General features: G+C 36.2%; 3 protein-coding genes and 1 long non-coding RNA gene across 5 annotated transcripts; 2 read left to right on the top strand and 2 right to left on the bottom strand.

Annotated features, from left to right (window-relative positions):
- Positions 1 to 1,725: 1,725 nt before the first annotated feature.
- LOC552545 (division abnormally delayed protein) lies at positions 1,726 to 92,847 on the bottom strand. Of its 2 annotated transcripts, XM_026440932.1 has the most exons (8): positions 91,967 to 92,842; positions 85,497 to 85,637; positions 62,444 to 63,014; positions 61,318 to 61,519; positions 29,896 to 30,194; positions 6,641 to 6,785; positions 5,509 to 5,713; positions 1,726 to 5,127 (listed from the first exon to the last, which is right to left on the bottom strand). In XM_026440932.1, the coding sequence occupies exons 1-8, from the start codon at positions 92,199 to 92,201 to the stop codon at positions 5,006 to 5,008; spliced, it is 1,920 nt and encodes a 639-aa protein (XP_026296717.1). In that variant the 5' UTR covers positions 92,202 to 92,842; the 3' UTR covers positions 1,726 to 5,005. The 2 variants fall into 2 exon arrangements, with proteins under 2 accessions (XP_026296717.1, XP_026296718.1); XM_026440933.1 differs by lacking the exons at positions 1,726 to 5,127; positions 5,509 to 5,713; positions 6,641 to 6,785 and adding an exon at positions 16,781 to 16,982 and having other exon boundaries at positions 91,967 to 92,847.
- On the top strand, positions 85,685 to 89,404 carry LOC107964465. The gene is made up of 4 exons (XR_003304716.1): positions 85,685 to 86,020; positions 86,118 to 86,219; positions 86,307 to 86,335; positions 86,394 to 89,404. It is a non-coding gene; the product is annotated as an uncharacterized LOC107964465 (long non-coding RNA).
- A 256-nt stretch (positions 92,848 to 93,103) lies between the features above and the next one.
- LOC409979 (DNA replication licensing factor Mcm7) lies at positions 93,104 to 96,878 on the bottom strand. Its single transcript, XM_393469.6, has 10 exons — positions 96,705 to 96,878; positions 96,385 to 96,593; positions 95,610 to 95,773; positions 95,341 to 95,521; positions 95,141 to 95,278; positions 94,851 to 95,036; positions 94,555 to 94,768; positions 93,973 to 94,450; positions 93,757 to 93,908; positions 93,104 to 93,648 (listed from the first exon to the last, which is right to left on the bottom strand). Exons 1-10 carry the CDS (start codon positions 96,742 to 96,744, stop codon positions 93,233 to 93,235), a joined length of 2,178 nt encoding a protein of 725 aa, XP_393469.2. The 5' UTR covers positions 96,745 to 96,878; the 3' UTR covers positions 93,104 to 93,232.
- A 6,354-nt stretch (positions 96,879 to 103,232) lies between these two features.
- Positions 103,233 to 105,009, top strand: LOC413588 (bystin). The gene is made up of 3 exons (XM_397030.5): positions 103,233 to 103,471; positions 103,719 to 104,647; positions 104,720 to 105,009. The coding sequence occupies exons 1-3, from the start codon at positions 103,328 to 103,330 to the stop codon at positions 104,946 to 104,948; spliced, it is 1,302 nt and encodes a 433-aa protein (XP_397030.3). The 5' UTR covers positions 103,233 to 103,327; the 3' UTR covers positions 104,949 to 105,009.
- Positions 105,010 to 107,524: the final 2,515 nt, after the last annotated feature.

Consider the following 107,524-nt stretch of genomic DNA (forward strand, 5'->3'; position numbering starts at 1 on the left):
GTGTATCGCTTTAATTAAATTCGCCATTCAACGTTCAACGAGCCAATTTAAAACGGGCACAATAAGTTTATTCGATGATCCACCAGCTGTTCGTTTGATTCCACCCATGTACCCGTTTTGTTCACGAGGGACGAATTATTACTTTTTTTTTTTTTTTTCGTCGAATCGACGCGTTTTCGAAGCATCGACACAATTTCTCTGTTTTGTGTTTTAAATATATCACTTTTATTTAATCGCCATTCCTTTCTTCCTTTTCTTTCTTTTTTTTTTTTTTTTTATCTTTTATTCTTCTATTCTGTAGCACCACAAAAACATGTATAACAAAGAGCATTATAAATAGATGATCGATTTTTTTTTTTCTTTTCTTTTCGTTTTTTTCTTCGTAAAGTGTCAACAAGAGTGGTTCGATGAATCGAAAAAGCAGGAGCAACACAGAATCGAAGGAATCGAATGTAAGGCCACTTTCCTTCTTCGCCTTGTGCTCTGTGTAATATATGTGTGTGTACGTGCGTGTGTGTGTGTGTATTAAAAAAACGACTGCACACAATTCGCGGGCGGGCGGACGGGCGGGAGGAAGGAGGAAGGGAGGGAAGGAGGAAGGGAGGGAGGGAGGGAGATAGGGAGACGATGTTCGACATTTTTAAAATGGCGGAAGCAGGGAGGAAGGGGGAGTCATAAATTAATATTATTCGCGATCAAAAGGGAGGGCGGTCATCGTTCGTAATATTCGTGTGCAATTCGATACGAATTTTTTTTTTTTTTTTTTTCTTTTTTTAAGGGCGATTCAATAATTCTCTCGGTCGCTCAGAATCCGCCCGACAAAGGGAACATTTTTACAATATTAATTTTTTTTTCTTTCTTTTTTTTTTTTTTTTTTTTTTAACAATTAACACCGACCTGAATCGCGCTAAATTTCGCTATTGACTGGCTTCGAATTTTCGTGTATCTCTCTTTCGATCTGAAAATTTATATATATATATATAATATTTATCTTCTTAATTTCGTTACAATGTTCCAATAATTGTACGAAAAACGATAAACGCGATTTTTTTTTAAATATTTCGTGTGACCTCTCGGGATAAGAATAATGATGGAATATATCTCGGCAGTTTCGTTACAAATATATTAGATTCCGTTCCGGAATCGGAATAATTTGAAAGAAAATACGATACGAAAAATCGTACAATTTTTATCGATGATGTTATACATTATTATTTTTCCGAACGAATGGAAAAATCGTTATCGCACGTGAGACAAGAGATTTTTTTTCTTTTCCTTTAAATTTATATATTCGTCGCGTCGAATGCGTGGCGGATACGCGAAATTACTCGCGGAACGACAATATCGACTGCCGCTACATATAATTATAATGGTTCGAGACGAGTCGGGTTTGCCAACCGATTCGATCGTATTCGACAAAAAAAAAAAAAAAAAAAAAAAAAAAAAAAAAAAAAAAAAAAAAAAAAAAAAAAAAAGAAAGAAAAAGAAAAAGGGGAATTGATCTTCTGTTGAAAGAGCATCGATAAAAAAAATCAACTAATTTTATTTGCCCTGATGGACTAGTTTCTTAGCGCTTTTATAATTAATTTTTAATTAATTAAGAATTACAGTAAGAAAAAGGGGGAGGGGAAAAAAGCTTTCCAAAAGTCTGCTTGTTTAAAGGAATATGGAAATACAGTCTGGACTTTGTCCAAAGAGACAATTACTCGATGTATAAACTAGAAATGTTTCTTCAAAATGGATTCATCTCGCCACGGAGAGGTTTAATTCGAATTTCTTTTACAGGAGAGAGGCGTTACAAAAAATTAGGGAAAAAAGGGAGGGAAAGAAGAAAGTCGCTCACACGCGCTCACACAGGTCGTTCTTTCTTCTTCAGCAGAATGAAATGCCCTGTACAGTTTTTTTTTTTTTCTTTTTCCTTTTTTCTTTTTTTATTTATATCGACGATTTGGCGCTCTCTTCTTGTTTCCTTCTGTCGGGCGTGAGATGATGTCTACGACGTCACGGCCATAGGGATATTGGAAAAAGGCACTAACCCTCAAAGATCCGAGAAATCAAATGTACAAAATCAGTGTGGCCGTGTATACGAGAGTCGACGCATACGAGGTTACACCGACAGATTCCCGTCTCCATCGCTCTTCCTACACACTTTGTTACACGCTATAGTCTATCACGGCTAGCTAGCCAGGCCTAGAGAAATAATTCGTGCGATAATTAATCACGGCGTGAAATACCGCCGTCCGATCGCACGCGAAAGAAAAAAAGGACGAATATATCGATTCGGGAAAAATACGATAATTTTAATTTAACAAGCGTAAAAATATTAAAAATATCCGATAATTTCACTTTGCGATTAATTGACGCACGAATACTTACTCGACGCTCGCCGTAAGTCGTTTTTTTTTCTTAATCGAAAAGCAAACCGCCAAAATCGAAGTTCGCTTCGAAGCTTAGACGTCTAAAACGTTGACGCGATTTTTCTTTTTTTTGGCACTTGAAAACACTCTTACTAAATACCAAACAAGGTATTGAATGAAATTTCGAAAAAAAAAAAAAAAAAAACAGTCGATCTGAACGATGACACGATAAAAAATTATGGCACGTGTACAAACTCTCGACTACAAACGTAACCTAACCTCTTCGCTTTCTCGAAGTAGCAGTACCATCGAATCGATCGCCTTTATCGTTACGCATCGAATACGAGAAACCCAATGTTTCCCAGGAATTTGAATTCGAAACACTATTCGTCGTAAACACACTTTTCAACGATTAGACGTCCAAGAACGAGATTCTTGATTCGCTCGAACCATCCAATCTTGCACACACAAATTTCGTCCGATCGAGTCGTTCACAGCGTACGATTTAAAAAAAAAAAAAAAAAAAAAAAAAAAAAAAAAAAAAAAAAAAAAAAAAAGAAAAGAAAAATCCATTTGGCAAATTCTTCCTCCAGATTCGCGTAGAAATTATCCTTGAACGATGTAACGATTGTTTGGATGCGATCGAGAACGAAAGAAGTATTTCGATCGTATATATGTCCGAAAGACAAGTGGCGACCTCGTTCGAAGCGAGAAGAAAAACACCTTTGGTCGCGCAACTGGCATTTTGGCAGTTAGCTTCGTTATATGGCATGCACACGCGATATCACTGGACGGGAATAATTTCATACCCGTCATTATAGTTCGTGTATCGGCATCGGCGACAAAAAAAGCGTCACCGCGAACGAGAGGTAATTCGTGCGTGACGAAGAACAGTGCAAAACGCGAGGCACAAGGATCGAAGTCACGGTTGTTTTTTTTTTCTTTTTTCTTTTTTTTTTTTCTTAAGGCTTCGCTCGTCGCGAAACCATACACTTGGAATCGCTAAAAGCGAGAAATCTCTTCGCGGCGTTTACTTATTATTGCTGTTCGTTGCTGTTGCTGCTGCTGATGCTGCTGCTGCTGTTGTTGTTGTTGTTAAAATCGTCGTACTTTCAGAAAGGAATACATCTTTGATCCTGTTTCGTAGTACAGTACAGTATAAATATTTTGTCCCTTTCATTTTTTCGATATTATGGCGAGAAAGAAACATTTATCCATATTCTCGTCTCTGTGTGTCTTCACGCTCTCTCTCTCTCTCTCTCTCTGAATATAATTGTTTCTCGTAGAATTATGCGAATTAAACGTACGTTTATACATTTATTACCTCGTGTTTCGCTCAATTCGCTTTTTATTTTTTTTTTTCCAAACATGATTTTCACTATGATATCGCATAAATAAAAAAAAGTACAAGGTAATTAATCTCTCTCTCTCTCTCTCTCCTCTCGTCTATCGTAAAATTACTATTCCTTTTCCATCTTTCCTTCCTTTCAAATCCGATTTTCCACAGGCCGTAATGTCCCTTGTGCGTGGATTATCCCCACCAATTTAGTACAAAACGGGTCAACTTCCTTCTCGCCGCGAGAAACAAAACAAAATTGCGCTGCTCGGCTTTTTCGCAACGTAATAATAATAATAGTAATAATAATAATAATAATAATAATAATTAATAATAATAATAATATTAATAATAATTAATAATAATAATAATAATAATTAATATTAATAATAATAATAATAATAATAATAATAATAATTTTCTCGTCGAGAATGGCCATCGTAAAACAGGAATATGGATATAATAATCTCCGCGTATATTTTTCGCATCGGCATTCCCGACCGAATATTTTTCAATTCCCTCCGGACACAGAATTTTCCGCTCTAACACTAACTAAATTACAATTCTTCTCTTCTCTTCGTCCTCCTACTTTGCAAGTAGACGTCCTCGTTCCTCGTTCCTTCGACCTCTTCCCATCAATTCTCTTCATTCTCGATCGTTCGAACACAGGACGCGATCCCATCGTGCACTTTCGCTTCCGGCTATTCAACACCGAGCCACTGAGAGCTAGCTACTGAGCAACACTCTGGTTTCTTTCTCTCTATGCGTGGAACGATCATCATCATCATCATCCTCCTCTGGGAAAAAAATATCTTCGTCGTATGCTCGATCGTCCAAAAATGGATCACTCTCTCTCTCTCTCACTCTCTCTCTCTTTCTCTCAAACTTGGAATAAAAAAAACACAGTCTTGATTCGTTCGTTCGTTCGCTCGCTCGATCGATCGAACAGATCGACCGATCGATCGGCACGCATTCGATATTTCTTCCGAGTCACGAACAACGAAACAGATTAATCCCCCGTTATATATATATATATATATATATATAGTTTCCCGGACAGTTTTGCTCGCTTTGTCCCGGTCAGGCGGCACAGATATACAAACTATAAAGCAGATTTCGTAAGATTCGGAATCGGATCGATCCATCCCTCGTGTCGAGTAGGATCATCCTATTCCCCGACGCGGGCACTAAAAATCGCTCTCTCTCTCTCTTGCTCTCTCTCTCGCTCTCTCGCTCTCTCTCTCTCTACGTGTTATCCTAGTAGATCGCGGCTACGAATCGTTCCCTTCTTTCCACGTCCACGCTCCGCAACTTAAGCGATCAACAACGGTGCACAACAGCCAATCGCCATCGAAACGATGGACGAAAGCAGGATGATGCTCGATCCAGCGCCGGCCGTCACCGGATTCTCGTGATTCGTCTTCAGCATTGGATCTGCAATTAGCGTATAATTTTCTCATTTTCAAATTTGTTGGAAATAATTTTTTTTTTTAAATAAAAATAATTAAAATTTTTTTTAAATATTTTAAAAATAATTTTTTTAAAATAAATTTTTTAAAATAGATTTTTTAAAATAATAAAATTCAAATATTTATTTATAAGAGTAATTGAAGAGAAATTTGACAAATTATTATTAAATTTAAATAATTCAAACTTAATCAATTTCGAATAAAATGATTTTTCGAATCATTACTTTTTCAATATAACAAAATTAATAACAAGATTGTAATTATACTATACGATTTGCGTCTAAAAAATTTCTAAAAAAAAAAGGGGGGGGAGGGAAATGTGGAAATTTCGAATCGAAATTTTTACCAGGTGTGGTGGGTCCCATTCCGGATCCAGACGCCTCCTCGTCGTCGTGGTCGTAACCGTGCACGTCCTCGTCGTCGTTATCTATATCCTCGTCTTTGTTTTTCTTATTCCATATAGGCCGGTCGCCGCTACCAGAACCGTCCAATGCCTCGTCACCGAGCAACGTTCCGCTGTCGGGCGCAGACGCCAACTGAGACTGCAATATCTACCGAGCGAAAACGACGGTTTCAACGAGAACTTTTTTCTTCACTTCAACGAGAATTTTCGATTTCTTTCGTCCCGAGAACGGAACGATTCCGAGTACGTTTTACTTTTTTTGCTCGCATTCGGGCGTGCTCGGTTTGTTTTCCGGATTATTAATCCTCGACTTTAATATGTTTCGTGCGCGTGCGCCGTTGCGTGCACGCGTCTCGTAGACGTAGCTCGGTCGAACCGCAACGCTTCACGTTGTCTGTGCCCGGAAGGTACATTTGGATTGCACACAAGGATTAAACGCCACCATCCGCATTTTGCTTAAAGCGATACTCGCGTTTAACTAATAATCACAAGATTACGCGAAGCTAAAGTGGCGAGGAATGGCCTGTTACGGTTCGTAATTACATATACCGACCTATGCTATTGTATTACGGGGAGTGTAAAGAAGGATTACCGACGACTAATTCGTGGAACTGATGTATATATTATTTAATTATAAATTATTAAAATTGTCTTCGAAAAGAAAAATCCAATATTTCTTCAATTTTTTCAAAATTATAAAAAAGTGATGAGAAACAAATCTAACGAAAAATTTACCGATAAAGTCTGACTCTCGATCGGTACAAGCTCGCGTTTGAATTATAAACTATTCTGATCAAATAATTTCGAAAAAGGTGGAATATTTTGAATCATATAGTGTATAAATATAATATAAAAAACGAAATCTAATTTGAAAATTTTTTTTATAAAATTAAAATAAGTCTTAAGATTATCGATCGGTTCAAGCATCTGAATTCTGATCAATTTGAGAAGACGCGTGTCTGCCCGATTCGAGGCACAAGTCGAAAACAGGATGTGAAGGAGAGACAATTGAATCGGAAACACGGTCAGCCAAGGCTGAGCCGAGGAACAAATTACGGTTGGGCATGGAACTCACCTGATTAATGTGCCTCAATTGGTCAATGAGCACGCTGGTGTTCGCGTTGCCGTAGGAAGCCGTCGTCGGCGACATCGTCGTCACGGTGAACTCCGGGTTGTACCTCTGCGCCGTCAAACTCGAGTCCGCCACTGTCTTCGTGTACCTTCGTGAGAGAGAGAGAGAGAAAGAGAGAGATGAAAAATCGGTATAAAATTTAAGTCGAAGTTGAACTTACGAATAAGTTGCTTTAATTATTTTAAAACAATAATTGAAGTTATTATGAAAAACGAGATATTTTATTAATTTAGTTATTTTTTTAATCTTCGATCTTTGTGATAAGAAGAATCAAGCGGATTTTATTTTATTTTTATTTTAATATTTTTTTTGCAAAACATATATAATTACATCGAGAAAATAATAATATTCGCGAGAAGAATAGAGATCCATTATTTTATAAATAAAATTTAAAAAAAAAAAATTATTCTTTCTTCGCCGCTAATTAACCGCTTTTTCTTCAACCGAAATTCTTGTTTTTATCTCCGCTTAAAAGGTGTAACGATAGTAGATTTGGTCGACGCTTACGCGAGCCTCGATGCAGAAGTAATTAAATTAAACTTGCAATTAGTTGTAGCTTGGAAGGCTCGTTGGCAAGACAATGGAAAATTAACTTGCAACGATTAGAGATTAAGAGGAGGAGGAGTTTTTTTTTTTTTTAAAGTTCTAAATATCTGTAGCACAGTATCAAAAGTTTTCGAAATTTTAAGCAAGCGGCTTAAAAAAAAAAAAAAAAGAAAGAAAAAAAAATGCGAAGAAATGATTTGACACGAATTGCAAAATTAAAAATCGAGATATGACCGAACGTTTGAACGAAACGGAATTAATTCATCCGTGGCGTAAGTACTATTTAAACGACTAAAGCGTCGTGGCTTTAATAGACGTTTGTTACACGCTCGATCAACGAGTTTCGCAAATATGGAGATGTTAATTAAATTAAGAAAATTTATATCCGTTTCGTTCGATAATTTTCGAAACGAAAGAATTACAAAAAAAAAAAAAAAAAGAAAATATCACGTCTCAATTGCCAGATGCTTTTACAATCAATTTTCTGCCTTGTATTTATATATATATATATATATACAGAATAATATTTAACCGAAGATAATCGTTAAATAATAGTCGACCGCACAACGAGGGTTACATCGAGTCAGAAATACGACGATAATTGGGCAGAGCCAATATTAGCAAAATTAATCTCAAATTGGCCCGTAATCGATTATCGTCGTATAATTTACAATTATAATAGTACGTTATACGTTAACCTCGGCAACAGATGCAAATGTAAACGAATGATTTCGCGAATTGATATCTGGATTACAATTACAATCTCCATTATCTCTCTTCGCTATCGCTAATACGCGATAAATTATCATTTTGATCGAAAGCTCCCATCGATCCCATATTTTTCATCCAACAATAAATCTCCATCGATTTTTCAACGCATTAAAAGCTTAAAATTTCTCGGCAACGCTCTATCGGCAACAGTCGCGTTGTTTAACCGAAGACTCGGTCGGTAAATAAGGGAGCGGTTAATTAACCGTGGAGAACGTTCGAAGTTGGCGAGCAACAAGTCACAATTCGCGGAGTTGGAAACGCGTGAAAAATTCACCGATATCTTGATTCGCGCGGGACAGAAGGTTTCTATTTGCGTTAGTTATTCTCGTCTCCTATAGAAGGCATTCCGAGCGTCATTTCGTTAAAAACCACACGCTTTCCCTTTCTTCGTTCCTCCTTCTATTCTTCACCGAGGCGCACGTTCGGAATAACACAGCGGTCGAGAGACGTTTCGATTAATTCGAGACGAAATGCGTTCGCTTCGAGCGTCGATTTTTCTTCGAATCCTCCCTTCTCTTTTTCCCTCTCCACGTGTTTTTCCACGGGCAAAGAAAGCTTCTGGCGACATTTTGATCGATCGACTCGGTTTTCCCTCCCGCGTGCAAATTAATATACAGAATCGATGATCGATCGAGCATTTCGCGCAAATCGAACAAGAAATTTGATTAACCGTGCACGCCTCGTTAGCGGCTCCCTCTCATTTGCATTTGTTTATCCGTTCATTTCGTAACGATAATGCTCGATTAATATCGAATTACAACGCGCAAACAACGATCCGAACGTTCGTTAACAAACACACTTCGTTTGCTCTTCAACCGCGCCCCCTTCAACACTTTCCAAATATCTTTTCTCTTTCGCGCCTCGAAGAAAATAATTCGGCCGAGGATAAGATCAAAGGTGACGAACAGGCCAACATTTTATGAGCGGGCATCGCAACTACCGCAGCTGCAACTTCTTCTCAATGCCGGCCATTCACGCACACACACACGCTTCTTCAACTTTGCATCTGTCTCACACTCGCTTCGCTTTTTACACGCACGCCACTTCGTGTTTGTTTTCCAATTTTGAAAATTACAACGCGATTCTCGTAATGGAGATCGTATGTTGAGAAACGTTCAGAATGGAATATAAACATTTTTACAAATGTTCTAAAACTAATATCAAATTCATCTAAATTAATTTTGACAAGGTATTTTAACCACCGCCAAATTTCTCGAAAAAAGATGGCCGTCCTTGAGGTGGAGGCAATTTTTACGAATAGAGGTGAATCGCACATGTCGGAGAGAATGGAAGAAGGTTTCGAACCAGTTTTTGCTTCCCTTCTCTCGTTCGTCCTCGTTTCTGGAAATTGCATCGGAAGCGAATTATGCTCGTTAACGAGCGAAAGAGCGCGAGAGATCGCCACGAGACCGATGATGACTCTCGTTGCCTTCGCGTCGTCGTACGCCGAAATCGAGTTGAAAAAAGAGAGCGAGCGACCGAGCGAGCGATAGAAAGAGAGCGAGCGATAGACAGAGCGATAGAGCGAGAGCGATAGACAGAGCGATAGAGAGAGCGAGCGATAGAGAGAGCGAGAACGATAAAGAGAGAGAGAGCGATAGAGAGCGAGCGAGCGAGAGAGAGAGAGAGAGAATGGCGAAGCTCGGATGGCGAACACGACGGCCGTTCAACTGGAATTGACACGAGGAGGAGGAAAAGGAAAATAATAGGAAAGCAGCGGGGAGAAAGGGTGGGGGCGGATGCTCACCGAACCCGGAACCGACACAGAGAGCGGACATGACAGACTTTGAGAGGCGGATCGCATTTAACGCGGCTACGAGAATAGCCGAGAATCCTCCAGATACGCGAAGATTGACTTAATTAGCGAGAGCAGAATCACCCATCTCGACGCATGGTTGAATAACGAGGAAAAGGAAAAAGGAATAACCAGTTATCTCTTTCCAACGAGATTTAACCGAGTCTTTTGAGATATCGAGAGGGCCGATGTCGAGATTTTTCCCTGCGTCTGATGATACAACGGGAGAACACTTTGCACAATCAATCGAATACAAACGAAATGTTTAAAACACGTCGAGCGTCGGTAAAGAAGTACCGATGAACTTTCCATAACTTTGGATTAACATTTCTCCCTGGAATTTTTGTTTATTAATGAATATTCTCGAATAACGTGAAAAGAAATTTTATTAGATCGTATCACATGGCAATATGCTGAATTTTTGAAACAGTCCTTTCATCGATGGAATTTTCTTCGAAAACTAATCTAATTTCAACTGTATTGTAATCCAGTTTAAACTCATATAGGAATGGTATTCCAAATTCGTTCACTTTTTAAAAAAATAATTAAAAGAATAGAAAAAAGAACTTATTACACAAAAGAAACGCGAGAGAACAACGTCAGGATATGCTAAGCAAAAAATATAGGTTAAGTAGAGTTTACAAGTCGCAGTCGATTCTTACTTGTTCTGAAATTGGCAACTTCACGTGGTACAATGTAATAGTATAGTTCACTAGCCTCGCGAATCTGATTGGTTAACGTGGAAGGGAACGCCTATTTTCACACGCATTTTTCTTTCTCTTTCTCTTCTCGTGGTATTTGTCACATATACTAATCTAGAACAAGGATCTTAACGTATTTAAACCTCGATACGTAGCATAAGCATAGAATCCAGAGAATTCCATCGATATAATATACAATTTTTTTTATTTCTCATTAATAGGCTAATTACGATTCGTAACGTAATTTAATTTATATATATAAATAAAATTTCGTATTCGAGTATATCAATAAGCTAGAAATAGTTTCGAAAATATTTCCAATCTTGGATTATCCTAATGTCGTAACTTTATTAATTTTTATAATGTTAAATATATATATTCTACTACTTACTATGTGATAAATGATTGTCGACAAAGCGTTTAAATTGAAGATGAGCAAAATTTTTTCTCACTAGTGAATTATAGTAATTTCTTTTTTTTACGTTATTCGAGAATATTCGTCGATAAACAAAAATTTCAGGGAGAAAGGTTAATCCGCGTTATGGAAAGTTCGATTTAATAAAATCGTTTGTACGTTATCGATTGTACACGATGCCAAATGGTATAATTCGACAAATATCGAGATAACGGCAATTCCAGCGATGAAATCGATTCCAATGCTTCATTGTATTAATTACCAAAATACTATCCGAAATACTAAATCTGTCTTACTTGAAATCATTTATGCGAATTTCTAGCTAGTATAGAAATTCTCCGCCATTTTATCCGCTCGATTTCGCGTTTATTTAACGTTCTATTACACGTTGAATTAAAATACACGGGGGGGAAGTGAAATATAGATGAAATTCATATTTAATTAGCGATCGAACGTTCCAACGTTCCTATCTCGTTCGTCGCTTCAAACGAGCGCCAGATTGTGGTACTCGGGAAATTATATTAAAATTGATCGGTGTGTACCTAAACGATACAGGCGATCTCTGTTCTTGCGATATACACAAGCAAACTACTTTCAGAAGTTTGATAAAGCTCTCTTTAAATTTACATGCTGTTTGTTGCCAAGTTCCACATACTTTTCCGTCTACTTTACCGACGGTAGTCTTATCTTCTTATTTGCAACTTGTATTAAACTTGTTTCCTTCTTTAGAGGAATGCGAAACGAATAATTGGTTTATCGAAATGCATAATTCAACTGCATTTTTCGAGTTTGCCTTTCCATTCCCGTTCATACAACAAATATAACTCGTAACATTGGTAAAATCCACGCGTTATTCCTTATTTTCTACGGAAAGATTCCTTTTTTCCTTGTTTCGTACAAAATAAAAAAGTTTCGCTCGAATAATTGAATACAAATCTTTAAACATCATAAATTTGACAATAAATAACTAAGGCAGTGGTTCTCAACTATTAAAAAGAACAAAAATTTTCGACATTCGATTTCAATAATTTTTCGCGACAAAATTCTATTAGCTTGAAGTATATAAGAGACGAAGCACTCCAAATTGATTTTTTACCCCTCCCCCCCTCCAAAAAAGGGAATTACTTTTTTTTCTCTTTTCGAAGAACGATTCGAAACCTGTAGTTCACTTGACCTGGAAATTTCGCTCGTCCTCGCTAAATTTACATTTGAAATTTTCCCTGGCGGAGAGGAAGGGCGGACGGAAGGAGGGGGGGGAGATTGGCCGACCTGAGACAGTCGAAGGAAGGAAGGAAGGAAGAAGCAGCCGCCGGTTCTTTCTTCCTCGAACGTGGCCAGCCTTCAATCATTGAGATGAAAGGTATCGCCGTTGCATTTGCAACGATTGCAAAAGGATCGACCGGCGGGTATTAGGATCCGCTATGAAAGGGTAAATCTTGGTAATGCGTCATAATAGCGATCGAATCCACGTTCGATGCGAAACGTGCTCTCTTTGTGTTTGAAACTCGACTAATGTAATAAGAGTTTGTAAATGGAAGTAAAATATAGATTTTGAAAAAAAAAAAACGTATCCAGAGAAAAAGAGACTTATTTATTTAATTTAATTCAATCTACCATCCTTTTACATTTCCAAATATTTCGAACTTTTCGTTACGAGATAAAAACGATCGGCCAATTGAATTTTTTTGAAACTTATACACTTTTCTCCGACGGGGAAATTTTACGAAAGAAAAATTAGTGAGCATCGCGAGGAAAATTCAATTGGCAGTTTCATTTAAGACTATCAACGGGGGCGATTCAAGATCCCTCTTGCGCAAATCGATCTTTTAATAATATAACGCGGCCATTGTGAATAGCCGAAGGAATAGCCGGAGGCCAAAGGCTTGCGCTATTTGCCGCGTTTTCAGTAAGAGACGAGCCGATGCAATTACGCCGTCTCTTTCTAACGTCTCCGTGCAATTTCTATGGATCCGTTGAACAAAAAAGGTGGTGGAGAGAGGTGCGCGCCACGACACACGAAACATTTGTTCCTCGAGTGGCTCGGACTCTCGTTTAAAACCTCTTGTTTCAAACTTTTGTTCCGAGCTTCCGTTCCACTGATACGAATCGCTGGGGGAACAAAGGGGAGAAGAGATCAGGTATGCGTTTACGTACGTGCACGTAAACGGTAAACGGTATAAATCTTATCAGCCGTGATACAATTTTCCCCCCCGTGCGTTGCTCTCGCGAAGAAGAGCGCTTTTAAAGCTCGACGAAAAACTCGTACTCGCTTCCTCGATGAAGCGTTCCATTAAAACTTTCGAGAGAAATCTTTCGAAAGATTTTTACACTTGCTCTTCGCAATTTATTTTCTGGGATAAAATAATCGATGAACAATGGCGTAATAATTCGGGGCTACGTGTTGTACATGTTTAAATATACTCAAAGTTTTGATTTCTTCGAAAATTCGAAAAATAAAATCAAGATGTAAAGTTTATTTTTTTTTTTCGATCATTAATTTTTGAATATCCTTAAAATTTTGATTTTTTATGTTCTTCGAAAATTCGAAAAATAAAATCGAAAATTATAAAGTTGTAGACTTGTCATTTATTTTTTTCCAAGAGAATTTTTAATTAATCCTCGAAGTTTTGATTTTTTCGAAAATTCGAAAAATAAAATCAAGATATACAATTTATTTATTTATTTTATTCGAGAATTTTGAATTATCGTCAATTTTTGAATATCCTTAAAGTTTTGATTTCTTCAAAAATTCCAAAAATAAAATCAAAAATTTTAGATGTACAGTTAATTTTTTTTTTCGAGAATTTTGAATTATCGTCAATTTTTGAATATCCTCAAAATTTTGATTTTTCGTATTTTTCGAAAATTCGAAAAATAAAATCAAAAATTACAAAATTTTTAATTAATCCTCGAAATTTTGATTTCTTCGAAAATTCAAAAAATAAAATAAAAAATTTTAGATGTACAGTTCATTTTTTTTTTTTCGAGAATTTTGAATCATCGTCAATTTTTGAATATCCTCAAAATTTTGATTTCTCGTGTTCTTCGAAAATTCGAAAAATAAAATCGAAAATTAAAAAATTTTTAATTAATCTTCGAAGTTTTGATTTCTTCGAAAATTTGAAAAATAAAATTATAGAATTATAGTTTGATCATTTATCTTCTTCCGCGAGAATTATAAATTATCGTCAATTTTGAATATCCTAAAAATTTTAATTTTTCATATTATTCAAAAATTCCAAAAATAAAATTAAGAATTACAATTTATTTCATCATTTATCTTTTTCCGCGAAAATTTTGAATCATCATTTCATTTATTTTTTTCTGAGAATTTTGAATCATCGTCCATTTTTGAATATTCTCAAAGTTTTGATTTCTCGTGTTCTTCGAAAATTCAAGATAAATTCAATTCAAAATAAAATCAAGAATCATAGATTACGTACAATTTCATCATTTATCTTCTTTCGCGAAAATTTTGAATCATCGTCAATTTTTGAATATCCTCAAAATTTTGATTTTTCGTGTTTTTCGAAAATTCGAAAAATAAAATCGAAAATTAAAAAATTGTAATTTTGTCATTTATTTTCTTCCAAGAAAATTTTTAATTAATCTTCGAAATTTTGATTTCTTCGAAAATTCGAAAAATAAAATCGAAAATTACAGAATTATATAGTTTGATCATTTATCTTCTTCCGCGAGAATTATAAATCATCGTCAACTTTGAACATCCTAAAAATTTTAATTTTTCATATTATTCAAAAATTCCAAAAATAAAATTAAGAATTACAAATTATGTTTCGTCATTTATTTTCTTCCGCGAGAATTTTGAATCATCAATTTTTGAATATCCTCAAAATTTTAATTTCTCGTGTTCTTCGAAAATTCGAAAAATAAAATCGAAAATTAAAAAATTGTAATTTTGTCATTTATTTTCTTCCAAGAAAATTTTTAATTAATCTTCGAAATTTTGATTTCTTCGAAAATTCGAAAAATAAAATCGAAAATTACAGAATTATATAGTTTGATCATTTATCTTCTTCCGCGAGAATTATAAATCATCGTCAATTTTAAATATCCTAAAAATTTTAATTTTTCATACTATTCAAAAATTCCAAAAATAAAATTAAGAATTACAAATTATCTTTCATCATTTATCTTCTTCCGCGAGAATTTTGAATCATCGTCAATTTTTTAATATCCTAAGAAAATTTTGATTTCTTGGAAAATTCGAAAAATAAAATCGAAAATTAAAAAATTGTAGTCTCGTTATTTATTTTTTTCTGCGAAAATTTTTAATTAATTTTCGAAGTTTTGATTTCTTCGAAAATTCGAAAAATAAAATCGAAAATTACAGAATCATATAGTTTGATCATTTATCTTCTTCTGTGAGAATTATAAATCACCGTCAATTTTGAATATCCTAAAAATTTTAATTTTTCATATTATTCAAAAATTCCAAAAATAAAATTAAGAATTACAATTTATATTTCGTATATTATTCAAAAATTCCAAAAATAAAATTAAAATTCGAAAAATCAAGAATTATAAATTACGAACATAGGTTTACGTATTTTCGTCATTTATCTTCTTCCGTGAAAATTTTGAATCATCGTCGTTGGAAATTGCCAGTGGAAAAAAAAAAAATTAGATACGTTGGTCAGCTCCTCGCTAGTTTCTTTTTTTTTATCGCGAAATTCCGATCGCAAGTATTTAACGACTCGATACGAGTAACACATCTCGAATTCGCTTAATCATGTATCTTATCGGGCACAGTGATGTATGTAATTCATTAATAACGTTCTGGAAACCGGCTGATCACATAATAAGCGCATTGAGTCCCGAGCAGTACCGGGAATTTCTTGTAAAAATGAAGGCGCTCGAAGAACTACCTGAATTTCCAGCTTCCATAATTAACGACCACCTTTTCTAATTAACTGTCAATCCCTTATCACGGGATTTATAATCTGTTTTAGACGAATGAAAAATTTCACAAATGACGTCGTCGAACGAATGAAAAAGTGAAAGAGTAAAACGTTTAATTATGCAGAAAAAAAAAAAAAAATTTTAGTTGACGATAATGCGAGTTCTCATTTTTGTTACCTCAGTTTGTCACTATACCAGTTTTAAGGTATGCACTTTTTGGCCCTGATATACGTGTTTATCGTGGCATTCGCGGTTTTTTAATTAATCCCGCGACAAATAGGTTACGGTTTGGATTAAAATTACGAGAAAAATAATGATTCGATTCGTATTTATATTTTAAATTAAATTCAATTCTAAGAGTCGATAAAGTGATCGCGTTTTAAAAAAAACGTATACGTTTTTACGCGTATAAAGTGGCCATGATTCTTCCATTAATATCGTCGAAGTGCTCCTGTTTTTGGATCTCCAAGTGCAGCTATAAACGCCGCAAGAGGATGATCCTCCTCCTCTTCTAGCTATCTTTTCTTTTTCACCACTCCTAAATGTACGTTAGTAAAAAAAAAATACCGATAAAAAGTTTGCTCGTGCGAATATTTTTTCTTTTTTTTTAATTGTCGCAATAATTTACTCGAGAAATCATTACGATTCCAGATAAGAAATATATAAATTTATTCATACTTCATAATTAGTAAAAATTCCTTTAGAACGAAGTAATAACACTGATCGTTCTCAAAGTTAAAGATTAAATTTCCTATGCAATTTTATTCAAATTCGTTTGAATATTTTTCTTTTCTTTCTACAATCATCTCCTCGTGGCAAGATAATTGAGATAATTGGTATATCAGAAAAATTACAAAAAGATCATCGATTCGAACGAAACGATATCGAGAAGAACGAGCGCGCACCGTCCAATTTATAAACTTGGCAACATACTTTTGTTTGGCCACTTAGCCCACTTGGACTGTAAGATATCGTATTTCACGCACTTGCCGCGAGATCTTTGTCCGAATGTCGCGGGCATCGATCCGTTGCTCGGCGGGGTGACCTTCGCAATGAATGTTTTTTTCCGTTCGGGCGCTGATGGTGTCTCGCGTGCGATTGCGTTGTTGCCGTTGTTGCTCGCTGAATCGCGTCCTAGGAGAAGTGCACGGCTTAATTTTCGAATTTTTTTTCGAATTCTAAATTGAGGATGTAATTAAATTGGAATTTCCTTCTGGGTATATAAATTAAACTTGTTTTTCAAGATCGTGATCAAGAACAAGAGTAAACAAAGTTTCAATTCTCGAATAATCTATCCACGCTTGATGATGAATAACCTCGGATACATTAATAAGAGCGGATGTTTTACGCTTTGATAAAGTTAAAATTTATGAAACTGAACTAGCGCGGTTACGCTTTGCTAATTTTCGTATAGAGGCAACGCGTGTATATAATATGTGTGCACGGGGCAGTTTGTTGTCTCGAAGCGAGAGAAGATTAATCTCGAAACTAATAACTTCATTTTTGTACCAATTATAATGGAACGCGTTAACTTTTCGCATCGCTTCGCGTTCTATGTATTAATTAAACGCTTTGTATCAAACCGGATATATTTCTCACTGATGCGTGTCAAGGTTTAATCCGAATTTATGACTCGACATTTCTAAAGAACTAATTTTTCGACGAGACTCGAAACCCTTATTTATTTACGAAAAATAAAACTAGTTTCGAGTCGTCGAAGAACGCGTGAAAACGTATTTCGCGCGTCACACGGATCTCTCCTCGACAACCTCTCCTCCAGTGATAAGAAGTTGAATTCTTCCCCGTCATAATTAACGACACTCCGCGTAATTAACCCGCTCGTCTTCGATCCCAATGATCTATCTATCTCCAACGTCCGGAACAGAATCCTGTCGGAACGAGCGAGGCGCTCTCTATGCGAGGCGAGCTATATATATATATATACGCTGCGAGCTAGAAGAAAAGAGAAAAAGAGCGGTGAAAAGGATGAAAGAGAGAGAGGGAGTGAGTGGAGTAGGGTGGGGGAAATGGAAGAGACAAGTCGGTGGAACGAAGCGGGGGAAGAGCGGAAAAAGCGGTTAGGAGAAAGTGAAATAAAGAAGAGCGAGAGAGATGGGTGGAGGGAGGGAGGGAGGGAGAGATAGAGAAGAGAGAAAAGGTGCACCGTTGCGCACGAAGCTAGGTTCCGCCCGCGGGATTATTAATCAACGAGCAGGCGGCTCTTTAAGCCACCGTCACACCAAAACCACCGGGCTACGATGATTACGAATTTCTACCGTATCCTTCTTTTCCATTCTTTCTATCCCGAAAGAGCCAATCAAACCGGTGACTCGCGAGAAATTAACCGTGGAACGCGATCGATAAGGAATGCGTTTAACCGCCGCCCTAAAACCTATATATCTATCCGGTGTTTTGTTCGAGAGCAAGTGATCGATACCTTGCACGTTTAACGGGTATGAATTTTAATCTTTTAACAACCTAAGGGTAGGCATAAATGATGACTCGTCGATCAAACGAAACTCTCTTTTCTCCATCTACGATAACTGGTTTTTCTTCCCCGAGCAAATTGTTCCATTTCTGTATTTATTCGCACATCGCGCGAATACGAGTAGAGATTTGTTACGATAATTATCGTAATTCGTTCGATTATATTGTTTCCATTACAAATATTTCCAATCGTGAAAATTACGAAATGTATGAACGATCGATAATTGAAAATATAATTTTATGCAAATTTGAGAGAAAGAAGCGTGGAGAGCCACATGCGTGCAATGGCGCTTTTAACGGTATTGATGCATCGCGTCTAATTGAACAAGAAACAGGTCGATAAAACGCAACCGAGGAGGAGAGAGTTGCGGCGGAGGGAAAAAGGAAACGCCACCTGTTCCACGAAGGTTGGCCGGCGAGCGAGAAACTAGTCCGAGAGTCTCGAAAACCTGGACTCGACTGGACAGTGTCGTATAAATTGCGGACGATTACCGGCGCAGACAGGAATGCCGTTCGCATGCCGACGAGGCTCGAGAAAGAGAGGGGGAAAATCTCGGAACCGACGTCTAGTATCTCACGATGGAAATCTAAATGAGATTCGATCCGTCGAGGAAGCCTTCCACGATTCAATCCTCGTAGCCAATCGAGGGAAAAGTGAAACCGCCTTTCTCGCCCTCCACGGTAATTCGATCTGATCTGAACGTGGGCTTACCTTTTTTTCCTTCTTTCTCTCTCTTCTTCGAATACCCGCTTTCACAATATTGGCAAATTTTCGTAACATTTTGCTATATATGATATAAAAATGTTACACTTGTTACACATCTATCGTCAATTAACCTCACTAACCTAACTAACCATATTTACGAAAATGAACATACACGAATCCTTTTCTTTCGAGAAATTCCGTTCTTCAAATTTTTCCGATACTTTCGCGAATTCATTTCGGAAAATTTATGTACAGGTTTCTTTATCTTTAGTCTTGGAACAAACATTTCTCGAACATTAAAAAATATCTGCCGCGTTTCTTCCTTTCGTTTCTTCCTATGAACTGTCAACGAAATATATTTTGCCGATAAGTTAGTCCGCGATCGAAAAATTTTTATCACCGCCATCTCGCGTTTGGACGCTCGAAGCTCCGATTTGTTATTAACATAACAGGATGCGCAAGGAGGTGTCGAGTCACGTGACGTCACGGAGAAGGAGAGCAATATCGTGCGAGAAGGACGGATTAAGGATAAAGGACGCCATATCGAAAAATTATTAATTATTCGCTTTCTGTTGAAAAATTTCCATACTTTTAAGCTCGCATCTTGAAACCTTGGATAATCTTCTTGTGTTAAATTTAATTCTTGAAATTCTTTCTAATTAATTAATTTATTAATGATTAGTTCGAAAAATGTCGCAGTTGCGAACTTTTATTTCGCATTCGATCGAAGGACAACAAAATTATGGATAAAATTTATATGTGAAACTAAGAGAGAAAGTAACGTTTGAAATGCATAATATTTAGAAATAAATTTTATAATAATAAGAAATTAGTAAAAAAAAATCTACCATTATTGTCGATTTTAATATCACATATTAATTGTTAATAAACAATTAAGAAGAATTTCGTTAAAATTGATACGAGAAATTTTTTTGAAGCTCTAGCTACAAGATGCAAGCTCAAAAGTGCGGAAATTATGATTAGAAAACGAGTAATTAATTTTCAACATGGCGTCTTCGATGTCTTAAATAATTAATCTTTGATAAATAATTAAAGAAAAAGAATTTGGTATTAAAATTGATACGAGAAACTTGTCTGAAGTCCTAGCTAAAAGATACAAGCTCAAAAGTGCGGAAATTATGATTAGAGATTAAGAAAACGAGTAATTAATTAATATTCAATATGGCGTCTTCGATGCCATTAAACAACGCGACGCGTTAATCGTCAATAAACGATTAATTAATAGAAGGAATTTCGCGTTAAAATTGATAGGAGAAACTTATCTGAAATTCTAGTTAAACGAGAGTTTAAACATGCAGAAATTTTGAGTAGGAGACGAATAATTAATGAATTTTCCACATGGTGGTCTTCAATGTATCATAAATTATTACTCGTCAATTGTTAATAATTAATGGAAAAGAATTTCTCGTTGAAATTAACGTGAGAAACTTTCTTGAAGATTTGATTCCAAGCTTAAAAGTACGGAAATTTTTCAGTAAAGTGCGAATAATTAATAATTTTTCGATATGGCGTCCTTATCTTTAATCCGTCCTTCTCGCACAATGTTGCTCTCCTTCTCTGTGACGTCACGCGACTCGAATACCTCCTTGCGCATCCTGCTATGTTAATAACAAATCGAAGCTTCCAAACGCGAGATGGCGGTGATCAAAAATTCTTCAACCGTGGATCAATTTATCGACGAATGTAATAGATACGGTTAAAAATTTACAAGTTCGAAGGAAAAAAGTATATTTTTGTTATTTCATATATCGTGTATATACTTTCACACAAAATAATTATTCTCGTGAAGAAAAATTGCTCGTAACGATTCATCACACAGAATGGAAAACGTTGTATTCTTTATATCGACCGAACAATATCAATGTTGCGGATCGAACGAGTTCAAACTTCGAGAAAAAGGTTCGCGGAAATTGTTCTTTCAACCGGTCTTCCTCGAAATTACGCTTCGTCGAAAAAGTTCAATCGCTTTTACGCGAGATAGCTTTTTCGAGCGAAGAGTCGGTGACGAAGTTTAAGACAAATTTTAAATGTATTTCTCTACGGAATTCGCATTAGCATAACGGATATATGGTAATCGGTTCCACGCCATAGATGCAACGTTGAAAGCGAGGAAGCAAAAATTTAAAAATTATCGGATAATTTCCTATATCGAGTATAATCGCGTTCAATGTTAATTTTAAATTAATTTAAAATTATCGCACTTCTCTTTTCCCGCGTTTGTATAATAATTCGTAGATAGAGGATCATCGGTCATCGACGACAAACAATTATCGCTACGATCGCGCGAATAAATTGCCAGCAGTTAAAGGAACGGCGTTATGCACGCAAACGTTCTACAAATAATCGGACGAATTAATTCAACCGGCAGAAACGAAAGTTCGCACAGTTAACGTGACGATAGGCCATGTTTCTTCCCCATTCAACAATTCCACTTCCCGTTATCGCCGACACTTTCCTTTTACACAGGCCGATCTGTGTGCATAATCCGAGGAACGAGTAAAAGCCCATTCCTCAGATTTATCGAACGAGTTCGATGCTATTGTCGTTACCGACGGAGGAAGAGAAAGAGAGCGAGCGAGCGAGCGAGCGAGCGAGCGAGAGAGAGAAAAAGAGAGAAAATATCGGAAAAAGCAGGGGTGTGTCATCCGTTGTTGTTTCGCGCTCGTTAATGCGCTCATTTCATTAATGCGTCACGTTTTTCTTCCTTTCCCTTTTCATTCGCGCAATCAACTTTGATTTCACGTTGATGAAAAAGGGTATATTTAGACGTACATCGTTACATTTTCTTTCCTTTTTATATTAAAATTATCTTCACCCTAGGTTATTATCGAAGGGAAGATCGAAATAATGCGATACACGATTTGAATATTTTCTACTTTTTTGCATATCAACGCGCATTTTTTCATCGAACATCCGCAATTTAATTACACATTTTATACACTCGAGAGCAAAGTATCGTAATAAAAACTGTAATTATTAAGCTATTAAACGAGACTTCCCCTTCCCTTTCCTTTTTATCACCTTCTCGTCTCCCCCGTCTTTTCTTCTCGCCCTATCCCTTTCTGCAGGAAAATTCGAATATAATCTTCGGGATGAACGAGGATTGCTGCGAGGATTTATGGAACGAAAACGCGGAACTATTCTTGTACACTCGTTCGAGAGAAAACGTATCGCGTGGAACGAGATTGAATGGCGATAAAGGCCGAAAGAGAAGAGGGCGCTGAAACTCGAAAAACTGTACGAAGCAGAAGAGGTGGAGGGGGAGTTGGGAGTCGGTGGAAGGAGAAGGATCGTTTCGTACGATGGCGAAACGTACGGTTCGAGAATAGGTTGGACAGAGATGCGTGACGGAGGTCCTGGAAACGGATCGTATATTTATACGAGGAAATAAAAGGAAGTCGTCGCCCCAAGCAACAAAAGAGGGGGGGGTATACGTTTCCATTTCGCGCGTCGTCCTTTCAGAATTACTTCGGATGTATAGGAACGAGAAAGTGAGAATGGATGAAAAAATTAGCCGATATTATATTATTTATTTATTTATTCGTCATTTCAATATCCGATTTTCAAGGATCGTTAAATTATTAAATAATTCGTGTCTCCTCCGTTCAGATATCGTTTGCTCGCATTGAAAACACGATCGATTCTTTCTTATCGTTTATTCGTGCTGATTTCTTTCCAATACTTTTGCGATTTCAATAATTCAATTCAACAAAAGTGAAAAGAAGCGGAAGAATATTTTTACACTTTTGTTTTTACTATGTTATAATTATATATGAATTAGAGTATACGTATCCAGAATATTTTAACATATCGATATAATATAAAAATTTTTTATTTATAATAATTAACGATAATTTAATTTATAAATGTAATTTTGTACTCGAAAATAAGCTAAACATAATTTTAGCTTTCAGTCTTGCATGACTATCCTAATATAACTTCGTGAAAATAAAAATAATTTTTAGAGATAATTTTGAACGTACACAAACTATAACCTCCTCTTTTATTACCGTGTACTGCTGTGCCAGGACTGTCAACAAAACGTTTGAAGGACTTCTCTCTATTACCTCTGCGCCGTCCTGCGAGACTTTTTTTCACCATATTGTTCATTGGTGGAAAGAAGTCTCGCGGAACGAACGCGAGTCTGATTGGTCAACATCAGGAAGGAAACGCCTATTTTCACACGTATTTTTGTTTCTACCGTGGTATTTGTCACGTATACCAGATTCCACACGACGATCCGTATCTAACCTCAATGCTTAGAGAATTCTAACGTTTCATATGACACAAAAATTTTTTTACTTCTCAATAGCTAACGATACGATTTTTAACGATAATTTAATTTATAAATTTCGGATTCGAGTGTACGAATAAGCCAAGAGATTAATAAACCTAGCTACGAAAATATTTCAGCTTGAATGATTGACGTAATTTTATGAAAATGAAAATAATTTTTACGAATATTTAAATGGTGTCAGGATTCCAGAAATGAATTGTATATAAAGAGATACTTTTGTTATCGATCCTACCAATTAAAAAATTAATATGGATTCACAATTGAATTTATCTTAAATGAGATACTTTATCATCACATTCGTTTGGAGAAAAAAATATGAACTTCACTTTTCTTCATTCTCGTTAATCCCTTAAATTTACTTTTCTTGGAAAATCGATACTTTCGAAAAGCTAAAAAAAAAACAGATATCCGTCTAATTTATTCATTCAGTATTCCCTCGGATTGATCGGATTAAATAACAATTATCGGAAATTGGTCTCGGAAAAATTCTATAAATATGTACATTTATTAAATCGCCATTCATCGCGCGTAATTTAACATTTCCTTCGAATTCATTTAATATCGACTCGCGAACAAAAAAATTTCCGGGGAGGGAGGAAAAAAGAGGGAGAGAATCGTTGCTTCGTAAATGATAAATAAAACGTCTCGAGGAATCTCGAGATAATCCTCGGATTTCGTTAGAGAAGGCGTTCAAAGACGGAAAGGAAGTCGTGCATCTTGTTCGATGCAAATGGACGGATCCGATCCGGAGACGCGATAGAGCGACGACAATTATTATCTATAATCCTGGCGGTGGCGATTTGCATAAAGGAAAGAAAGAAGGCAGGGTTGGCTCGATCGAAAGTCGGCTTCTTTCTTGCCCCTATTAAATCGATCGAAAATAAATAAGGAAAAAAAGAAAACTCGTCGCGTCTCGAGAAAACCGGAGGCGGCAAGGACGCGTACAAGTTTTTTTGAACGGGAAACGTCGAGAAAGCGAGGATGAGTAACGGCGACCGCGACCGAGAGAGAAGGAAATATACCGCGACGCGCGAGAGAGAGAGAAGGAAACAGACCGCGAGCTCGGTCGGTAAAAATCAATTTCGATCTTGAATCGAAATTTTTCCAATCCGACAAATCGCATTCGAAAAAAAAGTTTAATAATCCAAAGTATACTAATTCCGCATAATTGCACACTCTTCAATAATTTCATCGTTGATTCCTCCAATATTCTATTCTTCGAAGCGGCGGACAAACGGACCGCATTGCGGAGATACAGATTTGACGCATAATTCGTGGGTATACAAAAAAAGGCCATCGATAAATACGCGACGGTATGTAGGACGGCGGGCGGGAAGCATGGCCAACAACAACGAGGTCGACGAAAGCGCGGCACGATGCGCGAGAGCGCTACGAAAATAGGAGACTCGACGGCTGCCGCCTCGGTTATTATGCATGCCAACGTGTCGGATTAACTAATGTCAAAAGTATTCGAGGCGACCTTGGGACGACCCTTCACCTCGCGAAAAGAAAAAAAAACGATCCGAAACGCTCGTCCCCTGGCGGGACGATTCCCAGAGGGAAGGAACGGAATAGGAACGGCATGGAAAGGAACGAGCGAGCGAGCGAGCGAGGCTCTAATGGTGTAATAACTGAGGAGGTGCGCGCGCATAGCGTGGTACGATCGCGAATTGAAGCTTGGCCCGCCGCTCGTCCAACGTGCGCCTCGATGACGAATAATCGCGGCAATCGAAGGATGATCTCGGTCGCGTGGGTGGGGGGAAGGCACCGAAAGCGTGTCGTTGCAGTTTGCGGTATACCGAGAGAGAGAGAGAGAGAGAGAGAGAGAATATTGGAGCAGTCTGTGAGACGCCAAGCCGCCAAAGAGTCTGGCAACCTCCTCCTCCTGTTCGTCGCCTACTTTTCTCCGAGTTTCGTATAACTAGTACACGATGTTCGAACAATCTTTGTCTCGTCTAGGATGAAACGTTGGCCGCGAACCTGGCCAAAAGCCTCGGCTACGAGGTCACCGTGTCGCAACGTTCCCTCTGCTATTTTTCACCGCTTCCCTCCCCCTTCCTTCTCCTTCTCTTGCGAACCGTCTTCTTCTCCATCGATTTTCTCGGTACATCGAGGGGGAGGAGGGAGGATCGTTCTCTTTTCACGGGAGGATCTTAATTTATGAAAGGGAACGCGAGAACTTAATTGAGATCGATAGAGAAGAGAAAGAGAAACGTTTTTAGTATTTTTTTTTTTTATCTTCTTTCATTTCGTACGTATCGAAAAATTAGGATAAATTTATAAGAATGGAATAAAAATTTAATCGTTATTCGTATTAATATAAATTAATTTAAATTTGTAATATTTACAAATATGGAATTATTTATTTTCAATCGAAAGTTGCGATGTGTATAAGAAAATGAACAGGGAAATTATGAGATCGAAGAGGTAATTCAAGAGTTAATTCACCTTTTCTGGCTGAAAGATTAAGTTGAGTTTATCCATTGAATTATATCCAACTCGTGTTTTGTAACGTGGGCACGCGTTGCCAAATTTCCTTCGAACGTATTCGTCACTACGAATAATTATATCGCGCAGTCATACGCGCGATAGCTCGAATCGAAGGGGTACGCGTCATTGTAATTTTTAGTTACCGGTTTATATTTAGAATTCCAGCCCGATCCTTCGAAGCTTCGGTTTCCATCTCGCGATATTTCGTTACCGAGCGATAAAACAGCGTGAGTCACCGAATTCCAAATGCCCTTCTTGTTTCGTAAACAATTAACCGCCGTGTCTCCGATGCTGCTCTCCGTACTGTAATAAAATCTCTCTCTCTCTCTCTCTCTCTCTCTCTCTCTCGCTCGCTCGCTCGTTCGCTCGCTTCGAATAAAAAGCATTCTCCTCTTTATCCAGCTTCTTAATAACCAAGTTTGTATACGTACGAGAAGATACGAGGTATAAGCGATAAACGTTTCTCTTCGTTTATTTATCTTGGTTGTTCAACCGCTCTTTCTCCTCTTAGAGACAGTTGTCTGAAACTTTCCACGATGCTTGGTAATAAGGTGTAACTAGATTTTACCTTACCATCGGTTAATAACTATTTGGACTTTTTCAACGTAACAATGCGCGTTTTCAATTTCAATGTTGGCAACGATCCAAAAATGATAAAGAAACATGTTTGCGAGAATACAATATACGCAAAAAGGATAAATATTAAAATTATACTTCTCGAAGCTATCTCGTTTCTCTCAATGTTAGACAATTTTTCTTCGCAATTTTTTTAATACTGAAAGACTAAGGAATACGTTAGGGAATATTATATTCTACTATTCTAACGTAATTTCATGAAAATAATTTTCACGATTTTGATTATTCAAATTATAGCTCTTCTAGTAATACTATGTAACGTATATAGAAAAAGTTTGAGGGTGGGGATAGAAGCTCCTAGCGAAGGATTCTTCCCCTTCTTCCCCTGTGCCGTCCCGCGAAACTTTTCCACCAGAGGGAGATAACGTATAATTTTTACGATCGAAAGAAGCCGTGCTCTCGAAATATAGTTATTTCAACGGGACGAAATTGTTGTCCGTTACGAAAAATAAAATTCCAAACGTTTTTTATTTTTTTTTTTAAACAGATCGAAGAACATTGATTGATTCATTTAAAAGAAATGAAATAAATATATATATATATACATTTGTAATTAACACAATTTTATAATAAGGAATAATCGGATTACTTTACATTTTCGAATATATAGATAATGTAATTTTAATTCGCCGCGTGTATAATCCGATTCGATTCGTTATTCGAAACGAATATCAAAGTTAATCAAGAGCGGGGACGGTATTACTGTCCATAGGACAATCGAGAGGTTTCGTTTCGTCGGCGAAACCGATCCTACACGATTTCTGGGCTGGATCACGCGCGCGTGGTCACGAATAAGCGAGCAACTATTGAATAATTCATCGGAGGAGGGAAGTACGTCGAAAATTGTTAATATATCGCGATTTTACAACAACGCATTCGTTAGGACGGGCATAACGCGTATAATGACGATAATAATAATTTTTATCGCTATCCCGCCCGCATTCGAAATTCGAATTCCTCCCGATGATTTACGTTAATCGCACGCGAAATATTCTTCTCCTTTTCCCTCGATTATTACACGGTTACGGATTTGACGATTTTTATCCTTTCTCTCTTTTTTCTCCCATTCGCGTCACTTCCCACGGTTATTATTCCATCCTCGTCTCTCCTTTTCTCCTCCGTGCTCCACTAGGTCGCGTATTAATTGAAACGTTACGTCGAAAACGACGTTCTCTCTGTTGTTATTGTTATTGTTGTTGTTATTGTTTTCGTTTCCTTTTGTTTCGTTAACGCGTAACCGTACACCGCGGGTTAAAAAGAGAGGAAAGAGAGAGAGAAAGAGAAAAAAAGGAAAACGTTGCTTTCGTCGATGGTGAAATATATTCGCGGCGCGCTTCTCTCACGCTTCTCCTCTCCGCGCTCCGGTTGACAGCTTCCTGTTCCGAATTTGCACACGTTTGATATTCATGCTTGTCACTCGTGTGATATCCACGAAACCGTTGTTCCTCTAAATGACTTTGACACGGTATATCAAAATTTCTTCTTTTTTCCTCTCTCTCTCTTCTTTTTCATATCGCGAATATATCTCTCTGTACAAAACGAGTTTCGAACACTCGTGGAAAAATTGCATGGAATTTAAATCGATACGCGACAAGTTGCGCCAAGATCGGTTCCACGATAACGAAGATAAAATCTGATGTATTTCCAATACGTAATCTTTCTTTTTTTTTTCCCTATCTTTTCTATTCATCTACATTCATCCCCGAAATATACGCACAAAGAAAGAGCACTCTTCCCATCACATGTTGAAGATAAATGAAAAATTTCCTCGATTGTCTTAAATCTAAATGGTTTAATAACCCGAATAAAGAAACTAGTGCAGAATAAAATGCGAGTTAAGTTGATTTAGTAATTTCTAGTAATTTATACACAAATTTCGATCATCTCGAACGAATGATAGCTGATTGGACAAAATTATTTTTCTCCCGTTTTGAGCTTGCATATGAAGACTTAGTTTTTAAAAAATATAAATTAAATCAAAAATACATATCAATAATCAATATATAAACTGGACAATTGGAATGGAATATTTCGAAGAAACGGACGTTAAGGAAAGAATGCTTAGTAAAAGAAGAGGTTATGGCGGTTCGCTACCAGACGATCCTAACCTATAAATTATTCCATAGATATGGGCCTAAGATTTTTAAGATTTTTAAATGAAACAACGATAGATTAATGAAAATTGTGACTTGTAATATTGCTCATTGAAATTATCAATAATATATATATTACAAGATGGCGGACTCGTACGTGTCACTTAATACACTTTCGCAGTTCTGCAAATCAAACATGGCGGTAAAAAGAAAAAAGAAAAAAATGAAGAAAAATAGAAAATTTCTATTATTCCCACGATTTGAATAATTAAAACAAATTTGAACAAAATTGAATAAATTTATTTTAATAAATTTATAAATTAATAAATTTTAATTAATTTTAATAAATTTATTATATATTTTATATAATTTATTAAAATTTATATAAAATTAATAAATTTTAATAAATTTACTTTAATAAATTTTAAACAAGCTTCTTGAAAAATTTTCAAAAACATTTCTCAACTTTTGATCGAATTTTATCTGCCTATTTCGTCTACAATATACGCGTATTTATTTTGTTAAAAAGAGAATTAAAAATTTCAATACGCATAATTTTCCTCACAATTTGAAAATAAATATTTATCTTATATTTCCTATAAAAAGTGGAAAAAGTTCTCGAGAATCAAGTATCCCGTTTCCGAAACTGGGAAGAGAGAGCGAGAGCGAGCGAGAGCGAGAGAGAGAGAGAGCGAGTCTGGAAATCGAGAGTCCGGTCACGGGATGCAAATGCTTTGGACGGCTCTTTCCTCCCTCTTCGCGCCTCTGACGCGGCTCATTTTTGCCCGATGCGCCCGCCCCCCCCACCCAGCCGACGGACGATTCTATCGCGGGCCTGAAACCGTACACCGGCGCACATACACCGCCGCTGATACGCTGAGAGGCTCGAGGCGAAGAGGAGGGGAGGGGGGAGGTGGTGTATACGTGCTTGGAAAACGTTTCTCGCCGATGACTACTCGTCGCTCGATCATCGACCAACGCGTCACTTCCCCCCACCACCACTCCCGAACTCTCTCACTCTCTCCCTTTCCTTTTCCATCACGATCATTTAGAAGCGTTTAGATCCACCTGTCAGCTCAACTCGGTCGGTCACTCGAGCGAACCGAGGAAAGCGAATGTTCGAAGATCACGAAATTTTTCGCGCGAAAATCGATACGATAAATCGATCGAGGAAATAAAGAAGATAAAATTCGGATGGAAAGCGTACTTTTTCGTAAAAATAATATTTTAAAAATAATTCGCGCGAGTTATTGCTCCTCCATCGAGGAGGAGGGGGGGGGGGGGAAGGAAGAAAAGAGAGAAAAGAACGCTACTCACTCCCCGACTCGTTCGCCGTTCCAGCACCGTTTGTCCGGATACTCCTCGCAGATCGTGTCGGCCAGGGTGCCGTAGAAGGTGCGAGACCTGACCACGCTTGCCAGGAAATTGCCGAGCTGCACGTGCAACTGGGACGGCAAGGTCCGGCTGGGCGGCGCAGCGGCAGCTGCGTGCATCTCGATCCCGCCCGACGACGAGGACGAGGACGACGATTTCCCCGTTCCACCGGCTGCGTCCGCGACGCTCCTCTCGCTCGACGGCGATGGCTCCAGCTCCGAGCGGCCGCACACCTTCCTCACCTGAAACGTGATCGTCGCCAACGTCTATTTATCCACCTCTCCACCAATCGGCGCGTTTCGAACGAGTTCCGCATCTGCTGTCGCGTTTCGTTTTGTCCTCTGCGTTACCTTCGGCGGGTAAAACAGAAAAAAAAAAAAAACTGTAAACATCGAGCGAGAAACCGTTATACCCGCGCGAATGGTCGATTGTTCGAAGGAACGTTCTCGTTTCGAAATATTTCATATTTAATTTCCGCGGTTGTTTTTAATCGATAATATCAGGATCTATTGGAAGCTTGGTTGAGAACGCAAGAGAAGGTTAAATCCTCGAGGGAGGAAAGAGAGTTGTAAAAAAGGAAAACGAGGTTGTAACAATTTTATTATACGAAGAAATGAGGAAAGAAAGCGGGAACGAGAGAGAGAGAGAGAGAGAGAGAGAGAGAGAGAGAGAGAGAGAGAGAGAGAGAGAGAGAGGGAAGGTTTCACGCCCACGCGTGGCGGCGTCTTAATTACGAGGCCGAGCTTGTCGGATGGTTTTACGATTATGCCGGTTCGAGAAGCTCGAGAACCGCTTACTTCCTTTTATAGCCGGCGTTAAAAAGTAATTAGGACGGGAGTGTTGCGGGGGAGGCGAGCGCGGAGGGGGCGAGGGGGGGGAGGCGTGTCGGCAGATACGAACGATAACCTTAATGACGATCGCGTATGCAAACGTTCTCTTGCGCAACTTTGCGCTTCGAGATAAACGCGCGACAACGTGGAAATTCCTTTCTCGTCCGACGGAACGGGAAATAATGCGTACAAAATTCAGCGAGAAAAGTTAATTTTTCAAACCTGAACGCGGTTGCTTTCATCGAAAAATATTGGAATAGAAAAATGGAGAATTAATTCGAAAGAATAAAATGAAAAAAAAGAATTATAATTTATAACGAAAAACTTTCGTCTTCTTTTCTTTCATCCTCGTGCAATTTTTACGTTCGATCATTTTTTGATCTTTCTTCGAAATCGTGGAATCTTTCGATTCGCCTCGTTAGATATATTTCGCAGTGTAGGAAGAAAGGAGGCGACTGTGTTCGTCACCCTTGACCCGGAATATAAATGGTAATCGTGCGCTCCGCTTATGCGCCGCGATTCAAATGAACGAGATTAGAAGATTGGAGGATTATCTCTTGATAAGCACGCATACCGAGGTAATAACGCAAGATAATGGGCCGCGTGGTCGCAGAACGACATCTCTGGCACGGAGAGCGACGCGTGGGAGAAAAATCGTCTGTTGCTGGCAAATGGATAGATCTTTATAAATCTATCCGCGAAGAAAAATGGATTAAAGAGAACATAGTTTCGTGAAAATAATTATTTGCCGTGTATGATAATTAATTGTATTGAAACAAAATTTCTTAAAATTTTAAATTCTCTTTTTAAACACGTTTTTACGGATTAAATAAAATAGAGAGAAATATTTTGTTAAATTATTAATGTAACATCTCGAAATATCTATTTTAATTTAATAAATAAATTAGTCGAAGAAGTAGAAATTTTCTATTTTTAATGAAATTAATATAATAAAAAAGCAGTATAATAATTTTGTCTCCTATTCGAGTCACTATACTCGTTCGGCGATAATCGCTACTGCCACGAAATCGGAACTTTCTCGTTACGTAATCTCACCGACGGGAGAATACAAATACGTACCAAATCCTGCCTACGCGATATCCCCTCCCTCTGAAATGCACATGGTACGACCGAAAACTTGGAGAAAGATAAACAAAAAAATATGGAATCATAAAAAGTTAACTCGCATAATAATCTTCTATCGATAATTCGTTCGTATTACAATTAGAAATTAATTCAAATTTTTCCGAAGAAACGAAGCTTCGAATAAGAGGAATCATCCGTTTGCACTTGAAACTTTAGGCCTCGGCCTGTGCATTGAGGGTGGTCAGGATCGATAGGGTGGATCGATGTTACCGCGAAATCGCGCTGACGAACAGAGGAGTATCGATGTCGGCCGATAACGAGACGATGAACCGATCCCCCATTAACCGCGATACCGAAATCTTACCGTTCGACGGTAACGCGATATTTCTTACGTGTTGCGCGGCTGATTCGTTACCCGCCTCTTCCTCGCTTCCTTCCTCCTCCCGCCCATCTCATCCCCTCGCTCTATCCCGAGCCGGCGACCGCAGGTGAGTCATGGGTAAACGGTAATCGAAGTTGGTGTGAATTCGACTCCAACCGAGGAGTCGAGGAGGTTCCAGGAAAACGAGATTTCGACGAAACGGGATACACAATCGGTTGGAAACGTTCTCGTTCGATCAAATTTTTGATAATTCGATTGAACCAATTTCGAGAAATGATTATTCGCTAAATATTTGAATGTTAATCGAGTTTGTAAAAATTGAATCGTTTATTCACCGTTACGCCAACAATTAGCCGAACGATAAAAACGTGGAGAAAGATATAAATGGTACGAAGAACGTGAAAGGAATAAAGGATATATATATATATATATATTCAATATTGAACGAAGGCTTTATGGGTTGTATAGAATTGAGGGAGACGAATACTCTGCGGATGTAGAAACATTCCACGTTGAATGGAAAGAAGAACCTTTTTCCAACGATCGAGGATCAAATGCATTTGAATATTGCCTAGCTAAATGTATACAGAAGAATCGAAGAGTCGCGAATTGCGAGACACGGAAGAAGACACGAAGGAATGCGGATTGATTAATTTGGATGGAAACGCTTATTTTCACAAATTCAATCGACGATTATAGACTAATTATAATTCGTAGCGATAATTTAATTTATAAATGTAATTTCGTAGTATAAACACTATATGTATTTTCGAAAATATTTCAATCTTGAATGATTATTATCCTAACTTCACAAATGAAAATAATTTTTACAATTTTAAATATTCGAATCATAGCTCTTCTACTTCTGTAGATAGTAGCGTTAGAATTGTCAACAAAGAAGACTTTGAAGGACTCTTTTTGTTTTCATACCGTTCTGCGAGACTTTTTTCACCAGCGAATAATATTGCTCATTGGCGGAAAGAAGTCTCGCGTGCTGATTGGTCAACGTGAAAGGAAACGCCTATTTTCACACGCATTTTTGTTTCTACCGTGGTGTATGTCACATACACCAATTCGGTATAACGATTCGTATCTAAACCTCGACGCGCAGCGTAGGTATATAATCCAGAGAATTCTAACGTACCGACAGCGCAAAAATTTATTTATCTCTCGTCACTTTCGATTCGATTTAATTTATAAATGTAATTTTCGTATTTGAATATAGATATAGTTTCGAAAATATTTTTAACTTTTAATCTCGAACGATCTTCTTATGTAGCATACAGTGTCAGGATTGCCAACAATATCTTTAATTATTTTAGAATTTTATACCTTTCGGGCGGGGATTTCGAAAGCGATTTTCGCGAAAACGAGTGTGAAACGTGCCTAAATGTCGAGGAATCCTGTATCCAGGCGAGAGGGGACGATTGTAATTTTTCAATTCCTCCGACGTGAAATATATCTCAAGTTTCCTTTCCTCTCCGCCTCGAAATATACGAGGATCGTTACTTCGTACAACTAGAATCTCGCCTAGTCTAGAGGGCGCAATTCATCACGAGATCCATCCTTTTCATTGGTGGAAAATAATAATTGGGGGGGTAACACACACGAATGCTCGAAAATCTTCTTATTACGAACACTAGAGGCACTCTATCGGACGATTATCGAATTTCGAATAATTTTCCCCCTCGGTTCAAGGTTCTCTCGCTGCAAAAGTTGGCGTTGTAATCGCGTAACGAGTTTAGTTCACCAGGCGAGGCCAACTTTTGTTCCCAACTTTTTATTCTCTCTCCCCTCCCCTTTTCGAAAAAAGAGCAAGATAATTATCCGACAATTAAATTCAATATTTCGAAAATTATTGTCGATCGATTAATTATCGAAAAATTATCGCTTTTCTTCCCTGATAAACGTACTCGAAATATTCCCCTCTAATTCAAGCGGAATTCGAAAGATTCGTAGCGTTGTGACAGGCGTTGGGGAAAAACTGGTGCAAAGAGTGGAAGGCGTGTCCTCAAATACCGATGAATAAACGCATGCCAGACAATATCGTTCACACACGACACGTCTCGAATTGTATAATAATACGATTCGAAAGAAAAAAAGAAAACAATTGTTCTCCACGTCATATTTCTTCTTCGATTAATTTCATCTTGTTTGTAACGATGTTTGCACAATTTTTTTTCCCTCAAAATTCAAGTTGACTTAAGTGGAAATTAATAATAAGAGATATAAATGTATTCAACTCGTTATGTTTTAGAAATCCGATATAAATATCGATGAAAATTTAATTGAATTAAAAAATATTCAAATGTGATCGGAAAAATAAAAATTTCGAAGGAGGGAAAACGCGGAGACGACACGAGGGAAGCTCGCTGCTCGAATTCCTCGAGTGAACTGGATTAAAGCTGGAATTTGAGGGATCCGGCATACCGGCCGTTTATTAAACGATACATCGTGTTTCACCTTCTTGGACGCGTCCAGGAACGCGAGCGAGCGAGCGAAGAGACGAGTCTATTTCGACGAGATTTCCATTTACCTCGGTTCGTTTCGAGGAGTGGGGGGATCGCTTCTTACGCGTCGAAATATTAAAATTTTCGCACGTCGCTTTTAAATTTTTTTCCCCCGCGCGAAAACACGCGCACCGATTCAAGAAAAGATATATTTTATATTTGTAACACGTAATATTCGAGATATTAAGGGCTTGGAAGGGAGGAGCAACAAGTTTGGTTAACGAGTGAGAAAAGGTGTCGTCGAATATTTATTTAATATCGTGTTGAACAATCTTGAAAGTATCGAGGGAGATAAAGCGATGCGAATAATTTTCGTGGGCAAGAAAACGTTAGATCGAGCCCTTTAACGCGTTGGAAAAACAATTTAATCGCCTCCGAAGGTTCGAGTTAATTCCGTTATCGGGGCCGAGTTTCGTCCGCGTATCGTAATGGAATGTAAATGTAACGCGGTAAAACTCGAGGTTTAGATACAGTCCTCCTAGCTGCCACGCGAAGCTAACGCCGTTGTTGCCCCGTTCCACCGATCCCACTTTAAGCCTATTTTATTTTCACGGCCCGACGTGGGAGCCAGTCTCGGAATAACGCACACGGAAACCTGGGACTAATTCGGTTTTCGTACGCGAGATCTTTGCGGTGAAATTACGAACGAACGAAAATCGAAAATGAATGGAAAATAGATTTTTCTCTATTCGAAAATAATCGTCGAAAGCTTATATACGATGCATATAATTCATAAATAACCCTATTACCGATCGTATGGAAATTTAAATATATCGTATCATGTCGATAACTCGTTAAAGCGAACAACGTGAATGGAATATTATTATATACGCGGAGAAGAATACATGGGGAAAATGATTGGCCGCTCGTTAAAGCGAAATGACGATTGTTTGTTCTCTCGATATATCGGAGAATGTATCGTTTATCCGTTTCATTCATGAGTTTGGAAAGACTATAATTAACCGCTGAGTCAAATTTATTAAGATGACGAGGGATAATAATGCGGAGGCGGCAGTGTTGCCTCGTTCGTCTTCGACGCGTGATTAATCCGTGTGGAAAGAGCTTTGCGTGGAAATGGATGAACCGTAAACGAGTTAATCTGGAACGAATCTCGCTCAAAGGCGAGTTTCAAATTCTCCTTTCTCTATCTCTCTCTCTCTCCTCCGTCCGTAATAATAAACCTCACATTTAGAAATTAGTCTCGATTAATCGTTTGTCTTGCGCGATTTTGTCTCCAAAATTCTCTTCGTTTCGATCTACGAACCATCGAATGATGAAAAAGATTGATCGAACTTTATAGAAACGATGAATTTCGCTAACCGAGCCGACGAATATCTATCCTACCGTTCTATGTTGTACGATCAACGAAGTTCTCTCTCTTTCTTTCCATAGTTCAATTTATATCCATTGGATTCGCAATAATTTATAACGCTTTTGTTAAACATGGTATTCCGGCTGATGAACGGCCATCAATCTATCACGCCGTGCGTCGTACGATAAAACGTGTCACGGTCGTAACAACGCAAGCAAATATTCGTTTGCCTCTTGTTTCTATTTTTCATTCGTTCGAACGAAAGCTTTTCGTTGAAAGCGGTAGACGGAGCGCGCGAGGCGCGACGCGAAACCACGTGACGAGCGAGTCGTCGAAATTCGGCGAGGAGGGCGCGAGTGTTCCGACACGAAATTAATTTGTCCGTTTTAGCGGCGGGCGTAGTCGTTTATCAACGTAACGTTGTTTAAACCTGTTTGATTTGTGCACGTACAAAACGAGGCCGGCCTCCTTGGAGGGATTTGAATGCTGCACAAAAGCATTACCTAACCAAGAACGGATTGTCGCCATTCGCGGAGTGCAACACGGTAATCCAGTTAAGACTTTCCATACGTTCGTCGCGCAACTCGTATATTCGTCAATTCGATCATATACATCTTTACATCACGCGAGCTGTAACGAGTGTAGCACAACAAAGTCGTATCGATTCAACGAATTCGACGAGCGTGAAATAAATATTACTTATATATCGAATTTTCGCGATTCGATTCAAACAATTCGACGAGATTCGAAAGAAGAAAGCGTCTCAACTGGATAAGGAACGAAATGCGAGAGAAACGAGTGACAGGCCGATTACTCACGGGTTCAAAGTTCAGCCAATTTAACCAAGTTGACGTCACGGACACTCGTCCACCAGTTGGCATACGTTTCGCCTCGAGGCAAGCGAAACGAGCGGGAAAAATATTAAACGGGAATACGCATTTTCGGTCGAGCCGATACTCTCCATTAACCCTTCGAATAACCAACAATTGCGGTTAATTTACGCCACTTTCTACTCTCTCTCTCTCTCTCTCTCTCTCTTTCTCTCAATCTCTCATCATCGAAACATTAAACTAAACGCGAGTTTCATCCCCCGAGTTTCACTCATAAATTCATCATCTTTCCCGTTACTTAATTATTCGGTTAATGAATTCGATTAAAAACTCGACGAATTAGATTATTGAACAAGAACGAAAAGCGAGGATCGCGCATAATCTTCGGGGAGAATTACGCACGGCAGTGAAACTTGAACCGATCGTCGAGGCGCTCGAGCAACTAATTTAATACTTATTCTCAACGCGGGGAGAAAAGGAATTTCGCCGAGAATTCGCGAAAAGGGGTGTGTTTATTATCTGGGGACGGCCCTTTATAAACAACATAGTTACGCGCGTTAAGATACGAATGGTAGCTACGTGATAACCAGGAACCTTGTACCAGAAAAGAGGGATAAAAGCAGGGAGGGAGAGAGGATGATGTAACGGAACGATGAAAAGCGAAAGTATTTCGTGCGTTGTATACGCATATGAATATTTATAATTATTCTAATTCCAATCGATTTAAATATAAATACTAGTGAGATCATTCTTCAACCATATTCCATATTTTATTATTCAAGATATTCGTCCCGTGTTAAATTCCTAATCGATATCAATTCCCCTCTTCCTTTCTAACGAGGAAGTTGCAAATTGTTGGAAAGCGTAAAAGGTTAGATTCGATCGAGATCGAAGAGGGGCAAATCTGGAAAGTATGCGGCCGACGAGAGGGGGGGGGGGGGAGAGAGAGACTTAAACGGGTAAATGAAGTTGGAGACGGTCGCCTCGACCTCGTCGAGGCCCAGTCGCGGAGGCGAAGCGGGAGCCGGTTAAGGCGGGCATTGTCGGCCCCGCAAAATACCTGGGAATCGATAGCGAGTTCGAGTTCGATCCTCGAGCACGGTCGGCGAGTCAAAGCGGGTTGCAGCGGCGAACGATGCGTGGAATGCAATGGGCGCGCCGCGGGGTGCTCTTCTCTCTCTCTCTCTCTCTCTCCGCGTCCCGCCCCACCCCTCTTATCTTCCCTCCTCTTCCCCCCACTCTCGCTCCCTACCCGCCTCTTCTTTCTTCCTTCCTCCTTTGTCGCCGTCCTCGTTCTTCCTTTCTCTCTCTCCGTCTCGTTCCTGTCCGCGTCTACAACACGTGGTTTCCGCGAAACTTGGCTAAACTTTTTCTTTCAATTTCTCTTTTAATTACATTCATCGACGTGTAGTTTTTTTTTTTTTTTTTTAATCTAAATTGAAATTATTCTCTTAATATATAGTATTTTATTTTATTCGACGATTATTAATATAAATTATCGATATAAGTATCTCTGAAATTTTTCGATTCGTTCTCTCGTTATTCGTCGCGCTTCGAAAATGAGATAAATTTTATTTCGTCCGATTTGAGATTGAGTAATGATGATTCGTCTTAAAAGATTCTCATCGATGAGTCGCAATTTTTATGACGGAACATAAACAAATAAATGTGATCAATAATCAACGAATTTATTTGTATTTAAAGTTTCTTGATTTTATTTCGTTGAATTGAATTTTTTAAAATCTAAAAATAAAAATAAAATAAATAACGTTGTTTGGAATTACAAAAAAAAAAAAAATGTAATTCAATTTTTTACATACGATTTATGGCAATTACACGGATATATCGACATTTTTATTCACAGGAGCGTGATCAACTGATTAACGCAAGTACTTCGTTTCCCTCAAATTGGCTTATCGATGCAAAAAAAAAAAAAAAAAAGTATTTCTCTGATATTAAAATTCAATGATTTAACTTTGACTTTCCACTTTGGTTAAATTCGATATACCTGTTTATAATTTGTTCATACGTATTTATATTTTACCAGTGAAAATTTAACGATTGAAATTACTTCATACGATAAATTATCGTTCGAAACGATAATAATAATCGTACCGAATGGTCGAATCACGAATAAATGTTACTTTCAATAAGCGAAAAAAATTGTTTAAAGTTGTCCGACTCGACCTCCAAACAATGACAAACCAGCAGCTGCTCTATCGGCGGGTGAGCGAACTAAAATTTTCGAGTCAACGTATTTGGTCGGTTAACGAGTGTTTGTTATCTCACGGTAAAGAAGTTTCTCGGTTAACCGAAATAAGTTTACGAAACTGGGACGGGACGACGGGCGCGAGTGGACGAATGAAAAAAAATTATACGAGCGAGCGAGCGAGGCAACTATACTCAGTACACGACCGTGTATAGTTTCTGCAGCCGAGAGGAGAGCGAAGGATCGAAATTCGAGCGAGCAGAATCCCTGCGAATCGATCGAACCGCTTCGCCTCGTTTCCCTCGCTATATCTCACCGGCGAACCTTTTGCACGTTGTTGATGCGTTGAACTCTGGTAATCGATTCTTAGAATACTTTCCACCATCGCGCTCCAAGAGATAGTAGACACCCCTGCACGCATTCGATGAAAATTCGAGGCGAGATAACCGAAGATCGAATCCCCTTTGATTTAGTAAGCTTTCGTAATCCCTTTTGCTAATTTCGTTCCGTTTAGAACGGCCCCGATTTCAAACGGCGCCCGTCCCTCTCCACGAAGGAACGAGACGATAAGTCGATTACGTGGCACTCGTTCAACAATGATCGATTCGAACCACCTTTAAACTTTATTCTTCTTTCACTCCTCCTCCGCGAGAGAACGGTTCGAGAATCGATTGAAAATCCACTCTGGAGAATATCTCGAGAGAGAAGTGAAGCAGTTGGAAATCGATTCTTATTTTTTTTCTCTCTCTCTCTTCCTCGACTGAAGTGCTAAACCCTCTTTTCCGAAGGACCAGGCAACCAACAGGTCTTTTTTATTATTTTTTTTTTTTTTGTATATACATTCTAGCAAAAGAGTGAAAAGCTGCGATTTGTTCGCGAATGGATCCGATCTGGATGATCGATCGAAAAAGATTTTATTGGGTGGTTGCTAAGCCGATCGTTTGGTTCGAGTTACATCGTCGATAGAACGATGACACGCAACGAGACTCCGAGATGCGATAACTTGGCGAGGTTGAAATCGAAGTAAGACGATTAAAACGGACAGGTATCGCATTATTTCTACAACGCGATGAGCGAAATTGGGGATGAGAGTATTATTCGTATCTGGTAAAAAAAAAAAAGTATAAAATTTTTATGGTCAATTAACGAATGACTCATGGTTAACCTCGACTCGAATAGTAGCAATAGAAGGGTTATTCCAACGGTTAAAGTGGATAAACTCCAGGACAATTAAGCGTGCGATATCGTATTCTGGTACCATGAGCCTTCAATTAGCGAGGAGACGTACTGCGGCCAATGATTCGCGAGACAACGAGTACCATTTTATTAAAATTCCATTGACCGATATTTATTGGACTACCCATTGACTGTGATCCGTCGGTTATGTCGTTGCTAATTTTTCAAACGAGATTGATCCAGCTCATAAACTGCCGATATTCCGATTATTTCCAAGAATCGTTTAGAAAACGCGTATACGAAAAGATAATTTCAAAAATCGATCATATCCGTCATTAAAAAAATACCGTATTTTCCGTATGTAATGATCAAAATAATTTTTCGAAGATTCGAAGTTTCTTAAAAAAAAAGTTTCAAACACGATCGTTGTATATACGAGATCTCGAATTGTTCGAATCGAAAGAATACGCGCATAGATATACATATTTTGTTAGATGGAACGTGACTAACACCCTAACGAGACGTTAAGAACTCGAGGTGTAAAGAGCAGAAACGACGCAAACACGGGGCGAAAAAAAAGAAGAAAGAAAGAAAGAAAGAAAGAAAGAAAGAGAGAAAGAAGAAGAAGCGGTAAGAAATGGTTCCGGCGCAAGTGCGTCGTCGTCCGTCGATTGGCTGGAAAAATCGTGGTCGCCGATGTGTCCGCAGTCACATGGCAACAGGCAATCTCCACGCTTGCCATTCTCCCACCTTTCGCCAACCCTCTCTCCCATTCAGCTATTCTATATTCCATCCTGGTTCCTCTCCACTCGACCGACCGACAAAACGGACGAGGATGGAACGCTCTGTCGGGCCCGCATCCAGACGAAGATGCGAGGGAGCGAGACCGCTCCTCCTCCGGCGGTACGAGAAAGAGAGAAAAAAGATCGTGGACTTTCGTGAGAACGCGAGAAAGAGGAACGATAGAGACAAGGAGGAGGTATTCGAAAGAAGGTATACGGAGGGAACAGTTAGATGCGTGCGAGCTTCCTTCGGATATAACAGGTTCGTTCCAGCTCCCTTTTTAAGGAACACCATTTGCGTCCTCTTTGCACCGCTGCGCGAAACTTGCATTTCTCTCTCTCTTTCCCTCTCTGCACGCGTACCGCTTCCACGCGGGTATTTATTCGATCGTCGCATTCGAACAAAATTCGCCGTCTTCCTTTTTCCAGTCCAAGGAGAATCCCTTCGGTGGTGGGGGGACGAACATCCGCAAGAACCGCACTCGCTTCTTCTCACTCACTCTGTCTCTCTCTCTTTCCTCCTTCGTTCAACTTTCGCGTGCCAACGACCAACTCCGCGCTGTGTGTGTGTCCTCCGCTCATCGAGACTTACGAATTTTAAAATATCTTACGAATTCCAACCGCTCGTAACAACCGCAAATTATCGATTCGTGCCGATTTTTTTTACCTATCCCTCAGAAAATCGTCACGTATCCCGTATCGATTGAGAAGACAAATCCTCGATTATTTATCCAAGAAGAACTTTTGTCGGTGACGCGCTTGGATTCTCGGTCATGTTTCGAGATAACCGATCGCGATATCAACGATGCGTAACTATGGTTTCCAAGTAAGTTTTTATGGAGAAGACAAGTCGTTTTTTTTTCAAGAATATAGATGGCGCGATGGTCGCGATTCTTGTTACGCGCATGCGTCGCAACCACGTGTGACGTGAAAAATTGTATCATTACGAATTATCATGGCCGGCGAATCTTGACCTATCTCTGATCCACGATAACGCAAATATTTCAATCCAGCAATGGAAATGATTTGTATAACAACGTGTTATTTTGTGTGCGATTTTACGAACGTGTAAAAAAGACGGTTAATTCTTTTTAATTTATTTTCGAACCGGAACTCGGAGGATATATAAATTCTCTCGATCGATCTTCTTCTAATTTATCCCGTACAAAGTAATTCGTCTGTAAAGCGGATAATATCGAATGGCCTGAAATGGTGTGAAATTAAATATACTTTTCGAGTACAAAAATCGCGTGAACAACATCCAAGTGCTAAAATTTCAATCCAACAGGAAATATCGATTTCCAAATATCATTTTAAATCCGAGTGTCGTTTAAAAAAAGGAAAGGGGAGGGGTGGATAAATTGCAACGGGATTAATAGAAATCTCGTTTGTTTCGAGGTTGCCAAGTATAAAAGGGTATAAATTCAACATTTGAAGGGGGTTGCGCAACGGCATTAGCGTTATTACAACGTCGATTTACGAAATTCAAGATTGATGATCTTTGATCGGGGAGGAGAAGGGCAGAAAAGGCCATATCGCGTTTTAAAGGAAACTTTGCTCGAACGAAAATTATTTCTCGGTGCAAATACGAAAAGCAAAGAGAAAAAAAAATTCGCATGAATTCAGAGTCAGTTTTTATTTTATTTAACAATTTTATGTAACAATCCAACAATTTGAAATAAAATTTTTAAGGATCAAAAAATTTTACCCTCCCCTCCCTCCTCCCTTTCAATCATCCAACTCTCGATGATCGAACGAATGAAATTATTTTTACGAATTTTATTTGTCTTCCAAATTTCGTTTATTCTATTCGAATTAATGAAATTTCGGTATAAAATACAAAGTTTCACAATTTCGCGCGATAAGTATAATCTATTTTTAAACGAGGGGCAAGTGGATTTGATCGATCGTAGTTTCATTTTGAAAACGCACGGCTGGAAAGATAAAAGGGGATCGTAGATAAAAAAAAAAATTACAGGGAGAAAAAGAAATATTTGATACGCATCGAGTTAAAAAGTTAAAGTACAAAACTTAAAGTCGCGTAATCCGATAGCAGAAGGGAGTATTATATCGCGATATGCACGGGTACATCGTATACCTCGCTGTTATTAAACGTTATCATACGTCATCGTTACGGATTTTAATCACGCTATACACGTTTTACTTACGTTTCAACCGCAACTCGAAGGCAAGTCTAACGAGCAATTGTACGTACATCGCGATAAATTGCACCGCGCGCGCGCGCACACACACACAGGTGGAGAGGCACATCAACCGATTTCTCGAATAACGAATTACGAATTAAGCGGAATCGTTTCTGGGGAGCAACTTTATTCGCTGACGTCGATTCCCGCGTGCCTGTAATCGATCGATACGCCGAATCCGTTGGAATTAGATATCGCGGTATGCGCTTTGAATTTAGAATATGCGATACGTATCCGTGTATCAAGTGATCCCGAGATGTTTGTCAAATTGTTCCGTCCAGAATGTACGAGTAAGAGAATTTATCAATTTTCCAATTGCCAGAACACGCTCCTCCTTCGATTAAAATTATTCACTTTAAACGTATCATCAGAGTTTAATTATCAGAAATGTTTCTTCTTTAAAGTCTTTCTGCTCAACTTTTCTCGCAACGTAATTGATCTACTTTGAATTCTAACCTAAATCGGGGGAAAATTGTGTAAATTGTGTCGCGGCCCTGTGTGTTTGCTCGAATTTTCCAGTTTGCGAAAAATAAACGGAGAAAATATTTCAGTTTCAACCGATGAACGTTATGGACGAAGAAAGATAAAATGGACGATAGAAAGAAAAAAAAAATGTTAGTGATTTTTCTTACGCGAGTTTACAGGTGAGAAGCAAAAAAGTTTGGCCATTCGTCGAAAAACAACCGTGTTTGCCGCATGCTTCAAGGCGAATGGAAATTTTACGATCGCGCGAAATACGCGGTTTCATACCCCGTTTCATCCGTAAGTTCCTTTTTACGCCAGGACTTGCTCCATCCGCCACTTTTCCTCGGTCCCTTTTCCTCATCTCGTTCTATTTACATTTTATTAAATCGTAACTCTGCTCCCTTTTTCTCCCGTTTTCAAATTCGAGAAACTCGCGTCAACCCGCGCCGCGTAGCTTGGTAAACGCTTTTTTGTTCGCGACAGACTACATCACGCGACGTGCACATATAGGTGGCTCACGGTGCGAAAGTATTCGAACGTTATTTCACGCAGGAAATTCTGCCCCAACTCTGACTTTATAACCGAAAGTTTTCACGCACGTGATGGATCACAACGTAGATTTTTAACAAGCCTTTCGATTCCATACGAAAATTTGGAAAAATGAACGAAAATTCGTCGAGATGTCACTTCCTTTAAAACCACTTCTCTCTTTCGAAAGAACTTCACGCGGCAGACGGTGGCGCTCTTCTCGACCAACATCCCCGCGATCTCGCGAGAGAAAAAGAAAACAGCGGTAGATTTGTCCTCGCAACGCAATTATTCGAAGTAGGCACCGAAAATACCGATGGAGGAATGGGTCATTAATTCCTCGGCCGGCATCGTGCCAGTGTATATACTTGTTCTTGTTCCACGGGTTGCTCCGTTCGCCTCTCTTCCGTCTCATCTTCCTTCTTTTTTTTTTTTTTCCTCCTCCCCCCGTCACGTCTCTCCACGCATCGTTGTTCGTGGGTCGTGGATGCCGGATGATTATATCGACCGCGTAGGAGGCTGGAGCGAAGCCAGCAAAGTCGCGGCTAACTTCGCTATACGTCGAAACACGACCTCGACCAAAAAATATTTATTACTCGGTAGGGGGAGTCGTCCCCTGATACCGTTTTCACCGGAGCCACGCCAAATTTTCCCTATCGCCCCGGGTAATAAGTCCCGCGTGGATTTTCCTTTGCCTCTTGTCCCTTCTTCGCGAAAAATTACGAATAATTCTTTATTCCTTCCCACACGGTATTTCTCTCGAAAAAAGTGCTCTCGAATCGATGGATCAACACATCCTGGATATACACTTTTTAAATTCGCTTTATATTAACGATCTGAATATTAGTGAAGTAAAATATTTTTTATTTGAATAATCTTTAATTTTAAGGAACAAATTGTAAATAATATTTTTACGTATTCGAGACGAATATTTTCGATATTCTTTCTCGAAATATTTCGTTTCATTTTTTTAAAATAAATTATTTAATTCTTTCCTATTTAAATAGGATTACAATTTCGCTTTGGTTCTGGTTCGTGCAAAAATGTTTCGAAGCTAATTATAACAATTATCACGATCACGTGTTACATTCGAAAGTAAAATCTCGAAAATGTAAAAGCGTTCCAACTAGTTTCACGCTCAAGTGGACACGTATCTTTAAAAGTTCCTTCCACCAAGGATCGAGCGCAATACGAAAATATATTAAACTTTGATCGTTATCTCCGGATAATTCGAATCGTCTCTATCTTTCAGCGGATAGATAGCCGTGGAAAAAGGAAAATTGTAACGAAATTAGATAGCTTCCCGACGAAAGGACGCGAGCAGTTCCGTTAAGACGTCGACTCGGCGGAGTCAGGAGGAAGGAGGGGGGAGGGGGGAGAGGAGGAAAGGCCAAGGGAATCGAGACTTCCTTTTTACAGCCGTGACTCGAACCACCTCGACATCGACGTTTGCCAAGGGAGCACTGGTTATGACGCGTGTCATCGGTGCGCTGAAAACCGAGAACAGAGAGAGTCTGGACACTTTGCCAGAAGTGTAGATTATGCCACATGGCGTCGATAAATTGTTCGTTGCGATTCGATTAATTACTTTATAATATAAATATATATATATTTAAATTTGCGATTTCGAGACGAAACAAGTTCATATATTTCTCTTTTGAAAAGATGTACAAATTGAAAAACTTGTTTAAAAAAAATATATAATCCCCCCCAAAAAAAAAGTTAAAGAAAGTAGAGCGAAAATTTGATTCAAATTTCGTAGAAAGAATAATTGGGGCAGAAATTACGCGTTGAAAAGGGTAAGTTGAAATCGTCGTTTCTTGAAAAACGGATAAAAGGAAATCTAGATCCTGGCTTAGTAATTTATAACGAATTTCCTTTCCTTTCCTTTCCTCTGAAAAGATGAACAACAAAGAATTGCTTTACTACGGGAAGAAACTGTTTTAAGCACTATTTCCATATCTCGTTCTTCGCAAGTTTGATCATAAATTTTTACCTCCCCCCCCTTCTCCCTCTTTCTCGCCGAAGAGTTAAACTCTAATTAAAATTTTAAGCTTTAACGTTACGTTCACAAACACACGTAGCTTCGTGACACAAATGCAACTCGCTCGAGGCGAGTAAATAATATTCTCGATCGAACGATATTTTCCCCGAAGCCGTGTATATTCGTGTCATTAGAGCCACGAATACACGAATATCGTTAAATCGTTATTGGATATCCGTACGTGAAATAGATTAATCGCGATTAAGTTATAGGTGCACGTGTACGTCGAACCGCGCCGTTAAAACGAATCGTCGACTCCTAAAGGAGAGTTGTTTATCCGCGCCATCTACCGGCCAAACTGAATCTCGCAGCGCGCACGATTATCCGCGATAGTTGGGACACAAGGCAGGCAGACCGTATTACGTTTCACGTTTAATTAACCAATTGAGTTGGTACGCCATGTAAATAATCCGCCACGCGAATTAAGCAATAATCTCCTCCCTATCGAGTTTCGATTAATTAATAATCGAATAACGTTCGAATCGAGAGAATCGTCCCTTCAAAAACGAAACATCACGATATTCGCGCGTTCCGAAAATTACACGAATCTTCGCCGCCGCCGGTCAACGATCAATGTACGTTCGAAATATATATATATATATATATGTTCCATAATGGAAAGTGTGCACTAAGAAGAACGTTAGTGTTGTAAATGTAAATAAGAGTTTTCTTACGAATACGATTCGTAATGAGAAAAATTCGATTCGATAAAGATTCTTTACATTAAAATATACGCATTCGAGATATATTCGCCCGTTTCTCGCATCGCGTTTATATCTCGCCCGTATTAAATTCGGTCGAAAAGAGGGCACTGAGAGTTAAAATTACCCATCATCACTCGCGTACCTACAGAGTATATATACGTGTATACTACGTACTTGAATACGTTTCTAGATATATAGCAGGGGAAATTCATTTATAATTCCGTTATTTAAACGCGACGAATATTTCTTTATTGATGAATTAACGAGCTGTAAAAGGAATCCCGGTGAAATTATACCGGATACTTGGAGAAGAACCAGACTTTCGTTATCGTTCCATCGTTCGAACGACACCCGAGGGATGTATCTTCTAGATGAATAAGTTGTTCGAATGGGCGCATTTTCATATTAAAGTAGCTTGCTCTAACATCTCGAAAGGAACGAGATATCATATCCGGTAAGTCTTTCGCGCGTAAATACATTATATTTTGTTGATATCCTTGAAAATATCTTTAATTCTTACTTTTTAGCACACGTATTAGTACTTTATTATTTAAAATATATCGAAAGTATTTTTAAATATTATATATGAAAAAATGTAATAACTTCTTCTGTATTATTAATTTTTTTGTATAATATTATTGGATAAAATTTAATTTTATAAAAAGATGAGGTCGACAGATACTTTAACGAGGAAATTTTAAATTAGTAATGGGTTGACGATGTTCTTGTCGAAAAAATGAGAAGTAAAATTCTTTTTTCATTTTTTCTTTGAAAGTGCAGGGCAGCATTCCGAAAATGTTGGAACAACTGAAGATTCCTGAGGTAATTTCAACCAACATTTTCCTTTGCAAAAACTTTTGTCGGCTTTGTTAACGAGTTATTAACATAGTAGCGTGTAGCGGTCTAGTAGCGTTGGGTACGAGCGGTCGACGAGCACGAACAAATCCGAACAATATACATCGTGGAAAATGCGCGAATATACGAGTACAGGGATATTTTATCGATAAAGAATTAAGAATTGGCCAGTGTTTTTCGTTAAGAAATTTTTATAAAGAAAAATATTGTTACACCCTGTATATAATTCTATAAATTAAAAAATTCTATAAAAAGAATATATGAATTCGTGAAATGATTTAATAGAATACTGATACTGCGAAAGCGAATAGAATAAAATTTTTCTCGCTCGAAACATGATTAAACTTGATATTTAATTATGTATGTCAAGTACGAACAAAAGCTCGACTGTATCTTACGCTCGTTCGTAGAATATTCCCGTAACGCGCTAATTATTTTGCACGGTACATAGAGAGAAAAAGGGATTGAAACGAAGCACTTTGCGATATTGCCCCATTTATACAGCGAATAAAAGAGAACGAAGGTTGAAACGGGGAGAGGGGGGTGTGTCCGAGTTATGAATACAACGAGCGAATAATACGTGCTTAAGAAATTTTAGATCTCGAACAAAAAAATGATAAATCTGTATTATTACCGAATTATAAATTTTTACTACCTACTATCTTTTCTGTTTTCGCAGAAATAACATGGAAAACGTACTATTAATCGTGTAATCGTGTAATCGATAATAAAAAAAAAAGGAAATATCTAAAAGGATTGCATTTTAAATCGATAAGTTTCCCAATTAAATTACCCGAGTTTATAATCCGAGTTGATCGTATCAGAAAATGAATTTACAAGGTTAAATAACATTTACCTGACGTTGGATTAACGGAAGTCGGCCAAAAAGTCTGGAATACTTGAGAGCTGGCGTTGTAGTATTCGATGTAACTAAACTCGAGGAGCATTCGTACCGGTTCGCGCACGCCTATGAATATTCCGGGTCTTGTCTCCGCAGGGAAATACAAATGTTTGCCAATGTTCCATACCATTTCACTCGGTATATTCTCTCCGTGTTCATTCGTAATTAATAACTCTGATTCACGCGTTGAAAATTGACTTTTCGTTAAAAGCTTCGATCCGTGACATCGACACGATTTGTAAAAATTACCGGGAGTTGGCGCTGCATTCGTTCGACGTAAATCCGAAGAGAATTCGTCCAGTTTGCGCACGCCAATGAACGTTCCGGGTCTTGTCCAAAAGTCTTCGCAGAAAAATGCAAACGTTTGCCAATGTTCCGTATCATTTCGCTCGATATATTCTCTCCGTGTTCATTCGTAATTAATAACTCTGATTCACGCGTTGAAAATTGACTTTTCGTTAAAAGCTTCGATCCACGATATCGACACGATTTGTAAAAATTACCGGGAGTTGGCGCTGCATTCGTTCGACGTAAATCCGAAGAGAATTCGTCCAGTTTGCGCACGCCAATGAACGTTCCGGGTCTTGTCCAAAAGTCTTCGCAGAAAAATGCAAACGTTTGCCAATGTTCCGTATCATTTCGCTCGATATATTCTCTCCGTGTTCATTCGTAATTAATAACTCTGATTCACGCGTTGAAAATTGACTTTTCGTTAAAAGCTTCGATCCACGATATCGACACGATTTGTAAAAATTACCGGGAGTTGGCGCTGCATTCGTTCGACGTAAATCCGAAGAGAATTCGTCCAGTTCGCGCACGCCAATGAACATTCCGGGTCTTGTCCAAAAGTCTTCGCAGAAAAATACACGCGTTTGCCAATGTTTCGTATCATTTCGCTCCGTATATTCTCTCCGTGTTCGTTCGTAATTAATAACACCGATTCACGCGTTGAAAATTGAGTTTCGATTAAAAGCTCGATACGTAACATCGACACGATTTGTAAGGTTAAATTTATCTATTTTTATTCTTCGATTATTTACACTAGTGAAATTCTACGTACGCATTATATCGCTATTATCCTTTCTCTGGCTCGTTGAATCACGATCAACTAAACGGGAAATCGAATCACGAAAAAATCCTTTCTACGATCGAAACAATTGTAGTTGACACGCGCGTGATTGAAATTTCTCTCTCGATCCAGAGACATCCAGCTTGATGAATAGAAAACGGTGAAGATTTTTCAAAAGTTATGAGGTTCAAAAATTCAAGAAGGTTCAACAAAACTAGTTTAGTCCCGGCAGAATCCTCGCGAATATTCTTTTTCCGTGCACGTATGACGACGACATGACGCGTTCGTCCACCAAATTGAATTCGAGCGTCTAGCGAAACGTCGACGCGGTAGGTGACACCGTGCCAGAACCATGGGCAAAAAAGACAGTTTTCGTGGCGACCGACCGAGCGTGAATAACATCTCACGGAATATTCGTCCTGTTTTTGCCTCGAACGAAAAATTAAGAATCGATGAGGGAGGAGAATTTTTCCATTCCCTTACGCCATTCTTTCTCCCTAAACGAGCGATTTATACGCTTGCAATTATTTTCAATTATCGTGGCGAGGTCGCGTTGGAAATAAATACGAAGCGGTTTAACGGCAAAACTCTTGACGCGATACGATTAAGAACATCTTTGTTACGCGTAGAAAAAAATTATGGTATTTAATGGCGTATCGAAAGCGTCGTAATTAGAAAATGAGAGCTATTTAGTTGATCGAAGTTTATTTATTCGAAAGAAAAAGTTTCGACAAAAAATTAAAAAAAGACGATTTTGAAAAATTATAAATGGAGGATTAAAAGAGAAACTTGAAAAGCGACTTGGGGAAGAAGAAGAAGAAGAATTATTATCGTTCGGCAATGAGAAATATCGAGCTGTCTCTCATTACGAAAGTGCCGATTATCTAAATGATCTTTAGCATTGAACACGGTTGTATTAACATTAGCATACAAAAGATGTGAGTGCGGGCCGTAAGATAAATCGATTCGGTCCAATCTTCTAAGGTATTAATTAAGGTTCAACGTATCAATTTCACGACGGTGGTGGTAACAGGTTCAAAGATTGCGTGTAATAAACATCGCTCGCTCGCTTTAACCCGACGACAACGTATCGCGAAACTAATTGGCAAAGTGGAATCGTGGAGCACAAAAATATACACGCAACGTTTTACACGAACCAGTCGTCCTTCGTTATTTTCGATCGATTAGCTTCGATTTCTCTCGAATCTCGCGATTCTTAATTCATCGTCGTACGGCGCATGGTGGTTCTAATAATAGAAGCTAACAAAATTATAATTTGTTATTTCATTGAAAATGTGTATATATAACATAAAAATACGACTAAATGCGTAATAATATACAAAAAATATACATAAATATACAATTTGAACGCTTCAGTAAAAAGAGAAAAAAAGTAGCGTATAATTAACTTGGAAAGCGTTTCGAATTCGACAAACGTACGATAAACTGGACCTTGAGAATTGAAAATGGTATTTCAAAGAATACTTTAAATTAAAAAAAGAAGTTATGGCTGTTTACTATGAGATGTCCTCGATAATCCTATCCTATAAATTATTATATATATATATATAATATAAAATACAAAATAGATAAAAATTAATCCATAAATAGTGAGTGACATGTGGTGAGTCATTAATTACTTCTACTTTTCATATATTTGACTTTTGGACGAATCGTTACAATCGTGTGAATTTCTAATACGAATTTGACTTTAAAATTTAATTTACAACAATAACTTTAAATTTAATAATAATTTAATAATAATATATTAATAAATAATAATAATAAATTAAAAATAATTAATAATAATAAATAATTATTTAATTTACAATAATAACTTTAAATTTAATAATAATTTAATAATAATATATTAATAAATAATAATAAATTAAAAATAATTAATAATAATAAATAATTATTTAATTTATAATAATAACTTTAAATTTAATAATAATTTAATAATAATATATTAATAAATAATAATAATAATAATAAATTAAAAATAATTAATAAATAATTATTTAATTTACAATAATAACTTTAAATTTAATAATAATTTAATAATAATATATTAATAAATAATAATAATAAACAATTATTTAATTTACAATAATAACTTTAAATTTAATAATAATTTAATAATAATATATTAATAAATAATAATAATAATAATAAATTAAAAAAATAATAAACAATTATTTAATTTACAATAATAACTTTAAATTTAATAATAATTTAATAATATATTAATAAATAATAATAATAATAAATTAAAAATAATTAATAATAAATAATTATTTAATTTAAAATAACTTTAAATTTAATAATAATAATAAATAATTAAAAATAAGTTTAAATTTAATTTACAAAAAAAAACAAGATAATTATCGATAATTTATAACGATTTAAATTAAAACGGATATTTTAAGTTTAAATATTTCTTAAAAATATCAATACGATATTATATTTGTTTAATCTATAAACAGTTTAAAAAAAGAGGATTTAAAATTTTAACGTGTTAAGAAACAATTATTTTTCACAAATTTAAAAATAAATTTTCGAATCACTCTGCGACCTCGAATAGTAGAAGAAGAAGAAGGAGAAGAAGAAGAAGAAGAAGCAAAAGTCTGAGGGTTGATGGTGGAGCAGGTGAGGGAGCCAAGGTAGCGCGGAGGACGTTCGTATTGTATGGAGATAAGAGGAAGGAGCAAAGGAGGGGAGGAGAAACGCTAGGAATAATAATGAGGGATTATGATTCCTTTGGTGGACAGAGAGAGAGAGAGAGAGAGAGAGAGAGAGAGACAATGGTTCCTTTTTCGCCCGTCCAATTACCGGAACGCTTGAGAAAAGCGCCTATAGAAGTCAGGTGGGCGCGATCGAGAGTGCACGACAAGGAACGAGGTCCGCCGCGTAACAATGCCCCTCGTGCAATGCGACGGGATCGATCGTCGAATGAACCGTTGCTCGCGGATCTCCAACCAACGATAATCCCGCCCAACGCGAAGGGAATAAGAATATTTACTACTTCTCTCCCCTCCTCCCTCGCGAATCCGAATTTCAACAATTATCGAACAACGCGGAGTGGAAAGAGTTATTGCTACTCTCTTTCAATTTTAATTTCACGTGTAATAAACGCTGAGTAATCTCGTGGCTTTTCGTCTCTTTTGCGAAATATAACTGAAAAAAGATTGAAAAAATAGGAAGAAAAGCCGAGACAGTTAAGAGAAATGGAAAAATTTCGATTGAATTTTTGGCGCGAAAATCGGGACGAGGAAGGAAATCGGGACGGGGAGGAACGAGGGATGAATAATAATAAGGAGGGAGGGAGTGTTCGGTCGTGTTTTCGTAAAAGGGCCGTTAAAGGTGCTACCTTAACGATCCCCAAAGGGGTTGGCGGCGGAATGGGATGGGAGGAGGGGCAAGGGGGAAGGCGGAATGCAGACACGTAACGCGAGCAGAATGCGCTCGAACGGGCCCGGGGAATTATTGGCGGATCGGAGGGAGGGGAGGGTCCACGGGACCTGAGCGGTTGGGTCTAAGAGCGGCAGGTATGAGAAGGAGGATAGAATTCTTCGGCGCCGAGGATGGGAAGGAGAAGGAAGATTTGGCATTTTGCCAAGAAGGTCGGCTGCGGATAGAAAGAGAGAGAGATAGAGAGAGACAGAGAGGCTCGGTTGTTTCGCTTAATTAAGAGGATCGTCGGTCGTTTTCCCTTTCACGCGGCGGTTTATTATTACTCGAAATTTTTAATCGATCGTATCCGTCAATATCTTATACAATATTATGTATCCGTAATCGAATTATATAAACATAGGAAAAATATAAGAAATGATTCGAAGGGAAGAGAATTAAACGTGGAAACTTGTGCGAATCTATTTACTTTTTTGCAAACCCGTTTATGAACAGCCGTTATCGACACTGGCAAGACGACGATCGTCCGTGAGAGATCAACACGAAAGAATGTGTGCTCGAGTTTTAACGAAGCCCTTGAACCGTGTCGCGAGAATTTTCACACACACACACATATATATATAGAGACACGTATAGAAAGTTTCAATTCCCCCAGCTACCCCGCCTCATCCCCCCCGTTTCGCCGCGCGCATCCGCGCCCACGTGGCGTTTCGGCTACGCCTGCCTGCCTTTGTCCCCGCTTCGAACGATCCCCGCTATCGATCGCTGCAATCGATCGCGCTCTCGCGTCACCGAGTAGGACCTCCGTGCACCGCTCGTCGCGGAAAAAGTCTCGACACGTTTGGAAAAAAGCCCTTTGCCCTTTTTCGAAAAAATTTTTTTCTTTTAAACGACTCGCTCGATTTTTAATATTCATGTTTTATGAACGTTGTTTCTTGATTTTTTTTTTTTAATCGTTCGAGTTATTTATATCGCGAAAATTTATTTTAAAAAATAATATATGGCTTATATATACGTACAATTAAGGAAATTTATCGTGATGAATAATCTTACGAATTAATTTGTCCCCTTGATTTATCACCTTTCTTTGGTAATAATTTATCAATTACGTCGATTAGATCGATTACGATCCTTCATAGTTGCAATTTTCCTATTTGAATTTTAAATGCTCGCATTAGAATTTTAAATCTCACCGTTCCTGCTCGATCGCTTTAACAAGTCGAACAAACGAGTCTCCATATTTCTCCAAATCAGACGTTTAAAAACAATCGAGAGATCATTCAATTTTCCATTTTTAATAATTCAAATAAAAAATAATTACAAAAGAACTCGTACGAAGAAACGAAGATCGAGAGAAGAATATTCATGAAAGTTGTTCGAAACGGTAGCGTTGATTTTTCCTCGACTAATCTTAGTTGTAAATCGGTGAATTGCACGGATAAACATTGGATATTAATAGCTGGAATAAATCCGATTCGCTCTAATCCTTGTTTTATCCGATAACGAGATAACGAGATCGATAAGGATCGAGCAAAGTGGAGAGAAAGAAAGAAAAAAATTAGTGGATTAGTACGCCTGTTCATTCGTAATATGCAAATCATTAATATAATTATAATAAACAAAATGGAATATTTCGTATTTTTCCATTAAAAAAATGTAATAATTTTCTTTTTTTAGTAGGATTTTATTCGAAAGATTTAATTGATAAAATAAATTATTTACCGTATCATATTTTTTTCGAAAATATTTAATTAGAATTAATTAGAAAAAATTCATTTATATATATATATATATAGGAAGGGAACGAGATTATTTCAAGGCGAGAAACGCAAGAAACAAGTGCATCCGATTCGAGGGATTACCGTTACAAAAGCAATTTTCAACGTCTGCCACGACGATACGCTCGTAATCTCTCGTTAACGAGAGGATGAATCGAAATTGATTCGGACTTGAATCGAGAATTCTCGAGAATTCCGTATCGCTATCGACTAATTTTACGTTCGATGTGATAAAGTGACGGGCCAATCCTTTCTTTTTTCCAACCTCCAAAGGTCGAAAAAGCCGATGGTAACTTTTCGGCCACTTCTCTCGATCGAGTCGGTTATGGGGGAAATTGAATAAAACTCTTTTATGTCTGGCCGGCGAAACGGGGGGGCAGGTTTCTTTCACGGTTGAAAGTGCGTTAAACGAATAATCCACGCTCCACCAGCCTCGTGACACTCTAATGGAAAATTTTGCTTCGCGTATGAAACCTGTTACGTATTTGCGAAATGTTAAAATTGCGTGTGGAATAAAAAAAAAAAGATAAAAGGATGGGATATCCTGTGAAAGCTATATGGAAATGGTGTAATTGAATTATCTATGAAACTGGATTGGAAAAGTTATCCGATACGAAAAGTGTTGACATCTTGCCTTTATATATCGTAAGAGAGAATAAATAAATTTTGCGCGTATTCACGTCTCGAAGTCTGGACAAGGACGCGAAAAAGAAGGAAGTAAATAAAAAAAAAAAAAAAAAGAAAATAAACGATTCGAGTTTTTCCCATAAAAAGCAAACTCGAATGGAAAAAGAACTGTTCCGCAGCGTTGCGGAATAATGCACGCGCATTCCACCGTTAAAAGCCATTCCGAATAATCGGCGCAATTAAAAATGCATTGGCCGCGTAATCCCCTTTCAAACGGGCGGAGAAAGATATAACCACTTGTAAAATCGATCCTGCATTGCGGCGGCCCGTGCTTCTCGCGCGAGGAATCTCTTTCCGATCGATCCTCTCTAGTCGTCCTTCCACGCGACGCGCCGTGTTTCTCCGACAAACTTTTAATTGCGTTCCACGGAATGGAAAGGATCAGCAGAGTCGAGGCGAAGAAACGGAGTGGGTACGGAAATCGAGTGATCGAGGAAACGATGTTATTTTTGTCAAATATTTTCAAAATCTTTGAGTGCGAAGAATCCAATATCGAAGAGGCGTAACGTAAAAACGAGAAAAAGCTTCTAACGAATATCTCTCCTATCTTGTTGTCCACGAGCTGTAGAACGTACTATTCATTGGTGGAAAGAAGAAAAAAAACGTCTATTTTCGAGCACATTTTTATTTTTAACGCGGTATTTGTCATACACGCTAATCCGATTGTGACAGACAAAGGGAATAAAACGACGATCCTCGTATCTAAACTTCGATGTATAGCGGTTAGAATTCAGAGTATAAAAAGTTTTTTTATTTCTCATAAAAGGCTCATAATAGGTTAATTATGATTTGTAACGATAGTTTAATTTATAAATGTAATAAACTAGACACAGATATATGATAGATATATTAATAGTTTGTTCGTGAAAAATGAAAATAATTCTTCTACTGTGCAGTGTACGGACTATGTAGCGCGTGGACAGTCAACAGCGTTCGAAGTGGGGATAGAAGTCCTAGCGACGCGTATACCTCTTGCCCCTGTGCCTCCGCGAGACTTTTTTTAGCAGCGAACGGTAAGAAAGTAAACAAGAAAAAAGGCAAGCGCGGTAAATAAGACTAAACGGAAAAGATACGAGTTTAGGCAGCAGGCCAATGAGCTCGTAAGCATCGATGAAAATGCTAATCTGTCGTTAGTCCCGCTCCATGGAGCGTGTAAATCGTTCGAGTTGTAAAATTCCCCGTGCGACCTCGATGACGCTGTTTTATCGGTCGCGCCTTCGGAATAAATCAGACTCGCGTGTCACCAATGTTTTTCCTTATACAATCCGGCGTTCCGCTTTCGTCGCATTCTCGCCAAGTCCAAAGGACGACGGATCACGAATTTTCCGATATTCAATTTTTATTTAACAAACGTATAATATATATATATATATATATATATGATGGGATTCGTAGACTTTGGGCGTCGTTTCGAAATGCCAAGTATCAATTGTACGCGTATTACAGGCCAAGGAAAATTCACTCGTAATGATAGAAGAAGCAGTTAACCTACTAGAAATATCGCTGTGTTCCACGAAGGAATTGCGATTATTATTATTCTTCGAATCGACTGGCACGGGTGTTATTTATTTAACAATGTCAAACGACCTCTTAATAACCTGTTTTCGAACAAAGGCCTTTTTGCTTTTATCGCGGACGTGAAAAAAAATCCCCTTTATTCGTGAAACGAACGAATAACAATGCGTTAAACGCGTTAATCCATATATTTTAACGCCTGTACGAGAGAGACTCGTCGCAAAATCTCAAACGTTCTCGACTACGTTCTACGATTTATCTGTCGCGAATTTTCTCCCGAGTTAACAATAACTCGCAGAGATTGCACGCGTTGGAGAAGAACATCTGGCGGGCGGGAGAAATAAAACTATCGTATCGAAGATTGGACACGAGGCTTATTAATATACGTATTAGATTATTTATTTCAAGCTCGTTTCTCGAAACCGTTCGTTCGCTCGTTCGCTCGCTCGCTCGCTCTCGCCACGACTCCTCGATACGAGTCGTTCAAAGTGCATCATCGGACGCCCTTGGCGCGGCAATACACCGCTACAAGTCCGCCGCGAAATTTATAGCGTCTATTCGCTCCGACCACGCGCTCCCTCATTTTTTCCCACCGGATCGGATAGCATGCGTTTTCCATTTCGTAGCCAACGTGTCGATCATCCGGCGGGAAGAGTGGACGATTGATCGACGCCTATCTAACTTCGCTCGCGCTTATCTCGCGAGTCGAAGAACCGAAGGAGGAGATATAAGATACGCAAGTTTTTTTTTTTTTTTTTCTTTTGGAATACAATCTTTTCATCTCGAAATTAATTAACACTCGTGAATAGGAGTGGAAAAATAAATTATTTTTCCGAATATGATCGCTCGTTTCTCTCCTCTCCTGCAAATTAGACCGATTTAACGCGTGGCGCGTTATAAGAGGACGTGATAAAGGATGTGAAAGGAAGTAACGACGCGGGAAATAAGCGGCAAGTATTGTACGTGTCGCGCGTTTCACACGCGTGTAACGTATAAACGTAAGTACATTCCATTCGTTGAAACGAATGCTATGCACCGGCAGAAAAGAATTTCAAAAATGTTATATACGCGTTCAACGTGCGTGCCTCGCGGCCTATCTTTTCTTCACTCTGCCGACCGCGACAAAGTGAGTTCGAGTGAGTGAGTTGTCTACCGTTTTTCCGTCGCGACAAAGAAATCGCGGATTCAATTACAATGTCCCCTTGTTCCTTGTTGAATCAAATGTATAAAAAAAGAGAGAGAAAAAAAACGAGACTTCGAATGGGATAAGATATATTATTCGATTTTAGTCGGAAAATATTTCGAAAAAAATGTACGTTTTAGCTCAAATTTATCGAGGAAAAAATATATATTGAATTATCTTTACAAAGTTATCTTAAAAGGAAATTATTAACGTGAAAATACTTTTTCGAAAAAAAATTATTAAATTAACCTTCACTTGTAAATTTTAACTCAAATTTATCGAAAAAAAAAATATTGAATTATTTTTATAAATTCATCTTAAAAGGAAATTATTAACGTGAAAATATTTTTTCGAAAAAAAAGTATTAAATTAACCTTCACTTGTAAATTTTAACTCAAATTTATCGAAAAAAAAAAATATTGAATTATTTTTACAAATTTAGCTTAAAAGGAAATTATTAAAAATGAAAATATTTTTTTGGAAAAAAATAATATAAATTATTAAATATAAAAAATATATTATATAAATATAAATTAATAATAAAATTATTAAATATTAATTTTTACTTGTAAATTTTAACTCAAATTTATCGAAAAAAAAAAAAGAATATCGAATTATCTTTACAAATTTATCTTAAAAGGAAATTATTAACGTGAAAATACTTTTTCGAAAAAAAATTATTAAATTAACTTTCACTTGTAAATTTTAACTCAAATTTATCGAAAAAAAAAAATATTGAATTATTTTTACAAATTCATCTTAAAAGGAAGTTATTAACGTGAAAATATTTTTTTGGAAAAATTATTAAATATTAACAAAATTATTCATTTGTAAATTTTAACTCAAATTTATTAAAGAAAAAAAAGAAAAATTTGCAAAGAATATTTTTACAAAGTTATTTTAAAAGGAAATTATTAGCGTGAAAATATTTTTTCGGAAAAAATTATTAAATATTGACCTTCATTTGTACATTTTAACTCAAATTTATCGAAAAAAAAAAATATTGAATTATTTTTATAAATTCATCTTAAAAGGAAATTATTAACGTGAAAATATTTTTTCGAAAAAAAAGTATTGACCTTCATTTGTAAATTTTAACTCAAATTTATCGAAAAAAAAAAAAGAATATCGAATTATCTTTACAAATTTATCTTAAAAGGAAATTATTAATTTTATATTAATTATTAATATCAAAGAAAATAAAGAATATATCAAAGAAAAAAAAGAAAAATTTGCAAAGAATATTTTTACAAAGTTATCTTAAAAGGAAATTATTAACGTGAAAATATTTTTTCGAAAAAAAATTATTAAATATTAACCTTCACTTGTAAATTTTAACTCAAATTTATCGAAAAAAAAATATTGAATTATCTTTACAAATTTATCTTAAAAGGAAATTATTAACGTGAAAATACTTTTTCGAAAAAAAATTATTAACCTTCACTTGTACATTTTAATTCAAATTTATCGAAAAAAAAATATATTGAATTATTTTTACAAATTTATCTTAAAAGGAAATTATTAACGTGAAAATATTTTTTCGAAAAAAAATTATTAAATATTGACCTTCACTTGTAAATTTCAACTCAAATTTATCGAAGAAAAAAAATGTTTAAAAATATATCTTAAAAGGAAATTATTAACGCAAAGATATTTTTATCGATGCCTCCTCGTATATAAGAGAAAAGATGGCGTGAAACGAACAATGCTAGCGCCGCGAAAATTCGCGTGAATCGGAAGGGTGAGTAACGTGTCCTTTCGAAAGTTTTGGTCAGACGTGCACGCCTACTTCGAGTGGAGGGGGAAGCTCCGTTGCCTAAATTCGAGGTTAAACCGAAGCCAGTTTCCGAGGAAACTTCTCGCGATTATTTATACGAAACACGCTCTAATCCGCGGGGAGAATTTCATACATATATATATATATCGTGGCCACAAATTGCCTCTGTCCGTTTGCCTTCGGTAAATAAAAAAAGAAAAAAAGAACGCAAATTTATGGAAATACGCGTATAATGGCGCCCTTCGTTCGCCGCCTAATATCAATAACAACGGGAACGAAAATATAGACCGGGTATAGAGATACGATCGATGAGAATCGAGGTGGACCGAGGAGAAAAGAAATCGAAAGAATCCGGCGCCGTTTATTTCACTCTCCCCTTCTCCCCCTTCTCTCGCTGCAATCCTTGCCTCCGTTTATTCCAACCTTCGAATATTCTGGGTGAACCGGCCAGAGGAATTTTTTTCTTTTTTTCTTTTTTAAAAAAAATATTCGCTCTATCCTCCGTTTCCTCCGTGCGTGAAAACAATTCGCAAAAGGTGAACGTTCTATCGATCGACGACGATTGTTGCTAAAGTTATCAGCTGTACTGGAAAGAAATCTCGCGAATACGGGTTTATATATTCGTCACACATACTTATCCGAGACGAAATACTAATCTAAATCTTGATGTATTATTAGACAAAATATTCCAACGATATCGATATGATCTAATTTATAAATATAATTTATATAATAGTCGAAAATATTTCGAATAATTTTAAAAAATAATTCTTACCATTTGGAATACCTCTTCCACTATTGTGTAGCGTATAACGTTAGAACTGTCCATAAAGCGTTTGAAATAGAGATGGCAGTCCTAGCAAAGGACTCCTCCTCTTGCTCCTGTGCCCCTCTGCCATCCCGCGACTTTTTCTCCCCAGTGAACAGCGGTACGCGATCGCACACGGAACGCTCGCGTTTATAAACGTATTATATCGAGAAGCGAAGAGCGAAAAAACTTTTTCAACGATTCATCGCGCCGTTTGTTTTATCGATTTTTCGCGTTCGTATTACACATCCGTTCAATCGATGCTCGGTCGGTAACGGAGAAGGATAAAAGATTATTAGGAATCAGTTTGGACACTCACCTTTTCCTCGAGCGCCGGTCCGTCCGTCATTGCGTGCATAATGGCGTCCGAAATGCGGGTGTCCAATTGTCTGACAGCCCTCTCGGCATTCAGGCCCAACGGATCGTTACGACCGTCGACCGCCACCACGAGCCTCTCCACTGTTTCCACGTAACCGGACCAAGCCAGGTCCAGCTCGGATGCTGGCTGCGTCAGGCAACCTCTGCACGCACAATCCGATCAACTGATACGTTTCCAAGTATTTTGCGATTATTCTTATTTTTTTAAAAATAACACGAACATTTTATTTCTACTTCTCGTTTCTCATCTTTCCCGCGATTCTCAAAAGAATTAATACGAACGTCGAAAAAAAAAGAAGTGAGAAAATTGGAAAAGTTAAAATTAACCTTGAAGTTAAATCGACCAGACAGTTGGAGATATTTGCGCGAATAGCAGGCCATGCGCGCGCGCGAGGGAACGCCTCGTCAAAGGCCATAAAAGAAAGTGAAAGTAACCGAACACGACGCGGAATATAAAGCGGCTCGTTAAGGTTAAAAGAAACGTAAGAGGAAAAGAAAAGAAAGTGCGTCTATACTTTTCATTTTCGCGAGAATCATTTTGTGAATTGAACCAAGACCAAGGAAGAAGATTAAAAAATTCGATGTATTGAAAAAAGAAAAAGTTTCAAAAAAAGCTGAGAAACGAAAATTGTGTATAAACTCTTTTACTTTTACTATAAATTAAACGCGCAATATTCTTATGCGAGGAATTAAGCGTGCGTGACATTTTATTTCACGCTCGAGCGAACTCGAAATTAATCTAACGCCACGTGGAATTCATTTTCGACTTTAGATGGTTTTCAACGAAATTTACACATTTATATATATATATATATATATATTCACTCGCGTAATAATTCGAAATTTAAAGAAAGGAAGAAGAAGAAGAAGAAGAAGAATCGACGCGTGTAATTGGCAGCACCGTGGGCGTGCTGCGTTTCAAAAATCGCGCGTGAAAGGTGAAACGATTCCCACAGGTTTCGAGGGCTAACGACTAATGCGATTGAAAATTAGAAGGGAGGGCCGGCGTGAATGGCGCGGCGCGAGCCGTGGATAATTAGCGGTGCGGCGGATACGAGGGTGGTCACCTCATGACATTGGTGCAGAATCCACTGCAGGGCCTGACGGAGGGACCGATGCCCTTGCACCTTGGACAATAGGTCATCCTGAGGAGGGCGGCGTAGCAGGCCTCCTGCTGGGGGCTTGTGCCGGAGAACAGCACGCTGTCGGTCCTGTCCAGCACCGTTTTGCCGAGTGTCAACGCCTGGACCAGGACCCGGGTCGCCTCCAGGCTTTTCGAGACCGATTTCGCGACCTGGACCGGTATGTCGCCGAACGGTTGGATCTGTTCCATCGTCTCGTACAGGCACGTCTTGAACTTCTCCGTGAAATCTTGCTCGTATTGGCGGGGATTCACGGCGCCGTGATACGCGATCGGGAACAATTTGGCGAAGAACTCGATGAACCTTTCTTGAAGCATGTCCCGCGTCAACGGTTGCTGCAAACTGTCCGGCGTGTTGCTCGGTGACACGTAATCGACCATCGCCTGGTACAGGGCTTTTATCGAGGGCCTGCTCGATACCGCCATCGTCCGATACACTTGATCGAACAGTGTTAAAGTTTTGTTCTCCGACTGTCTCGCGAGCATCGTCACCGTTTCTGTAAAACGAAAAAAAAAAAGAAAAAAATTCAATTATAAATATATAATAATAATAATAATAATAATAAATATATAATAATAAAAAGATTATAAAAAAAATGGATAGAATCGGGTAGAATCGTTCTCTCGAAATTTCGAATCGAAGTTTCGACGAATTCGTTTCGAACGGTAACGCACGAGAACGCGTTATATTCGCTCGGCGGAGAGAAAGAAATATCGAGAGCTATTGGAGGGAGAGAGACAGAGCGGCGAAGAATAATGGACTCGGGCCCGATGCGCGATGCAAAGCGAGAAGGAACCAAGCTTCGGACGATGACTAACGTAAGAACAAATTGCCCACGCACTCGGACCTACTAACATTCCTTCGGTCTTCCTTCTCCTCCTCCTTCCCGATCAGACTGCGATCCGGCTCTCGAAATACCTCTTCGCGAAGGAGGAAATGGCCGGTGAAATAACGGCCATCGGAAAAGGACGGAGAGACGAAGGATGGAAGGAAAGAGGAAGACGCGTGGAAAGGAAAAAAGGAAGAGATATCTGCTGCACCTTCTTCTTATCTATCTTCCTCTTTCTTTCCAAAGCCTTCTTTTACCTTCGCTCTATCTCTTTCTCTATCTCCCTCTCTCTTTACGGTCGGTCGCCACGGCGCGTCTCGTCCTAAGGCACTTGAGGCCATTCCGCGGCACGCTAGAGCGAGAAAGAGAAAGAGAGAGAAAGAGAGCTTCGACATTCCTCTCGCCGGTCATTTTATTTTAGCGCCACCGTGTGGGAGAGAGCCCTTTTATCTCTCTCGCTCTTTCCTTTTCTCCATCGTTCTTTGCTCGCTCGTTTCGCACACAGGGCCCTGTGTGCCATCTTTCTCCTTGTCCCACGCACCACCGCGCCTCTCTTTGGATTTTGCGCGCCTCGGCAGCCTTTTCCCTCTCTCTCTCTCTCCCGTGGATGGACGACGCTGCCGGTGTGTGTGCTCCTCGCACGCTACCCGATGGTGGCCATGTTGCGGACCACGGAGGGGGTGCAAAAGGTACGTCGTGGGAACTGTACCACGCAGCCGTCTCGGACCCAACTAAATTTTAACCGCTTCGCGTCTGCCGCTTTATTTCCTTCTCTTAATTCTCTTTCATTAACCGATTTAATTTCTTTCTCTACTGGAGAAACAACGCAACGGTTCAAAAGGAAAAGTCGAATATACGATACGTGTGATTCCAGAGTATTCCATATAAACAGAGTATCGATATAATATACAAAAATTTTATTATTTCTTCAACTAATTTGTAACGATTTAATTTATAAACGTAGTTAAGATAATTGTAACGTACACGAATAAGCTGTACATATCTCAACGTAACTTAATATTCGAATCATAACTCTTCTACCACTGTGTAGCGTGTCAGCAAGATTGTCAACAAAGAGAAACGTTTCCAACGAGTAAACGCGCACATAACCGAGGCGTAAAATCGCCTGTTTGATTTTTACAATTGGCAAGTTAGTTAGGATCGAAGTTGCTGGCCCGATACGGGATTGACCTACGCCCTGCCATACGTATATATATATATATATCGCGAGATGCGAGATACGTGTATCGCGCACACTTGGACGTAATGTACGCGCGGTGACGTTAGACAATTAGAGTGGATTCGCACACGTCCAACGTTGCGTCCGGTCCACATTTCTTGCTCGGCCAGGCGCACGCGCAAGGGGAATTCGCTGGATAGCGCGAATAAGAATAGAATAAACGGTCACGTTCGAAACTTGTGAAACGGGCGGGAGGGGGGGGGGGGAGATTTTAGAGAATAAATCGAGCATTAAGGTCGAGGGTAATGCCGCGTGTCTAATGTAACTACGTTCTTCCTCTTAGCAGAGAATCTTGTTTGAAAAATGTCAAAGGTATTATTAAGAATATTATATACGATAAAAAAGAAATGGCGAGTAGAGGGGAGTTATAATTATTACCGAAATGATCCCAAGTGGTCTCTTAACGGTAGAGACTACTTGATCGCGATTATTATTGAGTTAATTAATTATCCATTATCGTAGCCCGACGAAAATCTAATTTCCGTCCCTATTACAGGGCTCTCTCTCTCTCTATCTGCATCGCTCGATAAGATTAAAATTAATAGGATTACTTACTCGATGCATTTTCGTGGCCATCTTACGAAGTCTATCGCGGTAAAAAATTCTCGGCGAAAAAAAGAACGAAAAGGAAATCGATGGTAATTAATTCGTTTTCGCGAAACCTGTTCCTTCCGGCGGACGCGAATCGACACCCACTCTTCCCCGACTCGACTTGGCCGGGTCGAGCGAATCACGAAACACGCGTGACCCGCGATAAATATCTCTGCGGTGGGAAACGCTTTCCGCGAGTCGATCGAAAATAGAACGCGCGAGCCGGAGAGAGCCGAACGAGCCTAGAGAGACACTGATAGACGTTGCCGAGGCAACGACACGCGCGGGCATCCCACTTTCGCCGCCAAGATTCTCCGTCTCGTTTCTTCGAACTCGCCTCGTTCTTTTCCCTTTCTTTTCTTTCTTTCTTTCTTTCAACGTGAATTACCGAAAAGTAGGATAATTCTCGAAAACTTTGGATCCTTCTAGCGGGAAGGAATGGATTCTATCCGACTCGTGTCCGTTTTAATGTTCTCGAGGACATGCGCGCGCACGTAACGTACGTAGCCTACGATACTCGACTGGGGACAAAGTCGTGCGCCACGAAAATCATAGAGATAGGCGGAATAACGGGGAATCGCTCTTTCTCTCTATTTCGCACCGCTAAAGGGTTTAATCTGTGCAAACATGCACGCTGTGTATATCCACCCACACAGGTCGGTTCGATTTTCTCCAAGTTTCGAGCCCTGACTTTCAGACCAACGGGTTTACTAAATATTTCCTCTCCTCGTTTTATCGTGTAAATATATCGGTTTTTCTTTTTTTCGCGTGGAGAAAACATGAAGGAGTTGAGGAGAGGCCTTTACGATTCTATTTTTCCTTTTCACGCTCTCTCTCGTTCGGACGGAATATAATTTATTTTTACGAAACAAATTACCGATAAGAAGAAATTACGTTCGAAAGGAAGGTACGTTTATTCGAAATTATAACTTATCTGATAAAAACAATACTCGTTAAAAGCAATCAGCGCGATAATGCATTTTTCGGGAAATGTACATACGTTTATCAGTTAAGCGCGTACTTTTTCCTTTTTTTCTTTTTTTTTTTTCGTTCGATTGAATCAACAAACAAAATAATATCTCAATCGATGTTTTTTTTTCGAATTATCCGATCGAAAGATATCGAAGCAGATGCGACACACGTGTAAACTGACACGTGTGTATTTTTTTTTAACAAATATATCAAAAAAACAGAGATCACAAATCTACTCGCGAGAGGGACAATTTGCCGCGTTTAAATATCGAAAACGAGCAACTTGATTCGATTACAAAATCGAAATGGTGGAATTTACTCGTAATAAATAATTTAAATCATTATTCGAAAAAATTCCTTTGTTGAAAAATTCTCTCTTAAATCACATCTCCTTTAAGTTAAAATATACCTTTCCTTTCTTTTTCCTTTATAAAAAAAGAAAAAAAATCCGATTCTAGATCCCTGAAAAGATGGACTGGGAGCACAGCTTTTTCCTCTCAAAGGTTGAAAACAAACGCGTGGAATATTTCTTCTGGAAAAATGGAGAAGAAGTTTCGAGACGACTAATTAACCCAATCTTCCCAACTTTTTTTCATGATCGAGGGAAAACTTTTTTTTTCCCCATAATAACGGTAACGTAATCGAAAATTTTCCTCCAATTTAAATCCTCGCGGCTCGCTGCCTCGAAAGATTACATCAACGATGGAAAGAGAGAGAGAAAAAAAGGGGGAAATGAGAAAGGGTTCGTTAACAGGCGTGTGTATATGTACGTATATTTTAAAGAGAATTCCGCGGGATTTCTCGTAATTTATAGTTGCACCGTCCGGGGTATCGTTTATCTAAATATAGATAAGGCTTGTTCTCTTTCTCTCTCTCTCTCCACCTATCTCTGTCCCTTTCCCTCTCGGTGCGCAAAGTCGTGCGGCGCGAAATTCACGGCGGAACGCGGCATAATAAGGCCGAAGGTGCAGTGCAGCCAACCGCAAAATGTCTCGAGACCCTTCGCGCCCGGCCAACGAACGATTCGCGAATCCGATAATATTTATACACGGATCTTCTTTCTCGAAAGAGATTAAAAGAATTTTAAACTCGGAGCATTGAAACAACTTGGATTCGTTCCTAGGATTCTGGAAAAATATTTTCCTACGAAAATAATCCGTGGGTACTTTTTTATTTATCGAGTTGGATTTCCGTATCGAAACAATAGAATGGAACTTCGTTCTACTCGCCTGAAACCGATATTTTTGCATTCTAGGATCGAATTCTTTTTATCCCGAAAATACACGTTTATCAGCCGATGCGAAAGCGTGGGGGAAAAAATTGCGAGGCGCGAGACGAGATAAATAAATTGCCGTCGAAAGTTGAGGCAAGAAGAAAAAAAAAAGAAAAAAACTTCGATTCGAATCGAATCGGAAAAGAAAATTTTCGAGGGAAAATTTCGAGTTACGATCGAAACGACGTTTTCTTCGTTCGTGACTCGAAGCGAGCTCTCCTCCCTCCCCCCTCCTCTCTTCCCTCGCCTTCGAATCGAAAAACATTATATCCTTGAAACACTTGTAACACGCGGAACGGTAAATAATAACGAAACGTTACGTTGATTGTTTAAAGCGATCGAGGGACAACCTTCGACGTGCACAGTTGTTAAGTTAGGTTAGGAAGAACTAAATTTGTCGATCGTGCGTACACGTCACAAGGTAAGCGAAAATTACGCAATCCTCGAATATATATATATATGGATATATGTTTTATTACGCAAGAGATCTTTAGCTAGAGACGCAAAGGAATAAATTGATACGCTATTAGATACGCCAGTTTTAAAACCAGATCCTCTGCCCGGATAATAATAGGTTATATTTGAATAATAGAGCTTCCCACGTGTTAACGCTGTTATTATTAAGCTCGATAAAAAAAAAATTTCGATTAACGAGAAACGTTTTATCTTCCATTACGAAATATCCCCCCGCCTCTTATCAAGTTAAATTCGAGTGACCTCGATTCCACATTCCAACATTCGCCATTCAACCTTCCTTTTCCAGAAGAAGATACATAGTCTTCTTCTCCGGCGAGTAAATGAGAGTAAAAAAAATTAAAAAGATAATTCTCGAATATAATTATATATTATAATTATATTCTATGGGGAATATGTATTCCATGTAATTATATAATTATATATTATAATTATATTGTATGGGGAATATGTATTCCATGTACGGTTAGAAGTGGAAGCAATGCGAATTTCGCGGGGAAATGTGATACTTGACGAGGTTAGGTAGACCCCTCCCCCCTCCCTTTGCATTCGAGTGGACCACGTTGTCGCCCATATATTCGCGTTTACGCATACCGGCCGAGGGCCACCGATCATGCAAATCCGGGATGGAATTCGATACTATTCTTCTTTCTTCTTCATGCGCGAAATTTCGAGCCGTACATCGAGCGAAATTGACGAGATGAGTTTCTTTTGAACAGATTCAGAGACGGAGATGGATTTTTTGAAAGTCTCTTAGCCGTGATTGCATTCGACTTGGATTGGATTTTCTAATAAAAAATTATATTTTTCTCAGGATGGTAAAACAGAGGTAAGACGCTTAGATAGTAATAGAAAAGATATGGTTTGAATATTGAAAATTATTTTAATCGTTTTCTTTGCGAAGTTGGGATAATCTAAGTCCAAGATTGGAAGCTAAAAATATTCTCAAAATTGTTTAAATTATTCATATAATAAATTACATTTATAAATTAAACCATCGAATCGTAATTAATTATTGAGAAATAAAAAAATTATATCGATACGTTAGAATAATCTAGATTCTATGCCTACGCTAATACATCGGTTTAGATATAGATCGTCGTCTGGAATTCGTATATGTGACAAATACCACGATAGAAATAAATGTACGTGTGAAAATAGGCGTTTCCTTCCATGCTGACCAATCAGCGAGACTTCTTTCCACCAATGAACGATATTATTCACTTGCTGAAAAACAGTCTCGCAGGACAGCACAGAGATAAGAGAGTCCTTCAAACGTTTTGTTTACAATCCTGACACGACACTACACACGGTAAAAGAGTTTAGAGTTTGAATACTCGAAATTACCGTAAAAATTATATTTATTTTCATAAAGTTACGTTAGAATAATCATCCAAGACTGGAAGCTAAAAATATTTTCGAAACTATCTTATGAGTCTATTGATGAGAAATAAAAGAATTTTTGTATTATATGTTAGAATAATCTAGATTCTATACTTAAGCTAATGTATCGAGGTTAGATATAGATCGTCCTCTGGAATTGGTATATGTGACAAACACCACGGTAGAAATAAATGTACGTGTGAAAATAGGCGTTTCCTTCCATGCTGACCAATCAGCGAGACTTCTTTCCACCAATGAACGATATTATTCACTTGCTGAAAAACAGTCTCGCAGGACGGTACGAAGATACGAGAAGTCCTTCAAACGTTTTGTTTACAATCCTCGCACAACACTACACGGTAGAAGAGTTTATAGTTTGAATACTCGAAATTATCGTAAAAATTATATTTATTTTCATCCAAGACTGGAAGCTAAAAATATTTTCGAAATTATCTTGTAAATAAAACTATCGTTACTGAAAAATAAAAAACTTTTAGAACTATCTGCCTTAATCTATACGCTAATCTAATCGCCGTTTGAATCTATGAAAATAAAATTTCCTTGCAAATTAATCCCTTTCCATCAGTGAACAATACTTGTTTTCGAATTAAAAAAAAAAATACGTCGTTGCACCAAACCACTATTTTCCCGCGTTTCATCTATTTTTCTTTTTTTTAGCGTCTACTTTTTCAAGTTCTCCCTCTTCGCAAGAGTATCTGTCACCAACTTCAATTTGCTTCTGACAACCATGCCCACTTGTCGGTACGGTATAAAAAGTGGGTTACGGGTACTGCCGCGGAAAGAAAACAACCAGCGAGAGACTTTAAAAAAGAAAATTGTCTTGCAGATTATCCTCGTAGATTACGCGAATATTCCTCCATTTTTTCCCTCCTCTTATTTATTATTATTATTTTTTTTTCGTTATACCCGAAATAATTACACGGAGTCGTGAGTACGGAACCGTGTTTTCGAGAGAAGAAGGAAGGAAGGAGGAACGGTTGATAAAGATGGAAGCGAGGAAGAAAAAGTAGAGAATACGATGCGCGCCATTGTGAGAAATAAGAGAAGGATGGCCCCGTAAGCTACCGACGACACGGGTCATCTCGCTTATCTCGGGCTTAACCAGCCGTTTAGCTCGGTTACACACACACGAGCGGGACAAATGTACAGGTGATACAGACGCGGGACCTTTCTTATCGACTCGGGCCCTGCGTTACCTGATCACCCACGTAAAACGCCTTGTAGAATCGTACCGGTATCGGGGATTATCCTTGCCGGGGGGAATTGAAAAGACGCCACAACCATTTTAAATATAATTGTGCGCCTCGAGAATCCATTTTATTTTTTTTTTTTTTTTTTTGCGTATTATTCACGCTTAGAATTCGAAATAATCTAACGTATCGAGATAATATACAAATTTTTTTTATTTCTCATAATGGATTAATTATGATTTATGTAACGATAATTTAATTTATTAATAAATAATATTTATTTATTAATAAATAATTATATATATATTAATATATATTATATATATATTAATATATATTATATATATATTAATAAATATTTATTAATATATAATAATTATTAATAAATTAATTTATAAAGAGAATTATGAATTATTCTAAAAACATAACTTTATGAAAATAATTTTTACGATTTTGAATATCGAAATTATAGCTCTTTTTACTATTACGTATTTAGTATATGGTGTCAGGATAGTCAACAAAGCGTCTGAAGTGGTGATAGAAGATCCTAGGGAAAGACACTTCTTGCCCCGTGTACCGTTTTGCGAAACTTTTTCCCAGCAGTATGATACTACGTTTCGAGTCGAAACTCGTCCAAACTCATCCAAACGAGACGCGTAGTCTCATCCGGTAAATTACACGCGTCTAAACTTTCCGTGATGTAGCCGTAGACTAGAGATAAAAGACGAGCCCGTCGATTCCTTTTACGTACGAGTTTTAGTATATTCGTGTTTTATCGCGATTCTTTTCTTGATTAAACTTAGAACACTGTTAATCAGTTAAAATAGGAGAATTGAGGAAATTTTCGGGAAAAAATTTTTTGGATTATATAGATTTTTCGAGAGACATTTACACGGGAGAATCTGTCTCGACTCGTTGCACGACAGGACGAAAGTGTCTCTGCGACGCGTACTCGCGGCGCTCTACCCGTCAAATAAATTGCAACAATGGAACGAAGATCTGAACTGGCAACCCCGATCGTCACGAAATATTTGCGCCGCTACGAAGACTCGTGTATCTTTTTCCCAGAGAATCACTCGTTGCGAGTTGAAATAGAAAAATGTTTTAGAAAAATTTGCCCATTTTGGTTAAAAGGGGGTTACACAGGATTTTATTCGTAGACAAAGAAACCGTCAAGTTTCACTTTCATTGCTCGATGAAAGAGAATGAAACGAAAACGGAAACACCGGTTGTTTTTCATTTTTGCTTTCGATCGATCCACGATGTTAATGCGTCGCGCGCGAGATAAAACACGATCGTTGTTTCCTCGGCTAGGATTCTCTCCCTGCTCGTTACATTAATTACGCAAATGTCTTGATTATCGTACGGCCAATAACGTCAATATTGGGTCGTTGGCTGGTTCAGCACGCAGGAACGTACACGCGCATTAATATATGCTTTTAGAGAGGGATCTCGAGGGCCGAAACGCGCCAGTTTACACACCGATAACATATCCTCCACCGACACGATTAATTATCCACCACGCGTCATCGCCTTTTTTACACGCGTCTCTTTGGATTAAAAGAAGAGAATCGAGGATCTCTACATTTAACAAATTGCCTCGACAAATCGTTGCGACTTCGAATCGATCTTTATCTTTTCGATCTCGATCGCTTAAACAATATATTTATTATAATTAATTTTTTAAAAGTATAGAAATTTCTCCAACCTTTTCTACATATGAAAAATTACATTCTAAGCGTATAGTCGAAATTGTTCGATCATTTTTGGCACGCGCGATCAAAACACAAGATATTAAATGTTGTTATAATAAATATTGTTAACAGCGCGTAACATTGCTTACAACAATATTAACTTTTCGAAACGAAATATGTAAGGATTGATATTTCAATCGTCGAATCTTTCCTATCTATATATATATATATATGAAAAATTGCTCAATCGCTTCGGTTTTGGCACGCATGCGATTAAGTGTATCCAATGCTGTGTACATTAGGTTACGACATTAATAAGTAACTTTTCGATCAAATCGATATTTCGAAACGAACTTTCAAGAATCTTTTCGTATACGAGATGTCGTTATCATCGATCGCTTTAATAAACGTTACAATTAATATTTTCGGTCGAAATATTTGGAAACGAAATTTTTCGTAGTGAAAAATTTGACACGCGAGTAATTGTTACAATCGAGTAGCGTGTAACACTGCTCACGAAAATATCAACTTTTCCATCGAAATTTTCATTCGTCTTTCATGCCGCGTTATCATCGAAAATTGGCCGCTCGCTTTGCTTTTGACACGCGCGATTAAACGCTTACACTTTATCATAATTAATATCGTTAACAGCGCGCAATATTGGCCACGATAATATCAACTTTTCATTCATCGAAATTTCGCCCGTCCAATCTTTTATACGGTTAATTAATAGCGTCGTAATTATTATAATATCGATCGATAAGTTGGACACGTTTGAAAGGAACCACCACCACCACCATCGGTTCAAATTTCGACTCTTTTTCTTTCCGCGAAAATTGCTTTGTCGATCGCTTTTGGCGTGCGTTCGCCGAGCAAAACGCGAGAGGGCCGCGCATGCGCGGCCTTCGATCGTCGCCACCTGCTCCCCAGCGTGCGAATTTATGAATTGTTTTTGTTGCCATCTGTTTAGCGGGCGAACGGCACGGATGACAGTTACGCTGCCGCGATATATCCTCAACAGATATAATGCAATTTATAATCGCGCTCATCCTTCCATTTCGAGCCCAAGCTCGACAACAATAGTTGCTCTCGCCCGTGTTATTCATACTCGCGGAATTATTACGCGATCGAACGTGAAATTGGCCGCAGTTATTTTAATGGAATTAATCAAAGGTGCGCGAAATTTCCATCTTCCTTCCACCGCGGACGTTCGAGGACGAGAAAAAACGAATCGATTACAGTTTTACGTACGACTTTCTCAACATTTTTTCTTTAATTATTCCTCTTTTTTTCTCGCGACGAAAAATATAATTTTAAGATCGGAACGATCTCGCGTTCCCCGTACAAGTTGCAATAACAGAGTGATTTAAAATTAAAACGAGCGGCGGTTAATCGACCGTACGTTATCAGTTTGTTTAACGAGCTTTATTATCCTACCTGTTGAGAGTTAAGTGCTGGTCGACTTGCGTAGTTTCTTTCGTGTTCCGACTCGCAAATGAGAAAAGGAGGAAAAAAAAATAGGGAAATATATTAGATAGATACGAGAGATACTTATTTTATTCTTTACCTTGCTACGCAATATGGCGGACGATAAATGCAAGGAAAATGCAATGTTTTCTTGAACGAAGGTGAAATCAAACGCGGCCAGGACTCGATTACGAGATTTCACTCGATAAAATTGTAATTTATTATTTCATCGAAAATATGTAGCATAAAAAGGAAAAAATGAACTTTGAGAAAGAAAATTGTTGCCATCCTATAAATTATAGGCCAGATGAAAATTATAAGATGAAAAAAATAAAAAGATTCCCAATTAAACTTGGAAATATTATTATTAATAATAAAATTGTTGCTATCCTATAAATTATAGGCCAGATGAAAATTATAAGATGAAAAAAATAAAAAGATTCCCAATTAAACTTGGAAATATTATTATTAATAATAATTATATATCGTAATAAAAAATAGATTAAAATTAATCCATAAATATAAATGAAAAAATTTTAAATTAAAAAATTCGCTAGAACTCGTGTATATATTTAACGTAGCTTTGAAAATCAAATATGGCTGTAAATATCTAATACGAGCTTAATTTTAAATTTAATTTACAAAAAAAAATTTATCGATAATTTATAACAGATATCCGAAGGAGATTAAAATTTTAAAAACGCGTAAGAAACAATTTTGAATTTAATGTACATATCGTTCGTATACACGCGTGGCGCCCTCCTTCCGCGCGTTAAAATTACAGCGCGAAGATATATATATATATTCTGGCCAGGTCTTCCCCCCTCTCCCCCCTCCTAGGGATTTATCGAGAGCCTTGGAGCGGCGCGGATCGCTTCAATAGATACTTTTTTCCCGCGCGGGGACAACAGATCCGCGAGGATCATTAGAGATAAGAGAGGACCATTGTCCGCACACAAACGTGACTCGTATGAGGTAGGAAGAATGGGGGGGACAAAAGAGGCAGAGGAGTTGGAAAAGAAGGCCTCGATTCTCTTTTCCTTTTCTTTCTTTCTTCTCATTTCATTTCGTTCCGTTCCGTTCCGTTCCGTTCCGGCAATTAACGGCCGACGGTAATTGTCATCCGCGGTTTAATACCGCGCGGTTTAATTGGTCGCTTTCGTCGACCGATTCTTCGATATACTCTATCCTTATTTGCTTGTGTAAATTCTCCCCCCTCTCCCCACTTCGTATTTCACACGAGGAAGAAAATTTTCGTTAATAATAAAGGAGGAAGGAAAATGGAGGATGGTGTAAATTCGAATCACATTTGTCTCTGTTTAAGTAATTAACGAGGCAACAAATTGCTTCTGCGCATTAGGGAACGCGAGAGAATCTACTTAAGAAATCGTTCCACGATTTCTTTATTGATGCGACGAGCGTGTGTCGTGATTTTCGATCGAGCCGCGTTAAAAAAGAAAAAAAAAAAGATGTTGCGTGCTTTGGAAAATTTTTGGAAAATATTTCTTATCCTATAAGAATTGGAAAGAAAATTCTTCTTGTCGTTGTTCCGCGGTAGAGAAATTAAATACTACGAGATCTTTCTTATATGCGAACGTAGAAAATAAAATAATGTAGACGCAGATGTTACTTCGATTCGCGTGTAGAAAAGAAGGAAGGAAAAAAAAAGAAGAAGAAGAAGAAGAGAATGGAAACATTTTATCCATTCAGGAATAAAATAAAACGTCAACCGATACGAAATCGTATTATCGATACCGATCCCCGATTACGAATTCGAATAACGATCGAATTAAATCGTCATGCCGGGCATGCATTCCTATCGGCGTGATACGCATCGAATTATATATACCCGTGCAGTGGATGTGTGTTGAATCTCTGCATGCTGGATACTTAATATCTCTATATAGCAGGTAAAAAAAAAAAAAAAAAAAAAAAGGAAGCGATCGATGAATAGAAAATTTCCTACTATACCATATTCGTCGTTTTTATCGACGTGGAAAAAATTCTGAGTTACATTCGAGTCCAATTGGGGATATATATCGTTTATAGCGTATTTTTTTTTTTTTTTGCAAAATTTCGTTGCAACGACGGATAACAAAATTCGGTTTTACGAAGCGATAAAATATTTTAAATTCGAAAACCTGCTGTTCCGCCTCCTCCTTTTCTTTTTCTTTCTTTCTTTTTTACCTATCTTTTCGCAGTTTGTCCTCGATGTTGATATTCTTTCGCCTCGTAAAACACGTTTCTGTCCCGTGCAATATACAATTCATAGAAAGTTTCGAAGGCTTCGACAGGCAGTATTACACATATCGAGGAAGTAAGTTTCTGATACTAAATTCTGCGTTTCGAGGACGTTTATGCTCGGTCGATAGGGAAGCTCGATCAAGATATACGGCGTGGATAACTGTGGAAATATCTATAAATATATTTTTCGAAGTATGTCAAACAAGCAAACAGAATGAGGATAAATCGTTCTTTTTCTTTTTTCCTTTCAACAACACTAAAAAAAAAAAAACAAATCCTTTTTCCATAAATTTCTCTCAATATATTCGAATCCTTCGTCGAAAGAATTCTCCCTCGTCAGTACTACAGCTCGCCACTTCCTAATTGTCCCCTCCCCTCGAGAATAAATATATCAGGAGCGCGTACACGCGAGGCGATCGATGGTCGAGGAACGATCGCGAGGCACGCGTGCCTCGTCGGAGATTGAACGAAGGAGGGAAAAAAATGAGAACAAGTGCGCACAATATAAAAGCGCAGGATGTCGAGATGGGAGGGTCTGGGCCGCGTAGGCGGCTCGTTCCGGATTCCTGGTCCACCTCCACCTCCACCCTTCTTCTCGAAGCGGTTGTTTAGTCAGTCGGTTTCGTCGTCCTCCCCCTCCCCCTCCTCCTCCTCGTCTTCGTCGCAGTAGGTGCGTGCCTTTGTGAAATCGTCACTGCGCCGCCGACCCTGAGACGTCTCGAGGGTGGACGACTACATCGACTTCTCTCCACTTTTCACCGACTCCACCGTTACCGACCGCTAATTTGCCATGCTCCTCTAACTCTCTGTCTACTCTCTCGCTATATAAATTCGGTACATCTCCTCCATTCGTTCCTCTCTCTCTCTCTCTCTCTCTCTCTCTCTCTCTCTCTCTCTCTCTCTCTCTCTCTCTCTCTCTCTCTCTCTCTCTCTCTCTCTCTCTCTCTCTCTCTCTCTCTCTCTCTCTCTCTCTCTCTCTCTCTCTCTCTCTCTCTCTCTCTCTCTCTCTCTCTCTCTCTCTCTCTCTCTCTCTCTCTCTCTCTCTCTCTCTCTCTCCCCCCCCCATAAATATCCATAATATTTTTATTTTTCACTTAATTAATTTTTTTAATTTTATCGATAATTTAATAAAAGGTGAAATATTTTTAAACGAAGCTCCTCGAAATCTTTGTAAAAAGATTTAATTTAAATATTTATTTCTTTGCGTATAAAAATATTTGAGTAGTTTAAAAAGGAAAAAAAAGTTAAAAAATTTCGATATAACATTCTAATTTAAAAATTTTTTATCAAAGTTATTTCCAATTTAATGCATTTATTTATTGTATTTTGAGTTATTTAATTTGAATCATTTTATAAATTTTGACATGATAAAAGCTGAACAAAACTAATAAATTCGCGATAACGTTAATCGATAGATTAAAAATTTTCATGTAACGTTTATTTTAGCGTTTAAGCGCGCAAAAAAAAATTTGGATTTAACAGAATCGATTGAATTAATTAAATTGGATATTTGTGAAATTTGTAACATTTTAAATCGCGTTTAAAAATTAATTTTTATAACATTCGTATATAATAAATATAACATAAAATTCTAATTTTCAAATCTATAGAAAATGAAGAACGCTTGTTCCTATATCGATTATTTATTTCGACGAATTACATTTACGGAGACCGAGAAGCGAAAACCGACTGTGCGAGTCCGTGTATCGTGTAGAACTTTATACCAAAATGGCAAAATTCCTAGGAGTGGGGATAAACTGGAGAAGCAGCAAGAGTCGTAAGAGTTCATATATATATATACACGTATATAAAATATAAATAGGGAATTCTGTTGGGAAATCTCACCGAACCGATGTTTTGATGCGTTCGAGTTACGAATAACTGTTCGTAAAACGGGGGTGGAAAGGATCGTATAAAAGAGGGAAATCGCGCGTTTAAAGATGTACAATTGCTAAAGCGTAACGGAATTACACACCGAAATATATATTTCGAGATATCGTTGCACGCGTTGCGAATCGCGTGGATGGAACTGCCATCTATCGACGTATCGAGGACCCTTAATTTAAGACAAATAGTAACGAGAGGAAATATTTAATTTAATATCTCGTGTATACCTTGGTTCGATATATATCTCGCTCGGTGAGAAAGGTATGCGAACCGAGATCAGATTACGCACAAGCGAGCCACACCTTTGCCCAATTTGTCTTTCCACATTTCATTCGTAAAATGATCGTCGTCGCCGTTGCGCTGTCAAATTACTCGTCTACCTTGTAATTACTTAAAACTGTCCGATATACATTATTTCCTCTGCTACCGATAAAGTTATTATTCCATACAGATTTAGATATACTTTTCCTTCGAATTTCGTCTTAAAATATAATTATAAGAAATTTAAAAAAGAAAGGACCTTACCCATTATAACTTTAATCTTCGTCGAACACGATGTTTTTACGACCGCATACACCAGCGCCCCTCGATACAGTTGTAGAGCGCGCTCTGTGTTCAAACAAGAATATCTCTCTAACCTAACTTTTCTCCTAATGTAAATTTGTCCGCAGTATCTCGCTCGATAAGCTCGAATTTTTTGGGAAACGGATTATTTGCCCAACCTTTACAGCCTGGAATTTATTTATTTATTTATTTATTTATTTTCTTCATATATCTCGTTAACTCAACATTTTACGATCGGCCTACACACCGGAAGATAAACATATTACGAACCAATTACTCGGTTCCGGTCTTTGTAATTAGATTTCTCACATGTAGATACAGTTGCTTAATTGGTTCGAATTATTCGCTCGATCCTTTGTGCATCGCGATTGATAACTCGCTGCAACATCAATTTTAATTACATTTTTTTTTTTTTTCGTAAATTTAACATATTCATTCTTCCCCGATGCGGAAAAAGGAAACGAACGCGGTTAATTAATTCTTTCTTCTGTTTTTTTCGGCTTTTTTATTTTTTCTATTTTAAAAAAAGAGAAATTTATTAAAAAAAAAAAAAATCTTCGCTTTTCTTTATTTTCATACGTCAGCGTGAAAAATTCTACCACTATACGCGAGACTTTTATCACCGTCAATATTTGTCACTTTCCTCGAGCGAGTGGCTCGTCCATTGTGTGACGAAATGGCCACGCTTTATCCACCGTGGAAGGATGTTGGTTAAAATGATACTTAAAAGGGATATGTTTTCGCATAAGATTCGAGAGCACAATTTGTTACGCGGCGCGATACATGGTTCGAAGGAGAAAGAAATTATTTATACACACGTGTTGATTTACGAACACGTTCTGCCGATTTATCATCGTACAGTCAGAGATTTACGTTACGTTTCGACGTGCACGGTTCCTCAACTTTATGCGCGAATCGTATTATCCAACGACGATCGTGCAAGATAGCATAGCTTCGAATCGATAAACTGGCGGGAAGATTAATTAATATCCTTCTTCCAGTCTTACACCTTCACCGATTGTGTACACAAAGCGAAAAATACACTACGCAAATACAATTTCCAATGGCAAATAATAATCGTCCGTGGATATAATAGCCGAAGGCGACATCTAGTAGGGTAGAACGAGTAATATGGGAAAATGAAGAGGAGAGAGCGATAAAGTATCCGTACCGTTACCACGCCATTATTCAATCCACTTTCGAATATTCAGAAATATGATTTATTATGCACCGAGCCTTAGGTGCAAAGCGCGCGAATTACCCACGATTTATCGCCTCGCTACCAAAGATGTATTTCCATTCCTCCTCTCTCGTGGAAAAAACTCTGCTCGCCGGGTTTAACGCGACTGCGCATAACTCTCTGCGCATACCACGTGACCACGTATCCAGTTTTGTTCAGCTTAATTTATCCAACTGTCGTATCGGGTGTATAACGGTCACGTTGAAAGAAGGATAATTGATCGTGAGACGATATCTCGACCAACGTCTTATTCACACCGGTGAACCACGGCGCGATATCGAGGGGAGAGATAAACGTTTCGTGTTTGTATTTATTAATTAAATTTCGGTTAATGGATGGCGATCGGTGGCGGCGACGCGAGACGATATCTCGTTCAACGTGAAGCGTACCACAAGTCTCGGCGAGCGCGCTTTTGAAACGTTTTCTTAATTAAATTTCACCGTTAAAAATACGTGATCCGCTACATCCTGCGATGCAAGTTAAAACTATACGCGCAATTCATGCCAATGAAATATTAATATCGTCATTTCATTAACCGCGGTCCCTCGTCGTTTAAACTGTACAATACGCTTAAGCTTCGATCAAGTGACGAATCGAGCAATGTTTCGCTTACGTAGCTTTCCATTAATCGCGCCGAGTCCCCGCGCGACTCGAACCAACAAATCAACAATCTTCTTTCGTTCTCAACGAGTCTTGAGAATCTTCTCAATTCTAAGAATTGAAAATCGAGGAAAGGAAATTTATTTTTAAAATAATTTTTCATTTTTACAAACAAATCGTTCAGCACTGAGATTTTTAATTTTGATAAAAAAAAAGAAATTCGAGTAACTCGAATATTTCGAGAGAGATGATCGAAATTTTCTCATTCTCAAAAACAGATTTTGCCTAATTGGTGACGAGAGGGAACGATAAACACAGGGCGCATGGGTTAGAGAGACAAGCGTTGCGCAACACGTCGAGAGAAATTTCGTCCGGCATTCTGTCATGAGTTTAAAATAAATTACCGCGATGCAGGCCGATGACCTGGCCCGCCCAGCACGTGCAAAAATCTTTTTCTCCCTCCAGCAGCTCGCCGCCACACGCGGAGCCCGAAACCGTCCGCTTCGAACGACGGGCGTCTTCCAACGCCAACAACCTTTCTCGACAACTTCAAAATCTTGCCGCTAAAAAATCGAGATCCATCGTTTGTTCTTTCTTTTCGAACGATGAATCATTTACTCTTACGTTTTCGAAGGTGAAAAGAAAAAAAGAAAAATTTTTTATCCTCGTACACGAGAGAAACGTGCGCATAAGAAGTAAGTAAAATCCGATTGTAAACCCGGGGATTCGGAATGGAAGCTGACGCACACCTCGTAAACAGTCCGAAATGGAAACATTAATGTAATTCGATCTCGAGATAATTTTCCATACAGCCGGCCAACACATCATTGTTCGCCATTGTCCGCGCGAAACGTGTCTCACGCGTGTCGAGCCTCGTGAACGCGCACCACCAACAATAATAGCAACGCCCTCCCGCTGGGTAGGACAGCGAGGCGCGCTTAGAATCGCAGCGCCACTACCCGTTGATGTTTTAACAACCCCACGTGCGAAAACGGAACGACACTTTCAATCCCCCCTCCCTTTTAAGAAAAGGAAGGAAAGACATCAACGCCCCGAGCATTTGCCTCGAGCGAGCCTACCTACCATCGTTTCGCTCGCCTCGATCGATCCCAAATGGCTAATTGTCCGTGTAATCGTATCGTTTGCGGTTAAAGAATATATATATATATATATATATATAGAAGTATATTCTTCGATTCGCTCTCAATTTCACTTCGCTGCCTGCGAGAATCTAAAAGTTGATCATTCGCGCGGTTAGCGAATATACTATATGTATATATATATATTTCGCATAGTATAGTTCGACACGGTAGCTTGGATATCGGCGACAAATGAAGACGAATGAAGACATTGTGTGTTACGTGTGTCTGAATACGAAACTCGGTACGCCGCAGCAACACCTCGCTCGAGAGAAACAAAATTTCTCGATGCATTGTCGGTCGCGTAACTAATCTCATTACGTGGAAGTTAGAGCCTCGACAAAAGACATTCGTATCCGCGTGTATGTACGTGTATAAAGCGTATAAACGGAATAAACACGGTTCTCGAGAGTTGCGGTTAATTCGATAACGCCTGGCGAGACGCATCGACGCGTCTGCGATGATGCATCCCGTGTTCGCAACCAGGCGAGGAACACGGCCGCGGGGCGAAGCAAACCTTCTCGCGATAATTACTAGCAAGCACGTTTCGTGGTCGAATGGGTCGGTCGGTCGGTCGGCCGGCCGGCCGGCCAGTCTCGAATTCGTGGCCCCAAGGTTTCGTGCCTGCCTTCTCTCCTCTCGTACTTTCCAAAGAGAAAGAAAGATGGACGGAAGAGGGAGAAAGAGAGAAGGAGCATCGAACAGCATTGCAAGTTGCCGTATGCACGCACAAGCCTTATACGGATGCGAGAAAGCGAGCCTCCCCTCCCCCTCCCTTCCCTCTCACCCGCTAACCCTCCGCTCACGATCCGGACCGTGGAACCCGGTCCTGGACATCAAACAGGACCAGATATGCCGTGTTGCGCCGCCGAACCGGTGTATGTACGCGCAGGACCAGGTGCAATCGACAGGTCGCCGCAACCATGGGATAACGTTCGTTTATTATCGATCCTCGTGCAATCGGATACGAGGTATACGAGGGCCTACGATTTTCCTCGCAGATTTCTTTTCCACCGGATCACCGCTATCTATATATATGTATATATTTTTTTTTCTTATTATTTTTTTTAAATAAATTTATGACAATATTTCGTATACAAGGAAATGAATTTTTTTTTTTCTTAAATATACCGGATCGCTATCTATATATGTATATATTTTTTTTTCTTATTATTTTTTTTAAATAAATTTATGACAATATTTCGTATACAAGGAAATGAATTTTTTTTTTTCTTAAATATACCGGATCTCGCAGATTTTTTTTCCACCGGATCACCAAATATATACATATATATTTTTTTCTTATTATTTTTTTTAAATAAATTTATGACAATATTTCGTATACAAGGAAATGAATTTTTTTTTTTTCTTAAATATACCGGATCGCTATCTATATATGTATATATTTTTTTTTCTTATTATTTTTTTTAAATTTATAATATTTCGTATACAAGGAAATGAATTTTTTTTTTCTTAAATATACCGGATCGCTATCTATATATGTATATATTTTTTTTTCTTATTATTTTTTTTAAATAAATTTATGGCAATATTTCGTATACAAGGAAATGAATTTTTTTTTTTCTTAAATATACCGGATCGCTATCTATATATGTATATATATTTTTTTCTTATTATTTTTTTTAAATAAATTTATGACAATATTTCGTATACAAGGAAATGAATTTTTTTTTTTCTTAAATATAACGGATCTTGATTAATTGCGAATTATTAAGAATTTTTAAAAACACAACTTCTTTTTTTTTTTTTTCTTTTTTTCTCGAAATAAATTTGTCACGATATTTCATATATATATATACTCAACAAGGGGATAAATTATTTTTTTCTTCTTCTTAAATATAACGGATCTTGGCTCGAATTATTAATTTTAAAGACGAATATAATTGAAATTGCATACATTGCGTGTAATGTAATAATGACGTTGCCAGAGTTGTTAGTTACCAGTATCCCATTAACCACGTATCTAACACACAGTGAAAGCAGAATGAAAAGGATTTTTTCCCTTTCTCTCTCTCTCTCTCTTTCTCTCTACACACACACATCCCATAGATTCTTGCACCGTCTATTAAATCCTCTTAAGCCGAAGAGGAGGAGGGGGGAGAGGAGTGTAATAATAAAAGCGTTAAGGGAACGATAAAAGGAATCCAAAGTCAAAGAGACAATGGTGAACCAAGTTACTAAATAGAATCGTCTTTGCACCGTGAAGCTTTTCTATTCTTACGATGGAACGCAAGGAGAGAGAGAGAGAGAGAGCGTCCGCGCAAGAACTTCGCCAGGATTAGAACCCGACTATTTTCAGTTTGTTTCTCACACACCGTACCGTTCTTTCCTATCCTTCCCTCTACTTTTTCCACCATCCTCCCTTTCCGAATTCTTCGAAACGAACTACGTTTTTCCCTCCAATTTATCGTTTTCGTGAAATTTTTGTAAAATTCTTGTAAAAAAAAAAAGAAAAAGATTTTTTTCAATTTTCAATTTTCTGAGAAACGGTCATCCCGACCGAATACGACGAGTCGAAATGCAGAATTAAATTTCGTTCTAGGAAGATATTGAAAAAAAAAAAAAATAGAACAGAGTCGAGTACGAACGCGGCAAATTTAAAACCCGAGCCGCTTAATACAGATAACTTTCCAGCGCGCGGATATTGTTTGGCAATTTGGTCGTTTCCTCCTTTATTTTTCCCCGCATCGCTATCGAATCGAGTCGCCAAACAGAAATAACGCGAGTCGCGCGCGTATCCTTACTTCTCCTCCCACTCCTCGTCCTCCTTTCCCCCACCACTCGCGCTCACCCGTCCAATCGCGAACATTTTTCGAGTCAATTCAGAATCGGTGCGATTTTTGCGTATCGCGGAGGGGGAAAGGGACGAAAACGGACGAGGCGAAAGGGAGGGAGGGGGGAGTATATAAAAACTTGGGAAGCTTCGAAGAAGCTTGGAAATGAGAGAAAAATAGCCGCGCTTCGAGTCAATCGAGAGAAAAGGAGAGCTGCTGTGGCTCGATCCCCGCGGTTCTTCGTTTTCCCGCCATTCTTCGTTTGAATTTAATCATTCAAATTTAGTTCATTTATTTTAATTTATTTAAAATTTAATTTTTTTATATTATTTTTATTTATTTCGGGGTTTTTATTTTTCTTTTTATTTGTTATAATTTAAAAGAAAATAGGTAAGAAGTTAATTATTACGCTTATTATCCATATTTGTTATTATATAGTTGATATTATTAGTATAAAAAATTAAGTTAAATTTTAAAATATTAGTTTTATAAATATTTATATATCAATATATAATTATATATATATATATATAATTATTTATAAATTAATATATATAGTTAGAGAAATAAACGCCGGCAGCTCGCTTTCAAAGCTCATCCGTTTCCTTACCCTCTCCCCTCCCCACCCCAAAAATCCATCTTCAGAACGATGCATGAACCTTCGTACCTTCTCCATGCTCACTTCACGGTACACGCTTTACATGCGCAAAGCTTGTGTAAATACTTTAACTTTAATCGAAAGATCCGAGAATCCAAGGGATTTTCCATCGAATTGCAAGGGAGGAAGGGATCCAATAAGATATATCCAAGAGTCGATGGTTTAGAAATTAAATACTGTAACAATACGGAGATAAAAAGGAGGTTACGGGGAGTGGGGAGAAAAAAATTGCTCGAGGAGGGGGAGGGGGGAGGGGAGGGGAGGGGGAGGGGGAGGGGGAGAGGGGAGAGGGAGGGAGAGGGGAGGGGGAGAGGGAGGGAGGGGGAGAGGGAGGGAGAGGGGAGAGGGAGGGGGAGGGGAGGGGGAGGGGGGAGGGGAGAGATGAAGTTAGTAATTCAGCAACCGCGTGGTGATTTATCGAAAAAGTCGTGGCGAGATGATGGAACAAGAAAGAATGGTGAGAGGGAGGGTGAGAGGAGGGAAAGAGCTCGCAGGGTTCCAGATTTGCTTTCGCCAATTCGAGAAACACAACTGTTGTTTCGTAACAATTTCCTATTTCTAGAAGTCTCGATTCCGTGTGCTCTTTCCTTCTCCTTCTCCCCCCCCTCATTTTATTCGATTCGAGACGATTTAGATTTTTTTTAACTCGTCTCGATCGATTCGTTGAAAGAAAAATTGCTTGTCCCAATTCCAACGTGGACGTTACATTACACTTACCCCTTAACGCGTCCGCCGTTGTAGCCAAAAGGCCTTGCAAACTTCTGCTGTGATGATGGATCAAGTCGTGGAAATCTGCCCTGGCTTGATGTCTTAACTGTTCTTCGGTGTCCCGGTCGCAGCACATGCCGTTACAAGTTGCTGGAATAAAAATTGATACTTACTACTTTAATGTGCTTAAAAAAGTTTGAAATATATATAATCGCAAAATTAATACATTATACTAAAAATTTGTCTAAAAACAAAAAAAAAAAAGAAAATTCTTCTCATCGAGACGAATATTACGGAGAAACGGTGTAATCGCAAAATTAATATAATAGAATAAAATGTAATACGAATTTAAAATTATATTATTAATAATAAACTCTTTCTCTTTCTCAGCGATAAATTAATTACGCAAAATATTACGTAATACGTAAGTAATGATAATTATGTACAATTACGTATATACGTAAGTAATGATAAATTTTTCTAAAAGGAAGAGAAATAAAACTAAATTCTTCTCATCGAGACGAATATAGGGAGTACGTAACGGTGTAATCGCAAAATTAATATAATAGAATAAAATGTAATACGAATTTAAAATTATATTATTAATAATAAACTCTTTCTCTTTTTCAGCGATAAATTAATTACGCAAAATATTATACGTAAGTAATGATAAATTTTTCTAAAAGGAGGAGAAATAAAACTAAATTCTTCTCATCGAGACGAATATAGGGAGTACGTAACGGTGTAATCGCAAAATTAATATAATACAATACGAATTTAAAATTATATTATTAATAATAAACTCTTTCTCTTTCTCAGCGATAAATTAATTACGCAAAATATTATACGTAAGTAATGATAAATTTTTCTAAAAGGAGGAGAAATAAAACTAAATTCTCCTCATAGGGAGTACGCAGCGGAGAAACGGTGAAGAACGATAATCGTTGCACGTTTCTTTCCATTGGCCAATTCGCCGTGACGCGAAAACAGTGTGAGAAGGACATTTTGCGGCCCGCCACCTCTCGTGCAATTACGGAACGAACGAGGAATCGGTCCGATAAAATACGATGGACTGGCGTATACGTCGCAAGGGTCGTGAACGGACAAATAGAACGAGGCTAACGGGATCCTCGAGAGGTCCTGGCTGGTCGTTTCGATACCTCCTTTCGGCCTCGTTCTATATTTTTCATCCATCCTCCGCAACGTTCCACCGATTCGCTTTACGATAAACGACGGTACAATGCGCCCCATTTTCGCCAATTCCTCCCTGCATGTAATTTCGTCAATGATCACTTCTTTCGAAGCGAAGAAGTTAGTTCTATTTTCGATTCTGGATATATGTCGTTATCAGAAACCTTGCGCTTTCGTATTATAAGAAGAACTCGTAGTAAAGAGCTTTATCTCGCTTTGATTAATCTTGAGATTGATAAGAATATTTATATTTCGTGAAATGTTTAATAAGATATTGGATTGATTAAAAATTGTTTATCGAGATGTGAATGAAAGTCTCTTTTTTCTCTTTTTCAAAAACGTTTAAAAAACAAGATAACAATGCTAAGGGTGTCGTAATTTAATTACAAATTTAATTACTTTTAATTACGAAACAAAACTAATCTAATATTATAATTTTAATCAAATAACGAACTTGATCACGTACAAAGCGAAGTCTCGTTAAATTTTGCAAATATAAATGTTGATAAGGAATGTACAAGTTTAGACAATAAAAATGCTTTAGCTGTGAAACGACGCGTAGCGTAACATCGTGATACGCATGCATGCACCTATCGTTACGATATTCGCAAGGACGAGCGCCAGACGGTTCTCTCAATTTAATTTCATTTAGGGCCACTTAAACGGTCGCGGTGCAACAACCGCCGAAATGCCACAAGACGACCGCGCACAACGTTCACGAAATTAAAAGACCAGATTGTAACCCTCCAAATCGTTTTTCTTCGAGCTATTAAATTCTAACTGTTTGCCGGGAACCAGAGTCTTCTCTATCTTTTCATTCTTCGGTATCTTCAATATAAATAATTGTAAGAAAAATAAACCTTTCATTTTTTACCATACGATGTCGAATAATTATTCGAAAAAAAAAATTACCAATCGTAAAAATTTCATTTCATTAACAATTTTTCAAATGTTTATTTAAAATTTACAATTAATGATATTATATCTTGTAATGGTATATGACAGCGATATACGAGAGATGGATCGAAATATTTTGACGGAGCGTGAAACGCATTCGAAACGAGCGTTACTTATCTCTGCTGATCGAATCATTCGCGAGCTGAAAACTATAAACTAATGTGCGCATGCTCGAAAGATATCTAACCTCTGGCCGAGAAGCGTGGAACAATAGAAGGACGATGAATCGTGAAAAATCGTGGGAAATTTTTTTTCCCCTATACCTGTTCGTTCCTGCCACCTGGTGCCACCTAGGTATATTTCTAGTGACGAATATAAAAGAAAAAGAAAAGAAAAGAAAAGAAAAGAAAAAAAGGAATGGATATTCAGGAACGAAAAACGAAGACGTTTGATTTCTCTGCGAGCAAGGAGAAAAAAGTTATATGTTTATTCTTCTAAAAATAACGCGATTAGAAATAAGCGCGACAAATTGAACACGTAGTGAAAATACGGATTTATCGAGTCGAGTATTTTCGCAATAATTCGCGATATTGATACAATGTTGCAAAGTCTATTTCAATTGCACAAAGACGATTTTTATTTATATCGAAAAATTATTATAAAGAATCAAGTATTATAATTTTAAAATTTTCCTCTTTTTATTCGTCAATTCGATGCAAATTGTCGAGCGCGTTCTTTCTTCCTTTTTTCCTATTCGCAGGTGAAAATAAAAATATTGCGAAATATTCTCGCGATTCTACTCGTTTCTTCCTCTGAATTTCAACGAACGTGGTAATGAATTTCAGCAACGCGAAACACATATACAACTCGTGTCACAACACTCGTTGTTGTTTGCATTGGCGAATTAATACGAAAAAAGAACGATTAATGCGAGATAAAAAGAAGATTATCATAAGCGAAGCTAAAAAATACCCGTTAATTTGTCGTTTTCACCGAAGTATTCAAAGTTCTTCTTCTCGTATTTGTTTCCTTTAATGATCAATCTTTCCCGCCATTAAATTTCACCGTTCGCAAAAGCATAAAAATCATACACTTCAAAAAAAAAACACCCAATAAAAATTCCATTCTATTCGAAATTCTTCACTTGGTAAAATCTAGGGAATTTTTAATATTCGATAAAAACAGGTGCTAGTTTCTCGTAAAAAAAAAAAGAAATACCGCGAAACACGTTTCGCAACCCGTATCCCATGCTCACACACACTTATTTCACCCTGTTTAATTATTTCAAAATTATCTTCTAATTTATAACCTATAACGCGTATAGAGATAATATTAAGTCGGGCGAAGGAAATAACTAGTTTTAGTTCAAACGGGAAAAGGGAAAAATATCTATGATATTCGCTAACCTGTTACCAAGTAGAAGAGGACGTATATACATTTACCAGTTTCACTGGGGCACCGACTATACTTGGGACGGACCACACTGTACGTACGCGCTATACATCGGTTCTGTTAATGTCGCGCGGGAGCAAGAATCCTTGTACCTGTGCGACGAGTTCCATCTTGAATCGTTCGAAATGGCGGAAGCGCCACGAATAGTATAGAGATAGAAAAGGACGAAAAAAAGGGTATAAAAGGAACCAAGAATACACTCTCGAACGGTTTACGATGCGTTGTCGGGGTGTGGCGCTACCAAAAGGTTTCGTTCTCTCAAAATCGTATGGCAATTTTTTTTTTTTTTTAAATAAAATATAAAATAATCTTCCAATTATCCAATTTTTTTTTTTCAAACAGGAAACGCTTTTATCATAAACCTAACCTCTCTCTCGTATTTTTATTAATCTGTTTCTAAATTTTAAAAAGATTTTTAATAGGTGAATTTGATAATGAAATAAATTTTTAATATCTTGTTTAAAAAAATTAATCCGAATAATTAATTTAAAATAAATTATAATAATAATAAATAATTAATAAAATAAAATAATAAAATAAAATAAATTAATAATAAAATAATAAAATAAATTATAATAAATAATAAATTAATAATAAGAAGAAATATTGTTATTGGTTTCTTTTCTATTGTTATATTTTATATTTAAATTGTTCGAAGAAAACGTTGAAGCGAGAAAATTGGCCTGCCTCCTGTCTTTCGATATTTTCCCCTTTCGCAAGCCATCGGTGAAACCTAATATTTGCGTTAAACGTACACATACTTGACGCCTTCTTCTAAAAAGGAAAAACACGAAACAGCACTTGTCAAATTGGTCGATACTATCCTCCAAAGTTTATTATTTCGCTCACCGAGATGTAAACAACGCGCATCAATTTCATGTCAATAAGCAGAGGTCGGCTGCAAAAGTGTTAAAAGTTATCTTTACTTTTCCATCCCTATACGAGCGCTCCCAGAGAAGGAGAGGAATAAAAAAAACGATAAAAATATTATATTGACAAAGATAAAATTGTCGATGAAATCGCAAAAAAATTCGCTTCAATTACACGCCTCGAACGATTTAAAACGGAAGAAATATTCATCGAAGCAAATGCCCGATTATCCCGATCGATATTCGAATACGCGGTTTTCCATAACGCACAAATTGTATAAATTTATAACGAGAATAAATCTTTTCCGAATAACGAGATGTAAATAATTTTCTAAGATTATTCTTCATTCTTATAACGCATATAAATTTCAACGTGTTTCGTTAAAAAAAAAAAAAAATCACGCATTCATAGAATTATATGTACAGATAAGAAATTGTGTGCATTGTATCGTCGCAACCGAGTTAACCGCCAAAAACAGTGGATGAAGCGATCCCGTGACGCTAATGTTCTTAATTTAAACCGATAAATCGCTTATCGGTTTAAATTAAGAATATTAGCGTCATGGCGCTCGAATCGGCCGCGCCGATTATATCTCTCCATTTTCTCCGTTAGGTGTGATGTACGGCACTTGACGCAGGGAAGTGCATAAAACCGGAAGCTATATCAGCGACCCTTCGGCCTCGATTCGACAAGTGGTTACAATCGTGTAAAGTGGGTTAGAATACGATAGTCCAGAGAGAGAGAGAGAGAGAGAGAGAGAGAGAGAGAGAGAGAGAGAGAGAGAGAGAGAGAGAGAGAGAGAGAGAGAGAGAGAAGAGGAGGAGGAGGAGGAGTAATTCAGCCCTCCGGACGAAGAACGTAGCACAACGTATCGGCACGCGATTGTTTTTCCGGATAATTTAAGTATTTATGTATACGAATGCGAATGTAAATCCGTCCGTCTTTATCTAACGCCGATTTAACAATTAATATCCACTTCCGCACCGTTCGAGAATATTTGGGAGAATCTAGATGAATAAACGAGATCTTTAACCATCTGGCCACATATTGCGGTATCGGTTTGGTTTACCTTGAACACGTCACACGTGTGATTGCGGATTTTGTGTCAATTATATCCGAAAATGTCAGCTACACGTTTTCTAACTTGATCGAAATTTAGTAGAGATAAGTAAGCATATTCTATATTTTCACGATCAAATTCATTTTAGGAAGGATTTAATATTAAGAATGTCACGAGAAGCAAAAAATATGAGACAAATGAAATTCTGTTTTATTTTTTCTATTTTTCTCGAAAATTATTTATTAATTTGTAAGTAATACGATCAACTAATAATAACTTAAACAATATAATATAATATGATTATTTAATGATACGACGTTGAATGATTTTATAATATATAAAAATTTTCTATTAACGATTAAATAATTTCTTAAATATGGAAACGAATTGAAAGTTGTAATAAATTTTATAACATTGAAACGTATTTAAAATTTATTTATGCTTAAAGGAATGCAATCAATGGTTTTTTGAATAACCTAAATATCGGCATAACTTTTAAAGGAAATTGCAAATAAGCGCGCGAAAAGTTTCTCTATAAACGGACATCATTTATCAGGTTGTGTCGGTAAGAAGCATACCATAAAAGATACCTATGATGTAAGATTTATCGCTCTCACGACAATTGAAACAGGTTTTTACAAGAAGTACTCAAGTGTTATTTGATGTAATAACATTAAGTGTCATTTAATGTAACGACTTTTCGAGGACTACTAAATAAAACTTCGTAATTAGAGTCAACCGACTATAATCAAGTCTTTTAGATCATTTCCTCCAACGAATTGCAGAGTACCTGCTATGCCAAGTTTCACTCATTTGCGAAATTCTCGACTAATAGAAATTATAGAAATATGACTTATAAGTTGAACAAGATTGGTTCAAAATGAGAATAGTTTTCCGAATTCGATTTTTTTAATTCGACTCGATATTAAAATATAAATTACAAACATGATTGATATAAGCAAATTATCGAAAAATTATTATTAAAATAATCAATCAATTTATCACTTACTTTTTGCGATGTCTTCTGCTGTAGCTTGCTTCCTATCAACCAAGATCGTGATATTCTTGCTCTCGAAAAACGGCTTAACACGTTCACAATCAACGGACACGAAATCGCTATCATTTTTCGGATGTTCGGCAAAACGTGGCGATCGAGATGACACGAGATCGGTACAACCGCATAATAATATCACGATCGATACAGGTGCCAGAATCGCACGACGATACCTCTGAATTATTTTCATTTTGGCAAAATGGCCAAATCGGCGAGATGAATCGGTAAAGAAAAGCAAAAGCGAAAGAAAGAGAAACCGGGAGCGGAAACTGTGCGAAAAAGATTGGTGGTAAGTTCCGTAAATCGTGCTCTGAAGCGCAAGAAGAACAGAGAGAAAGAGACGCAGCACGAGCAACGAGACGATTCAATTCCTCTTTCTCCTCCTTCGTTGTCGCGTATTCGGTACGATCGTTCGAAGAGTCATCAACCGCGGGACTAGACGCGGCTTCCTTCCCCTTTCCTCTTCGTTCTTCGAATCGGCCGCGCTGTCAAACGGCACAGCAACAACCACGGGTGTTACTGCAAGATCTCGAGAAGCGCGAGACGTGCATTTGGCGTGATCGCGATGGACGGACAGACGAGACGATGGCTATAGTAATCACGACATGCACTGTCGAGACCGCGCAACACCGTGTTATGACCCGCACACATGCACACGCGACCACTCCGGGTACACCACAATAATAAGCACACACATGCACGCACGTTTAACCGCACGCAAGCATGCATGCATGCACAACACGACACGCGTTCCACGAGTAGCTCGATGCGACTGAAGTGCCGAGAGCGGCACCGCGTATTCACAATTCGACCGACTGACACTCTCCCACTACGCTCGTTCCGATTCGTCGCTACCCTATACCTTCTCCCACCTAACTTTCAAACCACTCCGAACTAGTTGCCTACCTAGTAGATATATACTTGCTTACTTACCTACCCAAATGATATTTTTGATGCTTTCCGAAGACGTTGCGTGTCGCCACCAGCTATTATCTTTTTTGGCGTTAATTCCATTGTAACTTGAAACAAAATTATCAATGTACAAAAAAATACACAACTAAGTTAAATTTACGTATATCAATGTATACCGTATTATAATAAAGAAAATATATAATTTATTTATAATAATAAGTCAAAATATAGAAAAATACTTTCGAAATTACATATCAAAGTATAAAAAATAATGCATTTAATACATTAAATTAACGAGAAACGAAATATTTAGATAAAAGTAATTTGCGTTCTTGTCTGATTCACTTGCCACACATTCAATGCCTCGTATTCTTCGATACAATCGTTAATTTCATCGGGTTTAAATCCTTTATTAGTACATCGTTCTAATATATCTGATACTTTAACAGTTTTCTTATCACCCGCTAATTCTCTAATAAGATGAAAGATTCGATTTATTGGATTCTGTTGGACATTTGTTAGTAACCTTTCGGAATAATTGATAGAATGCTTAGACATCTCTATTAATCTATTCGCCTCGATGATATCCGCTTTTTCGACGATATCTGATAATCTTAAACGTGCCAATGCAGTCGATAAACGTAATAATGCTAGTAAATTACGCGCAGATGTAAAAGTTTTGTCTTCACCATTGCGAGCTGCTCTTCTCATTTCTACATAAGACTCTGAAAATAATCATTGTATGAAAATATAATTATACACGTAGAAAAAAATATTATATATAAAAAGAAAAAAAAATAAATAAAATCAGAAAAAATTGATGAAATTCTTACCAACTATGTAATCGGTCAACTCTTCTGGAATAACGGGCTGTTTTGTTTTACATAAAGTAATATATCTCCTCATTAAATTCATATCCAAAGCTTGCGATTGCATCGGTGGTTGTATACAATGTTGATGAACATAAGTTATATGTTGAGCCATTCTGTAAAAATATATTAATAAAATTATTATAATTATAATTGTGTAAAATTTGTATAAATACTAACTTTAAGTCATTATTACGATCTGCTCGATCCTGAATTAACCACAGTAAATCAAATCGTGATAATAAAGCAGCAGGTAACTGAATATTCTGTTCAATTGTTCTTTTAGGATTGTATCTACCATAAGCAGGATTTGCTGCAGCTAATATCGAAACTCTTGCATTCAAACGAGTTGTAATGCCTGCTTTGGCAATTGATATAGTTTGTTGCTCCATCACTTCGTGAATAGCAGTTCGATCGGCATCTGCCATCTTATCAAATTCATCGATACAACAAACACCTTGATCGGATAATACTAAAGCGCCTCCTTCGAGCATCATTTGACCAGTTAAAGGATCTTTCATAACCGAAGCAGTTAAACCTACTCCGGAAGATCCTCTTCCTGTCGTATATTGAGAACGAGGTGCCAATCTCGTTATAAATGAAAGTAATTGAGATTTAGCAACTCCAGGATCACCCATTAAACAAATATTAATATTACCTGCAAATAATAAATATAGTGAATAATAAAGTAAAAAAAAATATATATATATATATATATATATATATAGGTATAAATAATATTCATGAATATATAAAACAAACCTCTAATTTTAATATCATCTTTGTGTTTATCTGTACCACCAACTAAGAGTAACAAGAGCGCTTTTTTAACATCTTCAAGTCCATAAATTTCTGGAGCAATAGAACGAGCTAGTTTACCATAAAAATCATCCTCCATAAATAAAGATAATTCCTCATCTTTTAATATCGTGTCTTTATCGTCAGAACTTTGAGAATTAATAAGACGAACAATCCTCTACAATATATATTTGATTATTTATATATTAAATATTAATAATGTATTATATTAATTTATATTAAAATGATCAATTTCATACATGTGCATCTAAATATGTTTCATTCAAAAGAGCTGCACCCACTCGAGCATTAAAACCAGATTTTATAATAGGTAAGAAAATACCCGTAATAAGTACATGATCTCCAGGTAAACATTTTCTTGTTGTTTCACCTCTGCAATATATTGTCAATGCTCTTGGAATATGACCTACAGGAACTTGATCACTCTTAAAATTATTAAAATAATGTTATTATAAAAAAAAAGTTATTATTAAATAATAACATAAAAAATTTATATATATATATATATATATAATGTTCTTGTACATACATGTTCTTGTATTTTTATTTCTTGAAATTTTACAAATTTTGATCCTCTTGTTTGCATATCTAATACACCACCAGATTTATTTATACGACAATCATCACTGGGACATTCTCGTAATGGCATATATTTAAGAGATTGAACCTGAAAAATTTTAATTCGATTAAATTTTCAATCCATTGTGTATGAAAATATTCATTTCTTACTGGTTGGAATGTTTCAGCACCACATTGATCACATGTATATGTAGCAACAACAAGCAAAGGCATTACATCGCTACTTCTTGTTACTATACCCCGCACTGTAATTAATTTTCCTATTTTATCAGCTTTTATATCTCTCACAGAATATGCTTTTGTTGTATCAAAATCTTTGAAATATACTTCACTGGAATATTCATAAAATTTATTTGTATTATATATATAAATTTATATTTGCATAAGAAAACAAAAATTAAAATATTAAAATTACATACAAGCGTCTCATAAGTTCCGGAGCATATTTATTTCTTGGATCACGTTGTTCTCCAAGATGTCTATTACGACTCTCCATTAATAATCTATGTTCAATATATACATCCAGAGCATCTTTTGGAGGTATATGTCTTTCTTTAAAATCAGGTAGCATTTCTTGAATAAGCTAAATAAAAGTAAATGTAAATATCAATTATTTCAATCTATATAATAAATAAAAATTTATTTTATTATATTTATAAAATATAATATATATTAAAAACATAAATATAACTATATATATATATATATGTATTAAAGATAAATATAAGATAAAATTAACACATTCATAGTCTATTGGAAAAAATCCAAAATTTTAATTAAAATTTGAATTCTTGAATTAAAAACTATTTATAAATTTTTATAAATTTATATATCTTTGATTTAGAAAGAAAATTTTGTTTAAAATTTTTATATAAATAAATGAAGTATTATTTATATGCAATTGATAAAATAATACAATTATCAAGCATTAATTTAATAAAATAAAGCATAATAAGAAATAACAAAAGTTATATTAATATGCTAATAATATGAAAAACATAATACCAGATTTTTGTAAATATTATTTAAAATAATATAATAGTTTTTATCTTAATTTTTTTGTCTTCATAGCCATAAATGTACAATTATATTTGCTAAAATACAAATGAAATGATATTGGAATATATGAAAAAGAAATATATTTAACTATAAATATGTTAATATTTTTATATATTACATATAAATATAACTTACCTCCAAAAGTAAATTGACATATCTTCTAGTATTATTTACAATACACATTGCTAATTCATCATCAAATTCATGTACATCATCTAATTCTATTATTAAATCTACTTGTTCACGATGAGCAATATTAGTGAGTTGTTTTCTGTATTTAAATGTTTTTTCATCAGTTACATCATCCATTATTACAAATTCCGTCAAAAAAGTTTTTAACTTTTCTATTAAAATAAATACAATTAAATAATTCATTATATTAAACACATTAAAATTACAATTTAAATCTTAGTGGTTATATATAATGTCATTATGATTAAATATAATATACTTACCTCTATCTTTTGTATAATCTCTTGATATTTTTGGTGGCATTTTTTCAAATTTATTTTCACAAATATTTTCAAACGTAAATTTTATATAAACTTATTTTCTCATATACAATATTAACCACATGTAATAATTCTTGAAGTAATCTTCCCGCCTAAATCGTGCCGGAAAGATTGCAAGCTATAATATCGGTAATTCGCTTTTCTATAATTCAAAAACATAGAATATTTCGATAAAAATATAATGCAAATAATACAACAAATTATATCTCACTTTGAAAATTTATAATTTATATTAAATAATAAATATAAACAATTGTAAATTATATTTTTAATATTCCTAATAATAATTTTTAAACTTTATCTTTATAAGTTTCTATCTATATTTTCTATCTATTATATTCTATCTATATATTTTTACACATTTACAATAGTAATAATTATTATTACTCATTATTATTTCTTATGTATATAAAAATTTATTTATTTTTATTTCAACATTAACATAACGAATATAAAATTGATAATATAAATATTTAAATTAGACGCTATTATTGTATCATAATAACATTTAATTATTTGATTAAAAATATATTATTCAAATTTATTTAACGTAAATTTATACATTGATATCTACATACTTTACTTACAAATCCTAGTGAAATTAAATACAGTAGATTCACAACTTGATTTTAATTCAATTTATTAAAAATTACTAGTTTCGTGTCTTTTTTCACAATTTCATTAAACATATTTAACAGGAATGAATTGTCATGGTAAATAATAAAAATAAAAGCATAGTAAAATACGATTTATTGCAATTATAATAAACATTTTCTACTAATTCTTTTTCTTTTATTAGAATACAGTTATTGCGAGGCAATTGAAAGATTTTAAATATATATTTCGTATTTTTTTATTCAATATTTTGACATTATAATAATATTATAATTAGCAACGTAATTATTGTTTACATTATTGCACATTTATTTCACATATACACACACACATCTTCGTTACTTACTATATAAATATTCATAAATCAAGTATAACAAATTTGACTTCAAAAAAAATAAAAATTATACTAGTATCTTAAATAAAACAACTACATTCCTTTAATACAATGTATTCATAAAGAAATTTATAAAAATTGATGAAATATTTCATAAACAAAGAATTCAAAATTAAAAATTTCGTTTTATTAAAATTGATTATTCGACTAAAAACGAAAAAAATGCAAATATATTTATCTTTCGGAAAATTAAGTATAAAAACATACTTAAGAATTTGGAAGGGAATGATAACATGAAAATGAAACATACAAAACAATATACATATTCAACAAGTTTATTCTTCACATTCATTTTATTCATACAAAAAATTAACAATACAATACTTGCAGCCATTAGCAAATTTGTTTTACGAATATAAAGTAATACAAATTTCCCAAGTCACACCACGAGGAGGTTGCTGCAAATGGTGACTCACCCTAACTCCACGGGGCCCATCCACCCTTCCTTTGCAAATTTTAAACTGCGGTAGACATCATCGCAGTACATCAACCGTTCATTCCAATTGGAACAGACGGAAGAGAAAAAAATGGACCTACCCGAAAAAGAGCTAGACGTGCTAATCATCGCCTATGGTCTTTTGAAGCTAAAACACCCTTCACCAATTCCTAGCTAAACTTATAAACTAAGCTAAGCCCTAGCTAAATTAGATTTCTGATAGGCAGGATTTATAAACCGTACAATCGTTTGATTTATATGTTATTAAATGGCATACTTCTTAATAAAAGAAGGGCCTATGAAAAACGGAACGGTATTAACTAAAAAAAAACAATGCAATTCTACTATTCTAAAACGTGCTCATTTGGTAACATTGCATGTCTCGTCCAATACGTCGTCACGAGGATAAATGGAATTCCTCTACTCCCGTCATCACGATCATAGAGGAAGGTATAACGAAACAGAATATAAACATTTAAGTTACTATTCCATTTACGCATTGCGAATATTGCAGACGAAACAAAGCTTCGAAACTGCGTTTCTTTGCGATGCAAAGAAACTATGTTTCTTTTGCTTCCGTTGACATCTACAATCGCAAAAGAATCCTAATGGGTTACAAATTTTACGCGTGTGATCTCCTTTAACCAGAAAAAAGGTACTTAAGGAAACGACAGAATCACCGAATCTATCAAATCACCGTGTAAAATGGGTCTTGTAAGAGACATGCACGTAACGGGCATCCTCTAATTCAAAAAAATCAGATTATTCCCAAACGCAGCATAAATTATATCTTCTTGATCGTAAAGCTTTAGAAAAAGATACAAAAATCTTGTTCGAATCGACTATGTCAATAGAACATGAAATTGGTAGCTATTTCCATTTAACTTTACTTTCATTAAGTATATAATTTTCATCTTACAGACGTAGACAGAAGGAAAGAAAAAAGGGAAAGGGGACTTACGATTGTCCGAGATTACAAAGAAACCAAACTGCACCACGCGGAAGACGCGGAAGATCTGAAAAACACTAACATATGAAACCAAACGATTACACAACAGTCTAGCTTGAACATGATATTACGAATTAAAGTAAAATTTTGAGAAATGGAAAGAATGATGAAAACATGGATTACAAGATCGAAATTTAGAATAAAATTGAAAGTTCATTAAGAACAAAACGAGAAGAGAACTTCACTCCGCGAACGTTCAAGCTAAACTGAAATGACGCAGCCAAATAGTCTACTACGTACGTCGATTGTGCTGCCACCGGAAATCGTTTTTTCTACCGTTAAAACAATTTACATTTAATACTTATCCTAATAATTATTGAATTAAAATAAAATTATAAAAATAAAATATTAAGACATTTTTATTTTATTTACAATATAAATACGTTTATAATTTTATCGAATTAAAAGGACAAAGGAATAATTTTACCGCCAAAGGAAATTGTTCTTTTCATTTCTTGACAAAAGCGACATCTATAACTATTGCGTCGTTAAGTAAATATCGTTATCCCTACCACTTTCTTGGAAATTTCTTTCTAAATGTGCGTACATGTTCTATCGTAAAATTTCAAACCATTTTCTATGTATTTAACATAAACAGACTTAATGTCCTTCAGGATATTATTTCATTTTATCTTATTTATGTTAAGTCAGAATTTCGACTGAACTTCTTATTTGCTTATTTAAATTCAATTTTTAACATGATTATAACATTAAAAATCATATTTGCAATCTATATTTATTTATTTTAAAATTATAATCAAATTACTTTTTCTTTCGTATTACTTTCTTTTTTGATATATTTCTAATTTTATAATAAAATAAGTTTGTTTAGAATTTCACTGATATTTTATTAAAATTTTAAAAAGATATTCATAGATATTTTTGATTTTGATTCATTGATAAAAGTAAAAATCATATATATTTATATATGTATATTATGTGTAAGTGTATAAATATAATTGAAATATGATTCTAAATAATTAATATATAAATAATATATGAATAAATAAATTAGTATATAAATTCGTATTAAAATATATATTTATTTTTTAAAATAATTTTATTCTTTTCTATTGGAAAGCAATGATATAATGAAATGATTAGATGAATAATATAGATATATATTAATATTTCAAATTTTTTTACATTCTTGTAAATGTCCAATAATATACTAACAATATTATATTGATTATTTTTACTTATGATAATTTTGAATATAATTTTTAAATATTGATAATGTATATAATATTGAAAATATGTATAATAATAGTCTAAACATTCTTTTAACAATAATAAAAAAAAAGATCGAAAAACTGAAAAGAATTTAACGATCAATACTTATAAAAATAATAATATCAATTGTTTATTCGTTTAATCTTTTTTTATAAAATAGCAATAATATACCAATAAGAAACAGACTCTTCCTGGAATTTTGTTAACATAAAATAGAAACATACAATAAAAAAAAGGACATAATTCCTAAAGGACATTAAGTCTGTTTATGTTAAATACATAGAAAATGGTTTGAAATTTTACGATAGAACATGTACGCACATTTAGAAAGAAATTTCCAAGAAAGTGGTAGGGATAACGATATTTACTTAACGACGCAATAGTTATAGATGTCGCTTTTGTCAAGAAATGAAAAGAACAATTTCCTTTGGCGGTAAAATTATTCCTTTGTCCTTTTAATTCGATAAAATTATAAACGTATTTATATTGTAAATAAAATAAAAATGTCTTAATATTTTATTTTTATAATTTTATTTTAATTCAATAATTATTAGGATAAGTATTAAATGTAAATTGTTTTAACGGTAGAAAAAACGATTTCCGGTGGCAGCACAATCGACGTACGTAGTAGACTATTTGGCTGCGTCATTTCAGTTTAGCTTGAACGTTCGCGGAGTGAAGTTCTCTTCTCGTTTTGTTCTTAATGAACTTTCAATTTTATTCTAAATTTCGATCTTGTAATCCATGTTTTCATCATTCTTTCCATTTCTCAAAATTTTACTTTAATTCGTAATATCATGTTCAAGCTAGACTGTTGTGTAATCGTTTGGTTTCATATGTTAGTGTTTTTCAGATCTTCCGCGTCTTCCGCGTGGTGCAGTTTGGTTTCTTTGTAATCTCGGACAATCGTAAGTCCCCTTTCCCTTTTTTCTTTCCTTCTGTCTACGTCTGTAAGATGAAAATTATATACTTAATGAAAGTAAAGTTAAATGGAAATAGCTACCAATTTCATGTTCTATTGACATAGTCGATTCGAACAAGATTTTTGTATCTTTTTCTAAAGCTTTACGATCAAGAAGATATAATTTATGCTGCGTTTGGGAATAATCTGATTTTTTTGAATTAGAGGATGCCCGTTACGTGCATGTCTCTTACAAGACCCATTTTACACGGTGATTTGATAGATTCGGTGATTCTGTCGTTTCCTTAAGTACCTTTTTTCTGGTTAAAGGAGATCACACGCGTAAAATTTGTAACCCATCAGGATTCTTTTGCGACTGTAGATGTGAACGGAAGCAAAAGAAACATAGTTTCTCTGCATCGCAAAGAAACGCAGTTTCGAAGCTTTGTTTTATCTGCAATATTCGCAATACATAAATAGAATAGTAACTTAAATGTTTATATTCTATTTCATTATACCTTCCTCTATGATCGTGATGACGGGAGTAGAGGAATTCCATTTATCCTCGTGACGACGTATTGGACGAGACATGCAATGTTACCAAATGAGCATGTTTTAGGATTATAGGATTGTGTTGTTTTCTTTTAGCTAATACCGTTCCGTTTTTCACAGGCCCTTCTTTTATTAAGAAGTATGCCATCTAATAACATATAAATCAAACGATTGTACGGTTTATAAATCCTGCCTATCAGAAATCTAATTTAGCTAGGGCTTAGCTTAGTTTATAAGTTTAGCTAGGGATTGGTGAAGGGTGTTTTAGCTTCAAAAGACCATAGGCGATGATTAGCACGTCTAGCTCTTTTTCGGGTAGGTCCATTTTTTTCTCTTCCGTCTGTTCCAATTGGAATGAACGGTTGATGTACTGCGATGATGTCTACCGCAGTTTAAAATTTGCAAAGGAAGGGTGGATGGGCCCCGTGGAGTTAGGGCGAGTCACCATTTGCAGCAACCTCCTCGTGGTGTGACTTGGGAAATTTGTATTACTTTATATGTTCGTAAAACAAATTTGCTAATGGCTGCAAGTATTATATTGTTAATTTTTTGTATGAATAAAAAGAATGTGAAGAATAAACTTGTTGAATATGTATATTGTTTTGTATGTTTCATTTTCATGTTATCATTCCCTTCCAAATTCTTAAGTATGTTTTTATACTTAATTTTCCGAAAGATAAATATATTTGCATTTTTTTCGTTTTTAGTCGAAAATTAAATCAATTTTAATAAAACGAAGTTTTCAATCTTCAATTTATTGTTTATAAAATATTTTATCAATTTTTATAAATGTCTTTATAAATTTTGTATTAAAGTAACAATTGTTTTATTTAATAGGAAGCTTAATTATATTTAGTAGTATTATTTTGATTTTTTTTTGACATCAAAAATTTGTTGCATTTGATTTATGAAAAATTTAGTAAAAAATAACATGTATAGAAACAATAATTGTTGATTTTTATGTAATGTCAAAATATTGAATATGAAGTATGAATTTAAAACTTTATAATTATGTTTAATCGTATAATAAAAAATGAAAAGTTAATATAAACATATAAAGATTGTGATTTATTTTCGTATATAATATTATGAATGTGATTTTTATTTATCATGATTTATTATGAGAATTGTCAAATTGTCAAAAATATTTCATGAATCTTTTCGCGGGAAAGGATAGGAATTTGAAAGTAGTAATTTATAATAATTTGATGAGATATATCAAAATGTAAATTCAGAATTATTATTGAATTTTTCATTGATCTTATAGAAAAAAATGAAAAAAAAAAAGTTGCAAGGTAGATTTATACGTACTTGTAGAAAAAAAAAAGTTAGGTTAAGTTAGATATATACCGTAATATGATATAAGCACATGTTGTCTCTACTTTATATTTTCTTCAAATTGTATAAGATATCTTAAAATAATAAAATGGGTAAAGCAAAGAAAATAAAAGTGTCAAAAAGTGAAATTAAGCAACCAAAAATAGCTTTAGGTGATCAAATAGAAGAAGAAAAAAATATAAAATCGAAAAAAAGACAGAAAATTAAAATTCGTAATGAAGATGACGATAAGGTTATATTCATTATATTTTTATTTCACAAAATATTTAAAAATTTTAATGTTTGTTTTATTATGTACATTATTTTTAAAATAAAATTTTATATTTATTTTATAATTTATTATAATATAGAATTTAATGTTTTTAAAATTAAATTCATATGCATATATTAAAGTATAATAATACTTTATGTAATATAAAAATAATTAATATTAATTTAAGCATTGACTTTTAATGAATTATTTTATTCTCAAATCATAGTTTGTGGATCCTGTTCTTACAAAACGAATTTTATCTCAAGCCAGACAACAACAAATGGAAATTGAAGAGGAAAATGGAATCGGACAATCAAAATCTATAAAAAAACCAATTATAAAACTTAATAATAGTACTGAATTTAGTGATGTAGAAGAACAATCAAGTGAAGATGAACAAGATATTACACAATATTATGAAAATATCGAAATAAATGAAGAAGATGAGCGAGCTATCCAAATGTTCATGTCTAAGGATCCTACACCTATGAAAACATTAGCTGATATTATATTAGAAAAATTAACAGAAAAGAAAACGGAAATTGAAACTCAATTTTCAGATGTTGGCTCTTTTCAAATGCAAGATTTAGATCCAAGAGTTAAATCAATGTACGAAGGTGTTAGAGATGTATTATCAAAATATCGTAGTGGAAAATTACCTAAAGCATTTAAAATTGTTCCTAGTTTAAGAAATTGGGAACAAATATTGTATATTACAGACCCACCAAGATGGTCGGCTGCAGCAATGTATCAGGCTACTCGAATATTTGCCTCCAATCTTAAAGAAAAAATGGCCCAAAGATTTTATAATTTAATATTATTACCACGAATTAGAGATGATTTAGCAGAATATAAAAGATTAAATTTTCACTTATATCAAGCTTTACGAAAAGCATTATTTAAACCTGCTGGCTTTATGAAAGGAATTTTACTTCCACTTTTAGAATCTGGAACATGTACATTAAGAGAAGCTGTTATTATTGGATCTGTAATTGCTAAAAATTCAATACCAATTTTGCATTCTTCAGCAGCAATATTAAAAATTGCAGAAATGGATTATACTGGAGCTAATAGTATCTTTCTCAGAATATTTTTAGATAAAAAGTATGCTCTTCCATATAGAGTTATTGATGCAGTGGTATTTCATTTTCTTAGGTAAAAAGTTAAATTTTAATCATACAATTTTAATTATTTTATCATATTTAATTTAATAATATTCATTTTTAGATTTGAAAGAGATCCTAGAGAATTGCCAGTTTTATGGCATCAAGCATTATTAACTTTTGTACAACGTTATAAGAGTGATATTAGTTCAGAGCAAAAAGAGGCTTTGTTAATATTATTAAGAAAACAATCTCATCATACAATCACATCTGAAGTGAGAAGAGAATTACAACATGCAAAATGCAGAGATTTAGAAATGACAGAACCTAAACTAGAACCTATGATTCATTAGATATTGATTAAATTTTTCATTTAAAATTTTTCATAAAAATATATATCTTTTTTAATACATATTTTAACTCTTTTTTTTATATAACAAAGTTAATTATCAATATATTATCATAGAATTGAATTATATGTTTAAATTATCAAAAATATAATTTATATATTCTTATAATTTATTAATTATTCAATTATTTCGAATTAATATATAATAAATTATAAATAAATATATATCAAAATAATTCAATTTAAAAATTATATTATAATTTTACTGATTAAATTTGAAAATCCTTAATTATATATTAATATAATTGAACATAATAATAATAGTCTTGAAATTTTAATAAATGATTATACATATATACAATTACTTATCAGTAATATAAATACTTAATTTTGGATAAATATAGTTATAATAATAAAAGAGTTAAATAATATATATTTTTTATATATAGATGAATATTTAACATTTTTACTTATTTGTAAATAATTTTCGAATCTATATATATATATATACATATTTATATGTAATGTAAAATTTGAAAATATAAAAATTAAGAAATTAATAAATTAAACTAGATATTAATATAAAACTTTTAATCTAGATCAAGTTATAAATAATTTTCGTTTTTTTTATCAGACATTTATTTTGCTTTTATTAAATAAGTTATATTAATTTATCATGTATTTACTACACTATTATATATGATCTTTTCTCATTTTTTTGACAGCTTATCAATTCCTTCTTTGTAAAATGTAGTTGGTTTAGATTACAAAAAATTTTCGATAGCTTGCTAACTTATTTGCTTTTCAGAATTGAAGAGTTTTTCATTCAAAAAGTTTTGCAAGAAACAGAAAAGGTGATAATCTGTTGGGGCAAGATCCAGGAAATAAGATGGGTGTAATAAAACTGATCATCCAAGATTCAAAAAATTTTTTTTTGAATCGCCCTTGCTGTATGTAGTCGCGCATTGTCGTGTAAAAGAATGATATTTTTGCTATTGACGAGTGCAGGACACTTTTCATAAAATTTTTCTTTCATTCTTTACAGTTATTGAACGTATATATCTGCAGTAATCGTTAAATTTAACTTCAAAAACTTGTGATAAATTATATTTCGATAATCTCATACACAATAAAATTTTTCACGTATGTTTACTTTCGGATCTGATAGGGATGATCCTTATCAAGCCACTATTTTTTATAGACGTTATTGTCATAGTTTTTTCATCGCTTATATAATCCCGTCTAAAAAAGGCTCGATTTTTATCTGTGATAGCAGACTTATGGCGATTGATCGATTGACATGCGATCTTTATTCTTTATTTATTCTTGTTAACTTTCCCTAATTTTTCCAGATAGCGGTAAACAGTGATGTATTCAATTTTCTTGCTATATCTTTCGTTGATTGATATAGATTTTGCTCTAATATTATCTTTAAAACCTTGTTAAGATCGGAAGGACATTATGCCCCCATTTCATCCTTTAAAATCTTCAAAACGGAATTTAGCAATTTCACCTCCTCGATCGCTTATTAAACTTTCACCATATATATTTTTTCAGCTGTTGTCTTAGCATTATTGTCTTAAATTCCAAAGCATTACATGATGAATATGCACTTTTTTATTTTAGGAGTTATGAATAAGTTTAATGAAATGTGCACTACACAAAGTTGTCAGAAGAAAGTGAATCCTTATTTATTTAATGAAAACAAAAACTCGTTTGTCCCGCTGATTTATAATGGAATAGATTCTACCTAGTTGCATCGGAACCTAATTATGATTCGACTATTGAAAGGACTGAATTATTAAATGAAATTTACTTTTAAATTTACTTTATTAATATTTTTTTTTTTTAAATGTCTATATCTATTCTTAATAGTTATGAAATACATATATATATAAATATAAAATTATTTTTAATATGATGAAATTTCAAATGTTTACTTTGAATGAAAAAAAAAAATTTGTTATTATATTATATTATTTTAAATACATATACAATATATTTTTTAATATATTATTTTTTTTATTAAAAATTATTGATTGATTACATTTATTTTGAGCAGTAAAAATATATCAAATAAATACAAACGCTTTTAAGTGTTGACATATTTAACTGTATATGAAGATATACAAAATATATACAAAAATATTGAACTTTGAGATGCTAAAGTCAGATATTTTTGTGCTTGTACTATTAGATTAGTTTTGTGAATCATGATGTAGAAATATTTAATAATATAAATTGATGGATATTGAACAAGATTATACAGATTTTTTAATTATACACAATTTTACATATCAATTTAAAAATTTAAATAAAAATCTTGACATTTTTATCAATAATAATTAATAGATTTAATAGATTTTCATTATATTTAAGATTTTTGTCCTTAAATAATTGTGATTCTTATAGGTTGTTTAAAATATTTTACAATGAATTTTTTTCTAATTCTTTAAATTTTATACTGCATTATTAAAATTAACAATTTATAAACAAAATTGATATTTTTTTCTGATTTGATTATTACATATTTTTTCAACATTTGAATATTTTTTTGCAATATATTTTACCTATATCTAA

The sequence above is a fragment of the Apis mellifera genome, linkage group LG5 (genome assembly GCF_003254395.2).
Source record: "Apis mellifera strain DH4 linkage group LG5, Amel_HAv3.1, whole genome shotgun sequence".
NCBI lineage: Eukaryota > Metazoa > Arthropoda > Insecta > Hymenoptera > Apidae > Apis > Apis mellifera.

Coding starts and splice junctions, on each gene's coding strand:
- LOC413588 (XM_397030.5), top strand. CDS start 103,328: ATGGGTAAAGCAAAGAAAATAAAAGTGTCAAAAAGTGAAATTAAGCAA. Junction 103,472..103,718: donor GTAATGAAGATGACGATAAG/GTTATATTCATT, acceptor CTCAAATCATAG/TTTGTGGATCCTGTTCTTAC. Junction 104,648..104,719: donor GTGGTATTTCATTTTCTTAG/GTAAAAAGTTAA, acceptor ATTCATTTTTAG/ATTTGAAAGAGATCCTAGAG.
- LOC409979 (XM_393469.6), bottom strand. CDS start 96,744: ATGCCACCAAAAATATCAAGAGATTATACAAAAGATAGAG. Junction 95,037..95,140: donor AAATAAAAATACAAGAACAT/GTATGTACAAGA, acceptor AATAATTTTAAG/AGTGATCAAGTTCCTGTAGG. Junction 94,769..94,850: donor AAACATATTTAGATGCACAT/GTATGAAATTGA, acceptor TATATATTGTAG/AGGATTGTTCGTCTTATTAA.
- LOC552545 (XM_026440932.1), bottom strand. CDS start 92,201: ATGAAAATAATTCAGAGGTATCGTCGTGCGATTCTGGCACCTGTATCG. Junction 85,638..91,966: donor AGCAGAAGACATCGCAAAAA/GTAAGTGATAAA, acceptor TTTTTATTCCAG/CAACTTGTAACGGCATGTGC. Junction 63,015..85,496: donor AACGGCGGACGCGTTAAGGG/GTAAGTGTAATG, acceptor TTCGTTTTACAG/AAACGGTGACGATGCTCGCG.